The sequence below is a fragment of the Anopheles marshallii genome, chromosome 3, assembly GCF_943734725.1.
Source record: "Anopheles marshallii chromosome 3, idAnoMarsDA_429_01, whole genome shotgun sequence".
Classification (NCBI taxonomy): domain Eukaryota; kingdom Metazoa; phylum Arthropoda; class Insecta; order Diptera; family Culicidae; genus Anopheles; species Anopheles marshallii.
The window spans coordinates 83,314,845-83,452,223 of NC_071327.1; the positions used below are offsets into that span (position 1 = coordinate 83,314,845).

Consider the following 137,379-nt stretch of genomic DNA (forward strand, 5'->3'; position numbering starts at 1 on the left):
GATCAGATTGCGTGTAACGCAGAGCCGCACTTGCGTTCGATGCACCAAGGCATGCATCACCCGTAAGTTAATCCTGCAAAAAGTTGGCTGGCCATTCGCTGTGACACCACACACTCCAGGTTGCACTTGACCGTCGCGTAGCGGTGGCATTATAAAAAGTACAAGTGCGAGAAAAGTGGAAAAACGGGAAGAGAATCGAGGTGAAGTGCTGCTGTTGTGTTTCGCCTGGGTGGGGGTTTGGCTGAGGGTGGCAACATTAGGCGGATTCCTTGCCTTTGCGCGAAGAAGCCTGCTAAAGGCGCACGGGGGCGCCCATTAGCGAAGCGTTAGTGAAGCACCGGGTGTTGAGCAAAATTTACGTGAAGTGAAGAGCAAATGCTGAAGGTGAAGGTGGTGTGTGAAGTGGCGAAGTAGGAAGGAAACAGCTCAAGTGATAATTATTGATAGCGCAACTGTGGCGAAGCTGGAAATCGAAAGGGAAAAGAAATGAAACTGCTCGCGCAGATAATTCCCTTTTGCCGACGTGCACGCAAGTGAGACAAACTCGTATCGTAACGCGTGAGAGAGAGAAAGAAAGAAGGTAAAGATTGTTACGTAGTGAGAATCAACGTACACAGCACAAAGAGGAGGTTGAAGGAAGGTAGTGTATGCTTTTGAGGGGTGAGTGTATCGTGCACATGTTGTGCGTGTGCTGAGCTAGTCACACACACACATACGTTTTCACGCAAAAAAGTGAGTAGAACGAACGCGAGCGCGAGAGCGCAAGAGGATGCTGCGAAGAATTCGCCAGCGAAGCAACCAAAGCTCCACAACATCCCCAAGGCAACAAGACAAGTTACAAGAAGCTGGCGGCGGCTGCTGCTGTGGTGTTGATCGCATTTGATTCGGTGTTGTCGTTGGTACCCACTATAGCCAGACAGAGGAGAGACCTTGTCACAGTGTTGTCATAGGTTTCGCCGAGAGTTGCCGCAAGCCCGTAGATTGTGGATATTTATTGTTGTTGTGAGGAAATAGTGTTCACGATGGTTGAAGATAAATTTCTCGCGTAGCGGTTTAAAACATACAAAGGTAAGTGAGCGTTCTACTGAAAAGGATGTCCGTCGGATTGATGGTGGTTGTTATGACATCATAGTAAACTTAGAAAACGGTTTGAATGATTCTGGTTGTTCTGAATATGCTAAGGAACTTGGTTTTGGGGAATCTAGAATCCCCAGGAATGTGTGATGTGTGAAACAGTGCGTGTACTTACACCATCATAAGGCCGGTTCCGATATTACATTTTAGAAGAAACATAAATTTCCAACGTGGTACAGTTTTCTCTCGACCTGCGCGCTTGAGCCCCCAAAATCAACCGTCCCTGACTGAGTGTGTGTGCAAGTGGGTGTACATAAAGAAGTGAATGGCTAAAATTCTGAGCTTCTCGAAAAATGTGTGCTCACACTAACGTTGCATTTGTGTGAATTTTTGCATTGTGTGAAAAGTCCTTTTTACAGTCGATAAACTGCGGCGGCATCCAAGTCAACCTCGAACATCTGATTCCTTTTCGCTCGTCATAACCTGGACCAGCCATACCCGTATATGCAGTACAAAAAATGGGGAACAATATTTGCATACTTGTTGCTTCTCGGCCAGCATCACCGCTGAGATAAGACGATCTCCTTTCGGTTGGATGGTGAGCTCTCGTGCTTGACGATGTTCATCTCGCTTCTCACCTCCGGCCTTTTGACAAGTGGGCTCTCATTGCCGCATGTCTCAGCAAAACCTTTCGCTTTTCACAGTTTCCACGATGCTCCCTTCCACCACCTTCCGCCTCATGTAAAATCCTACCCCGCGTCCTTCCAGCAGCCACACCCCCTACTACATGGGGCTGATTTTTCGCTGTTTGCACAACCTGCACTGGTAGTTTGGCCATTATTAACAGTTACTTTCTGCAGCAGCCACGACCGCGACATGACTTCGACCGTTACGGGATGTGAAGCCAAACGAGCTACAAACGCACACACATACACACACTTACATATATACATGTGCGCACGCGGGCTCTAACGTCATAACCAGCCCACCCGCTTTCCTCCCCTTCAATGTGGTCACCATGGTGAACGAATTTCAAGGCCGTTGCGATGTGATGTTTTCCTACCCATATCCATGCACGGACCATCACCATCGCCACCACCACCCCAAACGTGTAATGTTTTGAGCCGGGTTGGGCGGTCGGAAAACCGTACCCGCTGTGGAGAACTGTGAAGAAATTTGGCGAGTCGTGCGATGATCCTTGGTTGAGTTTTCGGATTGCGAAGCCCTATTGAGAGGGCTATTCGTAAGGGAGAAGGTCATCGTGAGGGTGCTCTAATTTATTCACACATTTTTCCTATCCGAACTTTTTTGGCCGTGTGGCTGCTTTCACGATCGAATCGAGAAACGTGTGCGAAGAGAATGTGTAATTTGCTCTTGAAGCAGAAATGTACAGTTTCGTTTTGTCTGTTGCTCATGCCGATGCCCGAATAATTATAAATGATTAATGATAAAATTTGCATGTTTCGTTCATGTTATGCGCAGCTGAGAAGTTGCAGTTAAGGAGCTGTTTAGGATTCGGTTGAGCTACGCATTACCATTGTATCGGTAAAAAAACACAACAAAGGCGATCTATCTTTGGAGAAGTTATGATGATCCTTTCTAGAAAGCTTTGCTGGTAAACGCGTCAAAAATTCCTATTCTTCGTCCGTAAAGCTGCAATGGTCGAAAGAATGTATCAAGCACATTTACACTTGCCTGTAATGTGGTGTCTTCCGCACAAATGCCATTGTGATGCGTGTGTGCTGATGATGGGAATGATGGCTCAAAAGCTGATAGGTTGGCTTGTGCTTTTCCAGAACCACAACAGGGACGGACACTCGTGCAAGATTAAAAGGTGTTCGATAAGATGGATATTCATTTCCCGCCGTTACCCAGATGTACCAAGAGGTCGCGAGTCGAGCAATGACGCTTGGAGGTTGACGCTGGTCGAAGATCTTGAAGACTGTGGAAGTCGTTCTCTTGCGTTTCGCTCTTGTTCGTGAATGCGTGAACCAGTTCCAGATTCGATCGAAGCTCCGGTCTTGGACGAAAGACTGGTTTTCCTCCTTCAGCTACGTGGAAGTAACATTGACCAACGTGTAAGAGTGATTGTTCGATTGAACCAACCTCAACCAACAGCACGATTGGCCGCACGTTCGTGTGTAAGAACGCTTTCTTGCGCAAAATGACCTACCATTCTTTATCTGAAGCGGGACTTGTTGAACTCCGGAACAAGTGGAATGGTTGACGTGCCGTGGAGTGGTAGAAATTATTCAACCATTTTCGCATTTCTCTCTCTCTCTCTCCCTTCCTTCGGTGGGTTTTGCTCGATCGATGGAAGAGAAACTCATTACTGTGCAATCGGTGGGTATAGTAGAGACTGAAGAACTTAAGAATGGTGAGGGCTCACCGGTGTACCCATCTGGTTAATGATCGATGATGGATAGGACAGGTTAAAACCGAACCCGATCTAGTAGGAGCATGGGTTCAAGCAGAAGCCAATCTCGATTTTCCTGTTCCCCATGTCAATGAACAAAAGTGCACAATCATGAGTGTATGCTGGATGTCTTGTCTATGTTGCGAGCTTACCTTACCTACCCAACCAGCAACCCGACCTGGGCGATATGATTGGAACTCGACCACTAATGAGTTGTTCTGTTACAGTTTATCATGGTTTGCATGTACGACGGGTTCAAAAGTAAAACAAAATCGTTTACTAACTGTACTAGGGTTGAGCTAAGCTAACTAAGCCAGCCTAGCTTGGCTACTGTGGTAGTGGATTGTACCGGAATCCTTTCGCTTTTTTTTACCTTTAGCTTAGCTATTTGGAAGCATCATCGCCCTTTGTGTCCTTACTGTGTAGTAAAGGCGGAATAATTTTTAAACATCTGAAGAGAGATCAAAGTTGTAGACAAACTTTCTTTCTCCACCAGAGACCCAGAAAAAATAGCATAAAAGGAGCTTTTGATGAGGTTGTCAGACTCATTGGCCAATAGGAAAATGTATGTCTCATTCGACAGAAGACGCAAAAGAGGAAGCATTACAAAGATTAGACATTTTTAATTAAGTATAAGTAAAAAATAGATTAATCTATAAGTAAATGAATAAGTGCAGTTAGAAGCAGGTGTATGAAACATGTAGCAGAACTTTGCTCGTAATAAATTATTTTCATTTACGTATTTTCTTAGAAATAATATAAAATTACCTAAGATTGATATTGTTCGCACACTGTTAAAGGTGAAACATCTCTGCAAGGATACCATCCGGCATCCCAGGGAGGCTTATTCTTTGATGTAAAAAAATACTCCTCCAAATTGATAAACATCTTCTTTTCTTATTTTTTGCTGCCTATGATAAGAACGTCATTTCACGCGCTTTCGCTGACGATGTTGTCATGGTGTTGCGGTCTAACCACGCGTCGTTCCCAACTTGAGATGAAAGATCAAAATCAGATGAAAGTCGAAAGGGAATACAAAAAACCGCATCAAGTGAGGTTAACATTTTTTCCTAATTTATCACTCAGATTTAATGTAGCTTTTTTAAAAGCAAGTTGGCGAAACAGGACGATTCGCTGGATGTTTTTTTGAAGAAAGGTAGCTAGGAATGTATAAGAAAGCGAAGACCGTGGTAGGGAAAATAATTTATGTTTTTGACACATTTTATTCCAGAAAAGGGCGGTATAATTTACCTGCGTCACAAGGAAAGATGTTTTTAGCGAATCGAATTGTTCATTTGATTATGTGTTGCTCCTTAAAGTAACTAAGAATGTTTCTTTTTCAGTGCGGACATTTTTCCACGGTTATTTATAGTTCCTTTTTTATTTTCACTTTTCAGTAATTTGAGTTAATTTCAATCGTACGATAAGCTTATTTCTATATCGTTTTCATAAAACATTCCATGCCGGAATAGAAAAGATGAAATAGTGGAACGCCGCAGGGTCCAGGGTCATGCCTTGGCAGCTCCTTTCCAACGTTGTCCGTGACCCTTCTTTTGCGGTTGAGAATTGGGCAACTGAGGCAGGTGAGATACGTCCAAAGCGCGCTGCATGTTACGACACGATACACAAAACGGTCTGTGCCAACCAACAAACCTGTCGAAGGTTTGAAGATGTAAACCATCCAAAGATGTTCATTCGTCTCCCAGGCGTACGGCGCGATGCCCTGAAGAGGATTTTGCTACGCGGCGCAATCGGTGGGCTTTGAGATTCCGCTGGATTAACATATTGCGTGCTTAATGCTGCGAAACTGTGCCCCCGCGAAAGGAAAGCGAATCGTCTCCCATTAGCGAAAAGATATAAAGAGAGAGAGAGAGAGAGAGAGAGAGACAGAGAGAAAGAGAAAAATACATAACATCACAAAACCGGCCATCTACACACGGATCGTCCAATTCAGCACCCCAAAAAAATCCACTCTTGCTATACTGTCTAGATAAAACCTGTCCCCATAGGTTGTACGCTACATGCTACAACGGTTTACTTTCACGTCCTTTCGAAATTTTGATACAGTCAATTTTTGGTGCACAACTTTTCAATCTCAATGCTTCGAGGGCAATTCCATTCCAGTGTTCTTTGGATTCGTTTTTCTGGCGCGATCTCCTGGGTTAGTAAAAGTGAAATTGGTGTCCGTTCGTGTGTTCTCAGCACTGGTTTCCCCAAAGCAACATTTCCTTATGTGCCATTCATTCCTTCCTAGCTCGGTTTTTTTTTCTGGCGAGGTTAAACTGGAAAACGACCAACGGATAGCTAACCCGGGTGTACGATGTCGCCAAGCGTTCCACTCGTGCACGGCAAGACCTTCAAGAGTCGGTTGAGATTGCGCGCGGGATTGGACGATTGGGACAGGAGTTTTGTTACGGAAAACCTGCAATACAAGTCACAAGTGGCGCAGTTCTTGTTCGTGGCAGCTCTGGAGGAGGTGATCGCCTAGAACTTTGGGTTTGGTCTTTGATGTTGTATGTGTCAGCGGTTTATCGCTATCCTACCCCACCGGACGAACCTTCGTAGCGAACCGGGTTAGCGTTAGTGTTGCCGGAGCTCTGTTTTATCCCCCGGAGCGATGCCAGGGCCAAGCATCGCAACCGGCAGAGCATCGTACATCAAATTCACTCCAATGAAAGTGCTCCCTTAGTGAGTTTTTTTTTCGTTTGTTGATGTCTACCACCACACACATGCCAAGCGGAACGAATACTAGAAGATGCACCCCGGCTTAGGGGCTGATTTGTTGCTCCCCTCGGAAAACATTTGATGTGACAAAACTGCACGTTCATCATCAGGTGCGTTATGATCTCTCACATTTGTGATTGTTTGCAATCGGTACTGGGCATTTCTTGTTCTTTATCGGCAACAACAACCTCAAGAGGTCTAAGCCTGTAATTTCTGGCTTTTTGTGACGTTATTTACCCATAGCTGGACCCCTAGCTGCGATTGGTTCGGATGGGATTTTGGTGCGGTCCGTTCGTTTGAAGACCGGCGCCGCTACCATCATGCCACCGGCTCGCCCTTGGGTATTTGATTTCCTCCAATTCTTGAATAACAAGATAGTGTTGCTTAGGATATGGCTCATTAAAAAGCATTCCAGCATAAACGCACGTCCTTCCACAATCTGACGGAAAAGTAATTAAACTGCTGATACGTATCTGGCGGAAACCATTGACATACGAGTCCGAATTGACGGCGTCCCAAGGGTGTCAAAAAGCGAGCGCATTCTGCTCCACCGTCAACAACCGGATCGTTTGCGTTGTTTACGTTGAGAGCGTATAAAACTTCTGATTCTGAGCACATCGCCCCAACAGCACTCGGTGTGCGATGGCGTACGAAGTGAAGGGCAACGTGCCGGGTGAGGTTAATATTTCTTGAATCAACCCCTATAGAGTGGGGGGTTCGGAACGGGTCGCTATGACATCATTGATTTGTTCGATCGTGCAAAGAGGAAGCAGAACAAGCGAGCCGGTTCGCATCGATCGAGTAAAACACGGCTTCATGGTATGTGTGAGAGAGGGGCGTTAAGATCACTTTCCTGCTCGCGCCGCGTTGACCGCGCATGCGTTACTATTCGTGAACCGTGTTGGAGCTGTAGTAAAATGCTCCCTACACACCAACAACCCGGACATGCTGGGCCTCGCCGATGTGTGTGTGTGTGTGGATATGTTTCTGCCCACCTCAGATCAAAAAATTGCGAATTGTGAGCTTTGGGTGAGTGTGATAAAGTGAGCCGTGAGATGATTGCGATTCCACGCTCTCGGTGGAACTGTGTATCAATGAAATTCGATTAAAACAACTCGGCGCATTTTGTGCTTGGAGCGCAGCAAGGGTGCAAGGGTGGAAGAAAACCAATCATCTTCTTATGCTTCACCCTCACACAAGTGGAGGATCAGTGGCGCAAAAGAGTGTATACGAGTGTTTGTGAATGCGTACGCATGCGCAATAAGATAGTACATTCGGCGCCGTTCTCTAATCTCAAGACGGTTGGATGCTGTGTGTGGGGGTCATACCGACTGGCAGCTGTGTGTTGATGCTGCGTATGGGGGTCACACAACGCAACGCAAGATGCGAAGATCGAGTATGGTTTGCGCTTGTATCGCTCATTTTTTTTATCATCTTCGCATGTTCGAGATCCACTCTGCTCCGCATCACGTCATAAGAAACGACTCCATCTGGTTGTGCGTCTCGGCGCCTCTGCTCCGAGCACGGCCATCCTCTGTTTTGCGCACCGGAGCCGGCGCAGAGAAGATGCTCATTAGGCTTGATGATGAAGCGCTATGGTGGGGTTCAGATTTTTGGCGAGGACGATCTTGCTGACTTTGCTTTGCTGACTCGCGGATGTGGATAACTGGGCAATGTTCTATTTACCTTGTTTTATGACAATTTTTCGTAAAATGTTGTAAAGCTCGGGGTATTCAATCAGCAGCATCGTAAGAAGGAATTGGAGGGTATTTAATTTGTAGCCCAATCGAAGATGATTGAGCTCGTTGGTGATTGATCAAGATGGCAGCACAAATTGTGTGAAATTCTCTCGGACGAAAAACAGGTTCAGCTGGATACAATCGTGACCGTACACAGAGCCTAGATATGACCAAACGTTTGCTGTCGTCCCATCGACCTTCCGTTCGGATTTCGATGGACGCGTCCGAACGACCGTCGAAACGTTATGGATAAAGCCAGTTTAGCTGCCGGGGCATCTTATTTGTTTCTTCTTTTTTTGTGGTTTCCGTGCAACATTTCGGCAACGCAGCAAAAAGTGGAATGAAGCTGTGATCGTTTTTGGTTGACAAAATTGCATCACACACACACACACAGAGCAACGGCTGTTGCTGTTTGTTTAATGACCGTCGATGCCCAATGTTGAGTGCACTCGGTAATGATAGTTAAATTTTTACTCATTTCGGGAAAGGCTCCTGCCCCCGGGGGGGAATAGAAGATGACTATCACTCATCACCGCACTGCCTCACCGGTGCGCTTGTGGCCAGCAACATTGTGGGAAAGTAATTATCTGTTGCTAAATTGTAAAATCGTTTTTCCTTTTTTTTTTGTAGCGTACCGTGTTTAAAAATGGCAATAAAAATGGGTAATTTATCGAAATGTTGTTAGACAGTGCAGTTGTTTTGTTCTTTGGGAACTTACACGTGGTCGTGGTTTATAATTATTTTGAGTTTTGTTTTCGCGCGCTACCTAAATCGCTTATTTATGCAAGCAGTTTGCAGTTTAATACTTGTCCGTTGGGCTTGAACCAGGCCGGGTTCAGTATATTTTAGAAACTATATTCAATAGCTAATATGTGCGGGATGTAATTTCATATCATATGTTGGTTGATGTGAAGGAGGTCTTGAAACATGCAGATAACTTTTGCACATTGGCGAGAATAAATGCTGTATGTATCGAAGGCCGGTATCATACTCTAAGCCAGTTTTTTTGTATGCGTTTTGACGTTTCCAGGCTTATCCGCTTACAAGCTCGCCATACAAATAACAAGCCAAATTAAGCCTAGGAAACACGGATTAGATTGGTTTCCTAATGACAGTTTTTCAAGCTTCTTTCTCAAATTGTAATTCCGCAAAAATGATCTCTTGTGTCATTCTTCATGTCCAAATGCTATGTCATTTACGAATCTGTACAGAATGATACATTCCGGTACCTGGATTATTTGACAGATACAGGCTTAAAGCTTAAGCTTTCTAACTTATAGTATGATCTGCCCCGCAATTGGATGTTTCTCACTCGATAATTTGTGTATTTAAATTGCCAAATAAAAAAACAAATCATATCGAATCACGTTCGAACAGCTTTGGGGGCTTTGATGTTTCGCCTGTTTTCCACTTTCCCCTTTCCATCCGCCAGCAGTTTCCAATAGCAAATCGGCAACGTATTGAATGTTCGAGCATTACCGGCATGTCTCCTCATGCCAAGTGAGAGGGATTGTAATTTGCTAATTGGCCTTTTCGCTGCCAGGTGACGAGAGCAAGGAAAACATCTCGAACCGTCGATGGGAAAACTTTTTGAGCCACAGGACGGAGAGGCGTGTCTATGCGTGTGTGTGTGTGTGTGTAAAGTAGTACAACGGCAGGTAAGAATCATTACCAAGGTCATTAACGATTACGGAGATCGAGAATCCTCCGATAGGTTCGGTACGGGGAGGTTTATCTTTTTCGCATGGCATAATATTGGCTTCCGGGAAAAACAACTTCCCCTTTCGTTTTCGTCGATCCCCCCCTCCTCCCCCCCTGCTGCATGCTGCGGCGTTTGGATTAGCTACCACTCAACGCAGTTTGCTTCACAGCGCTCTGAAGCAGATTAAATATAATCACTATTAGCTAGATTGAAACATCGATTCCACCCGACAAACCAACCGCTTCCAACCGTTCATCTGCACCAGACTCCGTCGGTTCGGATTAACATTTTGCCGCTGGGGTGCGAATCGCGCAAAGTTGATGAACCGAAATTCGACTCCGGTGCTGGAACCATCGAAACACAGCGGAATGACATTCGCTGGATGTGTCTGCAGGACATTCGTGGAAGCGGTTCTGCGAATGTTATTTTCAGCTGGGTGGCGGGGCGAAGGTTACTTACACCATCGGGCGTTAATTTCATCCCGATGGAATGGAAGCAGCAAGGAGCGGTTGTGTCCATCTAGCCCATTCCGAATTGTTCGAAGAATTTCGACAAAGGTCAGAGATTTAATCGCATTGCCTTGCAAGGAACCAAAGTAATCAAATACCCTATCCTTCAACAGGCAGCTTATTAGATTTTCTCTGGCACAAAGTACTTGTTCGACGGTGTTTGGCGGTGTTTTTTGCTTCAAATTTTCCTTTTAAAACATTGGTTGTAGACAGCTGTGTCCAGCGGGATTTATGACGGGTCCGATCGGCGTCTGAGCCAATCACACCGCTTTGGTAATGGTTTGTCGTCACGAGCATGAGCTTGTGTCCAACGGCGAGCATCGTGCCGGTGGATGCCTTATCGGTTTGCACTTCTGCCTATCGAACCCGCGCTTATCGGAACCGTGCAGCATTTTATCACACCGTTCTGGGCTTATCGTTCGCATGATGAAGGAAGTGACCGGGAAGCCGTATACATAAATAATGTATAATCCTCGCTTAGGATCGAATACCATCATTCCAATAATGTGGCGATTTCGGCCCCCGGAATAGGGCCCGTTTTGGAGTTCGTACCCAGCCCAGTGAACCCTTGGCGTAACAACTCATGCAGCGATTGGCGAACAGCCGCATCCGCAACTCGAGTTCGAGTTAATAATGCGACCGATTGTTTTGTTGTGCAAATGGATTGTGGCTGTAATGCTGGTTCTGCGTTTTTCCACCCTTTCTGTCGCGAACCGTGCCCGACGCAGCACGATTGGAACCAGATTGAGGCGGTTACGGTTAAGCCTTGTCTCCGCTTCGTATGAGGAAGCGTGTCTGTGGATGGCACGCTACTACGTGTATGTTATCACACTTCAACCGTGATAGAGGGCGACGAATTTTCCGCCAATCGGTCGATCAATCCTTCCCATTCAGATTGCGTTTTTTGGGGTGTTGAATAATCGATGGCGTGTACCGAGACGTCACCAACGTTGTTTGGTTTGTCGCGCGGTACCGCTTTGAGCCTCGGCTACTGGCACTGTTGTTGGGTGATGTTTGCAGAGCTGTTATTGTTGCGCCTTTTTACGCATCGAGCGAGAATTGATGGTCAAAAACGAGTGGGCAACCGATGAAAACATCAACTTTGTTGCACATTTTAGCTCATTCATTGCTTATTGCTACTCGTTTCCATCGGTTCTACCAGCTGTTATCCATGCTGGCGAGGTTCTTATTATGTGACTTATTGATTTGCTCATCGGACAGTCTGTTTTGTTCGGGACCCGGAACTTCAAGATTGGAATGCAATATGAGCGAGTTCTTAGGAGGCAGAATTACCGACTATTTCTTCTTTATCGACATAACAACCTTAAGAGGTCCAAGGCCAGCCATTTCTGGCTTTCTGTGACTTTATTTATCCGTAGCTGGATAGATCCGGATGGGATTTTGGTCCGGTCCGTTCGTGCGAAGACCGGCGCCACTACCGACTACACTGTTATTGAATTCTCTCACACCGTGGCTTTGACCACAATGATGAATTGTTGGCGAATGAATGAAATACAGCTTCTTTATCAAAAGAATGCTTTTCTATTCGTGTTCTGCACCAGCAGATTACCCATTAGCCGGATTTATTTTCCGAAATAAGTGCCAAAAAGTTTTATACAAAAAGCAACACACCACGCGGAAAGTTGGAAAGATCCACTCGGGAAATCCACGTTTCAGCGAAGTCTGCATCAATTGACGCTCGACTGTGGCCACTGTGGCCGCTGTGTAAAAAGAATGCTGGGAATGAAGCGTTTGAAAGAGCGGTAGAAGGTCGATCCGGTCTGCGCTTGGATCAACATGACTCTCTCGCTCGTTATGCCTCACCTCACCGCAACATGTGGCATGCTGTATGGGTGCACATGGGGGAACGCATGGATTTCCGCCCACGGAAGCTAACCCGCCTTTTGCACCTAACGGTAATTGAACTTTGACGCAAGTTTCTGCCATTGCGCGCTACTTCGACTGTACGGTTTGCCGGTTCATTGAAAATTTATTTGGGAAAACTTACGCTACCCTCTGACGTCACACGCGCTGTACACGCGGGATGTGGTTGGTTGGTTGGTTGAGTGCTGCATGCCGCGCATGAAAAGCCTTTCTCCTTGAGTTGTTTGTCCGTAGCTACCTTGCCACACCGTGGTGTCTTTCCACGTGTTGTGGCGGCAGCATCGAACCGTGAGGGTGTGTTTTTTTGCGGAGAAGTAACCGAAAAAGAAATGATCATTGCGAGCAAAATTGGCAAGCTGTCCGATCTGTTCGTATGTCCATCTTCCAATCTTCCCGGGTTAAAAACGAGAGAAAACCTATCGGCTAATGCATTGTAGCTGCTCATGGGAATTAAATATCATACAATCGACGCTAGGAAAGGGAAATTATATAGAGAAGAACCGAAACGGGGAAAAAAGAGGTACGGAAAACAATTTGCCACCATTATTTGGCAATGATTGTTTTTTTTTTTTTGGTTCCTTTGGTCGACAGTGTGTATGTTTGATCTTCTACGTCTTCGGGGACCGTAATGTTTTAGGCACAGCAAAAAACGGGTTCGAAATGCTTACAACAGTTTTGGTCCCCATTTGAATTTTCGAGTATTTTTTTTTTTTGCAGGAAAAACGTGACGCGGGATAAATTCATCGCAAAACGAGCGTTGAGTGTTTTTCATACGTTATCGAACCTCCGCCCCCCTCTTGATTCCACCTTGCCACCTTTTGCATCTAATTGAGGCGACCATTTCATCATGTGATCATGGTGTTTGGTGAACCATTAAGCTTCACCTTCAAAAATAGGGCTCGCACACGAATGTGGAAGGTCTTATTTATTTGGCCTTTTTTTTAAAGCAACATTTTATTCTCGTTGCGATTTTGTGTGTTTTCGTCGTATTCCAAAAACGCACCTTCCGAGAATGTTGGTGTTGAAGCGTTGGAAAGAAAGATTTTTTTTCCTTTTTATTTAAATGCGGAAGAAAATGTCATGTAAATAACCAAAAATTGCAACAGTTCTGCAGCCTGCGGGCCCTCAACACAGCAAACAAAGCAAGCCTCCCGGGGATGCGGCCTCGGGGAAACATTAATGGAAGGTGGCTTGTTTGCGCGTGTGCATCAATCGGGAGGAAACCCAGCGGGAAAACGCGTCCAGCAGCAACGCACGCGGCACGGTATTCACCATGGAGACGCGCTTTTTAGTGGCATGCCTGCGATTCTGCGTTCCACCGGTGGCTTATTCTTTCGCCTTCGCCGGAGATGGAAGAATGCAGATAATAAAGGTGCCAACGACGCGCCTTTGTGTACGTTTTTCACGACCAGATCTCTTGGACGGTTTAATACTATCGAAGGTATAAAAATAATTTCCTCTTTCAGGTTCGTCTCTCTTAGACCTGGGTTGGTTGCTGGGGTCGTCCGCCAACGCATCACATAAATACGCATGACATTTATCTCTTATCTACAGCATGCTTTTCATCAATTTGGTTCGGCATGTTGGTTTCCACTGGAGGAAGGTTTGTGCCAATTGGAAGAATGTTCCTTTCGAATTACTGATGCTTTCATGGCAATGTGTTGTACCGGATGTTGCTTCACAAGCCGGAAGGATGTCGGTTTCCGTTGTTCGCATTTCCATATCCTTCAGATGTGTGGGTTTTTTTTTTTATTTGAGCATCATTTCGAAATCTTTGTAGTCTACTCGCATCAGATCGGAAATAAATCCGAACCGCGAGTTCCGACATTGGGATGACGGTTGGTTCTGGAGGGTAAACAAGCAATTCTAGCTTCCTGCCAGTATGGAGGGCTTTGAAATGAGAGTGTTTTAAGACGAAATACTGCTAAGCGTTAGTATTTTCCCGTAGTTGAAATGTTACCTTGAATTCGCATTCGCAGGTGTTGATGGTCTGGTAGGAGCGTGCGTGTCCGTGAGGTACAAATAACATGCAAGTTCGACGGTGGATGAAGTCGTAGAAGAGGCAAAAAACACAATTCGAACGTGGCTATAACCTCCCAAACGAATGGCATTGATCGAAGCATCTAGTGGATGCCGACATGTACCATGGTTTCCCGGAAAGGGTGATTTCCACCTGTTTGAGGAGCATATTTGAGCTTTCCAGACACGCAAACGAACACGGGGCGCTGTGCGAGTCAACCCCGGGCTCATCAGATCTCCGTAGCAACGGTCTTACCGAAGCGCCGAATGGAGAAGGATGAAGGATAAGTTTGGAGCTCTTGTGACTTCTGGCAGGATGTGTTGCATTTAAGCTTTTTGTATCTTTGGTTCCTTCATGCCAGGGAAATTGGAGAATGTCAGGTACGAGACTACTCTCACCCCTCACAAGCGCCCAGAATAGATCCGGAGCCGCACTGGGAGCAGCATTGGGTGAAGAAAAAACAAAATGCGGCATTTGATACGAGGCACAAAATTAATAGCCACGAGCTTTGTCTGGAAGTGAAGTGGAACCATCAGGTTGGGGGCTCGCAGCTCTTTGTATGCTGAACAAACCCTTCGATATGCCCGATTATTCTCCAAGGGTGGTTTATTGCCTTCATCAGTAGGAGCTAAACATCGTCAGATGACTTATTGAAGAAGGAATCCAAGTAAAGGCAAACAGTACTGCAATATCTAGTGTATTTTGAGACGAAGTTTCAGTGGTAAAATGTACACTAGAATGTTAGCACTGTTTGCTGATTAAAGTTTCACTGTATACAGCGCGTTGTTTATGTGGTTTGTCAATTTGTGTGCATTTGTGTGATCTGATATACACATGTTCCACAAAAGATTGAACGGGTTTTCGAAAGTTCGAAAGAATTCGAAAAAACCTGATCAATAGCTTGAACGAGACTTAGAATTTCATTCAAGGCCATCTCGCGAATGAGGCCGTATCTGATAAGTAACCAGTTTTTTTGCAGTTGTTGGACCGATATCATTGAAGGAAACCCCCAAAAACGACTATTGCCGATTTGCTCTTTCTCGCGGTTCGGTTCAAGGCTGCGACATCCAACACAAAACCGATCAAATGTTACGGAACCGAATGAGCATCTTAATCTTGTTCGTCGATCGCTTGACCCTCTTTGTGCCACTCTTGATCCCGTTTCCCTAGTTAGAGATCTTCCGCACCCACGTTTCCTCCACGAGTCCACTATATGTCATGTTAAAGCTGTAACATTCCCATACTACGACAAGAAGTTATTGATCGTCGTTTTTAAGTTACTTCCTTTGACAAAATGTTTTACTGGGCCGGTACACTGAAATAAGTTCGTTACCAAATTTATCTAAGAATTGGTTTAGTTTGTACGTACATAGGGAAAGATATACTCGCCCTTTAAACTAGTCCCGACTCATCCTCAGTTAAGTTGGATTATACGACGTGAGTGTAAAATAAAATGAAGTGACAAATAATAAAAAAGCTTAGGTCACGTTATCCAGTGTGGTGAAGAAAGAAAATGGAACATAGAAGAATTAATGGACTGGCTGGTGAATACAGGTTAGGCCAACAACCAGTTCGCCGAGGAATGGAAGACACTTTTTTACACGGGGACACACCGAAAGATAAACTGATCGTTCTATCTCAATTTTTCATTCGACTCTACCGGTGTGTGAGGCCTGAACCATTGCCAAAATGTGGCCATCTTCGTATGATGGTGCGTCTTCCATCCTGCTCTGTCAAGAATATATAAGCGAGCAGTTCTCGGTTCATCTCGTCAGTCGCTTCCTACTTGAGAATGCGCCAGCCGCCGCGGTGCAAAAGAAACGTTTAAATCGTTTCGGCGCTCTTTGGCGGTGATGCTGAGTTTCGATGTCCATGAGGAAATGGCGTTATGTGCGAATGACATTCAAATGAGCACGACATCGAGATGTGGTCGAGTCGAGGTGCGCATCTCGAGGTGCGAGTCATTCCTAGGTTCCAGCATCGGAAGGACTGGTGAAACACCTTGATGAGGTTTTTATGCTTCTCTGCATGCTTTAGCTATGCTCCATTAATTAGTGTCACCAGTCATGCGCTTTTGACGGAGTTCGCGGGTGCGTGGACACATTGCTGGCGGCAAACGTGCCGTGATGGATGAGTGGCTGGCTGTAGGGATCGCGATAGATCTAGGCGGCGTTTATTGCGCATTGCGACATCAAGCCAACAATCCTGTCTAGAGCATCGAAGCTAATAACGATGTAGTGGTGTGTTTAGGGCCACACGAGACTAGAGACTGTATTCCTGCCTGTGTTGATACAGCGAATCGGTGAACTTAATCCATAGCGCTTAATGTTTGTATTATTAAATGTTAGAACAGCAATATTTACATTGCTAGCAGGCTCTACCGGTTGACGGAATCGTGAACTACACTAATCGCATGATTTGAACTCTATTTCCAGGTCTTTTAGGAGAAGAATGTGCTCATCTCTACTGACTTTAAAACGAGGACGGGGTAAGTGTGTTGTTTATTGCAAAACCGTTTGCAATAGTTTATTTTTTTTATACATAATTGTTTGAAGATTTTGTTTTTGGGGTAACGATATTTATTAGAATATTCAAAATTGGAGATTCATTTATCTCGCAGTATGCTAGTGTAGCTGATAATTCACTGTAGTAAAGCAGTGCTTATGCATGATCACGATCGTATACAGAGGTACTAGCTGTCATTGTATTCGTGACTTACGTGGTGAGTTTAGGATGGTTTCTCGCGCTGTGGAATGTGACATGCGCACTGACTATCGGTAACATTTGGCGCGATTGCAATCCTTCCACGCAAAGCAAGGCGATCTTTCATTCGCACTGATCGGTTAGTCGATCGTGTCGATGCTCTGTTGAGGTGGAAACAGATCGCAGAGATACTCGTGGGACATTTATGGACATCAAATGATGGTTGGCAAACCTTCAAATTGCAGCTCTGTATGGGACGTTTTAAAAACTTTATCCAAGAGAATATAGGTTTTTTTTTGTTCGCCTTCTTCTCCTCGTGAGTTAGAACATCCAAAAAAGTCTCTAATGTATTAGCTTTTGAGCGGACTGTACGTGCATGTATATGTTTCTTCTCAGTTGCTGTTGGTTTGGGAAAAGCGTAGTCGTGCAGCGTGAGTTCGGTGTGATTTGGGTGAAAATGCGCCACCGGTGGAGGTATCCAACGTAGAACCCGAACGGCCGAACGAACCAGCAAGACGAAGCTGTGGCCAGGCCACATATTCTATTAATAGCGGTGGAAAATCGAACTGAAAATCAGTACCAAGCCAGTACCCGTAGGTTGTCGTGTCGTCGTCGTCGTCATCGTCATCAGCCAGACGTAGACGTGGTGGATAAGTGTAGTGAGTTGTTGCCGGGGGCCAGGAGTAGAAGAAAAAAAAAGGAGATAGCGGTTGAAGTGTACACTCGCTCTGAAGTCGACGTGTAGAAGGACGAGTGGTGTTGGGTACTGCGCAAACGATCGCAGCTGCTGCGCAGTCTTGCACACAGTACTGGTCGGAAAAATGCCAAATGGCAAACGGTTGATGTGAAAGGCGAATACATGCAGTACTAGCAACAGGGACAGGGAGATTTACACAGGACACGAGGGTGGTGTGTGATTTGCTTAGGCGCGCAAAGGTGAGTTTTTGTGAGTTTGTTTTTCATCTCCTACTGATGATGTGCTGGACGGGTTACAAGGCGAGATGGTAGACATTTTGTGGCTTTCCATATAATCGTTGTTATTCGATGCCCTCTATCGGAATAGACTGTTCGAAGTACTTCCATGTAGAGCACATGAAGGTGAAGTGGTGTTGCATTTCAGTTCTCGACAGTGCAGTTGTTCTCAGTCATTTAATCTCACAAGCAAACCTCACCTTACATGCGCGATTTTCTCTCGGGAAATGTTTTTCACTGCACCATTGCATTTACCCGCAATACACCGGATCATCATTCTTCATTCACCCGAGTGTTGTGTATATAGGGGTTTTTCTCTTGTCGATGTTTCATCACGGCAGCTGGACCGACTTGGCAGGAGGATCTCGCATGCGCAACACGATCGAGAAGACGATCCTCGTTGCCGCAAACGTCTCTCGTAGAGCCACCCACAGGGGCGCGGTGACTAACTGTGTGCCGGATCAACTTTCTCGTCCAGCTCTGTCTGTTGGAAGTGCTAAACATCCCTTATGCGTACCATCAGAACAAAACTGTCCCGATTGCGCGCAGTTTCTTATTATTGCTCTGTCATCAGCAACACTTGCGTGCAGCTGTCCGGAAAGTCCGTACATATTTTCCTTTTGCATACACGCATGCCTTCTGTTTCTCTGTGGCATGACGGCACGAAACAGAAGCCATGGTCGTCATCAACTAGCAGTTTAGTGTGTTATTTTCTTTCAACGTCAACAATGTGAAAGATGAAATGAAATAGTGCGTGAATGATGAGTCCTGAATGTAGCAAAAGGTTTCTGCAATTACCTGTAATACAATAACATCAATAACATCGACTATAAAAATTCAAGTGAATAAAATTCTGATTTCCACTTGGTTGTGAAATTGACACAAAACATAATCTATCCGACCTCAAAAAATACAATCCACCCAGAGCAGAGTTCTTGCTGTGCTGATGGCGCTGGTTTCGTTTGCTGTCCTTCGGGCGCACCAGAATCGGCATCTGCGCATCCCCACGGTGTGCACGGTCGAAGGTGGGAAAAAAATGAGAAAACAAATGTACAAACACGAGTGAGAGAGGTTGCACATATTTTCCGACTGTTCCATTAGGCTCGGACTAGAAAAAGGGGGAAATTAAAAGACACTCTTCCGAGGCGCACGCGCCGTCCTTCCTAAATCAAAGTGTCTCTGGTTGGGCAGGGAGTGGAAGGCCAGTTTGGTGCGTGCGCGCTTGTGCCACCACGGTTGTCGGTAAATCATTACAGTTAAGCCATGCCCCGGTTGCTTTAGCGCACATATCAGATCAGATGCGGAGGCAGTACGGCGGGATCGGTTCATTAACGCATACATGCTGCGTTTGTTCCGGATCAGAACAGAGAAAAATGCATTGAACCTGCGAGCGGACCAAGCGCTCGTTCACCGCTGGCATTGCTGTGGCAAACCGTCCATGCCCATTTGTCGGCATACGGTTCAGTTTTCCCTTTCAATTTTCCCTCCGCATCTTTCCAGTTCCGGCCCAGAAGCCAGATACCTGGCTTTAAGTTTCCAAATGCGCATCGTTGTTTGCATCCGTTTGCTCTTTTAATGAGCAGCGGCACCAGCAAGGGGACCCTTTACGAGCACTCACCGCTGGGCTCTATCGCTCCGCCGCACGGGTGCAAGGGTGGAAAATGTCTCGATCTTCTCGAGCTTCTAATTGCTTCTTCATTTCCATCCACCACATAGCGTAGGGTGGGCCACTCCGGATGGATAAGAGATGGGATGATAGGATTTCAAAGTCGTCGTTCTTCCCTGTCCGTCTTTCGTGTCTTCAAGATGTCATTCCACTTCCATTCGAAAACGCACGGCTGCGCCCGGCATGGAGGCACGTGCTGCAGCCGCACGACGAATGCGTTTCCGGTGGCGGTTTCATGTGACATGCACGTTTTAAATTGAAGCCGAGATCGTCCAATCGCGGACGGGAGCACAAGTAAGGAAGCGGAATCTTTCTCGGGGGTGGGTTGTGTGACTCGTGCGTACGTTTCGCTGCACGTTTTTTTCCCCAGCTACTGAAGATACGTCGTTCGGTTGTTCAGTAATTTGTTGGTGATTGTCGTCCTGTGTGTAAGGATATAGAGATATGGAGGGGGCAGTGGTATCTGGCGGGGGGAGGGAGGCCTGTCATAATTACTGCGGAAGACTGACGCGCTCTTTTGAGTGGCTCTCTTTCGGTTTTGGTAAGGAAATCCTCGCGCCATCTTCGCGAACCTCCATCAAGCGGTTCTGGAACGAACGAAAAATGTCATCACCGCCGTGTCATGTAGTGCGTGTCTTCGATTTCGACTAAGATGCATTTACTTGCCCGTTTCTCTTATGGCTACAAGTTTTCCATCTTCGGTCCGTCCGGCGACGAGAGGGTTTTTCTTGGAGTCGTTGTTTTTTTGATAGATATTCATCTCGACAGCGGATTTTCTGTCCGCTTCAAGCGCGCTACATGGTCGCGGCCCGTTCGCGTCAGAAGTCAAACGCTTTCCTCTGTGTGTGTGTGGGGTGGGTGGTGAATGAGATGGAAAATTGGCACCGTGCCAGAAGCGAACAGGAGGGGACCGCACGAAAGTGACGTCTTTGGGATGTTTGGAAAACATCGAACCTTAAAACTGAGTCTTGCGGTGTGTGCACGGCAACGAATATCAAATAATAAAACTCTCGAAAAACACACACCGCACCGGGGGCAATGTTGTTGAAACTCTATACTCGAATACTTTGCCCCCCAACCGGCATCGAACGGGTAATATACGGGAGAAATGGGTTATGCTTTGTTTTCGTGGTATTTATTTTTTTCGTTGCTCGATTGCTATAAGTTTTCCGTTGGGGTTTTATGTTCATTTTTTCTTGAGCTAAGTATTGGCGTTGCGCACCGAAGCAGGCAAAAAAAGGGAGGGGGGGGGGGATATAAGAATGTGCCGAAAAAAATCGTGTGCTTCTCGGTTATGAATGTAATCAAATTATTCGCGCACGTGCTGTTTTCCATCGAGCCGTTCGCTGGAGAATGGCGCGCGCGATTGGATCGGATGCTTGTTAGCAATCGATCGAATGGATTTTCATGAACTCCTCCAATAGAAAGCCAGCGAATGTAGCATGCATTTTGATTTCCATCAGCTGTACCAGGTTTGACGGGGTTAAAAGTCATTTCGGTTTGTTTCTGTATGCATTAAAACAGTGCATAAAAAAACCATTTCCTTCTAGCGAGAGAGCAAACGATCTTGATTTATTAATGCTTTTCTTATCGAATGACACCAACTGGCGCTGAGGTTAGGGAACATTTTGTGAAGAGCTTTTTTGTGTACTTCCGGCAGAGAAGTGATGTTCCTTATTCCAGAAAACCATCCTCAAACTTGCCTGCGTACAAAAACGGAAGTATCGGGAATGTGTTTTCACGTTACGGCATTATTATCCTGCTTCGTGCCCTCATTAAGGCACTTTTTTGTTTGTACCATGGCGTCGTTAGCGCACTCTCACTTTACACCTTTTTCTCAACCAAAAAATCATCTTTGTGATTTTGTGATTTTTTTCTTCCTCGTTTGTTTTGCCAACCCCAGCCAGATCTCGTTCGACCCGTTTTGTCAATCCGATTGTCGAAAACCGCGGGCGTGAAATATTAATTTGTACGCGGTGCGTTTGGTACTTGTTGGGATGGTTTTTGTTTTGCTTTGGTCCCATTTCATACCGATCCCGTGGCGTGTTGTGTTCGTCGCATTTTCTTCGCGAGTTTGCTGTTCAAAAAACGCAACAACCTTCCGATCTGACCTCCGGCGAGTGATCTCCGCAGTGATTTCCTCTCAGGACCGGTGAGCCGGTTGCTACCGTTGGTTGCCTTTCGATGTTTCGTTGCGCAACCGAAATCCCAACAAACTGTGGAAACGTGTCGACTTCGAGTGTCAACCAATGGCACGGCAGTGAATGTATCTTGCCGAATGGAAGATGAGGTGTATGTTTGTGTGTGTGTGTGGGATGTGAAAGGTGTGTGTATCGCAGCCGATCGACAGTTTGGGCGTGTAGGAAGCTGGTTGCCATAAGGATACGAGTGAGCGCTTTGGACAGGATCGCAAAGCAATCGGTGTAAAGGAAAACAAAATGGTGCCTAATTTATTCGTATTTTGAAGCGGTTGTTGTACCACGATGGAATCTTAATTAGGGTCCCTGGGTGTGTGGAATATTTTTATTCTCTTTGATACTATTATGCCAGAGAAGTGGGTTCCGAGAAGTGGAAATACGGGAATTTGACGTAGGAAATCAATCAAGCCACGCATTAATAATTGCTGAAGGTGGAATACAATCTTATTACATTGTGTTCGGCCAGCTCATTGCTGGGAAATATTTGCCACTAGAAGTATGAGTTCTCTAATTGGCCTCTGCTAAAAATAATGTACAAAATGCTTACGTGTGTAATAAGTTTACTTACGTTATGAGAATGCTATCCAGCAGCTCACATTTCCCTTGATTAGAAATAGCCGTGTTGTATCGCGTGTTTAATAATCGACGTACCAGTACGAAGCGTTTTTGTTGCATTGGTTTTGCTACCAAAAATTTCATTTATCATTCCTTGCAAAACAATAAAACCGAAAATGGAACCTATTTGTTTTACATCTTGAATTCACAAATGCGGAATGTAAAAACACCACTTCTGGGCTTTGCCATGCCATTCGTTGTCTTGTTTCCCCGTTCTAGCGCTTAATTATTCTATTTCGCCTTCCGGCAGAAGTGTTTTGGGCTTTGGGTGTGTTTCTGACTTTCAATCGTTGGTGTTTGTGTAATTGGAGCAGATGTGGCTACTGTCTGCTTTTCACACAGCCCGAATACCGTATCGTACTCCGGTTGAGCAGCGAAAATGTGCGATCTTCATACGGGTATAATGAGCATTAAAACCGCTTGTTTTTTCATGTCTTGCATCGTGTGGAGCGAAGCTTTTTGGGAATTATTGTAATAGCATGCGAATCGGTTTTCCACACAATTCGTGCAAGTCATCCAGTTGGCTAATGGCTGATTCGTAGCCTGGCGCTTCGCTGCTTCCCATAGTTCCAGCTGAGCCGCATACCAAGCTGGCTGGAAAGAACGATAGCGATAGCGGTGTAATCGCAACACAACATTGCCACAACAGACAGCGTACGTGCTCGCATTATGACCCCAGCCGTGCCGACATATCGCCTCTTGGCTCCTGCAGAATCGATCGGCTGCTGGCTGGAACGGTCTGTGACACACATGTGTTTATCGCTTCAACTAGCAAAAGGACTACGACCTCGCTCGAGTACCGAGACAATCCCGAGACTTCATTTTCCAGCTTTGTTTCGACTTCTTTATTCAGTCTCTCCATTTTCGCTTCTTCGTGTCCTTCGCGAGTGGCCCACTAGAGAGAAGCGATCTTGTTTTCCAACATCTGGCGCGAGTGTCTGTCAGTGTGGTGTTTCTTTTTGATTTCGTTACATTTCATCTCTCAACTATCCTTTGTAGTCTAAACCGCATCGCTTACCAGGATTTCGTACTCCGTGTTGAAACTCCAAGGGGGAAAATCGTTACGAGAGAGATGAGCCTGAAGTTGTACGCCCCGCATCGGTTGGTTGACGGCTGCGATTTATAATTTCTTCCTGGTGGGTTTCTCCGTCCATGGGAAGAATTAGATCACCCGTCTCGGCACGACGATCAATCCAGGAGATCCAGAACAAGAACGCGTTGATCCGTGGTAGGGCTGCGATCTAAACCACGATCGTTGTGCGATACGAGCCAGAAAGCGAACTGTTCCCTTTTCTCAAAAGGGCATTTTATGACCAGCGAGTATTAGTCAGTTGCGGAATGCAGGCAAAAGGAAAAAAAAAATCCCCGTCAAATAACGATAAAACTCTCCACTGTAGGAATGGGAAACGGCGAAGCTGAACGATCGAAATTTCTGCCCCGCTCGCGTGGTCGTAAAAAAGCAGATGTGTGCATGCAAATGAAAGTACAGGAGGCAGAAGGAGCGTACCGATCGCGAAGGGCGACGCACCAATGCGTATGGAACGTATTTTATTGCCATCCGGTAGCGATGCAGCAGCCGGCTTTATGGATGTTGTATATGTGTATGTGTGTGTGTGGTTTTTTTTTTCGTCAAGCAAAATCATTCGGATAAACAGAGCACAAGACCCTGGGATGCGCTTCCCGGTCGTCATTACCCATCAACTGGCACGCGCGCTCTTCTTGCGCAGTAAGGCAGCGGCAGCAAGCATAATGGTTTGTTACGATGGTGTCGATGTTTTGAAATTTGAGCACGCAGAAGGATGGTATTGCAGTTGCACAAAATGTTCCCGAAGCCGATTTCCGATGCAAAAGGCAAACAAAGCGCGCATTTCCTTCACAGCGCACAATTGTTTCCCCACTACTGTCAATTCGTTTCCTGCAGGATGATGCGAACGAAACACTGCTTGAGTTCTTTCCCGCTGGCGGTGGCTGGGCATGACAAAATAATGACAAACGTGACTGTAAAGCTGCAGCACACTCTCTCGTAGTGTTTTTGTTCTGTGAAGAATCGTAACTCAGACTATTGTTTCGTTTTAAAGGCGCCTAATAACGATGCGGTGTGTGATGGTGGAAACATGGATTTGGGGTTGAATGGCAGCGAAACGATTGCTAGAATTAAAAGGAGTCCGTTATGAATCGGTTGGCAGGGTATCGCTTGCTAATACACAAAGCACGACCGTATACCGTCGGGGCGAAGGGATCGGTCAGCCAGTGACACCTTCGAAACGTGCGACGATCATTGGCGATCAGCGAGAGAAGAGTAGCTGTGTGAAGCATAAATTTGATTGATTTGCCTGAAGTCAGTCATGCGGCAGCGGACGAGGAACAAGCCCCATGGAGTCGTTAATTATTATCTTGGTCGTCGTAAAAATTGTAAAGCGTCGTAAAAGCGTCAATCATTGTGTCAGACTTGTTGAGAAGAATGCTGTTCGCAGTAAAGCTATCGTTTCTCCCAGTACAGCAGTGCGTCTTTGTAATTTGTTGAGCTAGATGTGTGGAAGAGGAGTTATTTTGAATGAACCTAAACGGATGACTCATGGGTTGTCTGTTCCTGTACATTCAGTAAGTTGATCCTATATGCTACATTTCAAGCACCAAAATAAGGCTCTCGAAGCGTTTTCCTATAGTTGAGTTCATCTCAAATTGTTTTCCTGTAGAAATTTGTGTTCAGAAAAGAGAACATAGTTGATTTGACTCATCAGGAGCTTTGGTGAGAACTTTCTATTCGTCAGCTTTAAGTCGCATTACTAGAACAAAGGCGACGACGTTCTATTATTGCTTTCCCAGGATACGCATCCTTAAACGCACATTCAACAGGTCCTTTCACTGCGCCAAGAATTGAATTCTCGTGCTCTACCTGGTTCACGCGCCATGTTCACCGGTTTTGATGTAGTATATTCTCTGACTCTGACGGTGTAGAATCCGCTTCCACCATGCCATACAGCCTTGATCTAGTCCCTGATCAGTACAGCAAAACACGCAAACTTCCCTTGGACGTACCGCAACTCAACCCCCAGCCTCTTGGGGAAGGAAAAGGTCAATTGATTTCCCTCGGGCGAGATTTTTCCGATCGAAAGCTTTTTGCTCCCGGCCTGTGGCCCGGCCTTTCGCATATGCTTTCCATACCTTCGCTTTGCTCTACTTATTTCGAAAGCATCCTTTTCGCATCCCCGTGCGCCTGAAACGCAATAGCGGGAGAGGCCAATATTTCCACCGTTGTTTATTGTTTTGTGTGTGTGTGGAAAGATGGGGGCCCAGTTTTTGCCGCTCGCTTTTCCATCCAGTGGAAAACGGGAATGCCTCATTTCGCTCCATTAACTGCGGCGCCGTGTCACTTGCTCTAGGCAGTTGGTGGAAGGTGGAAGTAAAAACCCTTTATCTCCATGGTTCAACAACATTAGCTGCTCTGGTCCAGCTGAATGATTTGGGGAAGCGCAGTTTCTGTCACGCTTTTCCACCGTGAGAGGAAGCGTGTGTTGGGGTGAGATTGCGGGGTAGTCTGTTCTCACTGACGAATGGGAATGTGTTGCGGAAAGCACACTGCTTCATACCCATACTACGAACCATCAGCGTGTGTGTTGGGATTGGCAAATCGAATCAGAACCGTGCTGTGGATCAATAAACCGAAAGCCTTCCCAATGCTGATAGGAATCTAAGTGGTTGAGAGCGAGAACCAGTACACCGTTCCCGTGGTCTTTGCATTTTTGTGGGATCCACCCTCCGCTGCAAGACGATGAAACTTGCGGCTGCATCCGTTTCGATGGTAATTGAATTCAATGTAAGTCAATTCTTGTTTGACGTAAATTGAAAATCTCGTGCACCTCACACTCACGCAGCCTGTGTGTGCGGGGAAAGAATCTCTCGAGCCAGAGTCAGCCAACAGATTAGCCGCTCACAGCTAACCATACACACACGATTCGATCTGTTGGTGGTCACCAAAAAACATACACATATACGTGCATCTCTAGTCTCGTGCTGTATGTGTCGTGTCGTTATATCGACCACCAGGAACCGGGTCACACAGAAGAACGCTCCGAAATGCTCGGAAGCCTATGCTGCTTACCGGGTGGTCGGGGCTAGAGAATAGTGAACTCCTACGGCAACAGCTTCCTCCCTGTGCCCCGTGTGCGAGATCAAAACACATACGCGAATGCGCGTGGAACACTACTCGGTACACAATTGCCGGGGCAGATCAACGCATGGGCAGAAAACAACGCACAAACACACAGAACACATGCTTGAAGCAACCGAACTTGACCAAAACCCCCAGCTGCTTCTTGCTGTGCCGTGAGCCAGCCGAGTCACCTGGGAGTGTGAGATGTGTACGATGGTGGTCGGTCTCACTGGTGTGTGAGATGAGATTCCCCCATGTGCTGCTCGCAAGTAGTGCCGGACACACCGCGTGTGTGTGTGGTGTAAGCAGCGGTAAGCTGCGTTTTGTTTGTTTGGGAAATGTGAAGCTAACGTAGTTGACATGGCGGCCCCAATTTAAAGTCAAACCCGCCTGCGATTGCTAGCCGATAGCCAGTGAAACTCATTTTCCAATAAGGTACTAGTTCTATGGCATTGTAAGAATAAAAAGGATTGATCGTCAGGATCGCAACGGAGAATCATAGCTGTGTCTAGCGTCTTTATTAGAGATTGGAAGCAATATTTTAGGCCAGCCTGTCTCCTATTCTGATCGATTGGTCGATACGAGTTAGTGACGTCAGTGGACGGAAAAGGCCTGCTAACATTACTTGCGCTTGGCTTAAGGAAATGTCCATCATTAAAGTGTATATGGTTGTGTGTGCGATGAAGTATGCGAGGAAGGCAGAAGAAGGTCAGTTGTTGATTATATGTTTTCGTTTTCCATAATGTCAACGATTCATGGTCATGTCATTGGGTAGCAACTGGGCGAAGACAAAAAAAAAAATCATAAAAAGGAAGCATCTGTAAAGGACGATCTATTAGATAGGGGTTGAGACGTGATGGAGTCGCTGCACGTATCCCTGGGTGGAGTATAAAAATGTAAGAGTCGAGATTAATATTACGCACATCGTGGGAGATAATATGTGACTGCAAGCAGAGTCCATAAATCCTTTCGAGGGTCGAGATTCGAGGGGGAGCCCTTAAATGTAGGTCATTTTCTTCTCATTCGGAAATTATTGATCATCCTCGAGGACCACACCAGACACCCGACGGGGGGAGTGGAAATGGGATAGATTATTACGACGCTGAGGCATATCATCATGATGGTTTGCCGAGAACGTCATTTCGATTCTCTCAACCACAAACAACACGAAAATAGAAAACACACGAGTGTGTTCTACTGGGAAGCATTGCTTGTGTGTCCGAACGAGGTTGGAGTTGGAATTATTTATGATAATATTGTCCCGGAACAAGGGTTGAAAAATCGATACGGAAGGAGATACAAGATTTATGTTTCCCATCGATTAGGATCAGTCGCCCTGTCTTTACGGGCGTTGATGGATAGAAATTAGTGGTGAGCAGGAGAAGAGCCGTTGCTGAAACGTGTAAAACTGTTGCTTACAGTTGTCTGTGATTAGATCGACTAATGCAGACAAAAACACGCAAGACGTTGAATGAACTTCGAATACTCGCCCATGGGAGTGTTGGTGTTTTGAAGTTTAAAATAGCTCCGTTGAGCTTTTTTTTGTATTCACTGTTTTAATGAATGAAAACCGCTCTCTCCATCCCGTCGTATACAGCAAATGGACACGCTGGACCCACATTGAGGCCGGATGAGTTTTTCAAGATTTCTTCCTACACCTTTCAAGCCACCGTTCGGGTATCCGTCGGGAAATGGGGAGTGTTACACCTACATAATTTACCGCAATTGGAAAAGAGAAACAACAACTTTTCCGATTCCCAATCCTCTCTCCGGGTCCGGTCGAAGGGTATTAGAGTTCGTCTTATCCGGTCGGGTCCCTTGTTGGGCAAGGTGTCTATTCCATACTAATTTAGATATAATATACTCCCCGTTCCGGGGTTAGCCTGGCTGTGATGCAGGTTGTTTTCTTGAGCCAGACCTCGGACGGAGAAGTGATGGGAACCTGCAGCAATGGTGTTGGTCTGTTATCGATTTGTGTGTGTATAATGTTAAATATTTATTCGATTTCGTCCACGGACAGATTTCCACGCACTCTGGTACACTTAATGTTTCATTCCAATGCCGGAAAATCATCTTCTGTCATGTTGATAATCATGCTCTTCTCCAGCGCACCGTTGCTGGGATGAAATGCCCAATGGAGCGTGTAAAATGCAGAACCTTTTTCATTGCTAGCTAAATCGTGCTTTCCTCCTCTCGACGTGGAGATGCTTCGGTTCGGCATTCATTCGTTTGCCACGCGTGGGGTTTATTGAAAGAGCGCCCACGTGAGCGCAACGCGTGTGGCCTACCGTGCGTCTCCATTTAGTTTTGTATTATTATTTTAAAATCCACTTATTACGTTGTGTACACCTTAACTCACCGACTTGCAGCAGCGGAGTAGAGAGTTTCGATTTAAAGCAAATAACAAAAGTGTGAAGCAAAACGAGAAACAAGCGGGCAATGAGGTTTATGTAGATATACGAAACATAGAACATCAACAAGGCTCTCTTGTTCGTGGTAAAAAGGAGAGCGAATGGGAGGAAACGAAGAAGGTCACAAAAGAAGCGCGGAGGTGCAGACAAACACGCACATAATTTATCACCACCACATGGAGTGACAAATGATCGAAACATATGCTGCTCACAAATCATTTTCCATTCCAGTGAGCGAGTGAGCGCAACGTCCTGCTTGGCTGCGTTTTTCCTCACCAGGTTACAAACCAGCACCGGTACGTGTGGTAGAAAATCATGTGAGAATGCTCGTGTATGTGGGACAGAGAGAAACGGCAGTGTTCCCTCTGCATTGAGTGCAGTTGCACACAGTGGTAAAGTAATTTGTATTGCCAGGTGATGAAGATGGGCATGTGCGAGTGAAACGGGGAGAGAATGTTCACTCAGCTGGAGGTATCTCACCAAGAGAAAATTGGGGAAACTCAACCCAATGGTAAAACGTCAAAAAAGGATAAACGAGAATGGCGAGAAAGATTGAGAGAGATACACATAATGAACATATGCTTGTGTGCGTTGTTGTTTTACCAAGCATGCCACCATATCATTCTCGATGGGAACGCAATTCGTTCCACCATTTTCCAACTATCATTTCCATGTTTTCCCCTTGTATATATATATTCCCCATTCGACTGATTCGGTACGGTTCGTTTCGGTTCGTTTCGGGTTTATGATTCGATTCGGTTTGGTACGGTTGTTTTGCGCCGATTTTTCTCCACCGTGTTCGCATAACTTTGCTTGGCTGCAGATGCCCGATACATTCCTTCACAGGCAGCGGCGATCCTGCGAACGCACGTGTCAAAGTGGGATAAAAGAGTCACACTCACACGGACAGAGAGAGAGAAAGTGTCGTGCATGCGTGTGTGTGTGTGTGTATGTGTGGGTACGTGGAAATGAAAGCATTGGGCTTTCCATGAGGTGTATAGAACGTATGTACTTCAATGTACATGTCATGAGTGATGATGATATGTGGAATTTTCCCTCGTGTCTGTCTCACTTTCCTTGAGTTGGTCTACTGGTATAAGTATTTCAGAAAGTTTAGTAAAAATAATAAGCAATGTGGATTTGCATTTCTTTTACCTCAATACAGCTTGTCTCATTTACTTGAGCTTGCTTGAGAGGTTTGAAAATACATTGAAAACGTGAACGGTAACCATGCACGAGTTTCAGCAATGAGATGTGCCCGAGCACAGCTCACTCACACTGCGTGAGTTTATGTACTCGCACGTCTTGGTTCGATGATAAGAAGATGATCAAACACATCAGATAATGAGTCAGTGGCGCGTGAGAAGAGAGCGCCAGAAGCACCAGAAATATCTTGCTCACGCGTACAACTTCTCGCTTCACAAGAACTCACACGCCAGCCACCGAGCAGAGATCGCGAGGGTTGCTCGTGCGCTCACACTCACGTCTCTCGCGTTTACGACACACAGCGCGTGAGGCACGTTCTGCTCACCCACGCGGTTCACTCTGGGATCGTAACGCGTACGGTACGGACGTGCTTTTTGTGTTGGTTGGCTGGCTGGCCGTTCGATTTTCCTGCTAGTGCTGCTGCACAGAAACGGCCCCGCAGCAGAAAAGCAGAAGGAAGACGCACAGAGACGGCTGGGTATTTTGTTCCTCGTGAGAGCGTGCTGCCATCGCGATAGTGACGTGAAAATCCGTTTGCAAACGCCAACCAACGGCGGCGGACGGCGACAAGGCGCACAAAAAAATGTTATAGGCCCCCGAACGCGTCGCGCGTGGTCTTTAGCGCTTTTGGTGTGTATTTCATTTTTCGTGTGTGTGGCTTTACTGTAGTGTGAGAGATAACGTTGCGAGCGATAAAGTGTGTGGCGAATGTGCGAATTGGAAGTGAAGAAGCAAATAATCAAATAAGCGGTTTGTGGCGAAGGTGGCGAAGTTTGTCGCGGAACAGGCGCGCGCGCGTCACCATCCGATGGGAGAGTGAGATAGATCCGTGCGTCGTCCACCGTATTGTCGCCGTGTGTGTTGTGATGCAAATGTCAACAATAAAAAACACAACTGTCCGCAAGCGCCATGCCTAGCCGGTTGGCGTAGGATGAAAGGTGAAAAAGAGATTATTTACATAAGGCAAACCACACGAACTGCCGAACTCCCGTGCTAGCAAGCACGAGTGAGAAATAAGACTTCGCCAGACGTTCTAAGGAGTGAGTTGGTGATCTGAGCACCGTCGGACACCTCGCAGATTAGATGTACGTACTGACACACCGTACAGGGCCATCACAAACAAACGTCACCGGAACACCGCTCCGGTTTGCATCTGTTTTATCGGGAACGAAAAAAACGTCCATCTCTAACAGCAGCTTATCTATGGATCGGCACGAAGATAGGAAGATCGCACCGATGGGGGCTTGAATGGAAGTACAAATAATCGGTACGCTTGTGGAGAACACGCTGTCGGTGCTTACCGTTCCTAATCCTTAGCGCAAACTACACAAAACTTTACGTGCCACGTGAAGATGGAGCATCTAGGAATATAGTGCGTGATGAAAGCGGAAAGAAATGACAATCTCCACGGCATAGTGTTAAAAAAAGAAATTCGCACAACAACCAGCTTCAGTAGCTACAGAGACCCTTTTACTTCAACCTCAGCGCTACTCCAGGGTGCACGTGGTCGAAAAATTAGATTAAAAAAATCAAAAATCCACCAAACAACTTCATCAGACGCGCCGTAGACACCGATTCCACCGCCAGACGTGGATTAAAAATATGCTGGATAGCGAGTTATTCTCTACCCTAAAAATAATCCTAGACTTTCCGTCATATTCATAACAAACCAAAGCGCCAAAGCCTCCCGCCGCCCCCAGAGTCAAGGTCGGGGACGCCCCGGGATTTTTCCTTGCTTGGTCTCCTTCGCATCAGAGCGGGGGGGAACTCTCTTTGACCGAATGGATGCAGTTTTGAAGATGGTGGCGGTGGCCGAGACTGCACCGTAAAAACAGGAAAAGCCCTCCCCCCCCGTGAGAAGTATTATTGGCATGCGTGTGATATTATTATTAGTTTGTCTATTTCTGTCCTGCTTGCGCACTAGGTCAGAGTGAAGCTAGGATTCGGATGAGGGAGGGCGCTGGTGAATGAAGCTGTGGCCATTATTGTACCGTTGTTGATGCCGACAGTTTTACATACATAGCTCGGGGAATCCCTTTGCAATAAAAATAGGACTAAAGGCGATCGCCACCAATACACCCACCGTCGGCAGGTCCATAGTTGATGCCAAAGTGCTTCCTTTCTGTTCCACTGATTTGTTTACAGATTGAAGCAAATGGAGGAGATTTTTTTCCAAATTTGTGTGTAATTTTTGATAACAAAGATATGTGCTACAACATGAAAGTTGTAGCGACATTTTGTTTGGGTTTTCGCTTTGCACTCCTGCGATTATTCTTAGTTTTACGCTCGTGGAGCAGTTGAAGGCTGGACAATCGAAGCGCAAAATCGAACTCCATCGAATCGTATCTAATTTCCATAAGCTGTGGATACAGAGTGAACGGACTCACTTTATCGAGCTCAAAGAGTGTAAAGCCACACAAGGCCGGGAACAGCTTCGAAACGAAAGGACCGTATTAGTTCGTGTGTTTTAAAAGCAGTTCAAGAATGGAACGGGAACATAAAACTTGGCGGAAATGTATCGTGCCATGCGAAGGTTGGTGTTGATTTCCCGAAATTCTGATGCTGTGTGGTGTTGGTGTGTGTTTGGTTGTTGTTATGCTGTTGCGCGCAGTGCTCAATTGCTCTCCAATATCCCATTAGTATGTACGAAACTTGGCTCGGTGGCTCCTTCGCAGTAAAGCCGTATTAATTATACATTTAATCGTGCCCTGCGGTTGACATCTGTGCGGTGGTCTGCTTGTAAAGTGTTGAGGTATATGTGTGTTTCGTTTCGTACGTACTAATGACACTGATGTTGCCAGTTCCAGGAGTAAAACGAGTAACGACAACCGCTTTGTATTGGAAGTGCTAAAGTTTGTGTTAAAGTGGAACAACATTTGGCACTTTGGTGGCCTTTGTAGACGGTATTGTGATTTCCCGCTTGTGCTGTCAGTGGTTTGATTGTAGCTGGCGGCAAAGGTTGGACTCCTGAACAAAAAAGCAGCAACACGAATGTCAATCACCAGTTGTTGGCCCGACGAACTTAGAACTGAGTATGGCATTGCTGAAATCGTGTTCCAGCGTGTACTTCGACTAACGCTGTTACGTACCCCAGGCGTTGCATAATAGCGCGTGGAAAAGGCCGGACAGAGCACAGGTAATAATCGTAGGAAGGCAGAAATAAATCAGCTAGAAAATAAAAGCGCCAAACCAACAAACAGCCAAAATTGGGCAATGCGTTGTGGTGATGATATAGTGCGAATGGACAGAAAAACAGTGACACACAGCCAGAGCAACAGGGGCAATTGCGTTGACAAAAAAAAGGTCTTGCGTTGACAAAAAAAAGGTCTATGAAAAAGGAATCCACAGCGGGACGGAACATGCAACAGAAGAACACGGGCAAGCATGAAGGTCCGAGTGGAAAAATCGTTATTTTTTCCTTCGCCGCCGGAGCAGCAACACGGATTCTAAGCCCGAGCTAGCATAAATAATCAATTGCGATGACCTTCGGAGTGTGTATGTGTGTGTGTGTCTACGTGTGTTTGTGTGTTGTCTTCGCTTCAGACGCGGCTGTTCGGCCGCAGTCACTGTGTGATTGCATATTTCATAAAATTCTTTTTATGAAATTTAATTTTGGACAACTTTGTTTTACACAAACAACCGTCTGAAGAACGGCTAATAAAGCTCAATCTGGTCTCCGGGCTGGAAGGAAGACTCCCTCCCCCCCCCCCCCCCCCCCCTCATTCCTCCGTAGAAAGTCAAAAGATCGTCGCCTTCGGAAAGGTCTCGGTGATACTGGCTGGTTCGTTTTTGTGTGACTTTGGTCGATTGTTTGCTCTTCCCACTCGATGAGCGTATCCTTTCCGTTGCTGAGTAGTAGCATGAACGCTCTCTGCTTCTCGGTTTGCCGTCCAACGACAGTTCACCGCATGTTTTGTCTTGCTCAAACGCTCTCGTGAGTCGTTTCGTGATCCCGAACCCGATGGGGCGAAAAGTCGAACTCTCGACCAAACCTTTCCGTCCCAGGGGCGGATATGGTGCTATTTGAAAGCATAATGGAAATTTACAGCATATTTCCCGTTTTTCCTGCTGTTCATGCTTCCGGCCGCCGGTGTATGGTGTACGCGTTGTGAAGGAAGTGGTCGTGAATCTTCTACAGCAGGGGCGCACAAGTACACAAGCGGTAAGAAAATGGCTTTACCCGCGTGGCGCTTGAAGGTCGCGCCTCAGTCTCTACAGAGGGTGACTTGTTTGGGACTACGTAGCGATAGTGGAACAACGGAGGAAAGCTTCTCAAGCTGGTAACCAGTCTCGTCGTTGGGTTAGGAGCCCCGATCCTTGACGTGGCTGTTTTGAAGGTTGAAGGCGAAGGACGGTCGAATCGATAGACACAGGACGAACGCGTCGCGCCGCGCGCGGTGGTCGAGTGCAAATTTTCGAAACGTAAGCCCACCATCCTCGCGACTTATCGTTAACGGCATTAGTCCGCATCTCGGAGTCGTCCCGGAGTGTATTGTAACCGTCGTGGCCATGAGAAGATCCTTAGAATGATGAGGGCCTTATCAGATACAAAAAAGGAAATGATTTTTATAACGAACTTTTGGGAGCATAGATTTAGAGGATTATGCTCCATGTGACGTACGGAAGGGAAAATTTCCAATGTAGTAACGATATTGTTTCCTCGTCGCACATAATTGTCGTTTGAAAATTTGTAAATCTCGCTATCCATCAAACATTCGGTTGAGGAAACTGTAATTGAATGCGCAATGCTTTGCAATCAAGTTAGGCTTAACGGCTAGCGTGTGGATCTTTGTTAAAACTCAGTATGAAAAAAAAAAAATAATAGCGATCATAAACTGTATGAAAAACAAGCAAATTGCAATCACTGAAAAAGCTTCGTTGTGAAAAGTACTAGGCGTCTCCATGTGTTTTATAAATTACCGGGCGTCTCCATTGCTGCAAGAAAAATCGCAATTGCAAAAGTAAAAGCAAAGACCGGTATTCTGATTTTCCATTTCTTACAAAACATCACTCTATCTTTTTACGATGGATGATGTTAGCTAACAGCTTAACCAGCATTACATGGAATTGTCTTGAAGTTGAACATAAAAAAAACCTGTGAAACATCGTGTTTTTTTTTAAATGAATACTGGGCTGGGTAGGGTGTAGCTAAGGACGGTTCAGTTGGTAAATACCGTCCCGAGATGGATGGAACAGTTCACTGCTGATGGATGGATAGATGGATGGATATAGGAACGGCCCGGTGGGTTTTGGTTCGGTAGCTTCGAATGTTAAGACGATGGCAATGGAGGGTGGCGTCGACAGTGAGAAAGGGCAAGAGAATGTCTCTAACAGTCCCATTCCGTAACGAAAAACAAAACCCCTGAACGAGCTAAGTGGCAAACCTCTTTTTTCCACGTTTTCGCCTGAGCGGAGATAAAATGTTTCGTTCGACATAGGCCGGCAGTACCCGAGCCGGGACCACAGCCAGGGAGGAGGTTCATTTCGTTCATTTCAGACATTAACATCGGTTGACTTGTCCATTTTTCTTGCCGTTTGCCGCTTACCACGTTGCACCCATCCCCCCGACCATGCGTTTCGTCTCGGGGAGAAATGAAATGCGTCCACACTGTACGGATCTCGCAGTTCTTGAAGATATTTCGTAAAATGCTCTTTGGCTCGCTTTTTTCCACCGTCGGTTTTTCTTAATGCTTTCCATCACGCATGGAGGATAGCGAGTCGGAGTGAGGATGAACTGCGCCTTCAATTGTGCGTTCGTCCGGTATTCGAACTGTGCTGAAGAATATATTTTCCTCGCAGCGAGAATCGAGAAAGACACAATAAAGCAAACCGAAAGAATCTTCGCCGCCCAGGTTTGTGCGGAGTGTGCGCGCACGAGCCATTTGGTCCGTGGCAAGACTAGCGCGTGTGGCTCAAGCTACAGGGGGCTACACCACCGCCGTTCAGTTTCCGCGCTCCTAGAGACGTTGAGGTGCGCGTAGTTGTTTTTATTTCCCTTTCCCGTCTTCGCAGCGGAACGAATGTTGTCGCTGCTGCCGAGTACAAAGATCAGAGCGCAGCAACAGCTGCACCGAATTCGATCCGTCTCCTCCGAGGATCAGGAAAAGTTGAAGAAGAGCACGAGCGACACACTGTACATGTGCCGATGGGTCGTACGCGGGGATTACGCGAGACAAAGGAAACGAACGAAACGAGACGCCATTAAATGTATGTCTAGTAATGGTGCAAGAAGCGAGGGAGAAAACGAGAAGACCTAAGCCGAAGAGAAAAAAGTGAAAAAGATCGAGATCATCTCGAGCTGAAAACTGAGTCAGGTTTTGCGTGAATTTTCCGACAGAGTGTGGGGGAAAATGAGAGGAGTATGGGTTCGGTGGGGTGTTTTTGAATTGCTGAAGCGTACGGGGCTCGGGAAGGAAATTGTGATGCTCTGAGTGTGACGATGAGCGTACATCTCGCACACTCAGCCACAAGTTTTCAGGGTGTTTGTGTTTATGCAGACAAGAAGGAAGATCGTTTGGGACAGGAGTTTGTAGCATCAATGCTAGTGGGGGGAACCGAACGTCTTGGACGTTTCTCCCCCTTTCCACCTCTCTATTCCCTTGACGTCGGCATATGTGAAGACGATCCCCGGGGGAAACTCAGGGACGTTGTTGGATGTATTTGTTTTTCACCGTTTTTTTCATCGATTTAGGTACCTACCTCCAGGTACTAGCAGCACGTCTAAACAAATTGACAGTGTGCGGTTTGCGGCAATGGCTTTCGAAAAACGCAGAAAATCAGTGTGAATGTGTTGCCTTGCCTTTTTTCTTTACTCGCGTACGCGTTCTTGTCACATTGGCAGCGATAGATGGGATCACGATCGTGCAGAAACAGTGTAATGCGTAACCGTTTCACGATCGTTGGATTGAGCGGCGAGAAGATGCTTCATCGAGTGGTGATGTTGACGATGATTTTTTCTTTATCTCGGGCAGTGCGGTATTTGCGTTGGGAGATAACCGGCAAGAAGAAATACACATTTCAATCGATTCAACTCTATCTAGACGATGGGCGGGGTGTGGGATGGCTCGATGTATCGAGGAACGGAAATGTCTTTGGCACATCTTGACAGCGTCCCGTCCCGTTAACTTAGCAAACATACGATTATGTCGATAATGTGAAGAAAAGGTGCACTGTGCGGTGTCGTACTGTGAAAGCTGGGGACAATCGAGTTTGGCAAGGATTTCGCTATTGTCAAAGCGACAACATATTGAAAGTCTCTAACCGTACCGAGAACATTGATATCGAAAAACGGAAAGAAAGATTGGCCCTTTTATTTTCGCAAAGGAAAAATAAATCTCCCCATCCCCTCCCGAGAGGAGACACATTCCGTGAATCTTTTCGCTTGACGCAGACATGGACACGACGTTTCGTTCGTTTGCCGACAGTTTCATCTGGAAAATCGGCCCATCCATTTTGGAACATTCGCCCGTTGTTAAATGGTGGAAAGAAGCCGTACTGGTGGCGGAAAATACAACGACGACACTGATGACAAGTCGAAAAAGTCACGAGTGACGATTGGAACGCGATATTCTGTGTGTAGATGAGACCCCCGTCTGGCGAGAGGAGAATCGCTACTTGATCGCTATTTAACCCTTCAGTGCCCGAAGCAAGCGGCTCATTAAACTAGTGAAACTTTTTTTCTACGCAACCTGCAATTGTCATTTGGTTTTTTTTTGTTTCCATAAGATGTAGTATTTAAAAAAAAAATAGTAAGAACCTTCTGCCTCTCAACCGTTCCACCACAGCGAAACGTTTGGCTGTGACTGTTTTACGCTCTAGCCAACATTTCCGTGGGTGGACGATAGGCAAGTGGGATGATGTTTTTCCTCGCCGAGTCCGTGTCGGGAGGATTCTTACCTAACATCGGATCGGTGCCAAAAACGCGCGTCGTTGTGAGCCGTCTTCGTCGCCATCGTATGTCATGCATCGTGCAAGAAAGACCGTACCTTGCCTGTCGTTCCTACCACTCTCGCACATATCAGGCCAGAAGAAAGAAGAATCATCCCAAGATACGGTGTAAGGTGTCTTGCCTTGGTCGGTAGCGCTTGCCGTGCTGTGCGCTGTAGATCAGGAAAGTCTGGCCAGAGATCTTCGGTATCTTGCTGGGGCGTATATCTGCTCCACTTATGTTCTGTCGTCATAGCAGCATAAGTGCAATTTTACGTGTGTGTGTGTCTAGCACGATGCTCCCGTGGTGGAAGTTTTTTCGCCTCAATGCGTTTTTTTCTTGGCAGTAGGATTTGTTTCGCACACTGTTTGTTAACTTTTGAACGCCCATCTGATAGCGCAGTTACGCTACAATCAACTTCGCTCGAAATGGTCCACAAAATGAAGGCAGATATAAAGGTAGAACAGATTTCGAGACAGAAAAAATAGACTGTCTGGACGTAATAGGCTTCTGTTCGCTTCGAAGAGATTTCGATCCATTTGTCTGTCTGTCTGTTCCGATACAACTAACTCATCTCCATCGATCTAAGCCACCACAGTTCCTTCGTAAGAAGATTTCTCCTTTGTACCAGGTGTCAATCGGAACAGTCAACAGTTGACAACCAAATCCATGAAGCAAAAATCTAGATTTGTGCCCGCTTTGTCTCTTGAAGCTGGGGATAGGCATCACGATGCGCAAAACAAGCGACAATCAATTTAGCGATAATTATCGACCGATAGGGGCAGAAGAGGCCCAGCTGAGCGGTATTTGAATTATTAGTTAGCACGTTTGAGACCTGGCCCGTCCGTGGTGGTGGCGATTCTTCAGATCGCGAGTCATGCGTGGCACCGATCGCAGACCGATTGACCGTGACGTTTCACGTGATGACAGACACAAATATGTGTGCGAAGCGATGGGAATTGTACCAGCACGCCAAGCACACCGTGGGACTAGTGGAATATTCAAATCCGCATCCTTGAAGACGACACATTAATGTATCGATTGGCTTAGGGTTCGGTAGGCACAAATGTGTTTTTGTGCTTCTGTTTGTTTCCTTTTTTATGCCCTCGTCGCTATTGTTATTATTGCTCACTTCACCTTGGCCCTTGGGGGTGCTTTTATTTGCGTGTGTGTGTGTGTTTTCGCGTACTCGCGAAACGAAAGAGCAAGCGAGAAAGAATCATATGCAAATGTTCGCGTGTCAGCGAAAAACCTTTGAGGGAAGGCTTTGGAACTGAAACCAGCTGGCTGCTTGCTACGACAGCGGAGAGCACATGGACACAGACACAGCGAAATGGATGGTGTATGGTTGGGGAATTCGCGTGCGCGTTAGAAAAGCTCGCATAAATTGTGCCTCCTCGTGTGAAGCGCGCTCGGGTGCAGAGGGTGAAACAGGGGACACAATGCGTCCACAAACCGTATGAGCAATGGGGTTCTGCATTTTCCTTGCACGTAGCGAATACAACTGCCGCAGTTCCAGCGTTTGCCCTTTCCGTTTGCACTTAAATCCCATATATCGTTTATATGATCCTCCAAAGGTGGGGGTCACTGTGGGTTTTGTCCCCCTGTAGGCAAGCTTTAAAAAAATGTCAGCCGATTGCAATGGGAAATAGAGTGTTTATGATCCGCAGTATTTCGCCATGTTATGGAAATTTAAAGGGGCACCATGCCAAAATAGGAAAGCACAATGGGAAATGGGAATGTTAAAATGCAGGCACATGTAAATTTGTTTCATTTGCCATTTACCTACTAAAAATCCTGAGTCTGAGTCGTTCCTATTTATTCATATTTGTTTTTCATATCTGCTTTCTTTCTTTGTAGCGCAACGTGGTTCGTCATAGTGCTTATTTCAGTTCCACAGAGTGGCCACCGAATGTGCATTCTAAATGCGTGCATGACTTAGGGACGACGGGGTGTCCAATGTGTGGTCACTGTTTGTAGATATATATATACGTCAACTGCAACATAAACCAGAAGCAGGCGAGTTGTGCCCTTGATCTTGACCCAGCAAAAAATACACAGGAGAAGGAGTCAAATATTCCTTTTGCAATTCAACGCCGCTCCCCGATAGTGTGGTGATGCAGTATCATTAGTCCTAACGGACGGTAATAGGAAACTAGTACTTACCAACCAGTGCCATACGCAGACACGGATAAGGGAAGAGTGTAGAAAGGGAAAGAGAGAGAGAGAAAGAGAGAGAAATAGAGGAAAGAAAGAGACAACACTAAAAAAAACGGTGAAAAGGAACGAAACTTGGGAAGCACTCAGTTAAGGGCGAACCGCCGGACATCTCGATTGCGATCAGGATAGCCGGCGAAAGCAAGCACTCACGATGGGACGGAAAAAGATACAGATTTCCAGGATAACGGACGAACGGAACCGACAGGTAAGGTTCCTCTCGGCTATTCCTTCCTGCGACTACAATAAACAAACTATTTTCCACCACTTGTCTTTAGGTGACTTTCAACAAGCGCAAGTTTGGCGTGATGAAGAAGGCGTACGAATTGTCCGTGCTGTGCGATTGCGAGATTGCACTGATCATCTTCAGCAGCAGCAACAAGCTATATCAGTACGCCAGCACGGACATGGACAAGGTGTTGCTGAAGTACACGGAATACAACGAGCCGCACGAGTCGCTGACGAACAAGAACATCATTGAGGTACTTCTAACGGTGTGACTGCTGAACCTTTGACCTCATTGACAAACCGTTTATTACTGCACTAGCGGGCGTGCGTGTTATTGCGTTTTGTTGCGAGTTTTGATTGCTTCCTTTTTGTTTTTGCTTTCTAACCTGTTTAAAATGATTCGAGCACTGTAATCGTCTCACGATTCCAATACGTTGCGATTCCGATTAGCACTAACACTTTGGTTTGATTGCATAAACTGAGCAGAAGCATTAGTCCCCCCCTTTGTCAAACATGTTCGCGTACACTTTTTCGAAGGTGCGCTATTAGCCTTGAGTTTTCCATGTGGTTGCATGCGCGTTATTATCTCTCAGTTCCGCAAAAGAAGGTGCTGGGCACTAGTTGCGTTTTTTGTCTTCGTTTGTGTGCGGTAATATTGTGGTGAAACAGTGAAGCCAGCGGGAAAGCGTCTCGCCGAAAGCCACCCGGTCCGTATTCTTGTAAGGCCTGTCTGCTTACAGTTGCAGGTAAACGCGCAGAAAGAAAACAAAAATGGCACCATGTCACCGGACTCGCCGGAACCGGAGGACAGCTACACGCTAACGCCACGCACCGAGGCCAAGTACAACAAAATCGACGAGGACTTTCAAATCATGATGCAGCGGAACCAACAGCTGACGGCGGGCGGTGCTCGACCCAATATGGCCACGAACAGCTACTCGTTGCCGGTATCGGTACCGGTATCCGTTCCCGTGATCGGCACGTACAACGACTCGATGCTGCAGAGCAGTCCACAGATGGCACACAATAGTATTAGTCCACGGCCCTCCAGCTCCGAGACGGATTCTGGTACGTGCAATCCGGGCAGGCTTCTCTCCTTTGCCACGCTCACCTAACGCATCCTTCTTTCTCGTTCCAGTGTATCCTTCCGGTGGTATATTAGAAATGTCGAACGGCTATCCACATTCTGCGTCGCCCCTCGGCGGATCACCCAGTCCCGGCCCGAGTCCAGGTATTGGCTCTCATCAGGCGCATAACAATAACAATAACACCCATAACACGCATAACAAAAGTAAGCATGGTTTTCCTTTGCGTTTTCATTAACTGCTTAATACTTGTGTGCACTACTGCTTTCCTTCTGACCATTCTCTCGAGTTCCCGCGGAACCCTTTTTTTTGCCCCTAAAAAAGGAACAGCGTCTGTATAACGGTAACCACGCGAAACTCGAACTGAAAAACATCCATGGCTACCTACGCGCCTCGCGATTGCTTAATGTAAAAGTTTACTTAATTCAATTGGTGCTCCTGCGCGAAGAACTCTCGTAATGTCAAATGCATATAGCGTGACATTGCAATTATGATGCCAGCCCACACAGAAACACATACACGCACCCTCCACATTGGGAGAGAAATGAAAATCGCAAACAAAACAAAAAAACAAAACCAGGAAGGTATACTGTTAATGCGAATCTATTAATATGGCGCTCAAAAGTTCAAGGGTTACCATCCCCCACGGTTTGTTGCGGCAGTTGCATCCGGAAATGCATTAAAAAAACTCGAACCCATTTGCTCCTCCAGTATATGCATTCGAGTGTGGGGGTTTATGCATGTGTGTCTGGGTGTGTGTGTGTGCGTAGCAATTGATCAAAGAAAGATGGCGGGAACTGGTAGTGTGTTGTGGCAGTTAAAAAGGATGTCGTGCATGGCGGATAAATAATGATTGCGGCAAAGAGGAAACCTCAGCTGCACCGGAACTGGTCGGAAAGGATGGTCAAAGTGTGTGGCGACCTTTTTAACGAGCAGCTTGCATGCGCGTGAAAGAAATGTTTTCGTCCCACCTTTGCAATTTCTTCATTATTATTGCCTTGCGTGTGTGTGTGTGTTTGTGAGCCTTTGTTAATAATTTTGCAAATTTACACTAATGATTCCAATGAAGTCGCTATATTCCAAGCGTCCCGGAAGTGTAGGACGGCTAGCATGGCCTTGCTCTGCGCTGTGTGATGTTTGAGTTATAGTGCGTGTACTTTTTGCGTAATGACATACTAACGACGACGGCTTGCGGATTGTACGAAAGCTAGTCGTGATAAAAAAGCCGTCGAGAACGAGAGAAAAGCGAAGGGAAATAGTAAGCACAAGTAGTAACAACAGTAATCGTCAAGTATCGTACTTTCAAACAGAGTTCCATTTCGATAATGCAGTGCAAACGATAAAACAGAGTCCGTCAGGTGGTAGCGGCAGTTCCGGATCACGGTCGACAAACCTGCGAGTAGTGATACCGACCCCGATGAACCCGACCATTACTGCAGATGACATCTCGTACGTGGAAGTAAGTATTTTCCATGTTCTCGCTCTGTTGTGTAATGGCTAATGCATACCTTTTTCTTGTCACGTAGCAGCATTCGCGGCAGCAAACGAATTTAAATACACCGGTAGTGGCACTGCAGACACCGATACCGGGACTTACGAACTATACTACCACGCTTGGCTCATTCGGTGCACAGGACTTCTCGCTCAACACGGACATAATGATCGGACCGTGGGGTGCGGCATCAAGCCATAGCCAAAACACGTCTGCCGCGGCCGCAGCAGCTGCCATGGGCAGTCTTCAGCACTCGAGGTAGCTATACGATTCTATCGCCATACCCGTGCGTTACGTTTTCAGCAAAGAGATCGGAAGAGTTACACAAACAACTCCTCCATACGCACGCATTTGTATGTGTTTGCGTTGGATTTAAGCTTTTGGTGCGTTAATTGGCGTTGCACTTACTCAGAATACTTTTCAGCGGTTTGCCCCATCTAGCTGTGTCGAACAGTACTCCGCCGCCATCAACTTCGCCGCTGTCGGTGAAGATTAAGGCCGAACCGATCTCACCGCCCCGGGACCACCACAACACGTCACATCATCACGGTGTGCCTGGCGGTGGTGTCGGTACCTCAGCGACCGGTGGATCAACAACCGGTGCAAATGGCGTCCAGTCGGCGGGAGCATCTGCCAGCAGCAGCAGCAGTGTCAATGCGACCGGCAACAGTAATAACGGCAGTAGCAACAGCAGCAGCCAACAGAATGGTGGTGCCCAGCAACTAACTGCGATGGGCAATGTGGTTGTGAGTGGTGGAGGTGGGGGAGCCGGTGCAAGCTCACTTGGGGCCAATCTTAACCATAGCCACCTGATACATTCACGACCTTCTTCAACCGGCCACCTAACACCGACACCGGGTAAGTAAAAAGATAGAGGTCTTTTCGACGACTAGACCAAAATGGATCAAATCTAGAACTATCTGACTGACTCGTTGTTTAACAGACTCTTATATGCCTCTTGGTGGGCACCTGACAGGTTCCGTGACGCCAACGAACGCACCCTCGCCGGTGGACATCCGACATCTCAGCACGGGCGGTAGCCACCTTCCGGAATATGATGCACCCTCTTCACAGGCGCATAAAAGACCAAGAATATCGGAGGGCTGGGCCACATAGCCCCTAAAGACTAGCGGCGGTACCGGTGCGGGCGCTGGTGGGAACCGTGGGGCGGATGGTTCAGCGTGCTACCTAGACGACAATTCAAACCATGTGGTAGTGATTTCGGACGCAGACGGAAACAACACGGCCGAAAGCACGAACAACAGTGTGGCGAACTTTACGCATAAGCTTCACCAGCATCTGCACGGCCACGGTGGCGCTCACCAGTATCATCACCATCTGCAGCAACAGCACCAGCACCAGCAGCAGCAGCAGCAACAACAACAACATTCGTCTCAACTCCTGCATCCCTTCTATAATCATCATCAGCATCACCATCATCTTGTGCAGCATCAGCATCATCATCACCAGGCTGGAAGTAGCAACAGTAGCAACCATGGCTATTCTAGTCAGCCTACGTCACCATATCATAACCACAACAGCAACAGCAGTGAACCGAAACATCTGCAGGGCAGTCATTCGCCTTCGCCGGGCGTGACACCGGTCCCATCCGGTTCCATGGACGCTCAATCCCAGGCAATGGCGATGCAGCAACACTACTGAGTCGCGGCACCACCGAGAGCTTAATTAAATTCCTCTGGCAGATGCGTCCCGAAGACAAACGGATATTACAGTTAATGATGTCAATGGTACTGGAATGAAGAGAAGTCATTACGATAAGCGGAGACTCTTTTTATCTGGTTATTAAACCGATCTAGCATGGTCCAATTTTGACGCTCACGATAAAGATCCACGTCAATTTGAAGCATGAGATTGTGGGGATTGAGAATATGAATTAGGAAGAGCGGAAAACTAAATGAAGAGAAAGAGGGAGAGAGTAAGATAGGGAAAGATAGAGAAAAAGTAAGAAAGCAAGACTTTGTTGAAAATGAACAGATAAGTCAAAGATCTCCTTGTGAAAAAATGAGCACGACCATTCAATACTTACCTTCACTATGATTGTATACGCCGTATATGTGTGTATCTGTATTTGTATGTGAGGTTGTGGCCATAATGTATGTTTATCCTGTGGCGTGCAACAAGGGCCCCGCAAAAAGGGGATATCCTGAATGATCGGTTTCTACACTTGCTCTAAAGATCGGCAAATCTTCCAACTTGTACACGTCCATTGCAAGGGACACAGACAATGAGTTTGAGCCGCATGTAACCGAACCGGATTCCATCTCGTGTTGCATGTTTGATTCTGTACTTTCATATGCATGTGACTGTGTTTGTAAGTTTTTTCAAGTCTCATCGTTACCCTTAAATCCCCGCTTCTCTAGCACAGACATCATGGTACAGATCGGTATGTATTAATAGGCCAGGGCTTTCATGATCACCTCGCTCTGTCTTTATGTGCATAAGAAAATAAAACAAATTGGTATCCATCCCGTAAGCCAAACATATCAAAGCACATAAAGCCGGGCACTGTGATGGATGTTCGCTTGAACCATAGTGTATACAGCTGTTCCTGGTGTTGCCAATGCTGGTGAAACAAAAATTCTATATCGACAACAAGATCTTTACAACAAAGAGCAAAATAATATAATTATCTATATCTACAATCATCAATGTAATACTGAGGGAGGGTAAGGAAACAAAAAAAAAACCCAATAGCTATTGTTGATTTGTTGCAACTAGAGAGACAAAACCAAGGAACAAATGCAAAACCCGTCTACGTAGTAGGAAATAATGATAGATATTTCATGTAGTGCAAAACAAAAAACAAAAAGCAGAAGAAGAATAATTAAACAAAACTAAGTCGTAAAGTGCCGATCAGCAGTGCGGCAAGCGAAACAGCAGATAAACATACTAAACAAAGTAAAGCAAAAAAAAAGAAGAAAGAAACCTAGTTTGTGTGCCATTAATAGGATAACTTCTCTGTATATTTTACTATAGAGTGGGAAAAAAAACAAAGAACAAAATAGCATAATGCGAAAACAGGATGATAGAAGACAAGAAGGAAAGCGTCGCAAAGGACAAACAGATTAGCCTTAGTGGGAAGAAAAAAGTCATACAAAACGGAGTCGACCAGGAAAGGAAAAGAAGCACCGGATACACACATAGATCAGTAATATGAGTCATTTACAACATAGTATGAGTCTGAAACAGACTGTGTGCATATAAAGTGCGCGCCTTACATACATTGCAGTGTGCGCACTCACTCTCACACACTTTGCTGTGCGCCGATAGAAATGTAACATTCAGTATGTTGTGTACCCTCCTTTTGTTTTCATTGTTTGTTAGTTATGTTTTCCCTTCCGTTTGCTTATTCGATCCTTTAGTTTGTGTATGGTTTGTTCTTCTGTGTTGGAAGTGTAGGTATTTTCTTACTGTTTTAGTAAAACAAAGGAATCAATGCACACGTAGGCAACATTCAGAGAACAATGGGGAAAAGGTGTGAATGTTTACATGCGTAACAAAGGCGTAAGGCGTCGTCAAACACCTGGTGCAACAAAATAGTTTTGTAAGTTTTAAAATTTGTTTTGTTTCATTGCTTTCGTTCACGTGCGCCTTGTCACTGTGAAAGCTAGTGCGTGCAATAGAACTAGCAGTAAAGTGTAGTAGTTAGCAGTACTCGTAGCCGGTTTGTAGCATCAGTGTGTGCTGCTAGTGGTGTAGTACGTCCTGTTCTAGAACGGGGCAGTTTATAAGATATTGCGAGACCGATTGGACGACGGTGTAGGTTTAGGCTAGTGCTACAAAGAATGATATTTATTTGATCTACTCTATTGACTACCGCGTAACAAAAGGTTTAGGCTACACAAGTGTTTGCCAAGTGTTTTAATTTTTTGTATCTTATCACTTTAAAAGTCCATTTTTGCAACCCCGCCATGCCATGTGCTGATTTGGTGGCTGTTTATGCCCCCAATTCATGCATTCATTCAATACTTTCATTTGAAATATTGTATATTGCGGTAAGAACGAAAGCGAACAGCAGCAGCAGACAGACACACACACAAACTCCGGGCGACCCGTGCGCTGTTTGAAGTTAGATTTCATTTACCGAGCCACCCAGAAGTGAAAACAAAACAAAAAAGATTTATGAGGGAAGCAAGAGTGGCTGATATTGATGTGGTGCGAGTAACCTTCCACAAAGCAAAGCGGCGCACTTAGAGAACGGTACTGGCCCGGGTTCGGCAAACGTGTTCTAACGACTGCTGCTCGTATACTCCGAGAGTAGGTTGAGACTAGTGTTTTCTTCCTTTCCAGTCATGTAGTTATATAGTTTAAATAGTTTTTTTTGTGTGTGTGCGCGTCACGATACATCCCGAGTAAACGGATTTAAGAAAAAAAGTTAGAAAAGTTGAACCGCAGAATGTGAGACAGTAAAAATGATCTTTGATTTCTTGAATATGGTTTGTTTCTTTTTTGTTTTGGTGTTATTGTTTTGTTCTTAGCTTTTATTACATTCCCTTTGTAAGTATTTTTTTTTTCATTATTATTTTACATTTCTCAAAGCCCCCACTGGTGTATCACACCTATTGCTGTTACGGAATGCTTTACCGTCGTTCAAATAGTATCCCACCACGGACATCGATTTGTAGTAACGTTGGCGTAGCAACTTATGGGACAACAAGGGGGACAGAGAAGATAGCTTGCCTTGTCGCAGATGTAGATAACGTCGTGCGTAAAAAGGCGACTGTATGTTATGTAACACAACGTGCTTAGCAAATTGTCCAAGCTCTCTCCAACACGGGAAGGAAACATTCTTGTACTCAAGGAAGATCGAGTATAAAAGATGTCAAAAAGAATCCCTCCAGCAATCGAAGTTTTGCCAGAAGAACCAATCATATAAATTCGACGGTTTTGCTAGGCAACATCTTCGGTTCTACCGAAAATTTTGATAACTATGTTCAATATGTATGATATGTGTGTGTGTGTGTGTGTATGAGGAAAATGATGGAAAATTGCTCACCAACCATACACGAATTGTAAGGAAGATACTGTGGCACGTGAGCTTTAGCTGGAAACAGTAGAAACATCTGACAAAGGTGTCCTTTCCTATCTACCACCCATTACCAAACGGCCCCGTTGTACGTCCCGCTTGAGATAACTAAACTTTCTGTTAGTGTTACCACCTTAGTCCCTTTAATTCGATGGAGTTCCGATAGCCATCATCTACCCATTTTCACCGACTATTTGGAGCAAGCCGGGTGGTGGCTTCGCTAGTGGTGATGGATAAAGAAAATTTTCCCCGATTGGGAAATTGATAATAAGAAGCCACGATAAACACGAAACAAGCGATTCGTCGAAATTTGTATGAATGTTAATTATTACCTCCACTTTGTAGATGCCTTAAACACAGTGCCTATGTACAAAACAAGAAAAAAACAACATGAGAAGAATAGGGAGAAGGAGAAACAAAATCGCGTAAACAAATGAAGCAGAAGCCAATGTCCCAATAATTGAAACATAACTAAAGAAAACACGAAACAAACCGGAATGGAAAGGAATGCAAAAACAATTCTAATCATAAAACTCTCTGCAAGAGAACTCCTACTCGTTTCCTAAAACTAAACAAACAAAGGCAGGAAAATTGATCATATTTACACAACCAAAAAAAATACGCAAATCGTTGATCTTTGTTCAAAGGATATGATCCAAGCCAACAAACGCCTAACGTTGCACGTTGTTTAGCAGACTGTGCGTGTGTGTGGACACAGCTTTGTTACATTGATCATTACCCCCCACCACATCCTTCCTTCCCCCTGCCCCCATTTACCTGTGATTGATTGAATAGTTTTCCGAACAAAATGCGGATAATATAGAACATGTATTGCATCGTACTGCGCATTTTCCGTGGCGTGGCGCATTCCCCGTTAACGTAACCGTTAGTTTGCTATTAATCAATTAAGGATCTCTGTACCAAATGGATTGCTTAAACGATGGCTTACCACCACCTACATACTAATTGAAAACTTTGATATTCATATTTGCCATTTGCTGTTGGAACATGTTGAACAATCCAGTCCCGAGTCCGAGTCCCGAAAGGCCCATCAGCGATAGCTGCTGTAGCAGTGGATCGACCATTCCTTGCCGTTTTGGGTTCTGAGCAAAATGCCTAAAGCCAGACGAAAGCACATAGTTACCATTTGAAACTGAGGAAAACACGAGCGAAACGAAAGGATACAGTAGAATCCGTTCTGTCCAGAAGCGGAATAATAGTAGAGTTCTCCCCGTAGGAAGAAGGGTATTCGCGGAGCCAAGGCGTTAGCAGTAAGCACCCTCTTCTTGCATGACGCTGACCTGATCTCTGAGCACTTATGAAACGAGCCTGAAACAAATGAACAAACCTCCGCGGATGATGCAAAACATACGAAATCGAAAGAAACCTTACATTAGTAACTATCTCTTCCTGCGATTCCTGAACGCCACGACGAGTGCAAGCAAAAACCTTATTTATCGAGCGTAGTGTACCCGAGTGCTGAGACTAGATTTATATATATACATAGGCAAAGGATAGTGCGAAAGCTAGCCGATAGAGCGAACGAGAACGGTGTGACGAAATTGTACAGGGACCAGCAGAGTTTCCCATTGATAGATGATGACACTAGCAGGGGCACTCCCCAGGAAGCCAGTATGAAGCGCATGGGGGGTCACACTATGCGTGTACACATGTAGAGGACAAACGGAATCACGGACACACCCACATACGGACACTTTAAAACAAACCCAGGCACATAATGCTGTGAAACATTAGTTAAGGTTAAGGTTGGCTCACGGATTCCCAAGCTCTACATCTTTGCAGAGCGCCGGATGTAGACGGATTGATGAATTTGTACAAAAAAAAAAATGGTTCATAGGACAAGCGCGCTAGCACAAACTTACGAAAGACTAGCTGATGGGAAGGTAAAAACGGAGGAACAAAACAAATACGACAACATGCTGTGCCTGTTTAAAGCATAAAAGGAAGAAAAACGTGGAAGCGAAACATAAAACAGAACCAATTGAAGGAGCAAAAACTCGGTTGGCAAAGTTCAAAGAACTTGAAAGACGGAAGCTCGGGATGCATAAACAAAAGTCCACAGCAGAGATTGGAAGGAGTTGAAGGAGATATAATTTTCTAAAATCATACAAAGGTAACACAAAACAAAAACCCAAACTCAAAAACCAAAAACTCAATGAGCTTAGTGTAACACGAGATGAAACAAGATCATAAGAACGATGTGTATCTGTGTGTCTCTTGGTGTGTGCGTGTATGTTTGTGTATAGTGGTAAAGCCATGATGAGTCGTTGGGAGTGGACTTTGATGGCAACGATCAAGTGAAGATTATATGCTGTAAAGGACGATGTTGCCCAAAACTCGATGTTCCTTTGGTGTAATCCCGACCCGCTGCGTACGTGGAATTTCGGTTCTGTGATTTCATACAATTTGCATTTGGCCACGGTGTGGTACGAACGTACACGATCTTGCACATGATCGTGAAGAGGAGATGTGCATGGTGTAATCAAGTGATTCTCCTTCAGTGTACAGGACATCTAAGTGATACACAACGTACTTTGTATGTTTTCCATCCTGATCTCTAGGATATTGGACATTTGCAGTTATTTGTTTCTCTTTCTGAATTTAAAACCAAGGCGATACACATTGGTACCTTGCAATAAATGTAATGGCGTTAGGGTCGCTGATCGCGCCTGAGATGAGAGCCATTGATCCTTTGAATTTGTGCAACCAAAGATGTTATACTAAAATCGTTATAGATTTCATTCATTTACCACGGGGATTGTAGGGACCGTAGTCTGTTTGGGTTCGAACGTTTATGAGGCGACCCGTGTTCGCACTGTTTTTGTTGTAAAGTTTGCAAGTTATCGCTTCCCAAGCGGAACCGAATACGTTTATATTGAAGGAATCTCATCTCGAGGACAGTTATATTTTTTATATACATACGTAAACGATGAAACACACATGTAGAATCAATGGGTTCCTGTATTCATTCATTTGTAATCAACCCCTTTCCAACAGTCCACCCCCGTTATCATGTATATTGGCGGTGTGTGCATGTCTATAGGCGTACCAACCTTGGAACTTACACTGCAGGCGACGATGCTGCACTGAAACGAGAGAACATGAGAGAAGAAAAAAAAAACACAAATAAATAAATATATTAGATGTACAAAAATGGGGATTGCGTTTGGTGTGCCATATTTAGACATTATCATTCGAAATAAAATTTAACAAAACCCCCACAACATGTTTGCGTTTGTCAAGAATTCAGCAAATAATTATCCAACGATCGTGTTTGATCTTGGCCAGTTTTGCGTTGGTGTGCGCAACATCATCGTGCGAGGCTCGGTTTGCGTGATTGTACAGAACAAAACAGCAAACTTCCCATCGCAGCAGCAGTGTTGCATGAGTCAGTGAACTGCGCGGACACTTGACGCATTAATTCCTCGCGATGGAAATACTCGTTGTGGTAGCGGTGAAAATATTTATCATCCTATTCCTCCTTGGTGGGTACTTTTTCGCTCGTGCAGTCAAACAAAAGCGAATGGGTACGTATAATATACGAATGCTAAATGGATCGCACAGTAATGCAGTGGGCATGATTTGCGTTCGTGTTTTGCAGCTACGGTTATGGTGACGCAAGAAGTACCCGGTCAAGGATTTACTAATCCCGTCGCTGTACACGTGGTGGATGCTCAGCAATACAATCCTTTGGGGTTTGCACATCTTACAAGAAATAGTTCCATGCCAGTTCCTGCTGCACATAGCATGAAAAATGAAGCTACAAAACATTGAACAAACAACCCTCGTACTCTACTGTTGGATGTTGAATAAAACGAATATTTGCTGTTAATTTGCGGTGAAATAATGTGGAATATTAATAAAGCATGAAATGCGCCGAAAAGGAACATTTGATTTGTTTATTTTATCTTTGATACCAGCCAAAACAAACAGGCCGGCTCCCAAGTAACAAATCTCATCACTCACACCAAGGTGTGTATAGCAAGGGGTTCGGTGATGCAAATACCTTGTTCAATTGCTTAGAATTTTTATTTTAGGGTGCAGTCAATCGTGAAATTACGCTGTATGACACAAAATAGCTGTTAATATTGTCTATTATGAATGGATAATGCTTTTAGCCTACATTCGAGCAATATTTACGTGGAAAATAACATTTAAACCAGCGATCTCTTTGGTGAAGCAGTACTGTCAAAAGGGCAGTGTGTCAAAAAGGGCAACCCAATCAACCGCGGATTGGAGGAAAATGAAAAACAAAGCGTGATTCATAACAACCGCCTGTCAACTTGGTGGTTCCTAGGCGACATTTTTCTTGGTGGCCATAAAAACAAGCAAAACGCACAATTTAGTTAACCTTGAAACAAAACACGACCAAAGAACGTTGCAACATTGTTTACCACTTCCGCTTGACGCGTGAATAGTTACAGTAGCCAGCGATGGATTTCGTGCCGTTCGTGCTCACGGCTGGTATTATCTTTTTCCTCCTGTATTGGATGGTGAAATGTTGCTGTACAAGGCGCACTAGTCAGGGTGCGGTGATAGCAAGTAAGTACATTCCGTGTATATAATAACGTGTTGTCGGACTAACCCGCTGATCTCATCGTTCCTCTCGTACGGCATTATCATTACAGCACCCATTGTGATAACTTCGGAAGTTCATCATGTTACACCGGGAACTACCCAAGCCGTACCGGCTGGTGCGATCATTCAGGGACATTCGACTGGAACATCCGCGTATCCGGTAACGCAGACCGGCTTTCCTGCCCTTCCTGTCCAGCAACACTCGGCACCCTTTCCCGCGCAGCCGTACATGCAACACTATCCACTGCAACAGTCAGGTGCACCAGCAGTACCAACGCCGGAACATGTCGGTGCTGGAACTGTACAATTTCCGGCACTTCCTCCACAGTTTGAATATCCTGCGCCTCCGATGGCATCCGCACCTCCGGCCGGCCCTACGGTAGGTGCTGCGATGGTTAACCCACCCAGCTACGACCAGGTGGTGTCGGAGGCATACCCTGTCCAGGCACCGTACAATCCAAACTACAAAGGTTAACAGAGCGACTTACAAGCATTTCGAAAAGCAACTTAAAATCAGGTTAAGGGCGGAACGGGAAATGAAAACACTTTAAGACGAATGGAATCCTTCCGTCATGCCAGTTACTTCCAGTTCTTCCCTGGAATGCATTAGACTGTACCGTGTAAGAAACTGCTAAGATGTCACTTCCAGTAGTAGTGCATGATGTTATTGCATCACAATCCGTGGACGTGTCATGGAGTAGAATACTCGTAAACTATATTCGCTAACGAATGCGAAGATTTGTTAAATGTTTAAGCTTAAAGTCAGTTTATGATGAGATCGATCAATATGAAATATATATACAATTAAAGTTGAAATCCTGCTTGTTCGCTAATATACGGTTGTATTGTTCCGGTTTTGCGTTTTTTCTATACCTGCCGTTCATTGCCATGCCGCTGCAGACAATCGTGATCGATTGCTGGTAAGCATCTCAACACATGTGCATCAGGCAAATGGCTGAAATTACGGCTAGATCACCTAAAACGTATTGGAAAAAATCGCTAAATTTTATCAGTTGTGCACAGAAAACATTTAAAAAAGTTATCGTAAATCGATAGACGAAGAAAATAGATATCGTGAGGCACTTAAGAGATTGCATCGCGGGAGAGTTTGCTTCGCTCCTGGAAAAAAAATATCTGGAAGAATTTTGTTATTTAAAAGTGTCTTTTGAGGTTGGTCTACAGTAATCTGAACAGTAATTGTAGTACAGGTTAAGAATTTTAAATTAATTTAAATGTTTTGCTGAAGACTGACAACCTTCCCCTATTGGTCACAAGATAAGATTGATAGACTTAGTAACGTTCTGCCAAGACTCGCCGATTAACCGAAAGAAAGAAAGGTGTGATATCGTTATCATGTCATGATGGATGTATGATATTAAGTCGTTTCTGTTTTGATTTAAGCCGTCTTAATCCTTATATCGATACCGAAACCTCTTAACGTTTTGTTTCATACATTGGTACCGTAGACCTCTTGGTTTCCCAATTCAAGTTTCTGACAGGTGAGCCGTTTCTGATTCCTCCTGCATTAATAGATGAAAAAATATGCCCGAACTATCGGTTAACTGTACACAATTAATTTTTCAACACTAATTGTCGAAATAGAGCTTTGGGAATGCAGTGCCAGGCAATCTGTTAAGAATGACGGCAATCCAGCAAGGGAGAATAATCACATCATCGAACTTACCAATCCACTTGCCTCGTTTGCGATGCGTTTCACTCTCGTTTCGCTACTGGGCGACTGGACGCGCTAAAAAAGGAATGCGTCCGCATTCGATGCACTCTCCCACCAACGATGTTCTGCAACTACTGCATTCCAATGCGATACACACCAGCGCCATACAATGTTTTGCAATGTGTCGTCATGTGAATGTGTGTGTGTGTGAGTGTGCAACAGCGTGAAAAGGGTTCGAAATATGTACCAATCTTCAGCGAAACTCACCCGGTGGCGTAGAAGATTTTTTATGGCCAAAGAAAAAACAGTCAGAACAGAACAGAAAAAACAAAAAATAGCCAAATGCCAAAGACGGAGTGGTTCTACTACGATCTGCTACTATTACTAACACACGTACGCACGGCTCCCTTCCAGTTCAGATTGCGTGTAGCGTGTACACGATCACATGGCGCTTTATTTGTAAACATTACGACTCACGGTTGTTGGGAAAGCTGAGAGGGGGATGCGTTGCTTGAGTGTGGGTCGTTCGGGGGGCACAAAATTGAATGAAAATACATCCCATTGGGTGCGATCATGATGATCTTGACGATCTGTATATTCCTTCGAAGTGAGAATTGTCAACCCAAATTCCTACTTCACTGTTGGAACTTGGCAAAGGTTTACTTTACATACGCCGTTCCTACCGTTTGTTTGAAGCCCCCTCGAAGCTCTAGTGCTGCGTTGTGCGGGAAAAGCTCCCAGCGAAGAAACTGGTTTCGCTCGTTTTGGTGCGATGGTTCATACCCTGCACGGCAACGTCTTCGGTAAAGGTAAAGGCGCTGACGTACGTTGCATGTAGTTGTACGATCGAGCCACTATAGGACTGTCGGGAGAATTGAAACCTTCGATATGCTTCGAAAACGTATAAAATTGCAGAACTGAGGCTCATCCCCCATATTTACAACATAACTATCAAATGTTGCAAAATCATCGAGAAAATTTTAAATTTTTGAAATAATCAAAGATTCGCATGATCAGTAAAACAAACATGTTCTTACCGCTGTTACGACCATATTGCCTCAGAGTATCTTCAGAATTGCACATCTGCTAAATACATAAACTTCGTTTGTGCTTTTTTGCTATGTTTCCTTCCTTCGATCCCATAGTGCCTGCCCGTACAACCTCCAATGCGCCTTTGGTGTTTCGTCGCAGTATCGCGATCGTCATTCACAGCCGAGCTTTCTTACCGTCGAGAGTGTACGTTTGTTGTGCTGCGTCTTTTCGTGGGAAGCGGTTGAAATCAACAGCGGGTGGTCGATCCCACCCCACTAACGAAACAGTGCAGACGCACTCACAGACCATCAGCACCCCACTCGACACGGCGCGAGACCTGGAGTCGTCGCGCCCGTCACGAGGTTGGCTACAGGTAATTTGGTTGATTATTTTTGCTCCCGGGAAACGAAGCGACACAAGAGGGAGAAAAAATGGTAGCACCGATCTGTTGGCCGAACACTTGGGAGCAGCATCCCCCTCCCCCCGGGGTCGTAAAGTGTGCGGGACGGTATGTTTGGGGCTGTGTTAGTGTAGATCTAAAGCTCGGCGCTTGGCGCTTGGTATGTGCAGGGATCCGATTCCCATCGGCAAACCGTGTGCCCCCGTGCGCGCGCGCACGCTTTGGTTTGTGGAACAAAACAGGAACACTCACGTCCGTCCGTTCGTTCGTTCGTCTCGCCATCAGCCCGTCGCCCTTAGGAATGCCGTGAAAGAGAGTGGCCGGACTGGTGAAGCGCGCTGTGACAGTGGATTTAAACCCGATCGCTTATAGCGCGTGCGTGAGTTGTATCGTTAAAACCCTTCCAACGGCGAGTGGGAACAGACACAGGTGCAATTCAGCAGAATTAATTCCAAAATCGATCTGCTCCAACGATCTGTTGGGTGTGATTGTGTGGAGCATTGGCCAGAGTAGGTGAACAGAAAGCAGGTTCGTCGCTTACAGTCGGCCGTACTTGCAGAAGATGCGCGGTGGCCGTTGTACGTGCAAGTGTTTACCTGCGTGGCATGTGCTGTTGTGGCATGTGCGAAATTCATCGATCGTTACATCATCGATATTTTTAATGTGACGACGATGACGGCGACGATCGCAGCGAATACACAACCGCCCCGAAACCCTGCTCGTTGTGTGGTCGATGTGGACGATCGTCAAGAAGAGCATGATGTGATGGTTGCGATCTTCTCTTGTGTACATTTCCTTCGCGAAAACACGATTGGTACCGTGCAGGCTCGGTGCGGTTTTAAAGGTGAAGTTGAGCAGCGAGTAAAAAATGCATGATAAAAGCCCGAACATAGCGTCTGTGAAGTGGAATGAGCAGATGAAGCAGCAAACGAACCCCTCCGATGCTCCGTTTCGTACGATTCGAAACGGTTCGCTTCCAACGGGCTTTGGATGAGGTAGCATAATGGCATGAAGAGGAGCATAAGCGCATCTTGTACATGCGGATGGATGCATCATCTCGAGCTCAGAAGTACACACACACATGGATTACGTGGTCATATTTCTTGTCTTTAAGTGCTTCCGCGATCGTCCATCCAAAGGTGCCTTTTGATGTTGGAGCACCGCTACACCGAAAGTGGTTAAATTTTGGGAGAAACGATTACATCGAACAATCCCGCTTGAGGTTCGTTAAGTTGATGCACACCTTTAGCGGTGGTGAAAGCACCTTACAGTCCAGTTCCTGGCAATCACAAAGATGTCACTCTGCCGCTCGGGAACCTCCCTGCCTTTTGAGGTGACGGTCGCGAACCGAACCGTCCAGTTTCTCTCGCTGGCGCAGTTGTTATTTTTGGTGGCGTTCGACAAACCCCCTCGAACCTTCCCCACGATTTTCCACTTTATTTTTGGCGTGTTGGGAAACCTGTTTGGGGCTGCTGCTGCGTGGACAGTTTTTGGAGAGTATGGTGAGGTGAAGGTAAAATTCGAATAAAATTCCTTCCCGGCGTTGTTGTTGTTGGAGATGCGGTGCGAAACTTTCACAAAAAGCGACAAAACGATGACCGGTTAATCCGGCCGGCCGGTGGAGTTCTATGAAAGCCACCCCTTTTCCCCTCCCCGCCAGCTGCCGGCCCCCATCTCGTCCCTCTGCCCGTCTCAGCACAATTAATATTAATATTCTAATGAGCCACATGAGCGGGACAGGTTTGGTTGACGGCCGGTGCGCGAAAGCCTGTTTTTGTTGTTGCAGTTTCGTTCACATTCCCCTCCTCGTTGTGTGTGCCCTTCCACCACTGTTTACCAAAAGGACAAGCCTTAAATCTGGGCTCCCCGCTGCCAAAGAACCGCGTGTGGAATTTCTCAACGGAGGGAGAACTGAAAAGAAAGGAAAAAAAAAACGCGAGAAAAATGACAACTGCGCAGCCTTGAACGCCTTCTGGCCGAGCGGGCGCAAGGTTCTGATTGGTTTCTCGTTCGCTTTGCACCGTTTGTTTGCGGTCTTACGCGAGCGTATGATCGTGATTCTAATGCCAAAGGCCGTCACCACTACTCGAAACGTAGACACTATGCAAACGGAATTTACATTTGCCTGCTTTTATTGGCTCGTTGTTTGCGGGATGTGAGTGGCACTTTGAGCCAAAACGGCTGTAAAACGTGTACCTTTTGCTGGACGCCATTCTTGTTCACCATTGGCCAATGAGTTTCGTTTCACTGAATACCTCTAGTTCACTCTGGCTGAGGTTTCAATTTCAGCCGAATCTAATTGTTATATAAATTAGAAATTAATGTGAGCACTTCAACCATCGACCTTGAGGCTCCCTCACTTTCACTGCAGTGAGAAAAATGCTACTCAAATAAAACGGCCATTCGCTTTCCCTGGTTTTCCTTTTACGGACAGCTAACGAAACGTTAGTTTTTCACCGTGTGTTACGCAATACGCGCGTCTTCCGGTTCTCATTAGTTAGCAGACCGGCCGAATTGGAAATAACTTTCCTTACGTTCCTAATTAGTTCCCCCGGGGATCAGCTCTACTACATGATCTTCCCATAAACAGCGAAGAGCTTCTTCGTAATGATCGATAGAAAAAAAAGTGTCGAATGCCCTCTTTTTGTAGCACCCTCTATTTGTACATCGTTGCGTTAGTACACCAAATTTAATTAACACCGAGGGCTCCAGATCAACCATGGCGCAACGATGATCAGATGATGGAAGTGACCCCGTGCAACAACGGAACGCATGACATTGCAACACACGCGTGTGTGAGCGCACCTGCTTCAAACTTGATTACCTTCAAGCAGGCCGTCAGCTCCCGCGAACTCGTCGAGACGGCAGATGACAGGCTTCCAGAAACGAACAAATAGACATCCACCGATGTGGAGGTTCTAGCAGCGAGAAGGTTGAACAAGGTGAGCGAGGTGAGGTCGAAGCGTCATGTGAGCCCATTCAGATGCCTGAGTGTGTGTGTGTGTGTGTATGATGACGCGATGACGTGAGTTGCAGCCTAAAAATGGAAAATGCAATCATTAAGCGAATCGCGTTCGCTACCGCCGCACAGTTCCGGTAGAGCACCTGACCGGACTGTGACCATGATGCTGGGTGATACGTACACGATCATGTTTTACCGCATCGACACGTGACCGGGGAAAATTGGCCAGCAGGTCTGATGGAACGTGTGTGTCGTCGCATTCTCCGATTTCAGTCACTGGTTGCTGCTAACTGAAACGGAATATACCCGAGAATGGACAAAGTATTTGGGAGACCGGAACGCAATGTGATAGGGAGTTTGAGAGAGTTACTTGGAACAGTTGCTGTGGAAACTGTCAATGAGCTTTGATGGTGTTTGGTAATTAATTTCCTTTCGTTTGGCTCTTATCTCCCTGGCTTGAAATGGAAATTTGATTGGAAAATTTGAATTGCATCTCCACCATCACGTTTCGGTCCGGTGGAGTGTGAAACTTTCCATCCTTTTTCCGGAACTGTGCATTTGGGCTGTGAAAGATGGAAAAGGGAAGCGAGAAGCATCATCATTCGCCGTAAAAAAACACACATCAAAGATCCAACCAAACGCAATCTGCTGCCAATGGGAATGATAACATGGCGCACGAATCCTGCGCGACTGAGGAATACAATGAACTTGCCGGGGCTGGTCGCGTGTGCTTATGCACCGCTGTTGCACTCTTTCGTTCGTGTCATGAATTTACATTTTCCGTTCCGTCCGATTTCCCCATTCTTTGTTCATCGTTGTTGATCATCCCTGTGCTGATCTCTCTTTCTTCTCTCTACCGTCTCATCCCGACTACAGATCGCATGCAGGCACCAGAAGGGGTCTATAGTGTCGGCTGGTGCTAATCCGGCGTTGCTGCAGCTGTAAACATTTGAAACGTCTGCCGTCGTTTTATTTTCTCGCCAGATGGGCTGCTGCTGGACTGCAAAGCTATTGGCCCGACGTGTGGCATAGCCGCTAAAGGAAGGCTGCATTGAAGTTTCGTGAAATTTCTCCGTCCAGTGCAATCCCGTGATCTAGCCGCGTGCAGTTGCGGCTTGGCGCAGTGCATTCTACCGCGTTCGGTGAAGCAACTTCACTACTCGTCCAAACAAAGCAATCGCAAATTAACCAACCAGTCGGCGGCCTGCTGTGATTGACTCGCCGCGATAGTGATCGATTTGTTTTCGACACTTCATCGTCGAAAGCAGATCACGTGCCGGCGGTGTAGGTGAAGTGAATTTCTATTGCAACCGTGTGGCTGTATGCTGCTTCCATAGCCAACACAGCGCGGCGCATTTGCCTCACGATCGGCCATCAAGGAATTTGTTCGATCGATACGCGGGCGCGTTTGTATTTCGTGGTTTGTGAGTGTGAAAAGTAAAAGTGGCCATATTTCTACATGTACCGATTGGGTGTGCGAGAAGCAGAGTAAATTTGCTTGTGTGCGCGTGTGCTTGAGCCGTATGTTTGGAGCAGTTGTCAACAGGTGTCGTGAAAGTGAAGCCCTTTTCTCTACAGAACACAATTCGTGGTGAAAGATATTAAACCGTGTCGCTAACACGATCGCAACCGAATTCAAGATGGCGCACAGTGTCAGTGGCCCGGGACCCGGTTTGCCCGGGGCGGGCAGATTAATAGCACTGCTGCTAGTGCTGCTGTTGCCGCTTCTACACCGCGAGGCGGAAGCACACGTCGCACTGACGTTTCCGCCCGCTCGCAAGTACGATCTGGACTTTCTGGACAACTCACGCACGAAACCGCCATGCGGAATGCCGAAAGGTAAGTGTTCCTTCCCAGTTGGGGTGACCTTAAAACTGAGGATCACCTCGTTGCCGCTCGACGTTGTGGTCGCACAAATGCCAGGCAGGAATGAAGAAAGATGAAGCTGAGAAAGTGTTTCCTTCCGAACCCCGCAAGGCCGCAGCGTATTACTAGCAAAAAAGAGTCCATTGGCAGGGTCAATGGACGATTCCATTTCCTCCCGGTTGGGTTTTAAAAAAGTGCCAGGCAATGACAACCATGCGACGGATTAATTGCGCACAATTGCGGTTAGGCCACGGTCCCTAAATGGTGGGTTTCACGGTGGCGAAGACATTCCATTTCTATAGAGTACTTTTTTCTTACCGAGGTCGAAAATTGATATGCAAATATAACGCCCGTACGCCGGTGAGAGTGGTTTGACCGCTTCGATGTGTGCTCCTGGTGGGTTCGCGTGACACCGTGGGCTACTTTCGTACGGCTCGCCCCACCGTCAGGGGATTAGACACAGGTGGGATTTGTGAAACAGGTTGAAGAACTGGCCGAGTTCCGCCAGTAGGAAATCGGTCGTAGATGATGATGATTTTCGAATCGGATATCGGGATAATTTAAGCCTGCGTGTCACTCAATTGTGCGCGTTCAATCGTTTTATCCAAGCACCGACTTCCCGACCCGAGACACGGAAGCTGTTGTAGCTTTAGACAAACTCTTGGAGCATTAGTTCGATCGGCACGGAAAACACGGCTACGCACCGGCAATTTGCACCGTGACCTATTAACTGCAACCGGTCTGCACCAACCTGCTGCACCGAAGCAGCCGACTTCGGCCGATTGCGGTCACAAAGTGGGTGCAGCCTCACTGTTCATTAGGCAGCCCCTTCAGTTTTGAGTGCGAGTGCCGTGAAGCTTTGCGATAAAAGGTTTAGCGGGTGTGCAACCCGGACCCGTTATCTGATTAGTGTTGCCCTGGGATATTTTAAGCCCTCGTGAACTCCTTCACACATTCCACGGTAAAACCTGCACACGGCGCTCTAGACATCCATGGGCACCATATCGCTTTGCTTCGAATTCATGAAGCGAGCCCAATTAAATTTCGTAATCATTCATTTTCCAATCCCAGCGACAAGCGCGTTCGGAAGGCAATTAGAAGACCGTGTTTTTTTTGTGTGACTTTGTATAAGATCTTCGCCAGTGTCTGGCCATGCACGGGTGGTGCACGGGTAAATGATGTCGTTTTAAATTTTCCATTTTCTCCGGCACGCTGCAACTCATTAAGCTAACTTTCTTTTTTCCTGCTGCTATTGCTGTTGCTGCTCTGTCGAACGATCGTTAGATGCACGGCTAGGTATGCTCGGCATGGATTAGTGATGTATTCCTCTGTTTTGATTTTTTGTTTCGTCTCATCGTCAGCACACGCTACTGATTGAGCTGAGAAGCGATGGAATGGCGGTGATTTATGAAGCGAACGAAATTTGTTACAACACTTTATGATTCAACGAACGCGGGGCGAACAAAAAAGCGCCCGCAAGCATCACATTCCATTCACTCGATCTTCCGCTCAGCGCACACACAGACCGGAGCAGTCTGGGAGCAGCGACATAAACAGCGCTGCAACATTCAAATCCCGCGGCAAAGTTGATCAAAAACGGGGTCAAGAATCATGAACTTCCACACACAGATGACAAGCGCTGTGCGTTTGCTCGGGGAGGTTCGTGTCCTTCTGCGGGCTGCAGCGTTGAAGTCTTTCGTTTATCGAATCAAACTTCAAACAACGTTTCGGGGGTGCGGTGCGCGATGAGAAACGAATTGCTTTCGAGTGGCGAGTGGTTTGGTTGCAATCCGTTGCCACTATTCAATTGCCGGTGAACGCATTTAATGGACGTTTGCCCGAATTTTACGAAGGCCATCCTATGCGGGCGAATGAGAATCCCTTCGGTCATTGTTTTTATGCACAGTGCGTGCTTCCACTTTCGACAACATACGATTGGTATGGATGATCATGAAATTATTTCGAATACCGAAACGCGTATGTCAGGCACGATCATGTGATGCATGCCAAGTGTAAAAATGTACGAGCGATGGGAGCTGTCTTCAAGCGATCGGACGACGACTTTATTTTGCGCGCAAAAATGTTAAACGTATCTACCTACGGCGCGCAAGCACGATGGAGTTGAAGGCCAAAAGGAGTTCCTTGCGTTTCGTGGCGTGGTGGCGTTGGTGTGCAGGTACACAAACCAGGTGGCTTGGAATGCTAGATCGAATGTGGCGATTGCTCTCTCGAATGTGATTGTCCGAGGGTGGGGAGGCCAATAAATGCGCTTTAGTGGTATTGCGAATGCGTATGAGTGGGTTGGTTGAGTTTAATTGCTAATGTAAAAAATTTCTAACGAGACTCGATTGCGTTGAGTGAGTGAAGCGATCTGCCTATATTCTTGGAGCACTGTACTGAAAGCGGACATGGAATGGCATGGAAAGAAACGTTTGTTCATCGGTCGTGGTAAACTTTGAATCCATAAGTCTTGTGCGATGTGTGTGACACAAGCAACATGAATGGCATTCTAACAACACTTTGGCTAGAATTTGCTAGCCGGAGAAATACCACCAGCAATGATTGACAGTTGAAGTAGAATGTGTAGAAGGCCATTGAAGATTTTCCAAGGGAGCTATAATACATTCAAACGATTTAATCACAAGTATAGAAATCGATCTTTTATGTACAACTTCAGAATGTGTCCGAGATTATTAAAATGAAATAAGAATAGCATCTCCTATGGAGGCTTTTAGCGAAACAACAACTGAACAAAGTGTTGTGTATAGTCCACAAATAATCAACACCGACAAGCAACCGTTTGTAGTCAATCAACATTCTCCTTCGTTCAACAAGTTTTTCGTTCCGGGATGGGTGGGGGGGTTCCGATTAAAACGATCATAAATCATCGCTTGACGGATCTTCACCGATCCGTTGCACAGCAAAGTGTGCCTAAAAGGTGGAGAACGAAGAAAAAAAAACAGCTAGCCAACCGCCTGCCCAATGCTGTCCGATCCATTCTCTCCCACCATTCGTTCAATGCCGATCGAAGAGAAGATCTCAGTCCCACGTAATCATCACCCGTTTCTCCCGGGGAGGGCAATTCTTGCCATGACTGTCCGACTGACCTTCATCGTGGTTGATTCATCGTGGCACTCGAACCAGTTCTTCATCATTCGCGTACGCTCATAATTTGCGGTCGTGTTTGTTTTGATCACCTATACAGCCATTACCCATCATTATGCTTGGTTTATTTTTCCTCACCGCGCGCCCGGCGCTGTAACTAGATGTGGTAACCAATGGTGCAGGGGCTTTGATTGGTGTTTATTTTGTCTTTCCACACAATAAAAGTTGATAAAGTGCGAGTGCTAATTTCGGCACACCGCACTTGATTGCTCGCACGAATTAATTTACAATCGAAATGGGAGTAAAATGATGCGGAAAATGTGCCATATAAAACACCACATAAAACCACGCGCAATGTAAAATAAGAACACAACAGACGTATGTCGATCGAGTAATAGAAAAACGCTTGTCGGGAAAACATCACCAACGACGGTCATATGATTGACATTAGATAATAGGGAATACCCTCCTATCAGAACAGTATCTTTCGAGTACCACGCTTTATAGCCGCCGCCCCCCTCAGTGGGTCAGCTTCCGTTGACGGTATGTCAATAAATGAGTTCACCTTCGCAAAGTGCACGTTCCGGCATTGACTTAATAGGCGAATAGTAATTGCTATTGCACGCTACCAGCCACCCACCGAAGCTGCCAACGTTCTTCCGTTTGGAGGTCACATCAAGTGGGAGTCATTGTTATGCTGACAACCTTCATCTGCCCAAGTACTGCCGTCCGTAAACATCAGCGTAATCGATTGGTAGCGGTCAAGTGGGTTTGTAGCATAATTGTACTCTCTCTCTCTCTCTCTCTCTCTCTCTCTCTCTCTCTCTATCTGTTTTTGCCTAATGTTTATTACAGCCATACAAAGTTGGTGCTCTGTCGTTGAAGAATCTTTCGGTGTGAGTTCTGCGTAAATGAGTGACTAAACTAAAGTGTTTGGCAACCACATTCTTCAATGAAGGATGGAAGACACCTACACTGATCTCAGCTCGGAGGTTGATTATAAATTCCAAAAAAGCAAACAACAATGCATCATTCCCAATGGGCACCTCCTTTGCACTTCCTGCATGGCATGGCATCTCAGCTGCGTGTGTGCATTGTAAGGTTCATTTTCTGGGCCGATCGGGCGCGTCGGCGTCATGAGCGATCGAACCTCGCCAATGTTGGCGTAAAACAGAGTGGTGGTTGTGGTGTACTTGGAATTTCAATTTTTCCAAGCACAACGACCCTTTCGGTGATGCAAATGCATATTCGCGCCTTTGCGCCAGCATGAATCATGGCGATAGATCATTTCCGCCGAGTGCCGAACAAAATGACGAAGTCAGAAGAAGTCAGTTCATAGTCAGAAACAATGGAAATGGTGTAGAAAAATGCAATTCCACTACCTTCCGATCTCCTCCTCCTCCGATGGGTGTGTGGCCAGGGGCACACCGAGTAAGGGGATTTACGTTATATATACACCATTATGTTGCACACGATTACTCATCCTTTCCTCCATCGCTTGGTTACCGTTTCAGGTTCATTGAAAACGTCGTTCATCGAGGGTAGCACCTTCAACGCAACGTGGCATCTTGCCTATCCGCATCGGGTAAGTAGCAAATCGGGCTTATCGTGTCGGTGGGAAGCGCTAAACACTGATTTTAAATCACGTCGTCGAACGAATTATAAAACCAAATCAAGAGATTTTATGCTCGAGTCAGGGTCAGGTTCAGGCGGAAGCTTGGGAAAAAGGTTAAAATTCGGATCCCACTTGGGGGGGTGGGGGTGGTTTTATTCCACCGGCTAACGGGTTCGGGAGTGTTGAGACAAAAATGCTCCATAATGCTGGGTATCTTAATTTCAACCAACAGCAGAACAACAGAAAAGCCCCCGATTCGATTCGGCTCCCGACAACAACGTTCCGGAATTATTTCGGGTACCGGCAATTAGTGTCTGTTTTACCTTATGCAATAGATATTCCCGTCAGAACGTCTTTTTCTCCCGCGGGGGTTTCGGCTGCGTTTACGGTTTTCGTTACGGGTTTTCTTTGTCGCTACGGTCGGCCCGTTAAATGTCATTGACAGAAACGATGGAGACGCAACCAAACGGTGTCAGAACGTTTCGGTAGGAATAGTGTCCCAATTCTCCAAGCTTTAGGTTCGTCGTTCTTTACTTCACGGTTGGCGCGCGTTGTTTTTCGTAATAGGGTAAAATATTTATATCCATTCCAAACAATCGTACCGTTAGGGGAAAATTTACGAAAACTCCACGTTCACACCTAGCCACACCATAAACTCCAGTGTGTTTGTGTATGTGACGTACCAAACAGTTAGCAACTTTCATTCAACTCGATCGCGAGGCGTAAAAAATGACAACTCAAAATAGGACGGTTGCGTCCCTAAACGCAATCCGGATGTTAGCCAGCGTGGCCATACACGTAATTATCACGATACGAGACTGGCCCCCCCGCCGCTGGGTGTTATGCAGCCCACCGGCTTCGGCTGGGGTTTTCATCTTGATGTTCAAATCCAATTATCGACCGATCGGAAATTGGTGTTTGAACGGCGGCGTAGCATCGTAACAGTTTTCCTTTTTATCCGGACTATATGTTCAAGCCTAGCATTACGAAACGGTCTATTTTACCGTCCGCCGTTACTAAATGAGCCCTGCTGAACGATTGGTCTTGTTTGCTGGTAGGAGAAGCTTACGTTTATAATATTTTCGCTGGCACACTATGACGATTAAGTACATCTGTCGGTAGTAAAAGAAGCGTTTTCGTTTTCGAAATCTGCTATAATTGTTATGAACATCGTTCTATGACCTAATGCTAACATACTAAAAGGCCCCAATGAGCCACATTCCTAGCAACAAAGCGATTGTAACAGTGTAGCTACCAACTGTAGTGATTGCGCCGTTGATGGGTCCCGGTGTTGTCGTTCGTACCGGTGCCTCTATATAGGTGACGGCCGAGTTTTCCTTAGCGTTGCAACCACGGAAGAGACAAAGCTCACATCCACTAGCCGTACCACACTCTTGCTCACGTGCTAAGGTCGAACACTTCCGCACAGTGTCTCCGTTCGACTGTACGATCGTGTAGCACTGGTTGGCGGTGTCGTACGTCGGACATTCGGACGCAGTGCCTGTCTGGGCGGCCTTACAGCTTTCGCCGTCCGTGCGTGAGTCGCACTGGTAGCAGGTGAGCGGTGCGACCGGATACTGCACCGTGTTGCAGTTGTCCGTGCGCGAACTACACACGAGACAGTTCTCGCCACGTGTGCACGCACCGTACTCACCAACGGTTAGGTCGTTCATGCAACCGCGCTCGGTTATGCCATCGACCAGCCGGCTATAGCATTGGGTGTTGGCGGGATCGTTGCACGGTTCCGACGCAACTTGCGTTGCTTCGCTGCGACAAAGTGAGTTTAGCGAACTGCGGCACTGTACGCAGCTGCCGGAAGTGCTATAAGCCATCGGATCATTGCAGCCCGACGTGTTGCACATTTGGCACCGGCCCGAACAGGCGGACAATTCATTCTCTGTCAACGAGCTGCGACAATCCAATCGAAGCAGCTGACCGGCCGAGTCCGATTCCAGCAGGCATCTGTCATCGGCGCGATACACTGGACAGTACTCGAGCTGTACGCTTTGGTGCGACACGCACGGTGCATCCTGGCACCGGTAGCATTGCAATCGATCCGAAGGGAAATTTCCCACATTGCACCGGTTGGTCGAACACTGTTGACAGGTGCTACCGGCTGTAGCACTGCACTGACTCGACACATCTGCAGGAAGATCGGCGAGGCATCCGCGGCGAGTGGTTGTGATTCCACCGCTGGTTACAAGGGCCGCAGCACAGCTGGCACAATTTTCGAACGTACCCAATCCAGCTGGGTTCGTAGCGCACCGGATGTCGGACGCAGAGTCACATGTGCTAAAACGAAGATCAGCACAGATTGGAAGGTGCATTGTACGATTCTTTGCTAAAGACATCTACTTACAGACACTCGACGTAGTTGAAGTTAATTTCCGCTGCGTTACAATTGTCCGTGGAACAGAAGTGGCAACGGTTTGTGTTGTTCGTACAGAAGCCGCGTTCTTGCTCGCTCAAAGATGATCGGCAAGTGCGTGTACGCGTTCCACTCTGCAGAAGCTGCACGCAATCATCCCACGGATTGGGGCAGTAAGCGTCGGCAGTCGCACCGACCGTACAGCGTCGACGGTCGGTTGGGAAAAGGCCACTGTTGCAAGCCTCGCCTGCATTCTCGATGTTACAGGTCGCACAGTTGCGACCGTCTGCATCACAGCCGAGCAGATCAGATGCGGCACTAATGCAACCGCGCTCTGTACCCGATCCTCCAACCTGACAGCGTCGGAAAGAAAAGGACTTTAATCAATCTGCATCAACGATCAACGTACCTTGTGTGCACGTACAATTTTGATGTAGCATTGGGCATCAGACACATCTGTTGATGGTGCTGGACATTGTACAATGGTGAGAGCTCCACTGGCGGGAGCGATGCAGGTTGAATCCTGCACGGTGGAACAGTATCCACACCGGTGATCGGATCGCGACTGTAAATTACATTCCGACTCACTGCAAACAGCGCACTCCGGTTCAATGCAGGCAGCTTTCTCCGCGCTGGAAAGCTCCTGCATACAACCGCGACGTGATGGATTAACTAAAAAAAAAGAAAAGGTAACACGAGATTGTACCATTTTTTTTTGGTCGTTGTCGATGAAATTATCCTGCCCGCCCGCCTCGATGTACTTACATCCGGTGAACATGCTGTAGCAGTCCTCATCCGTGAGCTGGCAGCTTACGAGATGCGCACTCGACTTCAGACAGTCGGATCCTTCGCACCGATAGCAACTTTTGGTGACGGCATTGGCGGTAAACGATGCACCGTTGCAGAGCTTCTTGCCACAGTAGTTGCACCGGGTCGCATTGCCCAGACAGTACGTCTCGTCTGCGGCCGACATTGTCTTTTTGCACGATTTCATGACGTTGCCTGTGATAACGTTATAACACCGGTGGATTAAAAAAAAGGGACATGGAGAGCTAGGATTTTTGCGGTAAGCTACACACCGTTCGCTCTGCGCATGGTGACACACACATCTTCCACGTCCTCACAATAGACCGCGGAACTTGCGTCCGTGTTGCAAGTATCGGCGTTATCACACTGAACGCATTGAATCCGGTCGGCGGGAAACTCTTCCCGGTTGCATCCGCTTCCGGTGCAAGTGGCACAATGCAGTCCTGTGCAACCGTCCACCTCCCCTTGCGCTGTAATACAACCACGTTCGGTAACGCTACCGATCTGCGGAGGGAAGATACCGAATGTTTGTTAATGCTAAGCGTCAAAGTAACAGCAGGCAGGCTCTAATACCACTCGGCTGTAGCACTGTGCCGCCGTTAAGTCGACGTTCGATGGACCGGGACACTGTACGGGAGTCAACGAAGCCGGGTTGGTGAGACAGTTTGCATCTACCAGGGAAGAGCACACGGCACACTGATGCCTCGGGCTGCCAGCTTCATTGCACAGATCGGCCGAGTTGCAATATTCACAATCGTCTCCAGTACACGTCGACACTTCGGACTGCGCGAGACAGCCCCGTATTATGGGCAAAACTAAAGGAAATACAGGTGGAGGAGGTGGATTTACGGACTGAAGATGAGTTAAGTGGCTCCATCTGCTTACGGGTGATCGGATCAAATCGGGAAAAGCAGCGATCATTCGAATTCGCACAGGTGATCGTAATACCCGCCGTGGACACGCGGACACAGTTTTCGCCTTCACAGCTGTAACAGTCTATCGCATCAACTGTGTCGTGCGTACCCAGACAGATCCATGCCAGCACTAGCGCCACCGTGGACGCACGTATCCTTCCGAAGGGCGACATCGTCTATCACAAAACTAGCGGCAAACCCGATACCCTTTCGCAACCGAGTCGGTCTTCGCGGCGTAACAGCAGTATTTATAAGCGTGTCCGCGCCACTCGATCGCTTATCGCTTTTGGGTGTGAGGTTGACTTTTCGATAACTGCCAGGCGGTGGCGGCTTTCATACCAACATTGAAGAAAAAAAAAACAATTGAAGTGAGTGTGTAAATAGCATTTTATCCATTGTCTGTGTGTTTCTCGCCGTAGGGTGGCTTCCGGCTGGAGATACTTGATGCCAGGGAGAAACCAGTACTCAACCTCACACCAAGCAGCAAGGAAAGGCGCTTCGTGCGTGATGATGCCACGTAAGTACGGAATGGTCCCGTCTCCTTCGCACGGTGACTTGTTTTCCTTGTTGCACTCACTGGAGTTTTCTGTCTTTGCAGCGCTCAGCAGTTCCAGGTTACACTTCCAAGGAACTTCACCTGTCGGGACTGTACGCTCCGGTTGGTCCGCCAAGCTGACGAATGGGGCGGTAACTATCGATTCTGGTCGTGTGCGGACGTGGACGTCGTCCCCAGACGCGAACACCACGAAACCTGCTCCGGGCATGGCAAGTTCTTTACACGCTGCAAGTGCGACCGCAAGTATTACGGGCCACGGTGCGAGTTCTGGGATGAGTGCGTTACGAATCAGGACTGTGGCATTCAGGGTACGTGCGTGGATTTGGGCGGAACCTCACTGCCACGGCGTCAATGCTACTGTCGGTTGGGATGGTTTGGACCGGGATGCAACAAGAGTAAGTGTGCATGGCGCTCAGACGCCACGATGGAATGGGTTATGGTTGTTTCATACTGCGTCTGTTTTTTTCTCGCCAGAATCGCCCATTAAGTCCACCGATATTGACTACTCAGTGTACAAGGCGAAGACACTGTCACCGGACCTGAACGTGTACTGGCGCGTACTGAAGGAGCAAAGTGAGTTGGAGGTCGTCCTCAAGGTGAACGGTACCTCCTGGGTAGCGTTGGGTTGGAGACCACGCAAACTGACCGCGGAATGTAAGAACTTCCCGCTAATCGCTGCCCCAGGAGCTGTGCCACCGTCGGAAGCGGGAGTTGCCGAACCGGAACCAGCCAGCGAACCAACATCCGAGCCAGGTAAGCACGAATAGAAAAAACCGGATTGCCACTTCCGAAACCGTCACCGATTGAATTGTGTTTGTTTTGAAGAACCCAACTCTGAACCGGAACCGGGAGCAGAACCGGGTGCGGAACCGGGTGCGGAACCGGGCGCCGAACCGGGTAAGTTTTGCTACGGCTGTTATCGATAGATAACGTCTTTAAAAAGTAGTGTAAAGGCCACGTACTAGGGGGTAACATAACTTAACCTTGTACAAATAGCAAACTCATGTGAGCGTCACAACTAATCGCTGTTTGTTGTTTATTGATTCATTTGTTGCTGAAGTGCAGTGTAAAGAAAGGCGATAGTGCCTCAAATGAGTCAAAGCACTGCATGGACTTTAGCGCGTTGAGAGATGATGTTTTTGTCATTAATGTTGTCCTCTTTTCTACTCGATACCAGAGCCCAAATCAGAGCCTGAACCCGCATCGGAACCTGCAGCAGAACCTAATGCGGAACCAGGTCAGAGAGCGGCTTTAAATAAAAATATGTTCGAAGTTTTGATTTTGATTTCTTACGCCTTACAGAGCCGAAAAGTGAACCCGAACCCGGTGCGGAACCCACCTCGGAACCGGCAAGTGAACCTACGTCCGAGCCCTCGTCCGAGCCAGGTAACGATGTGGAGAACCGATCAAATAGGATGTAATATTAACACACCGATTTTTGATGCAATTCTAGAACCTAAAGGAGAACCGGAGCCAGAACCAGGGGCAGAACCCGGTGCAGAGCCAGGTACGGAACATTATATAAGCACTTGTCTCTCGTAACATTTTGTCATTAACACGTAACGTATATTTGAAGAACCCAAATCGGAACCAGAACCGACTGGAGAACCGGAACCGGAGAGTGCCACCGAACCCACCCCAGAACCGAAGGGACAATCGTCGTTGAAGAAGTCAAAGCGTGCAGCAGCCACTACTCCCGCCGCGGAACCCGAACCGGAACCAAAAACAGAACCCGCCTCAGAACCAACCTCGAAACCGAAACCAAAACCAACGGCAGCGGCAGGTCCGAAGCTGAATCCGTACACGCCTCGGCATGACTTTAACCCGATGGACTGTACCGACATTGTGATTGGGACGGCTCGCGGCGATAACCATCGCGTTTGGGATTATTACACCCGTGATCGATCGACGCCACGAATGGACTCGTTCTGGGGTGGCAAATCGGACCTAACCGCAACGGGAGGATTTGAGCGGGACGGTGTCACGACGATCGTGTTCCGTCGGCAACTGACGGCAGCCGAACCGACCGATCATTCGATTGTGGATGATCTGATGCATGTGATATGGGCACGTGGACAGGAGCCGGGTGCTTACGTACATTCGCCACCTTCCGGCGTGGAAAAGGAGATGGCATCGGTGCGTGAGTTTTATCAGCCGGATGAGCTGAAGTACCACGGCCATCGCATGCAGCGTGGAGTGACGCAGATCAACTTCCTAGAAGAGGAGCGCAAGGTGCCGGCCGCAACGTCGGCTGCAGGAGTCACAGCAACACCGGAACAAGGAGCGGCCACTAGCGGTGATGGTGTGATTGTACCAGCTGGTCCAGTTGGACACGAGTTGGACAATGATTGCCACGGATTCTACAAATACCCGAGGACGTGCGATCCCGAGCAGGCCAACTGTGAGTACTTCCTGAGTTGGCAGACGGTGGCACGAGGCGAGGCAGTTCATTTCCACCTGGAAACGAAGCACACGTCCAGCTGGACAGGGGTTGGTTTTAGCGACGATCAGCGCATGTCCCAGACGGACGCCATTATCGGGTGGGTGGATAATAATGGTCGCCCCTTCCTGATGGACACCTGGATCAATGGCTATTCGGCGCCAAAGCTGGACGACCGACAGGACTTATACAATGCGTCCGGGGCTATCCAGAACGGACGGACTGTGCTGGACTTTACCCGAAAGCGTATCACCGGGGACGAGAGTGATCTGGCATTTGCGGAGGACCGCTGTCTGTACATGATGTTCCCGATCGAGGGTGGTTTGTTTAACGAGGTCAACAAGAAACTCGGTAAACATGCGTCCGTTCCGGTTGTGACCGATACGCGCGTCTGTATCAAATCGTGCGCGAAGCAGTTCGAACAGTTGCTAACGGTGGCCGCAACACCTGCACCGGATCGTATTGCCTACGGAGCGTCGATCAAGCTGACGAATTTGGCGGCTGGTTTCCAAGTTCCAGCCAGCGGTACCCCGGAACATCGCGATCTTGCCAGGTCAGTTCGGGACACGTTCAACGGTGTGCTGCGTGAGGTGCCCGGCTTCTATCGGACGGATGTACAGGATTTTGAGAAGTATGTCGGTGGTGGTATTTGAAACCCCAATAGCATGCTAATTTGCAACTTTGTACTTAACAGAGAGGCTGACGGCAGCGTCGTAGTGAGGATGAATATTCTGGTCGATAAGGAGATGAAGGATGGCACCAAGAATCCGCTTGCTGACGATCCGGCCAAACTGGAGCTGACCCTGCACAACCTCATGGTGAACAATCTGTCGTCGGGTAAGGTGGGCGCGTTGTCCGTAGATCCCACCTACCTGGAATTTAATCAGCTAGAAGGTAAGTGATCTGTTGTGCGTGGAGCGATGGCTCAAAGAAAAATAGTACAACAAATAATTCGCGTATCTGTGCCCTTTTTGCAGGACAAGCCTCATCCCCCAAGGAGGAATACGATCTTCTACCGGCTGGGGTGCGATTATATCTGATTCTGGGATGCATCGCTGGGCTGGTGTTTATTGCCATCGTGCAGGCGACTTGCACAATCATTAAAACGCGAAGAACAAATAGACTGAAGGTGTGTGAAACACTCTCCTACGTTCGTTTTTAAATCTTTGTTTCAGCATTACTCACCTCGCCCTTTGTATGTTTCTGTCTTTTACAGGATCAGTTGATCCCCAATTCAGCATGGAAGGACTACTCCTCGAACACCAACTACGCGTTCGACAACTTTGAGCCCGAATCCAAGACACATCACAAAGGACGCTCATCGGACCGTGGTTACAGCAACGGCAACAGTCAGCAGACTACTTTGCAGATGTCCCACTCGCCCAACAAGTCCCAGTACTACGAGATCGATCGTACGGACGGTGGTGGAATGCCCGCACACCGGAACGGTAGCTCGGGTTATCCGTACCCGGCGGGACAACCACGCCACGGATACGATCGTACCGGTGATCGATCCTCGTATGCCGACCGGGCATATTCGCTGCCCCGCCCTATGCACCAACAGCAGCAGCAACAGCAAATGCAGCAACGGCACCATCAAGAAATGCAATCACGACCAACGAACGACTACTACACGCAGGATCGTCGCGGAAAGTCACGCAACAGCGGTAACCACTATGCGGGCAATGGACATCCGCATCAGTCGCAGCATCAGCACCAGCCACAACAGCAGCAACAGCGGCCTATGCCAGATTCTTCCGATCTTTACTTCACGCCAACGCAACGAAAGTATTCCGGAGAGGTTGTGCGAGTGTTTGTCGATTACAACAAGGATAAGAAGTAAAATCCTCGGACCGCAACGTTCCGAAGCATGCCTTAATCACCTTCTTAAGTTCAATCATCAGTTGTCCTGAGGAGACCGTTAAGAGGTTCAACTTGTACCACATAAGCTGAACAGTGTGACAGTTACGATCCTGTAACTACCGTTTCCCTCCAATGTAGCCTCTTCAAGGATCAAGGCTCACCTTAAAACAAAACCCAACTAAATACTCCTCTACGACACGATCGAGCTGCGTGCGATCGGTTTTCATCCAACCCACACTGTACATAATACGTTTTTATTGTTCATTTTGTTTTGTTTCAACTGCAGACTTTAATCCCCCGCGTAGCGAGATCCATTTTGTTTAAGTTAATGTTTGTTTTCGGTTTTTAATTATGAGTTATACATTGCTACCGGGTGTAATGGAACAGAAAAAAGCGGCGACGCTGCCATGCTGCAACGAATGCAGAACCCAGTCCATGCCAGTGTCTTTCGATTCTTTTATTGAATATTTGTTTTATTAGCTGTTTTTAGAGTGCGACGGCGTGCGGCGAGGCACTAGCCGTGTATGAAGGTAGGGACATCTAGGGAGAAAGATTAGTAAGAAGGTAAGGAGTGGATCGATATTTCCCACCGCGAATTCGAACCGGTGAAACTAGTGAGGGATTTGTAGGATATGACTTTTAGAAAATACCTTCTCTTAGCTAATCGAACGAATAGGTAGATGACACGTGGTGCGCACTGTACAGATGACGGAACGACCGGGGTGTATGCACCACAGCTCTGTTTTCCCATGCCCATGAAAGACCAACTCCGTCTAAAGAAAGGAACGCGGGCCACCCCATATTTTAATCGCTTTACCGGTAACAATAGAATGGCTTAAACAAGAAACACAGTAACAATAAAAGACAGAAGAAAACTCCCGTACGAAAACAAAACACACACGCAATCGGTCGTTGTTGTTTTCTTCCCCGTGAAGTGGGTTGTTAAGTTTGCTTAATTAATCGCTCTGCAATCTCCATCGAATATTGGTGTTTTCTGGTTAATAATCTCCCCTTCCATGCATTCCACAATGTTGCTTAGATGTAAATTTCGCTGCCATCAAGCTCCGTGCACCTTTCTTCGATGCGTTTTTGTTTGCTCCAACGAAATGAAATCGATCGTATCACAAAACGGCGCGTAACATTATCACGCATGATCACTATGATGACGACGAACCGTGCAGTGGCAGCGGGTTGAGTTTTGCTTCAATTTATGTCGCATGGTGCGGGCGACACATAATCTATGCCTCCTTTCGCGGCAGAGCGGATTGCGCAACCGAATGTGGAATGTGCGCACCGCTAGGAGTTTCTTTCTCCTTTCTTTCAAACCCCAAAACAAGGAACTGGAACAATTCGAGCCTGTTTGATCCCAGAAGGGTGGTAGTCATCATTCAACCACGATCGTCTATTCACCTTCCCTTCCGCTTGACGTTGTCTTGCGTTGCTTTTTATTTAGTGGATTGCTCGGCATTCCTTTGCGAGGAAACGTCCCTATCGGGTGGTTGGTTAGTGACGCGCTACTAACCACCCGACACCACCCGAAAGCGAGAAAGAAAGAATCAGAAACTGGAGCAAAACCTCCTCCGTCGCGTTGATCGATGCACGGGTGCCCGTTTTTTTTCTTTACTTTTACCTACCATCCTGTCAACCTACTGTCCCGATCACGCCAGCCTCCGCTTCATTCAAGAAGGTTACTTTGTGCAGAGTGCCCGCCGGCGATCATTTGTCGCTTTGAAACGATCTTTTGCCCGTTGCCCTTTCATAGGACATTCACAAAAAATGGTTTTTTGAAGCGAAAAAAAACATCACAACGAACCGTTTCAATAGTGGTAGAAAAAGAATCACACAATCAAGCTGTGTGACCTTCGGCTCGGTGTGCCGGACGGTGGCACTGTCGATGACACTCGAGTCCGTACGTATAAGCCCTGTGGGTTTCGTCTTAAGTACCAAATAAAACAACGCATTTGGAGTTCTTGGCAAAGCGATCGAGCCTCAACGTCGGTGGCACTTTGGTGGCAATGCTTGTCGATTACATAAACCCTGGACGACGGTCAATCGCCCCAAAATGGCAATGCGTGCGTACCACCACCTGACCGGACACCGGTGTCTATTCCGAAAAGCCCACTTATGCGATCCGATTGAAATAATACGAGATTGATTGAAATTTTCTTCGTAATGAAACGAAATCGAAAGTGAAAGATCTTCCCCTTCAATGCCCGCACGCAATCGATTTTTTTCCAGCGATTAAACTGCTCCAGATAAAAAGTGATAAGCAATGAGACCTAGATATCGAACGAAAGACTTGGCACGGCTTTAAAAGCGACGAACCCCTTGTTTCAAGCATGGCAGGGGCGTTAAGTGCCGATGGCAGTGGTACTGACCAAAGCGCTGCAATTGACACCGATGCGTTATCTGCGCGTGCATTGGTCTGCGTTAGTGTACTTAACCCTCCCATTCCCCCACCCTTTCTACTACCTCCTCTACTCCTCTCTTCTTTCCTTTCCTTTTCTTCAACCAGTGGCGGTTAAACCGGTGTGGTGTCTTCGGCATGCAGGTGACCAAACGGTCGGTGCATCGTTCATTCATCTGTGCTACGTGCACCATCGATTGCATCATTGGCATTTCACTGCAACCGGGGCGAGTACAAACCGTAGCAACCAACAACGATCAGCGCGCCTAATTAAACTGGCTTTTGGGCCAGGCTTCTTCTGAGCGCTTCATTCCGAAGGTATGATGTTTTGGTTCGTTATCGCAGAGGATCGGGGATTTTCTTCATTGCACAAAACCGAAATAGCCGCTGAAGTCGGCGGCACTTGTGTCTGTCGTGAAGTTGATTTTTCCGTACTTCGAAGGTACAACACTCCACCGATGGATAGGTGCATAGTGTTGACCAAAACGGCGTTGAATGTGACCGCTTGCTAATGAGTTAATTAAAATCGTGCCTCAAACCGATGATGCACATGCGTGCAAGCTTTGTTGCTTTTCATTTTATTTCCAAACCAAATTAATCACCCTTATTTTCTCAGTTTGATAATAATTGTCCCCTCGGACGTTAGTTCGTTGCGATTCCAAACATTGTAAATCAGATCGAAAGAAATGTACTCGAATTAATCGCTACGTCGATCAGCCACCAACCCAATGGCAATCAAAGGCAAATTGTTTGTTTCCGGTGTGAATGAAAGGTGATTTGGGGAAAAAAGACGATGTGGAAAAAGTGCGAACAAACTCCGCTTATCTCGGCCGCATAATGGATACATCCGAACATGCCCATTATCATAATGTGGCCAAAGGAAAAGCTATTCAAACGCTCAGTGACGGAATTGGAGTGTGCGGGGTGGTGCGGCGGGAGTGAGTGGATGGCTCGTCAAATTAAAGCAAACTGCTGCTGCGCGAGATCGGTTCGATAAGATACGTTCGTTCGAGCGACAAGCGATCCCCGCATGGCGAGCAGCGAGCAGTTTTGATGGCGTGCAATTTCCCAGCATTAAACTTGCGTCCATTAGTTTCGGGGAGCAGGGAAAAACGGAAGCGAATCAGTTCGAAATTTTCTCTTTTGCAACCATCGACGCTGGTCGGAATTTTCATTTAATATAGGTGAAAATGGTACATGTCATTTACACTTTCTTTGGTGTACGGAAAGAGAAAGAGATAGCGGGATCAGGGGACGTATAAAACAAAGCACTATACCACCAACCGCACATTTCCACTGTTCCAATTTAAGCTGACATCTGCCTAGGAAAGCCCAGCTACGCCGAAAGTATAATATGTAATCGGGCAGAAAAGTGCAGCTTTTTAATTTCGCAAACGTGCGTCAAAAAGTAATTTGATTACATTTTCGTTGCTCCATCCAAACGGTTCGTGTATGCACTCATCTGCTCTGCTCAGCTCTTGCGATGCAACCACACCCGCTTCGAGTTCAATTAATCATCCGAATCTGTCCCACCAGCCATGCCCACACCCGGTGGCCGGTTTCGGGATGAGATTGCTCTTGTTTTGTCGATGGAATCCAATGGGGATGGCTTCCACCTTTTTGTTTTACACTGCCCACCGCATCTGGGGCCGACGAAAGGCAGAATGGTGCGAGAGGAAAGAAATCCATCGCATATAATTTTGCATCCCATAACGTACACACGGCGCAGCTGCCGCCTGCTGCTTCATGCTGACATAATGGGAAATTGGAGTGCTTGCGTAATGGCCCCCCTCACCCCGAAAATAAATGAAACATAAAAACGTTCGACGTGCACCACCGCAATCAAAAATAACATGTTTTTTGTGGTCGAAATTCGGTATTAGTTTCACTCAACCTGGCCTCCTGCTCCTGTCCGAGTGCATAGTGTGGCTACGCTTTCTGCTTGATCTTTCAGTGAAGTCACTAAAGCTAATTCTTCAACAGTATAAACGTATAAAGCGGGACATAAGCTTTCCTTGTTTGGTTTATGCAGAATCACATCAGACACAGAAGCATCTACAGTTTTTGGCACCGTCTAAGAAGGCTAGTTTGAATGATAGGCTCTAAGCTTGACTCACATTCACGCAGTATAGGTACTACGCTACACTAACATTCCACACATTACCAGCTCCGATTCTCATTTTTATCACTTTCACTAGCCAACTGAGATCAAACCAATCCTTCAACCTGCCTGCTTGCGACCATCCTGTTAGTATGCAACCTACATGTACCATAGCAAACGCTTTAGAGCCAATTATTAAGCCAGTGACTTGAGCGGATAGGAAGCGACGAACCTCTTTATCTTGTGAGACGAACGAAATAGAAACCACTGCATTGTAACCGGTAAAATAAAGGAGAGCAAAAGCGCCACGACAACTAAAGCATGCAAATTGTGTTTAACGATCGTTTGAAAGCAAACAAATCGCAATGACTTGAATGTGGCATCTTTCTCTATCTCTCCCGAGTAGCCTTCCATAAGTAGGCGACGGAAGGACTGAATTCGCTAACAGCGCACCACGATGTTACATCCGGTTTTGGGAAACACGGGGGGAGTGTGTTGATTGGCGTTTCGATACGGTCCGAGAGTGAGTGCAAGTGCTTTTCCGCACGCGTTTACCAATAAATATTACCGTACATTTTATACCGATCACCGCACAGCCTTGGCCATCGGGGAAGGTCATCCCGGGACACAGCCGTTCGCGTCCGCAAACGGAACGGCGTATTGAAAATTAGTCATGGCTGCCAGCGGCATGTGGTCGTACTAGCGATCCATTTCCACCCCAATCTCGGTGCCCTTTTACAGCGGGAAAATGGAGCATCAACCTTCGGCTGCTTTCGCCTTCATGCACGTCCATTATGTATGCTCCATAATGGAGGCAGATAGAAGCATATCAAATCCACCAAATGCCGGACATATCGCCTACGGCACAGGGTGCCTTTTCCAGGGACGCCACTGTGTGAAGAGCAATTCGGAATGTTGATACAAAATAGCACGAGTATCCATTCGGTGTGTGCTGCTGCCGCGCACAATTCGCCAGAAAATGCCACTGAATAGCCACGTAGCCAGTGGTAAGAAGGATTTTGCCACTTTAATTAGCATGTAGCATTCGGCAGTGGCATGCATTTGATTACAAGTGCATTAACAGTACGCGATCGCACGTTTTGGGGCTTAGCGCATCGCTTCGCGATCATGTAACTCGGAAATCGAATGCAATGAACATACACACACACACAGACGCCTTATCAGAGAGCGTGTGCTGTCCTGACCACGTGATATGTTCAAAAATCCGCTACACATTTGCGTCAAAACGCCCCCCAAACGCACGCGCGATTTTTCTTCTGCGCGGTTGAATGCGCTCGTGATCGAAAGATGCGCACTCTGGCCACGCTGATCATGCTTGAAGAAAGCACCTTTTTTTGCTTCTGTTTATTTCGCCTACCGATACTTGCGTGGTGCATGGGCCAGTCAGAAGAAAAATCAAAACAAAAATAGCTCCCGCTTCCAGAGAATTACAGCAAGAGGGGTTGAAGAGGGGGATGGTGGGGGAGACATCTTGGGGCGCAAATGAACGCATGAAAAGCGAAAACAGATACCATTCCGCACTTTAAGCAAACAAACGCGTGTAGTTGCTCCAGGAGGGGAATTCCGCAAAAACAAACGAAGTTGCATCGATCGCAAAAGGGCTAGTGGTGGCAGTGGCGGACCTTAAACCATTTCAAAAATACACCTCTAATCGCCCCACTCCAGCTGGGAGGGTGAGGTAGGGGGGTGGATTTACTTTCGTTCCGTTTATTAAGTTTTCTTTACGGTATTACCATTTCATGTGCACATACACGAGACTTCTTTACTTCACTTTTCGCGATCACTTTCCATTGTGGCAGTGTGGCCGCGGGTTCGTCGTCTAGTTTTTTTTTTCTTCTCTCTTTATCGGCTTTCCCTTCGGCACCGGCCATTTCATGCAAGAGCTTGGGCGAATGTTTTCCTTCCCCAGCTTTAGTCAGTTTTGGGATGAAAATTAAGATGGAAAAGATGAAAAACAGATTGCCGAGCGTCGTTCATAATGGTTTAAGGCCATTAATTAATGAACGATAAAGGCGGTGAAGTGAAAACGGAAACTAAAGCATATCATCATTGCCTGCCGCAGCGCGTGCATTGGAAAACTAATTCAATTATGAAAATAAATCGAAAAAAATTGTGATAAATATTGCCACCAATAGGGCGCTCCACACCACGCACATTATTCTTTCCATATTCCAAATGACACCCTTTCGGTGTGGCGAAGTGGAACGCTGGAGGGAAATGTGGATGCCTAAGGCGCAGCTCTTTGCCAAATGTTTGTTCCATGAGGTCGTTGGATTTTTGCATATTACAACCCACCATAACCCAAATCGTTCCTTTCTTGCACACCCACACGAGATGGAAATTAAATAATCTCAAAATTCGTCCAACTCACGCTTTAAGCTTTTTTGTCATTTCCATTATTAGTGCCCGATGATACACGAGCGACGCGCGTTTGTCTTTTTATCTGTTGCAGGCTGTCTTTACTGCGTCTCGTATTATACCGCTCTTACTCTCGCTCTCACTCTCTCTCTCTCTCTCTTTCTGTTTCGACTGCATCCCCATGATCACGGCAACGATATGGAACGTGCAGCATTCGACGTTAAATTGCAACCCCCGAACCGTTTCGTCGTCATCGCCGAAGTCGTTTGTTCGGTTGAGCTTTTTACTATTTTTCGGTAGTGGGGAAGCTGGTAGCTGCCTGGCCCACCGCCACCATCAGTGTGTGCATCGTCGCAACAGCGCCATCGGTGGGTGGGTTGCAGGTGGTGGGTGCAACCGGGGTGAGCCATATAAAACATTAAATTCGTCCGCACCGGCAGAACATTCGTGCATGAGACGGCGTCCATAAAGCAGCAGACGACGAACCGCCTTACCGACCCCGAAACGGATCGGAGTTTTCGAAAAAGGTGTTTTTTTCGCTTTAAGAATTATGGCGGCCTCTTATTGTGTGTTCCAAGCGTGGCTATTTAAGGACGGGGAAAATTAAGTGCTAACAGAAGCAGGACGATCGTAGTGTACACCGTTAGGAAATGAAGTGTACCTTGGTTGTGGGTCGCATTGTAGTGAAAGATGGTCGTGAAATTGAACATTTATGAACAGTGTTGTGTACTCAGACTTTAAGTGATTACTCTTCCCTTGCCAACCGTAGTACAATCTATCTCTAGGAGTCTAAAAACCCTCAAAAAAGTATAAACACACTTGCCAAGAAAATAAAAACACCATCATGAGTGGCTCTTAGCTCGTGCCGAGTTGGCTTGGCGGTCTTTGATCTTGCTTTCATGCCTTTGCCCTTTTGCCCCCGCATCCCTTTTTATGTAGATCATCGCGCTGGTGCAATCGAGCAATGTGTACCGGCTGTGTATGATTCAACGACTTTCCATCGGCTCCGGTAATATGCGATTATAATCGGAAAGCATAACAATTAACGTACGAAAGGAAAGTGAGCACCCGTTTTGCTCTCGCTTTCCTTCGATCGTCGGCCGTGTAGGAGCATCGTAGGCAGCATAAATCTTGTGTCTATGGCAACGAGACCCCATACTCGCTGTATGCATTTAGTGTAAATCGCGAAATTTAGTTCCCGATCGAGAAGAAGACAACCGATAGAAGAGGTTTACCGTGTCTCTCTCTCTCCCTCTCACGCTCTCCTGCTTGCGCAGAAAACACGGGGAAAGTGTTTTCGGAAGTTTGCGACCGTCCGGAGGCAACAGTTTGCGGTGTGCCGTTGTGGACGTTGCATTGATTAGGTGCAAAAAAACGAAGGACGGATTGCTGTACACATTTCCAGCAGATTAATATTCAGTGACTTAATCTTAACATTCGCTCACCGTATCACGTTTGAGCGAGTTGTTATGTGGAGTTGTGAAAAAAGAAAAACATTCAAAATTTAAATCCACACAATGTACAATACAAACAACGACGTTCATTAATCAAATCTCTATTCAAATTACGCAAATCCTTCATTTGTGTGATTTTGTAAAGTGTGTTTTGTTTCAGTGAAAGTGATCTAGTTCCGTTTATTTCTTCTTCATTCCCAGTGTTGTTAAGCTCCTCGCCTAGTGCCAGCTCTTGCCGCTCGCCACCACCGTACTTTGGCTGCAAGGAACCGAAGAAACAAAACCAAAAATGAGGTATGTAATCATGTGTAACAGTAACTAATCGTTCGAAACGTGTGTTGGTTTCCATCATAAAATAAAAGTGAAACAACTGCGCAATTATGCATTGCATCTCGAGGTGCAAGATGCCCTTATTTAGGCATGAAGCAATGGCGTCTCTCAATCACGAACTGTCCGTCCTCGCAAAGCCCGCCTACCCCCGCAAGGGGCGGTGACACATCGAAACCACACCGGTACCCTCGGGAAATCCCGTTTTACCCGTGTGGTTCTTTCGATCCTTCCCTCATGATCGCACACAATGAATGCACTCAATTTCGACAAGCATGCGGCCCCAGATCCGTTGTGCACTTCGTCCGTCCTTTGCTCAACTCACTGCTGGGCACTTCAGCAATCAAAAACCGCCTGCATCTCCGGGGGCAGTATATGCATGGCCTTTTTGCTCCAATATCATTAGCCACGAAATTTGTCGTGTCCGGAGCGCGCTAATGTTGACGACATCACGTCACGCCCTCCGGGGAGGTCCACCGCTGCTTTACCACCGTGGCGAAGAGCGATAAAACAACGGGAACGGTTGTTCCGATTTCCTAACGCGAGCCCACCCATTCCAACGTGAGATACTATTATTTTCCCCCGCCCAACAGCTGGGTACACATCTCCAAAGACACTGAGACGACGGCGAGAGATTAGAGGGAGAATGTTGCAATAGATCAATAAAGACCAAAAAAAAAACACAACGTTAAGCCCATTGGTCGAACCGTGGAACCCGATCACCGGCGAAGGCACCGTACGGCTGTCGTAAACTGTGGAACCATTCGGATTCGTTGACAAAATGATTTGCGTGCCGAAATCGGCCAGATATCAGATCACCTTTTCTTCATCTACAGTGTGGTGTTGGCCGTAAGGTGTCCTCGCAGTCAGGGAAGCCTCAAGCACCTTCGCGTTGTCCTCGGAGCCATACTATATGCGGCCATTTTTCTTCGCTTGCGTCGTTTGTTGAGCGGGTTTTGGGGATGAATTGGCAAACATGGACAGTTGGATGAAACATTGCTCACCACACGAGCCGATTGCAGCTGGAAATAGGTTGGTTGGTGGTCGGTATTGCAAGTCATTAAGAGATCCGGGCCTGGAGCGACCATTCACGAAGGGGAAAGGAAGACAAAGCTAGGTTAGTGTTGCAAGTTGGTTGGTGTATTGACAGCGAAACAAAATGTATCGTCATACGAGCGATTGTTTATTTTTTAAAGTCGTAAAGTTTCGATTGATGGGACTAAAATAAGCAAGCCCAATTTTCCCCAATACGCCCCATAAATATATGTTGCACTCATGCAATGCTTCCCAAAGACGGTTTTTGTAACCTTTCCCAAACATTTGTACAGATATACCAAAAATAAATTATTGCTTCTAATGAAACGTAAAGCTACAAAAGCCATCCATCACTGCAAGAAAAAAGGCAATCAGACCGTTCATTAGCCAAAATGATTGGCCACGTCGTACGCACTTTAATGTTGCCTGCAGGGCACATCATTGCATCATATCCAAGCCCCCGGGGACACTCGTAACACACATATAAACTTGATAAAAGCGCAAAGAAAGGAGCTAGCAGACTCGAGCTGCTCCCAGACCGATCCACTACTGACCGACTGACCCGCCCGATCGACCACCGCGCTCAAGAACTCTTCGCAAACCCGGGTTGGAAAGAGGTTAACAGCAGCAACCCTGCGTGTGATTGCATCGAAAACAGACCTGTCGCGTGTAAATTTAATACGCAATACGCAAGATGTTGTCCACTTATCTAATACCTGAACCTGACCAGCTGGTTCCCTCGGATCAATCGGGATGCGGAGGGAAGAAAGCAGTGAAAAAAAGCGACTCGTCGTTTTAGCTGCACTTACTGCAAGCTACTAGGCAAGCAGATTTTTCGCTTTTACTTTCTTCTTTCGGTCGCTTTCTACGCGCGCGCGCAAAAAAAAACTATGATCCTCCGCTATCTACCGCGATCGTGGAATACTCTCCTGCTTTACCGCCGTCATCGTGTGCTTTTCATCGATCGGGGGTCGAATGCGAGACGAGAAAAAGGCGGCAAGACGATCGTTATTTATTAACATTTATGTGCCTTTTCGTACTCCCCTTTTCGTCGTCTTGCATTTCAAAACATTTCTCACTTTGGATGGTTAGTGTGTTCGGGAGATTTTTTTTTGCAACCAACAAACACACGCTCAGCGACCAACAGGACGCACTGGTATGCTCCAAAAAGGGTCTGATCGCGTTGGATCGATCCTTCCACCGGCACATACAATCCAGCAGTTTGCCCATAAATAACACGATCGAACGATCGTCGAGGTTGAAGTTTTCTTTCGGGGTCTCGCACCGGGTTTATGTAACCGTGACGTTCCTTCGCTAGCACGAACGACTTCAACGCGGTCGGCAGACGACGAACGCGTCTGTGTTCTCTTTACGATGCGAGAAAAAAATCTTCCACGATGGGACCAATTTTATTCAGAGTAATAAGAAGAATCCGACTCAGGATCGGCTCGGTAATGGGGGCTATGGCACGTCCACTGCACACCAGCATCGCAAACTTCCATTCTGTACGTATGGCCCTACGAGCAGGTTCGTCGTCTTTTTTTCACCGACTCCCGGTGAATTAAGGGAGTAATGATTTCGCAACCATTTCAGCGGACGAACCAGCGGATAAATCTCGGCTGCCACGTTGCCTACCACTGACCACAGGGTGATGTTGTGAGGTGTAATTCCCACGAACCCGGCGTTTTCGGGAACGAACGCATCTCAATTCCAATTTATCACCGTTCCGCTGCTGCTCCACACACACGCGGCTGTGGTCACAGCTGGTTGAGAGCCGTCTGCCAAATGAGCGGCGAGTTCGATAGAGCTGTTGTTGCTAGCAAATTGTTGATAAATGATCGTGGTACCAATCCGCGCAGGCCCGGCAAAAGGTCAAGTGTGGAAGCGAGCAGCAGTTGGTAAAGATCACGCTACCACGTGACGTGATGAGTCGGGTGATCCCGTGCAGCGTCCCGGAACGGGTGATTAATGAGCCACGAGGCGAACGATGGTGTGTCGACGGGTGGACGGACAATGCAGGCGAGAATGTCATAAGACCCAGAGAACCCGTGAGTGCAGCGTGCAGGGTTAGATAAGACCCTCAGGGAGCAGTCTCACGTCCTTGGAGTTATATATCGATTAGTCAAAATCGAGCTTTCGCAACCGATCGCAAGACGGGAAATGCTTCACATTCGTTCTACCGCATGATTGGAATCCCGCCAGCGGACGATCAATCTCCATACGGTGTTGGTTGGATCTTCAAATGGCAAATGACTGATGTCATGATGCCACACTCCTTTTCTCCTACGTACGTACGTAAAGCTTCTCGCATTGCGCAAAGCGTTTAGTCACGTTAATTACCGCCAGTGTCGGGTGGTCGTATTTGCACTTCGATGCCAGAAACTCATTAGCATCATTTCAATTGCAAAGGTGTGCAACAAGCAATGCGTCTAGCAGCTGCTACTAGTCCAAAGTGCAACAGCTGCCAGCTGCCAGTGCTTTCGGGACAGAGATTAATCCGTGCACCCGCAACTGTGCACCTTACCGATGAGCGAATTTCGAAAGAGAAAATACTTTTCCTGTACAAGAGCGCCTCCACATTAGGCCTGTTAGAAGCTGGCCAATTGCACATCCGTCCGGTGCACAGGCGAAAGTGATCGGACAGGAAAAATAGCCAAGCGAAGAAACGAACACAATATGACTGTGGCCATAAAATCGTCGTTCGATGCGATTGCAATGTTGCACCATGCAGTGTGTATTTTGCTCCGGAAAAATGACAGCACTCCTGCCATGGGTTGTGGTGGTGGTAGCGTTGGAGATCGGGAGCCGTTCCACCGCAACTCCCGTGCCCCAAAACTACCGGAACTGACTGGAAACAGCAGGCACTGCAGGGCTACGGGCGCACAGTAAAAGCAATAAAAGCAAGCCTCAAAGTGTCATAATGAGGCGGAAAACATTCGTCATTCCCAGTTTCATTTGTCCTGCTTTACTTTGTACCATTCACCACACCGACCGCGGAGGTTTGTTTGCAGGGGTTTTGTTGTTTTTTTTTGCACCAAGACCGCAGGTATTCAGATTCGCGTGCGATGACGGTGTGCTTCTCACGCCAAGCAGCGGAAGAGATCATTTTTCCGCAACCGAAACATATTTTTTCTATTAACATTAGCACGTGAACGTTTTCTGCGTTCGCTGTTGTATACCATCCGGGAAGCTTCCCTCCTAGTGGGGTGGTTGAAGCATTTTTGGGCAAAATGCAGCACGACGAACCAGCGAAAAAATATGATCTGTGTCTGCGTTGTGGCAACAAAAACGGAACCCAAAGACGCATCCATTCGCCAGTGGGAGAATTTATTAATCAATCTATTGCATAAGCGACGCATCCGGTGCTCGTATGTGGTAGCAAAGGCGGAAGAAATTACTGACTGACCGCAACTACCGATCGATTTGCGCGAATCAGCAACCATTTGAAAAACGGTGGACAGTCGCATAACCCGAAATTACACCGAAAGTGTAATGTGGTGGCAAAACGCTACGAGCATGGCCCGATGGCGTGGAAGCGGATTGTGAAGAGTGAAAGCATTTGTTATTAATTTAACGAAAGATTTGCTTTCCACGGCTCGTGACAATGAACGGGAACGGAGATTCAATCAACCGCAACCCGCTGGCCGCTGGTTTACGAGTTGGGTTTTTCTTCGGGTGCTGCGGGGGGGAATTTGTAGCAACAACTGCATCTTTCTCCCCACGGATTTTCTCACCGTTCAGTGCATTTGCCTACCTCTCGATTCGATTGGAAAGTGAAACATAATGCCACGATTAATGAACAAACAAACCACCGCGGGAGAAGACATTCGGTTTGTAGTTTGAGCCTGTTTTTTTTTAATGAAGTTTTGCGAAGAAGTTGTTTTGCTACTCTCCAGTGGAACGAAAAACAATGGCTACACGGAATGCATCATTATTGAACCCACGTGGCCTTGAGTTGTGCTGGCACAGCACGCGAAAGGTAATGTCCACAATGTGTGTGAATGTTTTTTTTTCCGACACAATCTCCACTGAGTCGTCCGATGCTTGTGTAACGGATGGGTGGAGATGTGTTTTAAAGGGCTGTAGTTGCTCATGTACACCCCCATTTGATTGCCACCGGAGATACTCGAGATGCGCCCCCCAACCCCCCTTAACTAGGTGCTAAAGAGTCGTGGCGTATTGGACCCTACTGCGATCCCCCTCACGCCATCGGTTGGTCGATTGCCTGACCGAGAACCTTCCTGCGACTGACCTCTTTTCCGGGGCTCCAATACGAATCTCGTTAAGAGCGCGTTCGCGCAATTCTTACACGCATCGTATCACTTCCAGCAAGGGGAATTCTTCTATTCAACGAAACACATGCACATGTTGCAAGTTGAAGCGAGTGCCCATCTTTCATATGTGTGTTTCTGTTGAAGTATTTAACGAACATGCCTTGCATGCTGTGATCCAAATTGCCCCTCGACGTGCGATGTCTCTTGCACACACACACACACACACAGCGTGACAACACGTCGCACTGATTATCGCGTGAGAACGCCGTGAGTTCGGTGTCACAGGTTGCCGAAATCACGGTGCTACGATGGTGCAAACCAAATCGAAACGATTAAGTACGAAGAGAAGGTTGCGAACGTAGCTCATCCATACGGACGATCGCACAAGGTATTGCACACAATCCGGTGGACATGTTGGACGACTTTATGCTTTTATGGTGATGTGAATTTTCACGCAGGAAGCGAACGATAATCTACTTTTAATAAGAAGGAAACATTGGTTTGAACCGTCGTAATTTGAGTCCCGTTTGACATATAATAAAACTCGCTGACGAACAGACGGGGCAAAGAAAAACCAAACACGATCCGTTTATTGGGGTCCTATCGGTAACCCCATCTCGAGCGCGATCAGACACTAATCCTTGAGGTGGCAAGTGACAATACCTGCCGGCGGTGAAGCGTTCGCATCACCAACTGTCATCAAAATGCGGCTCACTTGCGTTGCAATCTCCGCAACGCCTTCGATTCGATGATATAATAAAACATCTCGATTTTCATAACGGTTTTGTCGTCAGCCGTCATGCGATGGTGAACTGGGACGTGCTACAACATGTCCCGCGCCTCACTCCAGGCCAGATAAAAGCTACCAATTTGCTACCAATGAGTGTTGCCCTTTCTCCGCCTTCACTGGGTAATGAACACCGCGACCCAAAGGATCGAGTTTGTTACTGTTGCCCCTGGCTGGTATTTCAATGTTGAAGCTCGCTCACCCGGCGCGGAATGGCAAATGACACCTAGACGTTTCGTTCGTTATGAGGTTGCGTAAGCGTCGCTCCTCACGCACTCACAACGGCGTGAGGGGGGTGGACCTTTGGGAAAAGACAATTCAAATCGACATAAACCATCGACGAACGTGTTTGATGTCGCTTTTCATGCCTATGAATGCCATTTAGCGAACGCAAACCCCACGTGGACACAGCCATCCCACAGTTTGCATGCAGCTAGCAGTGAATGATCTCATTTCCAGCCGCACACACGAGACAATCGTACACGATTGATCGGCGTGCGAAGGTGTAGAAAATTGCACACATGCAGAGGAGGATCGCAGATCGTTGGGAACGCGACGAGATGCTAAAGAAAGCCATCATATTCCTCTTCCACGCGCAAAGGTTATGACCCTCATTGCACCACCAAAACGGCTGTAAAACGGGCGAAAGTTCACTAAAGACCTTCCCTTCGCCAGCGATGATCGCTTCTCATCGCTTTCGATGCATTTAAGATGCGTGCGATTTTCACGGTGCAATTTGCTGATTTTCCTCCCCTAATTGGCCATTGTCTGAACGTGTGTGTGTGTGTATTATGCTCATGTGTGGGACATTGCAAAAGATTAGACGCTAACGGATGGTTCAATGTCGGAACCAATAGGGCAGACTACGGGAAAACTTTCTTTCGGTACCCACGTCGACACCATCATCCGACTCTAGCCCTTAATCAAACGTGGAGCAGACATTAATTGTAGTTCTGTGTTTTGCTGCCCATCTCTCCCATCTCTTCGCAGATTAACGCTTCAGCTTTGCTGTGGAATACTGCTGCTGTGTGTAGTATCTGGCCAGCAGTACAAGCAGCAATCAGTTTCGACTTCATCCTCCGCGACGTCTGCTGGCAGCTCCTCCGATACGGTCCCTGCCGCGGCTAACAATGTTGCGTATCGTGCACGACCCTACTCGAACCAGTACAGCAGCAGCTCCTCCGAAGAGGAAGAGGATGATCGACCGGTGTCGTCGTACAACAGTGGCCGTCAGCAGCAGCAGGGTAACACGCTGAAGAAAAGCTTCAAGAAACCGTCCTACTCGAGCGAAGAGCTGGAACAGGAAGAGGAACCGGACCGGCTGACGTTACTACTCGAAAAGTCGCAGTTCCAGTGTACAGGCCGCACCACTGGCTACTACGCTGACGAGACTCTCGGCTGTGAAGTATTCCACTACTGTCAGGAGAACCAGAAACACTCGTGGATTTGCCCCGAGGGTTTCACTTTCCACCAGGTGCATCTGATCTGTATGCCACCGTCAGGCGACAATATTTGTGAACAGTCGTCCAAGTATCACTTCGTCAACGATTATCTCTACAAGCCGATTAACATGGAGGAGCACATGACCAAACCTAACGTTACACTAAGGTAAGGCAATTACTCAAGTACACATCGGCAAAGGGTTTACGTGTCTGTTCCTTTGCAGGTATTCGGAGCGTTACTATCCGGAGAACTTCTACGTTGACGAGCGTCACTATGACGAGGAACGCGTCCTGCGCCAGCATGAGGAACGCCACCAGCCACAGCAGCCAATCAAGCAAACTTACCACCACCAACCACAGCAGCAGACGATCCGTAAGCAGCCGGTCTATGCTACGACACCGTCCTCCTATCGGTTGCCGTCCTCTCCTCAGCCCACCCACAGTGTCTACCGCTCCCCGGATGAGATTAACATCTCCCTACAGCAGAGACGACCGGCAGCACAGCCCGGATCCTACATCCAGTCCACCACACCACGCTACGAGGACGAACCAGAGTACGACAGCTACGAACGGAAGTAAGCCCAACCTTTCCCAGAGCTCACGAGAGTCAACAAGGGGAACCACCACTTCTAGTGGCCAGTTGAACGTCACTGCCATGAATAGAAAAGAAGCGCGTGGAAGCGTCCACATACCCATACATTCCCTTTTGGGACAAACAATTATGTTGCCCTAATTCAGGAACAGGATGAAAGGTGATTCGGTGAGATCGGCTTCTTTGCCGATCGTGCACGATTAGCGGGTTAGTTGTAAGACCACATTTTTCGTTTTAAACCAACTTTTATCGTTTTATCTTAAGTGTCACAGTCAAAGATGAATCGCGCGCATTCGAGAAGAACAGAGACAACGTAAGGCAAGTTTTCAATGTCGGGTTTTCAGCTGCTTTCTCTGTTCCGTCGTCTACCATCATTTGTAAGAGAGCTTCATTTTCGTCTCTTTTCCATTGCGAAACCGCGTCGAGAGTGTTTGTGTTTTTCTTCGTAATAAGGTTGAAATAAAGTAAAATATTTATTTTTTTTTCATTTATCGAAATTTTGCGTTCTCATTTATGTCGATTAATTAACCGATACAGAGGGAAGATATTGGTTTCTCAAAAAATGGTTGCATGCGAGAGATTAGTAAGTTATTCGATTTATAGGAATTTACGGGTAGTTGGAAGGACCCAACGCGCCCCTATTTTAATGTTTTGCTTTTGCTATCATTCTAGAAAGAAACATATAAAGCGATACGATACGTATAAATAAATCCTAGTCAATGCTTAATCTCGCATACCGATGCTGATGCTCCACCCGTGTCCAGAGTGGCGACCAATGTGTACTGAAAGATTGCCCCATCTTGGACTCAAAGATTGCACCATACTTCACGGTACATGTGTCCCCTATCACTACACGTTGGCGTTACGATTGTGTACCGCGTACGTGCCACCCTCTCTTTTGCTTCGGGAGGAAAGAACTTGTTCGATATTGTGTTACACAGTAATGAAATCTTCATTCTGAAGCTTTCCCCGGTCGATGTCTTACTCATGTCGTCATTGGGCAGTTTTTGCAGCGAATCATCCCCTACATAAAGGATACGACTGCATGCTGTCATACGTTGTTAAGGCCGCACCCGGACACGCACTACTATTGTAATGTTTCTCCTTTCGTGACGCACGCTTCCAGGTAATCGATTCTTCGTTCTAGCGTCGTTAGTTTCTCGTTGAGAACCGCCAACCGGGATCGGCAAGACATATCTACAAGAAAACCACGGGGAAACATCAATCCTAGCTGAGCAGTTCGTTCCGAGTTGGTGCTGTTGTCGGCGACACGGCTACATACCGAACGAGTTGAGAAAATCCGTGATTCGCTTGATGCTCGCCGTTATCACTTCGATGTATTCTCGATTTGCCCAATCCTGGTGTATCTGTTTCTGAATCGCTTCTCGATGTGCGTCCATTTTCAACTTGCGTTACACAATTCTATTAAATTAAACTAAATTAGAGAAATTGGCTTTCCGTTCACTTTGTTGTATTTACGATTAGACATGCGACGCCGATTATTCGTGTTTTCATTCCCGTACCCGGTTATTCGCGCGTCACGGTTGATCCGACATCCACAACTGACATTCAATTGAATTACAGTATGGTGCAAACCAACTCGTACAACATGTAAATAAATGATGCAATTCTCATTGCAGATTTTCCTTGATGCTCGTTTCTGAGCGTTTTATCGAGTTAAAACACACCAAATTATCGTATTTGTGCGCAATTTTAATTGGGTGTAAGTTTTTTGTGTAAATTTTATGGTACTGAATTCTAGTCTATTTGCTTTCCTCAGTGCAATTATGGAAAACTAAAGTTTGCCGATCTTTACAAATTTTATCTCAAGACATTGTAATGAATGTGGTGTTTAGTTCACAATTTACTATACCCTGTCGAAATTTTTCAAAATCCGCTTGCATCGAACACAGCGTACTGCGAGCATTTACTGTATGTTTCCGGATTATTGTATCCGGTATCCGGTGCATCCTGCAGCCCAGTTCATATTTAGTCAACAACCGGTGAGCCAATATGAGCAAAGTAAAGACAATTGGAAATAAGGATATTGTGCAAGCGATCGTTATAGCCGATTCGTACAATGCTGATTTCGAACCATTCACGAGCACAACCCCATTGGCATTGCTTCCAATTGCTAACGTGCCACTGGTCGAGTATACGCTCGAAACGCTCAACCGAAATGGAGTGGAAGAGGTGATTGTGTTCTGCAGCAACCATATCAATCAGGTGAAGCACTACATACACCAGAGGCAGGCGGCCGGGTGCACCTGGTCCATCAATATGAAAGTGTCGATTATCGGTTCGAAATCGTGTCGCAGTACCGGTGAAGCGATACGCGACCTGGACATCCGGAACACAATCCGCGGCCATGTGCTGCTGCTCGGGGTGAATAGTTTGACGAACGCAGATCTGGCCACACTGATGGAAGAACACAAGCAACTGTCGAAGCAGGACCGGGGTGCGGTGATGACGGTGGTGTATAAGGAGGGCCTGCAAAGGATGCGTACCGGCAACGAGGTTATGATAGCGGTGGAACCGAAGACCCGTCGACTACTGCACCACCAGCGTTTGGCACGGCAAGATCGGGAGCGTACGTTCGAAGTGCCGTTGGAACTGTTTCTCACAAACCGAGACATGGTCGTGCGCCATGGACTGCTCGATCCACAGATTGCCGTCTGTAGCCATGCTGCGTTGGCATTGTTTGCGGACAACTTTGACTTTCTGACGCGGGACGATTTCGTGCGGGGTGTGCTGATAAATGAAGAAATTCTTAACAGCCGAATCTACGTGGCCAAATTGGCGGCGAAAGAGTATGCGATGCAAGTAAACAACTGGCAGAGCTTCCATTTGGTTAACTTGGATGTGATTAATCGGTGGCTCTACCCGTTAGTGCCGGATACAGCGGTTAGTGAGCTCCGGCAGCAGTATATGCACTTACGGAACAATGTCTACCGCCATCGGAACGTGCACCTCAGCAGGTCCTGTGACTTGGACGGTGATCTGGTGGTGGGAGAAGAGAGTGAAATCGGTGAAGGTACGTACCTGCGGCAATCGGTTGTGGGGCGAAGTTGCCGGATCGGACGGAACTGTCGAATCGTGAACAGTTTTCTGATGGAGGGAGTAATCATCGGTGATGGAACCGTTCTTAGTCACTGTATACTGCAGCGGGGCGTAACTGTGGGTGTGGGATGTACCATCAATCCGGGTTCGTTGCTTGGGGAGGGCGTTGAGATACCGAACCGGTTGGTTGTAGCGGGACTGCTGCTGCAAGCGAGCAAACCACCAGATTGTGAGTGGGCCACGCCGGTAGAGAAGATAGGCGACCGAGCATACACCATACCGGTGGTGGAGGAAGACGAACCGACTCATACCGACAAGGAGGACGAAAGCTCACGCCAGTTGACACCAAATCAACCAACCAGGATTTTACCACTCCTGGAGCTTTATATAACCTCCGTGTACGATCCTTCCGATGATGTGTTAGAGAGCGGACCTGCATCGCCCATCCCAGAGGATGCCAACATTTTCATGTCTGAGGTGGTCGAATCACTTAAACGAGGCCTAGCAGACCGTACCAATCCCAACTATCTGATACTGGAAATCAACTCCTCCCGGTACGCCTACAATATGGCACTATGTGAGGTGAACTTCTACGTTGTAAAAGCGATACTACAGATCATGCTTGAGCAGGACAGTGTCGGGACAAATACCGTCAGCACGTTACACCGTCTGCTCGCCTATTTCGGTGTCGTCTTTCGGAACTACATCCGCGACCGGGAAGCGATGATGGACTGCCTGAAAGCGTTCGAAGAGATGTGTTCCGTGAGTGAAACGTTGCGAGCGAAAATTCTTCAACTGGTGCACTATCTGTACGAACAGGATCTGATCGACGAGGAGGTCATTATCGAGTGGTACGACGGGATGAATGATGAAACGATCAGATCGACTTTGTTGAAGTTGGTAGAATGGTTGAAGGAGTCTAGCGAGGAAGATTAGATTCCGCTCATATTTACGAGTACTTAGTGTAGAGCCCGAACTCTCAGAATACTCCAAATTATCGGCACAAAAACCTTAAGAGGTTGGGCTTGTCATTTCTGGCCGAAGCAGGATATGGAAATTGATAAGTTATGGTCTTCGGACAAATAAAATAACAATGATAAATCAATTAACCAAAGCAGAAAAGCAGGAACGCTTCAACATTAAAATTATTTACAACGCTCTTTATTTCAAGGTCCAAGTTCAATATGCGATAAGAAAGAAAACAATAGAAATCTTTAACCGAATTACACGTTTACTTGTGAAACAATTTAAATAGAGTCGCAAAACAACATAAATCGAAACTATGTTAAATCCATCCCGTCTTTGGATTCGTTGTCATGGTTTCTCATGGCGGAGGGTAATACATAAGGAGCGATCAAATGACCGTACACAAATAACGTCCATTTCATCCAATAACAGCCTGTTTGATTCTGATCAGCTGTACGCAAGCCACGCTGCTGAAAGGTATGCAATGCGCACATTTTCTGAGCATAACACAAAACGCTCAACACCACTTCCCACAAACTCCCCCATCCGTGGTTCCTGGGATATCCCTTCCTGATGCTCCTGGCAACTATAGTACCTGGCAGCAACCGTCTGCCTTAGCTTCTGTGTGTTGTATGCAAATAACGACAGGAGAGAGCGAACACTCCCGTAAAGTTCATTTCCATTCGTCCGAAGGTCCTGGTCGCTCATGCAAGATACCAAAGCGCCTCAACGTGCAGTTGCATCGAACTGCAAAATCAGTTTAAATGCTGCAGGGATGCCCTTTTGGCAAATAAAATATTTGAAGAACAAAACTTATATAGTTCAATAAAAATATTACAACAAAATGTTTGGGATGCTTCATTTCACATTTGATATTACAATGAAAGGTCGCTAATCATCAACGTACCTTGTAGTTAATCATGCGTTTGGAACCCGTAAGAAACTGTGAGGCTAGAAATTCCCTTGTGCCATCAGGAATTCTTGTCACTGAACGCACTATCAGCAAAAAAAAAAAAGCAATTGTGACGTTGGAAACAGTTCCGGAATGCTACGCACAGAACAGAACTGGGCAGAATGTGAGAGTATCCTTTCCTTAACGGAAATGCAATAAAAAGAACTTGAATGAAACCGAACACAGATTCGTTCCACTTGTTACACCTTTGCTACGAAAACCACTTTGAAAAGGCCTGAGCTGAGTGAAAAACTTTGTGTGAATGTATGAGCGAATTTTCCTGCCAGTTTCCCACCACACCGGGATTGTTTAGTGTGGAAAGGGATTCTTTATCCTGCTGGTTAGCTCTTTCCTTCAATGGGGCAAAGCATTCACTATCCTTGTTAAGAAATGTGGCAAATCCAGAGAGCAAACATGTTCGGCGGGGAAATTCACACTTCGTGAGAGAGGAGGCTCTCTCGTCGCGGTTCGGGATGATCCTTGATGGTACACGTTTGGCCGTTGCATACGCATCAATCATCCTTCATTCCACGCTGAGCACTCATCCCAGCGTGTACCATCGAACCCGGTCGATCGTTGCAACGCGAACCGCGCGCCTCGTTCGCTGGCGGAGGGCTCTGCGTCGGCTGCGAGAGCCAGCGAAACCGAGCGATCCCAATTCCCAGTCCTGCCCCAGACAGTCAGTCAGTCATTCAGTCAGTTCGACAAGGATAACGCTCCGAAACGGTCGTCCTTGATTGCATCGGTGCTCCGACAAAGGGGAGCGTGCGCTTCGATTGTGCTTCACATCAAGCAGTGCTTTCCCGGTTGGTGGCCAGTAAGTGTGTGTGTGTGTGTGCTTATAACCCGATATGTTTTTCATGGAACATTTTCCCGAACGCGTGTGAGTGAGTTTTCTTTTTTTTCTGTGGGGGGAGGAGGATTTTTTGCACAAATTAGAGCACTGTTTTTCTCGGGATTGGTGCTAGCGGAGGACAGTGTCCTAATATTCCGAATGGACAAATACGGTGCGCTTGTGCGCGTGTGTGTGTTTGTGGCCGTGTACGTATGCAGGTGTATCTGCAGATGATTTAACTCCCACTCCCCTCCCCCCATCAACTGTTTGTCTTGGGTGCAGATGCTGCTGCTGCTGCCACTGCGAATCCTACTGCTTCCGGTTGCGTTGCTATTTTGGTACGTCTGCTCCGAAATTGTTCAGTGTCACTGTCACTGCCGTGCCGTGGGCAGCATCAGGGAAGACCTCTGGAGCAATGCATCTTAAAGCTATGGGACAAATTACTAGCATATCCGGTGATCCCGTCCTTTAACACTACTTCGCTCTTACACACAGTTCGCAGTGATTTGTGCGGTGATTTGCAGTTTTCGTCAATTCCTTTTGACCGTCTCCATATTTGCAGCGGCTTCACGTAACCGCGGGTTCGTAACGCGTCACTGAGCGCTTGTGACGTGGTCGGTTAGTCTAGCACACTTCTTTTGTACACTGTTGTACTCCATTTAACCCACACCGCTTCATCGACACCCGCGCTGTTAATATTGCTTCGTTGCGGAAAATTAAATATTACCACCTTCCAAACACAGAGTTTTCCTGCAACACACACACACACATACGCACACATTCGCCACCCTTCGCAGCGAAGAGCCTGCGGCAAGGACTTACGCTATCACGTCTGCGGCCTGTTATGTGATTGAGTCTCAAGAGATCCTTGTTTCCGGCATGAGCACTTCTGTGGCCTGCATTTTCGCCCCGTGCTATGGACTGTCCACGTGTCTGTGTGTGTGTCTGTACGTGTGAAAACCTTTCTCCCCGTCAGTACGTGCGCGATCGGAGCAAGTTTGTTGGCACACCAAAAACCCTGCGGGAGGTTAAAAGGGCGCCCGCTTTAAGCGCTTGGAGCGGTTGGAGAACGTGGATAAACGGCAGGCTGTGGTGCTGAGGCGAACACCCCAAAACAAGACAACCATCGCAGCAGCCCAGCTTGAAAATAACGTGTAGTACAAGCGTGTATAAGCGTTTTTGTTCTCCTTTTGCTGTACCAACTCTCACCTCACAAGTTCTATGCAAACACAAACACTTTTTGCCACAAGGCTTTACACGAGAACATCGCAAAGAGTAGTGGTAGGAAAAAAGCGATTCTTTACTGTTTTTATCTCAACCAGTGCGGAATCCCTCCCGGATGCAGAGGGGACAATTTTTGCAAACGCGCTTTTACTATCCGCTAATCTTGAAAGTTTAACCGAAGAAGCTGACATAGAATTTTTCCGTCCACTCTGTGCGCTTGTACTCTTACTCCTCCATCCAAAAACGTGAGTGTTTTATGGAGTGCCTTTTGTGGCATTACCGAATACTTAATGGCTCGATGGTGGAGATTGGCTAGGGAAAACGGTGCTATCCAACGTAACGGAATTTAAATGACGCGGATTTTCCATGACGCGTGTCTTGTGTTTGATGTGTTTAAGGAATGACGGTCCAAATGTCTTGAACTATCGTTGAGCATTGAGAATTACGTTTGCACAAAGTTAATAGGATTACATCCGGTGTATGAACTTCTGTTGATCATCAAATGTCCTGTGTGTAATGTCAGTGGACAGAACATTCGCTCGTATCGGTTATTCGGTTCGTTCGTCCGAAACCCTCGCTTTTTGGTTGGGTGCGAACCATATTTCTACCGACTTGATGAAACAGCTTTAACATTCAAGACCACCGACAGAGAGAGGGCCAATTGAAGGAAAAGTGCTTCGCCACTTTAGGCAGAAATGCGGAAATCTCCGAAAATTTCGGGAACAACGATGCTTTGTTTCCCCAAGAGTATACGCATTTTCCACATTCCGACCACGGTTCCTCCGTCATATGCCCCCCGGTCGTTTACCTATTGCCACGCTATTGTCTACGCCGATCGGCTATGGCGAAGGGAAAAGTTTCAACGTTCGGGGGATATTTTGCATGACAAAAAAACATTTTCCTCCATTCCTGTACGATGGTCCGTTTGGACGCCAAGGGAGAAAGTGGTTCCGATATTTGTTCCGATCCGGGCGTACTCCTTCCACTGTTTTGATGGTGTTGTGAGTGAATGCTGGTCTAACTTTTGGTACCAGATAGCACACTCACACACAGAAGGCAATAGGACAGCACGGACGGATGGATGTTTTAAGCGTGTTCGTTATTTCGTTACAAGAAATCCTCATCCTTAGAACAAGCCTCCACGCCGACGAAGCGGTCACAATAACGATGGCAGAAATGTGTCCCAACAAAGCGATTCCTTTCAAATGTTATAATGGATATCGGTTTCCCTTCGCCTCATCTCATGCCGATGCCGTTTGTCAACTGTTCTCCATCGATGCTAATCCCAGCTGAATGCTTTTGCTACTCGATTAATCTCTTATCGTTTGTGAATCTTCCACTCGTTTGGTTCCTTTTTTTTTGCTACTTTAACTGTGTACGCGCCCAAGTACCAAGCAGCGGGCAGGAGAATAAAAAAACGCGAGTCAGGATGATGGTTTCGGCAATTGAGTTTACCTGTAGCTCCTAAGGCCGCACACCATTGCGTACGAATCCGTCGAAACCGAACGTCACCCGGCCGCCGGTTTTCGTTGGAACGTACAAAAGGAAAATTCATCCAACGAATTTTGCCTCCATTCCACTTGGGCTTCATCTCACTCCCCACTTCTTGGATGCTTTCGTGTCGCCGTGATGCCTTTCGGGAAGTTTGTCGTTACAGCATGACGACGACGACTACAAGGACGCCAAAATTCAGCAACGTTGGAGGCAATATTTGTCGCAAGAAAAAGAACAGAAAACAGACAACGGAATGGAACAAACAGACGAATTTGGCATTTTCGTTGGCAAGGACAGGCAACCGGAGCAAAGATGATAACGATGATAATCATGATTACGATGCTAAACAAATCGGCTCTATCGGGATTACGTGGGGCGTACCAGTACGCTGTACTCATAAATTGTCAGAAGAGGAGAGCCCAAAAAGAATGCCTTCAACGATTTACAACCATTTTTCAGACCATGGCTCCTGTTGGGTTTTTTCATTGTTGCTCCAGCACTCACATCCACTTCATTTTGTGCGCGGAATAGGGAGTAAATGTGCACTCCTCCCTCGAACCACTGGGGGATTTTTGCTTTATTTGGACAGTTTGAAGAAAAAAAAAGTGATAAGATTTTGAATTTTTCTTCCGTAATGGATGGATTGGAAGATATATTTTCCTCCTCTTCATATAAATCATTCGTGTTATTAATAACAAGCCGTTATGCTGGAACGCTCCATTAAAACGATTTGTTTGATACGCGTACTAAATCATGCGACAGTTTCTTTGAATTTCCTGAGCTTCAGTTGTCTCCAGGGCCAACTGAAGTACCAACTGATGAATTCATTCATCATTATATTAATATTTCATCCATTTCTAACTATACCAGCTTAGCAAACTACACATAGGGTCCACAAAATACCTCAAAATGTATCGCAAGTTACATCATTTTTCGAATAGACGTCACGGAAAAGAAGTAGGACATTTAGCGCTACAATATAATTGGCACAATGCCAGCCATTTGAGAGACAAAATATACAATGACAGCATAAAGCGTAACTGATTATCACTAACTTCCCATTGTTAGGTCATTTAGTTCGAGAAAACATTACTTTTGCTTTTAGCGAACGAATATGAACATCGGCATAAGGCGGATTGGTCTCGGCATTCCTCCAACAAGTGACAATCTCGCCCTTCTGGGGCAATGGCTGAAAAAATGACATGCCAAGACACACAGGAAATCAGCTGCCATGCCAGCGGTCATTGTATTCCTACATCTTCCTTCATTTGTTACCACCCGAAACGACATTCGGGTCCGTTACGGGTGCATTAACATGAAGACATCCGTACCGTCCTTCGACAAGCAGCTAGAGCAAGTTCATGTACCGCTCCTGCTGTGAAAACGGCCCCTTGGATTTCGTTCGGCAGAGAGTCGTTCCAGCCTCCGCCAGGTCGTCGTTTGCCGAATGGCCAACGTGCGCGATGGCGGGAAATGAACAGCTGGAACCGATATATCTCGCTCCCCCAATCTTCCAACCTACAACAGATCATAGGTCGGTGATGATTATCGGACTCGGTTGGATTTCTTTATTTTGTCCATAGTTGCCGTCCACCCACGGGTACAGAGCGAAGTCCTTACGGTTCATTTATATCTTCCACGTGCACCACCCCAAATCCGGCCGACGACAGGGCTCTCCATTTGGGTGAATGTGTGCGTCCATTACACATTTCTCGGCAAAAGGTCTCGGTGTTTCTCTTGTCCACCGATGTCAACATACCCCCCCGGGGAGGGGAGGGAGAGGGCACCAACTACTGCCCGAGAGGTGGTGAAGGCAAGCATCGAAAGGTGAGTGGGAAAATCGATGGTGATGGATGGGATGTTCAATGGTACGCATTCGTACCGCAATGGTTCCATCAGATTGATAATGGTGGCGAAGTGATAGGTTTCTTGAAGAACTAATTTCCTTATCGATACAACGATTCGTACGAGCCAAGTGTAACGAATTGAAAGTGCAAAAAATGCTGTTTGTGATAATATTAGCGGTGAGGGACACTTTCTACTCGTACGGCAGTTAAAACGAAAGAGAGCTTATATTTGTAATAGCTCACAACATATTTGTTACAAGCTAAACTAACACTAATGAATTTACTTCTTCTCACCTCGTTAGTTCGACCAAAGCACGAAATATCGTGTATAGCAAATTGCCTAACTTTAGGCTGCAACAAATGGCTTTTTCCATAAAATGTATTGCAATTCACATACGTTCAGGGGCACCACCAATGCCATTTCTATTCCAAGATATCTCAAATATTCGAAACCCATAGCTATCAATTACAAGAGACTTTCCAAGCGCTAAATAATCGTTACAAAAGATCGATATATTTATATCCATTTACCAGACATAAAGGCATGAAGTACCTCTTATCCCCTATAGGGCAGGCAGATGAATTCTAGACCGATCACTTCCAAAGTAAACTTTTCAACGTGTTCATGGGTGTAGGAGAAATAAAACTATCTGAACCACCGACACTTATAATGGAGCTGCAGTTGACGCAGGTCACGTTGACATTCACGTGCCGGTGATGGTTGCGGCAACCGGGAAATTACACCAATCCGTACCCGAATTCAAGCCCTGCACTGTTGTGTATGTGTACCCACAGTGAATCCTCCGTGCTTGATGAACGATTTTCCATCCCGAATGTGGGAACGGAGGAAAATCAATCAAAACAAGCAAAAATGAAAAAGAATAACAACATCGAAATTGAGTTTTATGGTTCGATTCCATGGACTCTATTTCATTTTCGCTTCACATACAACACTCCACGCCTAACCCAACGCGTACGTCGTGCGTGGCCCCCATCCCATGTCTGGGGGCAGCAGGGCAAAATCTGCTTCGGACAACCGGGACAAACTTTGCGCCATAAAGGTGTGAAAAGGGATGAGCGGATCGGGAACGCGGCCGGGACGGGTGGCGCAGACGTGCCAAAAGAACAGCATGATGCTCGGCGAGGGGTCGCGTACATACATTGTACACATCGCACGGTATAATACGCTTCATACAGCGATAATGTGCTGTATGAAGTCTTGCAGATGAAGTTTTCTCCATTTACATTGGACCAGTTCTGGTGTCGGGAGCGGGGGTGAAACGGGTGGTGTTCCCTAGGGCTCACCGACTTTTATTGCCAATTTAATGCAAACGCTATTTTACGACGCCTTTTCGCGCCCGCCTTGTCCAAATGCTTCGCCTAGCGCCGGCAGCGTTCATTCACTGAGCGGTTCAGATTTTGCGCATACAATTTTCTAATATATCCCTGCTTAATGTAATGCTGATTCCATTTGACACGATAAGAATGGAAAAGGGGCGCTTTAAATTACGTTACGTACCTTCTTTGCTATTGAACCATTGCCAATCTGATTGACGTCTCGCACACAATTTCGTACATAAAAGGGATGCATCTTTGTTTGGGGTACAAAATCAATTCCCAACCGGCAACCTGTTCCAACGGCGACAACTTCGGGCTGCGGTTCGATTGAATGCGCTGCAAAGCGCCAACAACATTGGCGGGCGTACGAAATCAAACAGACACACATTTTCCCTGAACACTGCACTGGAAAGAAAGCATTTGAAGTCGATAGGAAAATATTGCTGAACAAACATTCTTGTACGAATACATCGATTTGCGTGTTGCCGATGTTGGCGGGCGCAATCGAGCTCTGTGTCTCGGCCGAACAACTTTTCCCATCTCCGCACTTTCACATACTCCCGCTGCTGGTGCTATACTGCCACAGTCTTTTTTCTTTTCAAGGCCAAAAAAAGCTCTTCGATGTGCCTCGTTTAAAATTGAGTGCAAATACTTCTTCGCCCAATGTTGAAATAACCACTTCGAAAGCCTTCCCCCTCCGGGTTCGTGGGGGAAAGGAGATGAATTGTTATCGATTGCTATTCTTTCTGTCAGCCCTCCACTCAACCCCCTCCTTCGCCCACCTTACCCGAGGGGGTTGAGTTTTCTTCTGCCAGCGCTCATTCGATTTGGAATCCTTTTTCACTTGAAACCGCACACTCACGGATCTCTCCCATTGGATCTTCGCCGGAACAGGCGTATAACAAGCATAAGTAATCGTTTTAAATAAATTATGCGTTCTTGTGTGCCTTTGCACTGAAGCTATCCGCGTTGTGGCAGACGTATGCGCGTGTGTTTCCTAATTTATTTCTAAGCGGCTCGAAATCCTTACAGCCGGCTCATGCACTAAAGGCCGCTCGGATTGCTATGTGGGTTTTTTTTTCGCCCCCGGTATGTTAGAATTCATTGGATCGTTCGGCACACGTTCGGCGTGTTACTCCACTGTACCCGTCACAGCCTCCCGATAATCTTCACAAAATCACCTTCAAAAACAAAACGAAAGAACCTTGGCAGTGTCGTGAGGAGACCACTGTTGTACGGAAAGCTTTTTTATCCTGCTCGGAGGCATCCCTTGGAGGGATGAAAATATTCCCTCTGGTGAAAAAGGGATTCATTTCCCCCCTTTTTCCAACCTCACCAACACACATACATTTTACACAGTATCGGTTGCCATTGGAGGTTTGGGAATGGCAACAGTAGAACCGAGACCGAGAACTCTATACCCTCGTTTGCTTACCTTTGCCCAAAATACAGGGAAAGCAGGAACCAAGAAAAGGAAGAAAAAAGTGAAACAAATACAAAAGTATGTATCCTTAAATGAAAATATTTCTACAGCTTCTCCTGGTGGATAATTTACGATAACGCTTTTCCTAAATGGTGGAGTAAATGAGAGGCAAAGATGAGATGAGAAATAAGCAAAATCAGCACATTGTTATCGTAAGGTACTGGTGGGCTTAACCAAATAAAAGCACACACAGGAAAAAGGGGTAGCTTTGGGTGGGGACTGTCTTGCGGTGGGCCAATTACGGCGGATTTTGGGTTGATTGGTTGCGTAGCTTCTCTATTCAACTCTATTTACCTTTGCGTGCAGCATAATCAGTTTGCGAAGGGAAAAGCCCCATTGCCTTCACTCAGCACTTTGTTCTGTGGCGATAAGAAGGATAAGACCGGAACGCAAAGAAAAATCACAACGAATTTCATAATACCGAAAATTATGCACCATCCCACACGCCCGTTCCACCTTACCGGCCAACGGTTTTATCAACGGCAGGTTTGAATGGTTTGAAAGGTTTAGAAAATTATTGAAATAAAAAGAATTATCCAAGGTGAAACTGTATACATTTCCACCATTAAACCTGCTTTAATGATGAGCGAAGTGCAAAGAAGCGATTTGGAAATTCGATTCCCATAATGGAATCCACGAACCCTTTTCCCTGCAGGGCACCTTCCGTCCAAACAAGCAACAAGCCTGATTGCGTCAATATTTGAGAACTCGCTAACCAGCGGGAAAACAACACCAGCGAAGCAGTCGTGAAGCCAAAAAGGGATAAAGTGAGGGAAGAAAAGCTTGCCCGCTTTCCCGCCCTGACAGGCTGACATTCGGCTTGTGGCCACCGATGCGGGGGCTGGTAGAACTTTGGTGAAAGTACAGTAAATTATTACTTTTCGGAAGCGGTTCATTATCGGTTCGGTATCCTAACGACGCCATAGCACCGCGCAACGGGGGTTGCAACAATTTGTTGATGAAGAATTTCCAAAGTAAATGACCCATCGATCCTCCGGTGAGACTTCTTGGGTGGCTCTTTAACTTTTGAGCGTAGCTACTTGCTCGTTTGCTCTTCAGTCGTCTTCATAAGCGGAAGTAACTAACCTCCCAATAGGAGCATTAATTTATCTTTCCAGCACATTTTTTTCGCCTGGGACATCTTCTCGACTGCCTTTTGCTAGAACAGACATCCACTGTGTCTGTGAAAAAGTCATCAATCTTGGGCCAAGTGCGAGAAATACCATCACGAAACGATGCCTCAGTTTCTGCTGCTGGTGACAAGACTCACGTTGATTGGAAACTAACCGGCGAAGGATGTTTGCAGGTTTGCTTTAGAACTCGGTCCAAGCGCCCGAGCCTGAAACAAGAACCAGATCCTTGCCTCCCGCCAAGGGGAATCTTCAGTAACGGACTGCGAGATTGGCTCTAATTACGGTTTAATTCAAATTAATGTCAGTTGGATCCAATTTATGACACGCTTAAAATGCGATTATCATCGCTCTCACATGCGCAGCAACACGCTGTAACGAACCAACGACTCTCGGGGCGAGAAAGGGCTGGAAACAAGCACCAGATTTACGGGAAAACACGATGTTGTGCTGTCTGTCTATCGTGGGAAGTGGAAAAACTAACCAATCGAGATGAAGTAAACGAGCAAACAAGTATTGGCCCATGCCCATGCTTTAATGGCTCGATAAAAGGAATACTGAAATGAACGGATACATTTGTTATGAACAGCAAATATATTACTTCAACTCTTTCAACCATCTTTTACAAATCGGCATGAACGTATAAGTCGTCTGGTGGGGCGACCATGCTATAGGAGCTTAATAACAGCTTGTTTGCCGGATTTAATAATAATGCCGCTTGAGTCGGGATTTCAGACCATGTCTTATTCTGACATTGAAACAAAATGGAGGAATGGAAGAAACAAACAAAAAAGACCAGCAACACGTGTCATGGTCAGAAATTGGTTCTACAAAGCGCCAGTGCTCTGAAGGCACTCTAGAACGTCACATCGAGTGACCGTGTGTGCCATCTTCCTGCCATGTGCCACGGTTCGCTCGGTTCACAGGACATCGTATCATCGGACTCGAAGACGCACCAGGCGATGTAGTGCAGTGCAGTGAGTGTGTGGTTCGCCCTAATCCGCCTGAATATCTCCATCATCGCTTTAATCGTTAAATTGCCTCAGTTCGCCCGATTTCCTTGGCAACACGACCGAACACCGACCGTGCTGTCAGCTTCAGATAACGAGAAGTGTAGCGCACCCCAAAACAAACGGTTCCTCAACGGCCTCGTCTAATCTGGTACAAAAGAGGAAATTAGGAGAGTAAAACAGTCGAGAGTGACCACTAGGGCTAATGCGACGTCCTCTGATGGCCGTGGATGTTGGATGCTGTCCCGGATTCTAGAACGATCCGGAGGAAGGATATTGATTGATTTCTGCTGTCCTAACCTACAATCCAAATTCCGCCTAATGTCCATTTCGAATACGGTTCGGTGTAATATTCCTCCCTGTAATGTGCATCCGCATCAACCCGGGGACGTTAGGACTACCAATTTCCGCTCTTTGTGCCAGTTGCCGTTACCGACAGGATAAATCCAATTAATTAACCTGCTCGACAAGCCTTCATCGTCATCGTCGTCATAATCCCTCTGCCACTCTTGTTCCACTACAGCTGTGCGGATATGTTGGACGTCAAAGAATGAACTTATAATCTATGGAGAACAAGGCTGGAACTGGAAGAAGGCCCGAATCGAAGGATGGGAGGACCGGCGTAGTGTGGTTTGTTTGTTGTGCTGATTATTTGCAAGTATTAGCCTGCTTACAGGCAACACAGATCCTTTGCTCAGAAATATTGTGGCTTAGCCTAGATGTAGCAAAAGAGCAAAAAATGAAACACTAGTGCACAAAGTGGTCCATTGGGACACGGGAGCCGAGCCGCTTGGGGCAGAGTATTGTTGAAAACGTTTCCATTAAAACTAAGATGTTTTCGCTGCCTTCGGCAAACAAAACACCGAACCTCGACCCTTGCCCCAAAGTGCCTCAGCGCATGATGATACTAAGCAAACAGCTCGCTGACCGGTGTGATTCCCAAAATCCTTCGGGGCAGCAATTTGTTCCTCTTGTGCTCAGAACAACCGGGGGACCGGTTGTCTCTGCCATCCGTTACCTGACGTTGGAGCAAATAATAATTCAATGCCAATATTGTCTTCTGACGTATTTCGGATCAGCTGGTTTCCTTGGAACCTTTCGGCTAGAATTCATTGAACAAGGTCACTAAGGAGTGCCAGAAGTCATTGAATTCGCCAAAAAAAGGGATAAGAAAGGTCCTAACAATATGAAGGATAAGAAAGTTGGGCCTTTCTAATCGAAATCATAACGATACGTTGTGATACGGCGCTTTGGATAATTTAAAATCTATCCCTTTGGTAACAACAAAGAAATGCTCGCTGGTTGGACTTGATACACGACTTGAAATTGAACCCCTTTTTTGCTAGCCATTCTTCTCGTTTCACCACAGGAAATGAACTTGCCCGAACAGTACGAGCCGGGTACAGATCGATCCGACATTACTTTATGTGCAGCATTCAACCGGAAAAGGATCCAAAACGCTCGAACTGGGGATGGCGGAAAATGGTAGCGGAAAAGTTCGGAATTGTTGACCACACACTCACACATGCGGGTGACCAGTCCGACCAAAGCCATCAATGTCAGGGAAATATTTCAATTACACTCATCCACCGATTTCGTCCGGCCTGGTCCTCGTCCCCACGTCGACCGCACTGTGTGGACGATGTGTTGAGGTGAGCTTTTTTTGTGTCGTTGCTGATGTCTCGCCCGTCTACGGCACCCATCCTGGCAACGATGTGTGATGCGTGGTACAAGAAAACAATTCTCAATTTCTCCTCCACTTCCGGCATTCTGGGTGGCTGGGTGGGTGTAAATTCCTTTACACCTTTGCACACATCCATCACCGGCCCATCGACACGCTGTTGTCACATCCATCTTTTCGTATCGTTTTCATCGGATATTGTCTCACGGGTCTCTCTGCGCAAACCGTCCATTGCCATGTGATGGCGTGTGTGTTCCTGCATTTTGCTCATATTAAACTGTACAAAACGATACAATGTCCAGTTACGTGGTGGTACGCTTAAAGTTACAATTCAATACTTCCCGAATGACTATTACCTTCTTCCGAAGCAACAAAACTGTGGTACAGCTGAAGGGTTAGCACTAGTGACAACGGCCATAAAACCATCCGCCCGACGACATACGGCCCACAATGTTATCCTTTGTATGGCCACTACAGTCGAGGTGAGTGCCGGGTGACACAACAATAAGACCGAGCTGGATGTATCCGGCTGATGCAGCAATCGTGACGTGCACACTGCTTATTAGTCGTACACTGGTCACTCTCTTCGTTGACGTTGATGAACTGCACAATACCAGCCGGGCCACAGCGCCCGAAACCCCCATCCCGTCCACACCCGATGCAACGGTCTGTGCGCAACATCAACTTGAAACCGTAACACCAATCATTGCCCGGAAAAACCACTAACCCGCAGCCCACAGAGTGTTCGATCTGGCAACAAGTTTCCGTTGTCAGCCTCAGCTGTCGAACCAAACCCCGCTGCTAATGGTGCCTAGGACAATCCGGACCCGATCTTTGCCTCCCTATTGCTTCGCACCCGGAAATGGTAATTACGTTCCGTAGAATCGCTTCGAAAGACGAGCATAATTGACTCGTTTTCTACACCTGCAGCAACGACGGAGAAGAATCCTTTTCACCAGCGATGCGACAAGAAGAGGATGTGCTTGCACTCTTGAAACTTACTCCTCGCAAGCAGCTGCATCAAGCGCCAGGGCTAGAGAAGATCGATTTGAGTTATGTATCCGGTTTAATTCAGCTCCCATTTCTTGCACTGCTGTCCGTAGCACCGAACTGTCGCAGTTCGTACCGGGGAGCAGCCGTGCAATGTACAACTGGAAAGGATGGATCTTTGTTTGATACTCGAACAGAAAGGGGTTTGATTGTACTCGGAAGCTTCGTTCCGGTGCGAGAGAACGAGGGCGACAATTTGCAAAACTTCACCGTCAACCGGTCGTTGCAGGCAGCAAACTTTTGCTCGGTTTTGCATCCGCGCCAGGGCTCTGTCTGTCTTGAGTCGCACTCGAAAGCTGGTACTTTACCAGGACTCGACAGAGAAATGGAATTCCGAGCTGGAGTCAAGCATTCACTTCTAGCGCGCTTATTACGTGGAGCGTGCCACGGCCATAGCAGCTTTAAACTTAAGTCTCATCTGTTCCCCCTATCGCTTCTCGGTTTGGGAACACGTTGTCAAGCTTATGTCAGAATGTTGATACACCGTTCCACACGACACGTGCGTCCTTGTAGCTAATCCAATTCAATCCAATCCACACCCGATCCTCCTTCGGCAGTGCGGTACCTTTGCAGTGCGATTCCGCTAATCAAACTGAAGAGCGCAAAATGAACGGGAAATTTTCATTAATGAAATTGATCCGGAAACGAAACTCATCCGTCCTGTAGTGCTGCTCTTCCCATTTCGGTTGGAAGAAAATCGCGGTGAAAGTTTTTGCTCAACATCATCGGGTGGATGCTTTCCAACAATAGACGCCCTTGATGAAGTCATAATTTTGCGCTCAAGATCGCAAATCCTCGCGAATATATTGACGCAAAGTGCTCCAACAGTTCTGGCAACGCGCAATAAGATGAGAAATCACTGGCAATGCTGCTTCACCAGCACTCGTCTTAACGCTAATGCACTCTTGACGCATCAATTAAATCGCTCAAAACGCAAATCCTCCGATAATACTTACATTCCCCCAAAGGTACTTCAATGATATTCCACCGTTTTATCTCGTTGCCTGTTACATTTTCATAATCGCACTGCAACAGCGAACCATGGATGCGTCAAATAATGAGCCCACTTCTTTCGATGAATACTTAAACAAGCCTTGTGGCTTTGAGCATTCGTTCATTGCTTTATCCGCAACCGCGCGTACATCGCCACCGGTGACCGGCCGTACCGCTTAATCTGCGATGGAAAAAGCCGCCGCGTTCCCTGGAGTGATAAAATTAAAATTTACCTTTTTAATACCTCCTTTCGCTACGACGGCTCCATTATGATTTAAGTAAGCGCAAAAATTGATCCACTGTGGATGCTGGATGTACAGAATTGTCCGGACCGTTACAGTCACCCTTTGATATTTCAATTTAATTTTATATTGTGGGATCAACGTTAAAATCGCTCTAGAATTGCTTGACAAATCCATCCAATGATTGGTGATTGCGAATTGCATAACTTAGGGCGTTTTGTTTCAGGTATTTCAGTATGAAAAAATAGTACAGATTGCTCTGCTGCATAATATCATGTTCCGCCCTGTTTGAAAAACATATCCATATTCACAAGTTTCTTTTGCATATTAAAGTTGATTAGGAGTCCAAAGGAAATTTGAAGTAAAGGTATAAATTTGATTTAATTTAATAAACCTAAGCCGTGTTTTTTGTTAGCATACATGAGAGGATAGCTTTATGTTCGCCGGGATTTTGCATGGTGAAAAGGTGGAACCCCCGGTGGAGCCGAACTGCTTTGATTACACCTCTCACGCCCACCACAATATCCTTCACAGCATACCCCTGATGAGATTGATCCTTTTGTTGATGTTCTCGTTGTTGCGGCTAGCCTTGACGTTAGACACAATAGCGCACGATGGCATTGACGATCGGTTGGTAAACTCCGGTGCGCCCGGTAGTAGATACGCAGGCCTGCGGAAAATGGCGTTTATACACTGGTTTCACTAGCTTCACCCTTCACCGCACTCGTCCCGCTTGCGTTTCCGCTTTTATTATTGCTTCCATTGACAGTGACATGGGATACATGCAAAATTAACTCGCTTAACCTGGAATTTTTATGGTCCCGTGGTACGGTCCTGAGCTGCATATTGCGCGCTTCCTCGAGGCGGAGAAAATGTGGAAATTGTGTGGTTTGTTCATGACCGCAACAGCTCTCACGCCCTACCTGTCGTCGTATGTCGTTGCACGGAGGTTATCGTCGACCTGTATCGCCGACGTGCTTTATCCGGCGTAAGAGTGCGTCTTTGAACGTTTCTCCACAGTATGGACCCCGCTTGCACGGTTCCCGCCCGACCGTATTCAACCCATCAGCTTCATTATGATTGACAGAAATATGAAAATTTCATTCACCGACAACGACGACGCAAAACACAACACAAACAAAACTGTCAAAATTTCATTCTCATTAGCCAAAAACCAAATCACCGCAGCTGCCGGTAGTCCACCTGTCATCAAAACAAGCCCTTGATTGTCCGGGACCAGCACGATACGGTTGTGTAATTTTTGTGCATAGATAAATAGGCTATTCTGTCACGACGCACAGCGCACCATTCTGGCCGAAAAACCATTTATTACAACGCCAACATTCGTGGCCACGATCATCACCCGGCGCTTGGCGTTCGCGGAACGTAATGAATAAAACATTCTCCCAAGGATATGCAAACGCACCTTCCCCCGGCAGCGCCAACTGTTCGCTTAGCGATAGCTTAGCTGATTATACATTCGTTGACACTTTCGACAAGAATTTCCAAGGTGTTCAGACACCAACCGCACCAGCGTGCCGTCGTTGAAAATGGATACTTATCTATCTGTCGAAAATGTGTTAAAAATGGAACAAAACCGGATATTTTATAGTCCAATATTAGGCAAAAAGGAACAACAGTCGACGAAAGGAAATGAAGTTCAATGGCGCAGTGCTGTTCAGGGGGGAATAGCGACGAACGCGGCCTAGCGGAAACTTGCCGCTTCCCTTTACTCCATCCGGTGCCGGAAAGTACACTGGAATGGGATGGCTACTGAGTTGACCGAACCGACACCGGTCCTAGATTAAATTGAAGCAATCAAAAAAGCAAAACGGAAAAGGGAAAGCAACGGAAGAGATTAATGCGTACATTGGACGATGCTTAACGCCACATCGCACAGTGTTTAACGAAAGGAAAATGGCAACATGCTTTATTAAACATTTCGGACAAGGAGAGCTGTTTCAATGAAATTAAAAAGGAGAACTTTTAGCTTATCCTTGGTTTAAGCTCTTTGCAAATGAATATATTTTTTTTTCAAAACGCGCAGATATTGGACACAAATAATTATTGAACTTGGGCGAAGGCAAACACCATGCTTGCGCTCATTCATTAAGGAGATAATTTTGCATAGCGACAGGCGTTGTGTTACGCGAATTGCATAGTTCACAAGTCCCATTATTAAGAGGCGTTTCAATACGTTTTCCCGACGGTGGTATGCCATACTTTTTCAGCCACGGTAATGCCGGACATTACCGGACGTCGAAATATAATACTCCTGTGTTTCCTCCTCTAGAAGGCAAAGGCGAAAAGAGAAAAAATGGCCACCGGAAGGACGGAAATTTGTTCGCGCTGGAGAAAGAGAAATTTCACGTCAAACACGCCCGACGCTTCTGCCCAGCTGTCACCTAGCCTAACACTTTGGAAAAGCGGAAGCGTACACACCGACCACCCGCACAAACGCACCAACCCACCGCCGAAACTCAAACGGTCAGACCGGTTTGACCTGACCTGCATGTTGACGCGGATGAGTTGCTCCCGTACTCTACCCGTCAGTTGCTTCGATGATGATTCCGTGCCAGTCTTTGGAAGCGCAACAGTGTGCCTTTGCTTCGGTGTGTGTTGGAAAATTTTGACACTCACTACCCAGGAGATAAGGCAACTGGACAACGCGTTGGAAGGACGTGAAGGCAGGCCATGAACCATAGAACGATTTGCTCGTCACTAGACACCTTCTGTAACGTCTTTGGTTTGAATCGCACTTTTCACGATTTCCAGAGAGTAACCGTTCCGGCTGTCATTATGTCTTGGGTGTGTTGTAATGTAATTTCGAACCGAGAATCCTTGAACGTCCCCGATGACATCCGACACCCCCACTGAAAATGTACTTTACCCTCTTCAGCAAACCGTAAAGGGAAGGACCTTCAACACACAATCTCCTTCGGATTTTTGGAGACCGCTCTGGTTTCGACAGTTTCTGCTGGAATACCTTTTTCCGCAAATCCACGCTGCATTAATGGAGATTTATCTGCGTGCCTTACGATACCACCCACCATGTGAAGCGGTCTCTATAGGTTGCTCAAATGAACTATTTTTGCGGTACACAGCACATCATCGTCTTTCCCTTCCTGTTCTAACGGCCGCCAACAAACAAAATCAAAAAGAATTCATGTGGGTTTTGCAGATGGAAGGCGTGATTTACGACGCTTTCCTCCCGCCGTCTCGTCGTACGCGCCCGGACTACAATTCTGACAAAAGGTACCATTAGTTTTCTACCTTCGCCCGGGCCTCGCTAGGCCTCACTTGAAAAAAGGTAGTATATCATCGAAGGGATTGGCTCGATGGACACCTTGCGTGGTGTTGAGCTCCTCCAAGATTATCGTTTGTGTCGTTTGTGGGCCGTGTTTGATGGATGGCTGTTTTCGTTCGCAGTGAGTTTACCACCCGCGTTCGGGCTCTGTCCGCTTCTTGTGCTTGGACGAAACGATTTTCCCAACATCGAAACCAACATAATGGGTCTTGAACGTTCCGAGGGAGCTTCTGTTTCCGGATATCGATCTGACTAGAAATCTGCTGACTCAAGGCATGTTGTGTTGTTTTGCAGCCAAGCCGTTGTTTCCACTGGGTTTTGGGTGTGACCAATTTTGTTGCTTCACCCATCGCATTGGACATGGTCGTGTAGGACATTGTTGTACGCACTCTACAATGCCCTATCGGCAATATTACTACACCGAACTAATACATCCAGTGTAACCTTTTTCGCTTCGAGCAGTTGAGTGCCAGGTCTAGTGAAAACAGCATGTTCTAAACATGACATTTACCAATCAACCGACAATGAGAGAGCGTGAAGGGGGTACCACGAAGGGAAGGAATTGAATCACAGCAACCGCTTCACCAGTAGCAAGCCCTGTAACAAACATGTCACGTCAGCAGCACCGTGCAGCTGAAGAACGATAAAATAAAACGCACCCAACGGCTCGCTCGCTACCGACGACATCACCTGTTCTGCCAGAATGGAAGATGGACAATCCCGCAAATCCACCAACGGGCAGGGCCATCCACGGCAAACACGCGATCTTAAGAAAACACACGCCGATTCTTGGCCCAGCACCACCAAAAGGACATCGCTGCCAGCCAGTCCTAAGATCATCAAGACTACCGAGGATGACTCAAGCGTTGGGGACGTGTTCGAATACTGCCAGCAAACGTCCGTCACTACGCCGTCGACGGTGGAGATCGACTACGGCGCCATTAGTCCACGTTTCGAACGTATGTAGAGAGTTCCGGGACGCACCGGGCTCCCACTGACTAACACCCCTGTTTTGACACTCACTCACCAGGTAAAAGGTTCGAGTTTTGTTACCCCTCCGTATCGAAGGAAGATTTCTCCAACAGCATATCAATCGACACGCACGACATCGATCGTCAGAAGAAACGAATTTATCCCAGCAAGACTCCCGATAACTCGCTCGAAAAGTATGGTTTTTACGATGCAGTAGGAGCACCTCAACTAACTCGTTGCTTTTCCCCACAGTGAATCCATTCTCGATGGTTCGATGGCGAGCTGTAGCTCTCCGGGGCATAGTTCCTCCGCAAGGGCCAAGTCTCCGTCGCACTCCCCGCGACATTCGCGCCGTCAACTGAATAGCGAAATTATCAACATAACCTCAAACCCTGGCTATCAGGTAAGGCGGAACCAACTCTCTGCTTTCCTTTCCTCGACTAACATTCTCCCGTTCACTTGCCGTGGAAGGTTCTAAGGAATTCTCACTCAACACTCGATCGCACCTGCTCCGACAGTGTCGTCTCGCTGACATGTCGCAAATCGACCAGCGATCTTACCCAAACGAGTGACGTTGGCATGAGCGGTATGGGTTCGATGGGAGGGCGACAGGGCAGGCGCAGAAGCAGCCACAAGGGCGGCCTAGCCTTCCTGGCCAGCCGGAAGGGATCGCGTGACTCAATCAAAAGTGCGGCCTCCAACACGTCCGTTTTCTCCAACGAAGACATCGGACCGCTAGCGTTCCAGTCATCGGCCCGTGGTCGTCAGCGAAGAACGTCCAACTTTCTCGAGCTTCCCGTGCCGGACCATGCGAGGCCCCGCGTTTGTTCATTGCCGGAGCGACCGTACAATCCACGCCAGAGCGACGATCTCTATCGATTGCGGCACTTTTCCATCAGCAAAGGCACGGTGGTCAACTGCGGTGACTCGATCATATCGCGAAGATCCAAAAGTAACACCAGCGTCAACTCGACGGCCAGTCGGTAAGGTCCCGGTCGCAAACCACGTACAAAATTGTCCACTCCATGTGTGTCTTACGAATTTTCTCTAACAGCGCCAGCGAGAGGTCACCATTTGAGGGATCCTGTTGCGGCGGAGGATACGCCACCGTGGATTCGCTTCCTTCGTCTCATGGCGAAGACGACGAAAGTGAACCAATTCCTACAAGGTCGGTACAGGTCAGGCACGGTGCTTTAGCAAGTAACGCCACATTCTTTCGCCTTCGGCTTCTTCTCAATCCGGCAGGTATCGCGTCGTAATGTTGGGCGATTCGGGCGTCGGCAAAACGGCCCTGGTTTCACAGTTTATGACCTCCGAGTACATGCACACGTACGACGCCAGCCTTGGTAAGTTACCGGAACGCGGGTGCGTGCGAGGTTGAGGGAAAGTTTACTCATAAAATGGTGGCCATTATTATTAATTGAAAAGCGAACTACTTTGTGTGTAAAAAAGTGTGCAACCATTACACTTGCCCGGGAGCGTTTCTGATGCAATGTTTGCACTACTGCACTACGGCAGATGCAGTGCACTTTCGTTAATGACAGAACGCTCCAGTACAGTACGGATGTACATCAAACAAATGAGCTGAAGTTTAAAGTCACCATGCAGGGCAAATACAACCCGGCCGCACTAAATTAGTAATGGAAGCGTTACATGATACAAACAATGTAGCCTCACTCACTCATTTGAACGAAGCTCATGACGGGATTTACAGCAGGTTGTGCTTTCACAGCCAAATATTCCTCACCCGATTCAATGTATGTGACGTTGATGTGTGCGTGTGTGTGTGTGTGCGTGTACAATGATTTATTCTCGTTTTGGGCTGCCAATATTCCAATTAGCTCGCGCAGTAATAGGAACCGGAAACAGCACATAAAAAAGAGCATCGAACACGACGCGCGGCCCCATCGATGCGAGGAACAAGTGTTATTTTCATTTCCACGAATCATTGATTTAATTCTACCCCTTGGTGCGGGAAAATACGCGCACCCCTACCAGGGCAGGGCGAAAGGGAGAACAGTTTTCCTGTGGAGCCGAGAACCGTTTTACGCTGGTGGGGCAATGTTATTAAATTCTATGCCCAACGAGAACAAAAAAAAAATGTTTTATATGAGAAAAAACACACCCTGCTGACGCTGAACGCGGCACACATGCGGCGTTGGAAAACTCATGTCAGATTGTGTTTGTTGTGGCGAAATGGCGAAGAAGTGAGGTCTTTTGGTGGCTGCTAGGACGGGGTGAGGGGATGATATTTCGAGTGGTACAATGTAATTATCAGACGCGGAGGAGATGTGAGATGAGCTTTGAATCGGTTTGTTCTTTTCTCGCTTTTTCTGCTCTTCGTTTTTCCTTTTTCCATCTTGTGTCTTCACACTTTTCACAAATCACCAACGGTGAAATGCCGGGACATGGCTGCCAACCCCCACCGACAACCCACGTCTGCTCAAACGGATCGGAAAGATGATGAGTTCGGTGAGAAGACCGTTAGTGTGCTGCTGGATGGCGAGGAATCGGAGATGATATTTATCGACCATCCGAACGTGGAGATGAGTGTAAGTAGCTAATAACTGGTGTGCCACGGGGGAACTGGGCTAAATAAATAGCATTCCCGGCGGTAGGTAAATTTGATCAACCGCAGCAAATTGAGCTCCTCCAAATGAAGACACTGCGTTGGTTAGTGGGGTTTGTGGTTTTGCAATACGTGCCCCGTGCGCTACCACGGAACGAAACGTGTTTCATTTGACGGGGGTGGGAGTCAGGGAGAGCAAGGCGATAAGCCTCCCTTTAATCCCAGTCCCATTTACGATTACTTCTGCATTCCAACAGGTGGAAAACTCGCTCTCGACGTACGAACCGCACGCCTGCGTTGTTGTCTACTCGATCGTCGACCGGAACTCGTTCCGGGTGACGGAGGAAATACTCAACTATCTCTGGTCCGAGCACTACACGAAGGAAAAGGCGGTCATCATAGCGGCAAACAAATCCGATCTGGCCCGGGCACGAGTCATAACCACAGCGGGTAAGTGATGGCGTTAGTCGACACACAGAACCGGCTCAGAACTTTGCCCGAACCGAAGGGGTTTTTCGCAAACGGGTTGAGTCTATCGTTTTGTCACACTTTTTTAACCCATTACTGACCCCAAAAAAACGCTTCTCATCGCAGAGGGAAAGCAGCTGGCAACGTCCCGGGAAGCGAAGTTCATCGAAACGTCCAGCGGAATTCAGCACAACGTCGATGAGCTGCTCGTAGGCGTCCTTAAACAGGTACTTTGGCACATGTTTGGCGTGTCCCTGAAGACTGATCATCACTATCTCCACTTACCATCCCCACAGATACGACTCAAAGAGCAGAGGGAAAAGCGTGCCAGTGCAACGAATCTGCGCAACTCCCGTACGCAGATGTCGCTGCACATTGCAAAGGAGATTTTGCACAAAATTTGTCTTACCGACATCACTAAATCGAAAAGCTGCGAAAATCTACACGTACTCTAAAGTGAGTTTGTACGCTAGTGCTGGAAGCATTTCATCGCCGTCTTCAGTCAATCAATACGGCATTAGTACGGCGACACGTAAATTGTTATTTAGTGCCAAATTTGGAGGATGAAGCGATAGAATCGTGGAGGAGGTTTTTTCTGTTGGAGCTTTTGTGTGTGTGTGTGTGCTATCGAACGCCTTGTGGAACATTTCTTCGACTGTTGCTCGAACCAAAACCGAGCCAAACTGCTGGCCAAACAGCAACGTTGGCCTACGATGAACATTTTCCCACCGAGAAAGAAGAGATCAGGCGACCAAACAGGAATAAAACAAGTGTATGTGTCGGAAAAGCAACCGGAAAGAAAGTAATCGAAGAGCGAGGGAAAACCAAGAGCTGTAGATGGTGTTACATGTACGATGTTTCTAAACACATTAAAAACAAACAGGAATTTTTGTGTTATTGTTAGCGTAAACAAACGGTCCACATCTGGCCACATCTTGACAATTTGGGAGACTTAAACGAGGGAAGCCTAAAGAGATACTTGGAAGACTCGCGTACACTAAGGAATCCTATACTGCGTATTCTCTGGCATATCGCAGCAAAGACTGGCTAATATAGCTCTATATTTACTCACGCACAACCCACTCTCGCTCACACACTCGTAGCCATATACTGATCGTTACGCATGCACATGCACCGATACAATCTTGATGGAAGGAAAACTAATACTAACCGTTTCGAAAACGGCCGACAGAGATCTCTTATCGTAATACCAAGATGGTAGCCATTGTTTGAAGCAAAAAAACTGTTGGAAATGTTTGGAAACGGCCACCTTGTCACACGGGTTGCATAGCTGTAGGCGCTTTGCTAGGTGTATTATCTGCACGAACATGCTGAAACGCCTACAGTTATGCATTTCGTATAACAAACAAGTATTCCTGTGTACATTTTTCCCGTTACAAGCAGGATTGCCATCCGCGTGCTCATTTTTCAACACTAAAAATTGAGTTTATGCGAAACCGATAAGGGAACTCTTCTGTTCGATCGTTCTAGAAGAGCTCGACTGGTGTTCTCCGTAGCAGGTTATCTTTACAAATTACTAACTGCAACACAACCAGAAAGTCATACATATATACAAACACATATATATATATACAAAAATATAGCTATATACAAAGAGTATACACGTGTTAATAGCCTATTTACTGATGTGTGCGTGTGTGTGTGTGGAACGCGTAAGTTGTCCACATTGTGTAGCCGATATTGAATAAATATGCTGATTTTCTGACGCTTTTGATGGTGCCACAGTTTAGTAGCGTGTGAAGTCTTGCGATAGACGCAGTTTGTTCGTCATGCTATCGAAGAGCTGATTTCGGTTCTGAATCGGTTCTTATCCTCAATTATACCAACCCGAACTGTGAGTATCACTGCACTTCTGCTGTGAAAAGCTATTCAGGTCACCGCCAGCATTCCAATGCCCGCTTCAATCGCACACTGCGCTGATGTGAAGACGGAGCAGTAGCGGAACTTTAGTGCTACTGGGCTTTTGTATTCTCCCATGCCCTGATCTATATCTAAGGCTTCAAAAAATGTGTCCCCTTCAGTTATCGCGCGCGCCTTCACTAGCACCATTTTCAACTGCATCGCATAGGAAGCTGCAACCAGCGGGGTGAGGTTAAGGTCGTAAAAACAAACTGGCGCAACTTGCTGCCTTCCGTACCCACGTTCTGGGTATGCCATAACGCGTTCCAAGAAAGAGAGCAACCTCGTAAAACGAACGCGGCTACTGCCAGATAAATTAGATGCTTGCCGCGGGTGTAGGGTAAATCGACGTGCAGGCAGCAGATTGCAAGTCCAATGCAGCCTGCCCTCTTTCGGAAGGTACATTCTTCCATTCTCTTTATTAACCGATCAATTTGAATCCACGTGGTATTTATTGATCGCTCCATAGATTGATAAACCAGAAGCTTCATGTGAATTTATCATAGCAAAGAATACCACATACTTAATATTAAAGCTTTAAAGTATAACATAAAACGATGTGTGCAGTGCGGAATGAAAGCGAAACTTGATTTCACACTTGATTTCCCGGTACCTCTAGTCGCTTGTCGGTGATTAACGTTGCGATAGCAAATTGCAACTTGGTAAAGGACACTTGGCACACGGTGAAAGCTTTAAATGTTTGCCCTGCCCTTCTCAGTTTCTTTTGACCGAAAATTCAAATGTGCACGCCCAAGTCAAGCAAGCTGCAAAATTTCCACATCAAACTCGATATACTTTTAAAAAAAAAACGTAAAATTGTGAACTTTTTTAAACGCAAGCTTCGGAGGCCAAGTTCGAAAAGGTAAAGAAATATAAAGAATTATCAAATTTTATCAAATCAAATGGGGGATCAATGAAGAACAATATCAAAACAAGTGAAAGACAGCACTGAGAAGTTCGAGAGGGCGATGTTTTCGATTTCTCAAGAGAAACACGTAAATACAGAGACGAAAGCCTAACTAAATTGTACTGCGGCCTAAAAGGTAAACCAATCCCGAGCGCTAATCGTGGGTTGTCTTGGTGGAGTTACTTTTAAATGCAAAACATTAAAAACCGAACATGGTCCCGGTTAAGTAAAACGGGCCGCTTAAATAAAAACAATGGTAAATAAATATTACGATCGATCGATGATATGGACAATGGTAGTGAGTGGCCTAAGTAAAGCGCACAAGATTGAAATACTTATTACTTACGTGAAGCTTTTGGCAGCACTGAATGGTGCGTCGCTCACGCAGCCTGTAAGTCAGAAAGGGACGAAGAACGGGCATGATGAGAGAGTCAAATTGTAAAACTTATCGAAAAAATGCAACGTCAGTTTCCAAAGACCTAACAAAGAACAAAGCTAATAATGTTACAATTTCTGAAAGAAACGTTTTTCGGTAGATTGTTTGTATAAAATACTGCAAAAATCTGTCAATTATTGCTCGATGGAGATTCTTTCGAATGCTACGTCTCTTTTGAAGCAGAACAAAAAAAGCATAACAATATTGATCGATGGTACGCCTCCGATCGATCTTGATCAAAACTTATCTCCAATGAGAGTCACACGACTCTTCGAGCGTGTGTGTGTGTAGCAGTGTCTGTGTGTGATTGTGTTTCTGTGGTTAGTTGTTATGTATAGTAAACAAAAATATGAAAATCCGTATATTACAGCTCCTAGCGTACTTCCATACTAATTGTGGCAAAGTGCTGTTACATTCCTAGCTAACGAGCTACTAAAGTCGTTGCAGGAAGTTGCAGGAAGCAAACAAGAACGTTTGAAAAATGCTCCAAACAGGACGAATCTATCCCTTTTGTTAAATAAAGCGAGTTCCTTCGCTACGCTGCGTTGATACGAAGAAGTTCTTATTCAACTCTCTTGTTGTAAGCATGATGTTTTATACAAGATCTATTTTTATGTATACACAAAGTGTTACCACAATACTCTAGCTGCGAGCAGATCGTCTCACGAGAAGCATTAACAAATTGAACTTCTTCAAGCTACGTTTGTATCGCTTTAGTTCGATACATTCGGAGGGGGAAGGGGGCAATCATAAAGGATCAACACACGACACGCTTCGTAATATTTTCCGAGCTAAAATACTGAAAACTGATGTAAACTTTCTCACTGAACTCGATATACATGCATAAACACATACATATATACTTGTATATTTAAAAGAATGTTTAATAAAAATTAAGGACTAAACTTTAACAACATCGAGCACTGTGTTTATTACATTTCGTTCATTTCACCCAAAAACCTCCACAGAAGACATCTTTCGGCGAGCAAGTAACATGAACCTTACGGTCAACTTCCTTTTAATCATTCCACCTTCTCCATCATGATCACCCACCTTGCTTATCAATATAAATTACGGGCCATTTGGAAACATGACCCACCGTGGCCCGCTACTAGATAGAGATGATTGAGTAAAAGTGCTTTAAAGAGAGGCTAGTCGGGAAGAAAATGTTCACCAAAACAAATCGACCAAAACAGATTAAAGTCAGTCCACCATCACCGAAAACCACCGTCGGATGGTTTCAATGGTCGGAAAGTCTGAATGACTGACTGACTGACTTTTTTGGGCGGATGGTTGCTGTTTCCAGACGGGTCGCTGGTAAAAGTCAAAACCAAACTCATCAATAATGCACCGTACACACAAACACAAGCATTATCTTCGAACTCTCCGCTACTGTCCGCATTGCTCGTGGGGTTTTCCTCCACCGGTAACCTACATTTTAATTTTTGTTTGAGCTACACGGCATGTTTCCCATATAATTATTCCTCGGAAGCCAAAACATCCAAAAGAGCGCGCATTCTGCTAGGATGTACGCGGGCCGTGTAACGTAACGCAGTAATGATGATAGCAATAATAAAGAATAATGACTGGCGGGCCAGTGTGCCAGGCTCTGCAGCAACACCTTTACACGGTTACCACCCAAGCCAGCAGGCTCCACAGCCATCAGACGCGGGCAGGGACGATTAATTTGGTAGGTTTTCAGTTTCCGCTGTGCAGTACGCGTGTTTGGTGGGCTGTCAAAACCGGGCGAGGAAAGTCAAGCTGATAAGCGAAGGCGATGTAGCCGTCGGTGGTAAATCCCCCTCCCCCCCGGCAGGTATGTAACGAGACACTCACAGTAGCAGATTCCAGCTGGCTACAGATTTCCATCCAGATTGTATTGAATTTTCAACAACATACCCAAGCACACTCGACCATGCGAATAAGTATCAATACATGTTTTGGATTGATCATTACGACACAGCGAGTACGAAGCGAACGGTTTCCCTACTTTTAATTGACAGAGAGCGAGAGAGAGCGAGAAGCTCAATGCAATGAAACAAACTTTTCCAACAGTTTATCTAACACACACCACAGCTTAGCGATGGTTAACGCGTACAAAATGCGCCCCAAAAGTGCGTCGATTCATCGCTGTTATATCATTCGCGCATGGTTGAGTCAAAGTTCATCGCGTCATTTCGTGCAAAGGGGTTTTTTTGATTCGGCACAGCTTCATCAGAGTAGGCCATTACCAGCGGTTCACTGTTCCAGTTTAATTGTTTCTTCACACTACCCGGCACGCTTAACAGTGCTACTGATCGACCATTTTATCTCATTCGTAGCCTACCTTGTTAATTTTACATTCTCATTTCTTTCCTCACCATCTTCATTCTAAGCTCACGCTTGTCCAGTTCCGTCACCGTTCGTAAATTAATCACGACCGGTAGCTAGACAAAACAGACAGATCCCCAAACGGTAAAACAATCTTTAACGGTCATCCGATGTGCTTGCCTCGTTAGCAAATGGAACGTTCTTGGCCACATTCCTTCGCGCAAAAACGAAGTCAGAATAAAAGTGGTTGGCCTACTGTCCGTTACTTAGCACCGCCTCACGCACCAACACACGCCCGGGGTGTAATGGTCCGAAAGATTAATGCGAAATGATCGATTGCGATGCGGATTTTCGGTCGGTGGCACCTGCACACTCAGCACCGATCGCCGACAATTGGCATACATTAAACGCTAGTTTCCAACGGTATCTGTCCATTAGCTTAACGTCGCGAACGGCAGTCGAATTGTTAAGTTTGAATCTTGCTCGTCCTCGTACTCGCTCTCTCTCCATGCTGCGCCATGCTATTCCCATCCGTCATCCGGGTGTGACCAAGACTGGAAGATATTTTTGGTCGTGCGATACACGCAGCCGATCGGTTGTGCACGCATGGCAAGAGATCTGGTTAGTACGCCTGACGCATCAACGACGATGGCAGTGACGCTGGCTGACGGCTACGGACGATGAAGGCCAGACCTTGGACACAACGGGTGGATCGAGCAGGGAAAACCCGCATGACCTACATAGAATGGACTGACGGACCTGTTGCTGCTCTTAGCTGCCAGTACACGGTGTGGCACGCCAGTGGTACATTCCAGCATATGATCGGTTTTGCTGCGCTGATCAATCGGATGGCAGTGAAACTAGCGTCTTATCCCTTCAATGCATGCTGGTTTTCCAGGACTACAAATGTTTGACTTCACATCCACGAACTTTGGAGAGAATAAATGACTTTAAATCTCTAATATGAAGCTATTATGATATCATCATATCTGAGGATTCTGCTGAGTACGGGATTCTACTACCGACTCTACTACGGATACTGGACCTATACTCTCTTGGATTATTGTATCTTTACAAAAGGCCTTAGGTTTAAGTATAATGAATCTTCAAAGATTTTTTTGGCTATTGGATATTCCTTCAGAAATAGTAGACCTCAGAGATTCATGAATCATTTCAGAGTCGAAAGACTCTTCACTAAAAACTCTTATGAATTACACGACTCTAAAAATTCCCCTCAGCACACCACTGCACTTAAGGGTTTGAAAAGATAGCAAACAATTCTCCTCCATACATGATCGCAAGTATGGCAGAGAACTCGTGCAAAAAGTCAGCGGAGAAAAGCAAACCGTCCAAACAACCATCGCCATGTTCGGTGGACAGTTCCGTGTATCGTTAGAGGTTCGTGGATCCGTCAGCCGGGCTCGCTAACATCCGTGTCCGGTTGATTGGACGCATTTGACACAGTGAAGCAGTTGTGCTGCCTCATCGCCCATAGCCAAACTGGATCCCCGGGGTGGAACTGATCTTGTTTGTAGCAAATGTTACACTTGCTTTGACGCGGGGGGAAAACGCGATCGTTTGATTTTAGCCCTTGTCTGAACTGGACGGGCAGAAGCAAAGTAGTTTGAAGTTTATTCCAACCCGATCTCGTTTGATTTCGTTGATTTTGTTGAAATGTATAGCAATCAATCATGAACGTGATGGATGAAGGTAGAATATTTTTTCAGCCACAAAAATAGGTCATATTTTGATTTCGAATCACATTCCACCGGCATGGCATGAGCGAAAAGATTCAAACGCACGCACACGCTCAGTGACCCACTTTGGACAAATCAAAACAAAGTCTCATCACCATCGCAAGAGATGGTCAAATATCGCCCATTTTGATGTTCCAATTGACACCTTCTTGCTAAAATCTCCAAAATTCACCGTGCGCGGCGGGAAAACTTTCACAACACTAACACGCCCCGAAAAGCGATATGATTACATGCGCGCTGCTGGTCACATGCGCGATTCGGATCGATCGTCACGGCAATGCATCGCCATACTTTGTCCGCCCGATAGAGGCGATGCAAGATAATTGACTCCCATTAATCTGACCGTGGAAACCATCGTCCGAGATGGATTTTTGCTTTTATTGCCTCACTTTATTTATGTTTTCTGTCATTCATCACACAGTCTAACGAGAGCAGATTTATTGGTCGAGAGTTTATTGGCACGAGCAGGGGAAGGCGGATAATTTTCCTTCAATTTCCCAGGAGCGATGTGAGGTCCGGCGCTTGTTCGCTTTCTATTTTGCAAAAAAAACCCATCGCATGACCGTGAGTGAAGGGGGTTCACTCTCGTTCAAGGATGAGGCTTTTGTCTGTTTCACCTCGTTTTTCCATCCATCCTCGGCCACTTGAAGGAAAAGCAGGTATCATGGGTTGGGATTTATTATGACGCCTCTCGTCAGCGATGAAAACGGGATCCACGCGGAGGTCGTCCCCACGGTGCAACTAACCTTCGAATGCGAAATCAATGAGCCAAAGCGCACAAGGGAATGGGAAACGGTAGGAAACAGAGCAGCACAAGGTCCCCCATCCATTAGTCCACTTGGTGTTTTCCACTGTGACGTTGTATACCGGCGACCCATCATTAGCGGGACCATTTCTCTTTCATTCATCAAATCGAGCCCACCCAAAACCCGCTCCGACCGCGACCGCCACCGGCCGTCATCTCCCCAACCTCCCGGAAGACCCGAAATCGAAAGCAGTTCAAAAACATTCGGAGATTAATTTAATGGCGGAAATTTAAAATTAGCGACCGAAGCTGAGGACTGCGAGTTCCTCGTTCGTCTAGGGAAAAATAATAATAATCATAAAATTAACCGACGGTAAAGGGAAAAAAACATAAAACAAAACCAAACACAAAAACACAAGGTGCTGTGAAGGTGCAGCTAATCGAAAGCGGTCGAAAACTGAAGACTTCCATCCCCGGTTCCCTGCTTGTTGCCCCACCATCGCAGAGAGCACCGGAAAACGAGGAATTAGGGTGGAAAATGCATAAATTTTTTACGCCATCCAAGACCAAGGCTTTTACCGGGATCTTTTGCCAGCGCTCAGATACTGTATTGCTGTTGAGGTATTCAATGCATTTCGATTTCAATGCCAGTGCACGGCCACGTGGGTAAGCTTAAAAACAAGAGTCTGGTTGTGAGGTATGCTTCATGAGGAGAAGCTTTCATTTATTTCGATCTTTGGTTTGATTGTACCATTTTTTTTTTTGGTAATGTTAGTACAGTGCCGAGATGCAATGTGCCGAGGCATAAAACTACAGTAGTACGTCGTCTTTAGCTAGCACACAGTTTCGAGTTTTATCCTCCTACTGCTCAATTTTTTAATCGTTCAATGTGCCGAGGCATAAAACTCTTACGCAAAAGTGTCCTGACAGTCGCATTAAATATCCATCCTCAAACACGCTAACGATCATGCATTGTTTTGCCGCACGACACAAAACACAATGACGACTCTTTCCGCTAATCAACACACCAACAGACGGAAACCAAGGATAATACGATCGCTGCAGTTGCACTTCCTGGGCCGGCGTCGAAACACAATCGACGGATGTAAATTCCTCACCGTCACCAGCGGAAGGAAAACCGAAACAAACAAATAAGCAATTGTTTTTTCTTCCGCTCGCTCGGAGACACAATCACATTTGTTGCGTTTTGCGCGAAAGTGGATGAATTTTCTACACGGCTGAAGATGTGCACGGAGAAAATGACTCTGCACCACATTGTTGTGTTGTGGCCAACGAACAAGACTTTGGGTATGAAAAATCGCACAACGCGCCCTTACAGCGTCCAACGAACATTAAGCCAAAGTGCGCAAACGCTCAATGGCTGTTGGCCCCACATTCGGTAGTTCAATTGCATTAAGCTAAATCGACATCAACATTAGCCTAATGCCCTCCATAATGCGCACGCTCCGTGCCGTAACCGAACCCCAATCAATGCGCGAGCTTCTTATTGTGTCATTCACCGATCGGTATGCTCATTTCCTCCTTTTGCTGGCAGTACTTTTCGCACAGTACTTCAACCTGGCTTGTTTGTTGAAGATTGATTTAAATGCCCGTGGAAGCATGGGAAGCACTTGTTGCGAGAATGATGTAACGCACTACTTTAAATAGGAACGTACTTTTTGCGTTCTTTTGTTGTATTTGGAGATTGCAAAGGCAATGCCCTCGGGAGGTTGCTTTTCCTTTCCTGTTTCGTTGCATATCGACAAGGAAATGAAGACGTGTCTTACACTATCACTGCAAGATCTTGATCTGGAATTTTCTTATTCTACAAGTAGCAACAATTTCCTTCACTGATGCCCTCGATTGTATCGTTTTGTGTTCGTTTGAAGTTAGCTGATGCCGAAGATGATCGTTTACTTTGATGAAACTCCGAACAGCAACCTCCGATGGAGGCTGCTGATGCGTGCAAGTACCCATTAACCCAACCCTTCAGCCCTTTAACCTGCTTCCAAGGGATGCATACCCCCTGCGGAATCTCAACCTTTTCGATCGGATGAAAATTGAATGAATTGAAATTTCCCTCTAACAACCCCCCTCCGAGTTGGCTATCGGGCTGATAATCAATCTGCGGTTATCTAATTATAGCTAATACTAGTGAAATTGGGCTTGATTGGACAAAACGCAGTGAAAATAGGAAACGTAACGGGGTCTGGCCGTTATCGAAATGTTACGTTACGATTGGTCTGCAAAATGGCGCGGTAAAGCAGGAGAGCATCGTTTACGATTCCTCGGTGGAGCGTTATGAATGGATGCATTTCTTTTCGGCCTTGATTAGCCGGTTGGCAGTGCGCTGATCGGTTGATTGCTACATTAGAAGAGAAAACGATCAAATCTAAGATGCATCTGTGGAGGGATGGAAGTAGCTTTAAAGTAAAACCTTTCTGTGGTGAGATTCCAACCTGTTCATTTATGGCAGAGTATAAAGGACACTTGCTTTACTGCAAACGCATTAGCAGTATGGTGAGTTTACTGCATTGAAACTCTTAGCATTTGCTGTGCTTAAAAAGTGATTTTCCCCAACACTTCCCAGCATCGATGCCGGCGAAAGAAAACATGCAAATGTTGATGGAAACACCACACAAAAGCGTTTATTTATCTTCCTGTTAAGCGAATGAGTGTGGAAAACTTGAATGTTCCAATAGATGGAATTGTTTTGGCAGCAATAGGCATCCAGTATGCCCTTTCTCGCAACCAACCATTGATGGTCATAATACGAAGCCAAAAATCTCCAGCTTCAAGAGAGTTGAGGAGAGCTTTTAAAATACCGTATAGCCTCAAAGAAAAACATAATTATCTAACAGCCGCCCTGATAGCTTGCAATCGGTGGTCTTCAGAGAACCATATTTACCCTAGGGATGGGTTGTTTTGCACCGAATCTGGACGTAAGAAAGGCGCCGCTTCGCCCAACTCATCCATTCATCCATCAACTCTGTTCCCGTTATCCTCACTGCTAAATCGCGATGAAGTCATTCTGCAGAGAGCTGTTTTCCATTTGCCTAGGGTCTTGAGTCATCGCCGGATGCTCTGTTGTTGCTCGTGTGATTATACTGAATGGGGTTATGAGGCATACGCATACGAATAAAGCAGCTTTTTATTAAATACAAACTATTCAATTAACCTCTAAAAATAGACTGAAAAGTTAGAAATCCTTATTTGAGGTACTGATTATCTCGCTAGCTCCAAAGAGCTCAGTTCAGGAGTTGGTCCTAGTAAAAGTTCAATTCCATGGTGAGATATTCCACATATCTTGTACCTACTGCCACCGCCGAAACATTTTTTTACAATAAAAATCAAGCTTGTAGCCACATTATTAAGATCAATGCATACAATTAACCAAAACTGATTAAAAAAATTGCGTCAATTGCGTAATACATTTTCAACTATGTTTTTTTCCAACCGCCATGATTCCCAAAGTTCTAATCTCCCCGGTCCGTTAGATCAACAGCACGCAATAACACTTCCCATCGTAATCAAACAATCTCGATCGTTCAAGTAGCTAAACCACCGCTTTCGACCGCTGGGTTCAATCTTCTACACTTTCCCTTCGATCAATCATCGGTTCGGCGATAATCACGCGGCGTAGAAGAAGACGCAAAGCGATTAAAGAATTCTGACAGAAGTGAACGAAAACTACAACATAAACTCCCAGGCACGGCGGATGTTTAGGGAGTCTGCGTTCAACCTGTCTTCCTGCCGAAGCGAGGGGCTCTGCTCGATCGAGGACACGCGTGAAAAAGAAGAGAGAAATTCCCCATGCGAGAAAAGTTGACGCTAAAGACACACAAAAGAGAACGCAAGAGAGCTGCTTCGAGGGAAGAAAGCATATCCGCGAGCTCCAACAGCTCCACCGGCCAACCCACGGTGCACATTCGAACGTTGCTATTCGAACGAAGCGGTCGTCGATCCGGCCGGCTCGCTGCGTGAAGACAGACCAGTGTGAGTAAAAGACGTCGCTGAAGCCACAAACTGCATCCAGCAGCGATCGGAGTAGGCGACGCGTACGCTGCCATCACCAACACAAGTGCGCAAACGAGGAAAATTATCCGCTGGTGCGTGTGTGTGTGTGTGGGAAAGTGTATACGTGTGTGTTTGAGAGAGAGAATATAGGGGAGGTTTTTCGAAGGTTTCGTTCCCGGCCGTGCACCGGAGTCCGGGGCCGTTTCACCTGGTTTCCTCTGCTAAGGTGAAAGATATTCGACGGAAAGAAAGTGTAGCATCGTCATTTCCAACCCTCGGTGTGTTTGTGTGAGCAAGAGTGAGCAAGCGTCAACGAGACACGGTGTTTACGTGAGTGAAAGAAACGCAATTTGAAGAAAGTTGGTTTGACGCGAGTAAGGAGATGAACGAGCGGCGACGGTTACTGTTGCCTGCAGCCGTCCACAATTTCTCGACACACTGAGAAGCCGACGTGTCAGGTTGCGAATGTACGATCGCACTCTGTGTGTGATCAGAAAAGTACGACGGTGCTGTGGTGTGGCAGTGAGCGGAGGAAGCTTGAGAAAAGTCGGTGAAACTCGAAGGTGCGTATGCCGACTGCGACAACCACCACCGTCCGATAAGGCCTCGGGGGGTGGTGATGCAGTAGGTGTGAAGAGTATTGCAGTGAAATCGAAGGTGAAGACACCAACGGGTGGATAGTAAAGAAAAAGTGACCTCCAAGTTTTCACCGGTAGCCAGTGCACGTTATCGGGAAAATAGAAACCTGTCGGTTGGTTTACACCGTTCGAAATATTGCCAACATAAAAAAACCATTACCCTGAATTGTTTTAAAATATTGTGTTTAAATTTCTATTTTCTTACATCTTCAATAAAAATCTTTCGTTATAGTGAGTACGCCATAAGAAAGTGAATGGCTGCAATGATTATTGAGCAGAAATAGTGAGCAGAAGGAGTTTGTGGTGCAGTTCTTATTGGAAAGTGAATGTGCAGTTGAGTGAGCAATAATTCGCAACAGAATATTCGGAGTCATTCCCTTTCAAGTGGAAGTTAAAAAAGGGTGGTTCGACTTGAGGTTCGTCGCTTGCCGCGCACAAAGTCTTTCGTTGTTCGCCAACGAAACGAAGCTGTGGCTCGTAGTTGGGTGAACGGGGAAGAAGTGCTTCGCGCGAGACCGAGGGCAGCGAAAAGAATCTGGAAGTAAAAGTGAAACCCGCGTCCGGACGCGCACACACTAGCGCACAGGCACCCATATCCAAACGCAAACAAGCGAAGGTTCTCTTTCTCCTGGCCGTTCGTACGTACGTACGCCGCCAGGGACTGGAATTCCAGACGATCGATCGATCCCCGATCTCGTGCCGTCCCATTCACTCACACTCGTGCAGTGTCGTGCAGTGTGTGATCGGACAGCATCCCGCGTCCCGCGTTGCTTCCCATCATTAACCACATCCCCCAGCGCGGACGCGATCGGAGCTGCGGGAAGATCATTTATTATTGAAAAGAACAGGTACGTTTGGGTTGTCGTCGCTCTGCTGCTCAAGAGAAATGCTTTCGTTTTATAGGTCAGTAAACGAACCGCCTCCAGCCAATCCGCCCGATAAGAGCAACAGAAAAGGCAGGGAAAAAGGGCCCCCATTCCCCCACGCGCCGTCTTACATGGCGATGTGCGCTGGGGACGCATCAACTTCCCTATCACGGAGGGTAATCGTAAGACTTGCCCTTGTGTTTGTGGGTTCGGGAGGATGGTCTTTTTTGTTGTGAGCCGCATCGCGCCGCAAAGGATCACCCTCAGCGCAACGGGTAGCTTTGGAATGTGAAAACGAGCTCTGGGAGTGCGTCTGTTTTTATCGCGCACTCTGTCACTCGCTATCGCTGCTGGGGTTTAAAGTACCATTTTTTCTCACCCTCGTCCTATCCTCGACGATTTATTTACGACTGAAGTCGTTTACGGGTAAAAAGGTGTGGATGGCTCACAATATAAACATAAAAGCGCTGGAAACGAAAATTATTAGTTTTGACCTTACCGCAGAAGACGAACTCGATGTCAGCGAGAGCCGACATTGAGCCTACTGACATTGACACATTCAGCCGAAAAAATGGACCTATGCGGCATCCATTACTGTTTTTTTTTTATGTGTTCGGTGTCATTTGCATGACATGCCCTGAAGAAATCAATTATGTTATAGTGAAGAAAACCCCTTTTTTACTATTAAATTAACTTATACTCGAGTTAGTTTTAGTCGACGTGTTCTTCGACACGTTGTCATTAAACGGCTTTTCTTTTCCGTTTTACTCGCAAAACACACCCCCCTTTGCCGTGGCCATATTCATCCGTTCACTTTTACTGCATTTTCTTGGACGTTATTTTTCGTTTGCCGCAGTGTTTTGCTTATTTGTTTGCTCTTTTCATTTGAACACGTCCCGCTCCGTTGTGCATATTCCGTCCAACAAACTTGCCCATTCCAGATTTTCTTTGGCGAGCCTTTATGTTTTAGCTTATAGTTTTATCAACTTTTCGCTTTATTGTAGTACAGTTATTATTTTTTTTCAAACATCTGAAGATGCCTCACTCTTCTTTGCTTTTCACTTCGCGTATCGTGAGACGAATTAAATCGTTCCCTCTATTTTTGTTTGCATTAATTTCTGCCCTTTACACCATTGTCTTAAGCACATCGTCTCTCCAACTCTCCTGGTGCTGACTAACATTAAAGAGCAAGATCGGAGTTTCGTTGGTTCGGGGAGCATGCGAGAAAGAACGGACCTCAACGAACGCACATATGTGGCTGTTGATCGTACTCACATAGACACACGGTTCGTCGTGTTTAATGGTGAAAGATTGTGTGTTGTCTGCTCTGCCCCGCTTTGTGGAGCTATTATAGCGCTCCACACCAGTCGAATCTTTCTGCGCGAGAGATGCGCGATCACTCTGGTCCCTCGCAGGAGCGAGGTGCCACCGAAGAGGGAGGAGGAAACTTTCTACTGCCTCACCTCACCGAGTTCCCCCCCCCCCCCCCCCCCCCCCGTTCCCCGTCCGTCCTCACACCCCGTTTACTTCACCTTTGCATCATTGCGCTCGACTCGTCAATGTCGTCGCACGTTCAACGTCTCCTCGGTTGCGTTGCGTAGTCGCGAAAGTGTATTGCGGAGGCGCACAGCAATCCCATTCGCGCCTCCTCCCATGTGGAGCAGCGCTACGATCTTTGTGGAGCATACAGCAACAATAATAATAATAATAATAATAAACGAAACATGCAGCTGAACTGGAATGAACTGCGTACGAATGTTTGCAATAGCTTTAAATTAACAGCGTTCACTTCTCAAGCGATGTGAGGCTGCCACTGCAACCGGGGCCGCTTTCTTTGGCTCCTTATACGGAGGGATAGCACAAGGGGGCTTCCTTTTACGGACACAGTCATCGAATTCCACTCGATCCGTTGCGTCGATCGATCGTCGTCGATCGTCTAAAAGAGCTGACGTTTGTCCTATTAATCATCTGCGCTTCGTTAGACAAATCTCAATGGCGATACCACACACAAACACACACAAATAGTTTATATTGTTAGAAGTTTTTCCTCGACAAATTACATTCTGCGCTCACGGTGAAGCAGTTTTTATCAGGCAACGAATTCTTTATGTTAGCCGTAATGGTGTAACGGTCCACGAACACTATCGACCGCCAGAATCGTACGAGCGGTTTGGGTTCACTTCCAAAACCTCCTAACAAGATAGATGACCGAGAAGGAAAGCTTGGGTATTTGTTATTTATCGCACAATCAGACAAGTTGGAGTTTTTGCTTTCCAAACGGATTAACGGTTGGCTTGCTGGGCATTCTCGTTCTCATTCGTAGAGGAGCTAGGATTCAATTCCGTTAAATTCTCATTGTCTATCATAACCGTTTTATCACAAGAGCCATCGTTTTGCCCTAATCTTCACTCGCGAAGAACACTTTTGGAGTGGACCGATCACAGTTCATAGTATAACGAGTGGAACGCAACCATCGTTTGGGTAAATGTGCGATCTGAACACTCTTCATCTTTCGAAAACTTGACATAGAAAAAGTCCAGTTTATGCACAACAGGAAGCATTGGGGCCTTCACCATCCGGGACTCGGCGGGGTAAACCTTGGTAGAGGTCAAACCACTCGGGGGAAAAACGGACCCTTCAACGTGCCCACCGGTTAACACGTCCCGTGGATGATCTCTCGTTTGCAGAGTACGATGGCGTAAAGTAGCACTGATAGCGGTACACACTCACTCTGTCACTGTTGCGGCCGACCAATCGAAACAGGCGAAACCTTGGCCTCGTCCACCGGTGGTACTGCTGGTGCAGGTTTCATTGCTGGAAAAAAACGACACACGTGAAACATAAAAAAGTTAAATACCGTACCGTACGAAGGCCTGTGGCACTATGTGGCTATCTGTGTATGTGTGTGTGTGTATCTATCTTCTTCTCCTTCCATCGTATTGCCTTTCTTCACAGGTGTAAGATACAGAAATGAATGGTTATTGGGGCGAAATTTTTCGTGGTTGAAAAGCTGTATTTTTATAAGCATTTTTCCTGCTGTCTTGCTGGACACTACTTTCGCTCTGCTTGACTTACAACCAGCAGCCGTTTGACCCGTACTGTGCTATGCCGACCATATGTATGTTTATGTTTAACTGCTCTTGAAACTGCTTAAGCTGGTACTGGCTGTGTTTGAAATCTTGTTTACTTATTAACCTAATATTTAACCTAATAAAGACAGAGTTCAGCGCATACATTTATCAAATATCTGGAAGATATCATCAACAATCCAAAGGGAAACTAAAAACTCACACGACTCAGCACGTATTAATTTCCATTTTTGTTCGCTTTAGGGAGATCGTAAAGCAATCAAACTATTAGTCATTAACGTTCTCCAGCTCTCGTTCCTTCTTATTCGAACCGTTCTGCAGATGAAAATCACGCCCAAAGAAAGTGCAATAAATATGTTCGATTTCGGAAACAAAAAAAAACAACACCAAACACCACCTGGTTTTTAAGGTCAATAGCCAGGTTTTAACGACTTTCGCATTCTACCTTCCGCATGCTGTTTCGTATTAAACGACTCCAATCCGATACGATAAGCGGCAAATAATTTATATATTTTATCGCCCGAGCCAGAGCCTTTCGATTTTACCCCAGCGCTGCCACACGATCGTTGCGAGCAAAAAGGTGTAAAATTTCGCTTCTTCAACCTGTTTCGCGTGCAGAACATTTCCACGATGGCTTTTGTGCTGGGATGATCGATACAAATAAGCTTCTGGTAGTGAAATCGAAATACGAACTGCATATTGAGAGGACCGGAAAAGAAAAACTTTCACTGGAAATCTTGTGTTGAACGGAGAAGCAAAAAAAACAGGGTTTTGCCACAGTAATAAAACATGACAAAACTGTCAAGTGGCCCCCGATGGACCGACGGAATGAGTGCAACAGTGCAGTACAGTTGGCTTATTACAGTTTCGTCGCACGAAAGGCGATGGCATACGCCGGTTAGCACAGATGCATTCGGTTAGCCTCGATACCATTCGCCAGCACCCTTTGCACCGATTGCCAGCCATTGTCGCTGGTGGATCCGGTTCACAATGAACCTACGAACCTGGCGTCGTTCCGGGGGCGAACGACTCGTGTACGGTTGATAAAAACACAATTTTACGCATGACAGTCACACGGTCGGTAGTTGTTGAAGACAGCCAAAGAAAACATGCGCTACTCGTATGCTCGCCAAATTTGCATTTCGTAACATGCTCATGCCTACCCGTCCACACGGCCACAAACTCCATCTATCTCTCTTTCTCTCTCTCTTTCTCTTTCACCCCCTCTATCGTTCTTCACACATCACAGAAAAGGAGGTTGCGCGACTCACAATGTGCTCCAAACAATGCGCTTGTGTCGAAATATCGTCGCCGACCCGGACACGCGCGGTGACTCTATTTCTGACGCAAGCTTAAAGCTCTCCCACCCAACCTCCTGTTTCGTCGTAATCAACGTGCAATAAGTTAGTCATCGGAAAGTACCTCCGCCACCACGCTCGAAGGCCATTTCAATGCGAAACCGGAGAAAACAGATCCCGGATTCCATGTTTTTTTTTGTTTGCTGCAAGTACTCCCTAAGTGAGAGGCGCAACGCAAGCCAACATCGTATGTGCGATCGCCATACCGTGTTCGATCGTTAGACAATCGAGCTCGAGAAAAACCCTTTCGCAAATCGGTTCGAAACTATCTGAGCAAACATCAAAAACAAGACAAAAGCCCACAACTGCAACAAAACCTCGTAATGAGTTCCGGGTGAGTAGGGAAAAAAGGAAGATATTCAATTAACGGAGGTTTTCCCCACTCCACGGCAAACAGAGCAAAGCCAACGACCATCCTAGGTGCGGATAGTCGATGAAGGGAACTGCTACGCGGCTGGCTGCCGGTGCCGAAAAGCATCCAATATTTCCACCACGATTCTCCACCATTTTTCCATTCCACCCGTTCGACGCGACCCCCGGGGGGTGGTGGCTAATATTAAGGTCATGGACTTAAGACAAAAGCTAAATAATATGATTAGCTCTGCCGCCAGCTATATTATCGCAAACAACGAAATAGCAAGACAGGCGTCCAATTGCGCGCGCAAAAAATAAACTTCCGATCAATCCAATTTCCCAAACCTCCAATCCAATCACCCGATCGATCGCGATTGCTGATCGATGGGGATTTTTTCCTCCCATCGAAAGTAAGAGTTAATTAAGCTCGCAGTTCAGCAACTTTTTGGGTGATTCCGGGCAAAGAAGCGATGCTAGGAAGTGAACGCGACGCGTACGAATTGATTGTTCGGGTCGATCCAACACGATCGCAGCCGCATTTACTCTGCGCGGGGTTCGTCGCTTGGTGTCTTTCGTTGCCGTTTCGTCATTGCACGTTTTGCTGGCGTTTGAACGGTAGCCGGTAGCAAATCATGTTGCAGCGCCCGAGTTACTCAATATGCACCGAAAGTGAAGCTAAAGCGATCTGCCATTTCCGGACACTGAAGAGAAATGCCACGACGCCTTTCAAATGCATACTAATTGCAGCTGTATGGGAACTTAAAAGTACGCATATGAAGCATAAAGACAATGGATCAAACGAATCATATTATAGAACTCATAAATAGAGAGAAAAACAATGTTAATACAACACAATTTGAATGATATGTTGTTCAAAAAATGGACATAACCCATTCTCAAATCATCAAACTATGCATAAAATTGCCTGTTATGAGATACATTTATCAATTTGTTCCATTGCATTATTTAGAATAAATGGGACACATTACATCCTCAAAGCGTACCGAGAAGCTATAAATTCTCCCGGTGAACTGAAGAATGGTCTCACTTAGGAGAATTCCCTGCCGCGATAATTCTCCGTGAAATTTGAATCCACTGCCGCAAATTGAACCGTTTCCGCACAAACTACAACGCACCGCCCCAACGCACCAGTGGCTGTGTGTTGATAGGGGGAAAAAGAAACGGTTCCTTGGCTTGTTTACGGCTCAATTGGATTGAAATCTTGCGTACCCTGCCGTTGCCCGTTGCATTATCGTGTCGAAGCTATTCGTGCGCCCGGCCGCGAACGGAGGTAAACAACATGCTTTAGCCTTATTTTCTCCACTACCGAACGGCCCCGGACCCCGGACCGTCCGTCCGGCCAATCGGCAGCGGGC

The 137,379-nt window shown here is 46.6% G+C and overlaps 7 protein-coding genes across 7 annotated transcripts; 6 read left to right on the forward strand and 1 right to left on the reverse strand.

The window, feature by feature from the left end:
* The first annotated feature begins 40,236 nt into the window (after positions 1-40,236).
* Positions 40,237-44,057, forward strand: LOC128715074 (myocyte-specific enhancer factor 2). The gene is made up of 8 exons (XM_053809957.1): positions 40,237-40,344; positions 40,415-40,618; positions 41,105-41,432; positions 41,503-41,655; positions 42,760-42,908; positions 42,979-43,199; positions 43,354-43,799; positions 43,885-44,057. Exons 1-8 carry the CDS (start codon positions 40,291-40,293, stop codon positions 44,055-44,057), a joined length of 1,728 nt encoding a protein of 575 aa, XP_053665932.1. The 5' UTR covers positions 40,237-40,290.
* An 8,385-nt stretch (positions 44,058-52,442) lies between these two features.
* Positions 52,443-53,062, forward strand: LOC128714529 (uncharacterized). Its single transcript, XM_053809404.1, has 2 exons — positions 52,443-52,551; positions 52,638-53,062. The coding sequence occupies exons 1-2, from the start codon at positions 52,443-52,445 to the stop codon at positions 53,060-53,062; spliced, it is 534 nt and encodes a 177-aa protein (XP_053665379.1).
* Positions 53,063-60,293: 7,231 nt separating this feature from the next.
* On the forward strand, positions 60,294-74,167 carry LOC128715815 (uncharacterized). The gene is made up of 13 exons (XM_053810731.1): positions 60,294-60,492; positions 65,139-65,209; positions 69,748-69,845; positions 69,927-70,279; positions 70,359-70,637; positions 70,710-70,781; positions 71,062-71,121; positions 71,187-71,270; positions 71,338-71,391; positions 71,461-72,955; positions 73,019-73,218; positions 73,302-73,453; positions 73,541-74,167. Exons 1-13 carry the CDS (start codon positions 60,294-60,296, stop codon positions 74,165-74,167), a joined length of 3,744 nt encoding a protein of 1,247 aa, XP_053666706.1.
* Positions 74,168-82,817: 8,650 nt separating this feature from the next.
* LOC128713279 (uncharacterized) lies at positions 82,818-90,972 on the forward strand. Its single transcript, XM_053808137.1, has 3 exons — positions 82,818-82,822; positions 89,942-90,559; positions 90,618-90,972. The coding sequence occupies exons 1-3, from the start codon at positions 82,818-82,820 to the stop codon at positions 90,970-90,972; spliced, it is 978 nt and encodes a 325-aa protein (XP_053664112.1).
* Positions 90,973-92,072: 1,100 nt separating this feature from the next.
* On the reverse strand, positions 92,073-92,385 carry LOC128714669 (probable protein BRICK1-B). The gene is made up of 2 exons (XM_053809545.1): positions 92,268-92,385; positions 92,073-92,182 (listed from the first exon to the last, which is right to left on the reverse strand). The coding sequence occupies exons 1-2, from the start codon at positions 92,383-92,385 to the stop codon at positions 92,073-92,075; spliced, it is 228 nt and encodes a 75-aa protein (XP_053665520.1).
* Positions 92,386-92,998: 613 nt separating this feature from the next.
* On the forward strand, positions 92,999-94,981 carry LOC128714693 (translation initiation factor eIF-2B subunit epsilon-like). Its single transcript, XM_053809568.1, has one exon. The coding sequence runs from the start codon at positions 92,999-93,001 to the stop codon at positions 94,979-94,981; it is 1,983 nt and encodes a 660-aa protein (XP_053665543.1).
* A 19,319-nt stretch (positions 94,982-114,300) lies between these two features.
* LOC128711914 (uncharacterized) lies at positions 114,301-118,061 on the forward strand. Its single transcript, XM_053806806.1, has 10 exons — positions 114,301-114,556; positions 114,628-114,763; positions 114,822-114,972; positions 115,041-115,552; positions 115,624-115,737; positions 115,815-115,913; positions 117,019-117,121; positions 117,396-117,588; positions 117,733-117,833; positions 117,903-118,061. The coding sequence occupies exons 1-10, from the start codon at positions 114,301-114,303 to the stop codon at positions 118,059-118,061; spliced, it is 1,824 nt and encodes a 607-aa protein (XP_053662781.1).
* Positions 118,062-137,379: the final 19,318 nt, after the last annotated feature.

Coding starts and splice junctions, on each gene's coding strand:
- LOC128713279 (XM_053808137.1), top strand. Junction 90,560..90,617: donor AAACCTAACGTTACACTAAG/GTAAGGCAATTA, acceptor GTTCCTTTGCAG/GTATTCGGAGCGTTACTATC.
- LOC128714669 (XM_053809545.1), bottom strand. CDS start 92,385: ATGGACGCACATCGAGAAGCGATTCAGAAACAGATACACCAGGATTGG. Junction 92,183..92,267: donor GGATTTTCTCAACTCGTTCG/GTATGTAGCCGT, acceptor GTTTTCTTGTAG/ATATGTCTTGCCGATCCCGG.
- LOC128714693 (XM_053809568.1), top strand. CDS start 92,999: ATGAGCAAAGTAAAGACAATTGGAAATAAGGATATTGTGCAAGCGATC.
- LOC128714529 (XM_053809404.1), top strand. CDS start 52,443: ATGGATTTCGTGCCGTTCGTGCTCACGGCTGGTATTATCTTTTTCCTC. Junction 52,552..52,637: donor TCAGGGTGCGGTGATAGCAA/GTAAGTACATTC, acceptor TTATCATTACAG/CACCCATTGTGATAACTTCG.
- LOC128715815 (XM_053810731.1), top strand. CDS start 60,294: ATGGCGCACAGTGTCAGTGGCCCGGGACCCGGTTTGCCCGGGGCGGGC. Junction 72,956..73,018: donor GATGTACAGGATTTTGAGAA/GTATGTCGGTGG, acceptor TGTACTTAACAG/AGAGGCTGACGGCAGCGTCG. Junction 73,219..73,301: donor GGAATTTAATCAGCTAGAAG/GTAAGTGATCTG, acceptor CCCTTTTTGCAG/GACAAGCCTCATCCCCCAAG.
- LOC128711914 (XM_053806806.1), top strand. CDS start 114,301: ATGGAAGATGGACAATCCCGCAAATCCACCAACGGGCAGGGCCATCCA. Junction 114,557..114,627: donor CATTAGTCCACGTTTCGAAC/GTATGTAGAGAG, acceptor CTCACTCACCAG/GTAAAAGGTTCGAGTTTTGT. Junction 115,738..115,814: donor AGTGAACCAATTCCTACAAG/GTCGGTACAGGT, acceptor TCAATCCGGCAG/GTATCGCGTCGTAATGTTGG.
- LOC128715074 (XM_053809957.1), top strand. CDS start 40,291: ATGGGACGGAAAAAGATACAGATTTCCAGGATAACGGACGAACGGAAC. Junction 41,433..41,502: donor CAGCTCCGAGACGGATTCTG/GTACGTGCAATC, acceptor TTCTCGTTCCAG/TGTATCCTTCCGGTGGTATA. Junction 42,909..42,978: donor ATGACATCTCGTACGTGGAA/GTAAGTATTTTC, acceptor GTCACGTAGCAG/CATTCGCGGCAGCAAACGAA.